Source organism: Oncorhynchus masou, chromosome 6 (genome assembly GCF_036934945.1).
Source record: "Oncorhynchus masou masou isolate Uvic2021 chromosome 6, UVic_Omas_1.1, whole genome shotgun sequence".
NCBI lineage: Eukaryota > Metazoa > Chordata > Actinopteri > Salmoniformes > Salmonidae > Oncorhynchus > Oncorhynchus masou.
Window position 1 is genome coordinate 53,013,904 of NC_088217.1, and position 144,179 is coordinate 53,158,082.

General features: G+C 40.8%; 6 protein-coding genes and 1 long non-coding RNA gene across 10 annotated transcripts in view; 3 read left to right on the plus strand and 4 right to left on the minus strand.

Moving 5' to 3' along the window:
* Positions 1 to 4,767, plus strand: part of LOC135542264 (monocarboxylate transporter 1-like) — a 12,488-nt gene extending 7,721 nt beyond the window's left edge. The window contains exons 3-5 of the mRNA XM_064969100.1: positions 2,034 to 2,177; positions 3,109 to 3,894; positions 4,046 to 4,767. Coding sequence (XP_064825172.1) covers positions 2,034 to 2,177; positions 3,109 to 3,894; positions 4,046 to 4,305 — 1,190 coding nt within the window. The 3' untranslated portion in view covers positions 4,306 to 4,767. The remainder of the gene's footprint in view (positions 1 to 2,033; positions 2,178 to 3,108; positions 3,895 to 4,045) is intronic.
* Positions 4,768 to 23,095: 18,328 nt separating this feature from the next.
* LOC135542266 (uncharacterized) lies at positions 23,096 to 29,612 on the minus strand. 2 transcript variants are annotated; one of them, XR_010456037.1, is made up of 4 exons: positions 29,551 to 29,612; positions 27,189 to 27,763; positions 26,926 to 27,081; positions 23,096 to 26,690 (listed from the first exon to the last, which is right to left on the minus strand). It is a non-coding gene; the product is annotated as an uncharacterized LOC135542266 (long non-coding RNA). The 2 variants fall into 2 exon arrangements; XR_010456038.1 differs by lacking the exon at positions 29,551 to 29,612 and adding an exon at positions 28,530 to 28,551.
* Positions 29,613 to 31,376: 1,764 nt separating this feature from the next.
* On the minus strand, positions 31,377 to 47,216 carry LOC135542265 (sodium-coupled monocarboxylate transporter 1-like). Its single transcript, XM_064969101.1, has 15 exons — positions 46,860 to 47,216; positions 45,487 to 45,552; positions 45,206 to 45,257; positions 44,794 to 44,861; positions 44,387 to 44,541; positions 44,131 to 44,271; positions 43,889 to 44,018; positions 34,629 to 34,717; positions 34,256 to 34,368; positions 33,944 to 34,011; positions 33,763 to 33,849; positions 33,341 to 33,534; positions 32,988 to 33,097; positions 32,736 to 32,821; positions 31,377 to 32,455 (listed from the first exon to the last, which is right to left on the minus strand). The coding sequence occupies exons 1-15, from the start codon at positions 47,214 to 47,216 to the stop codon at positions 32,330 to 32,332; spliced, it is 1,842 nt and encodes a 613-aa protein (XP_064825173.1). The 3' UTR covers positions 31,377 to 32,329.
* A 7,097-nt stretch (positions 47,217 to 54,313) lies between these two features.
* On the plus strand, positions 54,314 to 56,393 carry LOC135542267 (thyrotropin subunit beta). Its single transcript, XM_064969102.1, has 3 exons — positions 54,314 to 54,416; positions 54,607 to 54,808; positions 55,742 to 56,393. Exons 2-3 carry the CDS (start codon positions 54,647 to 54,649, stop codon positions 56,021 to 56,023), a joined length of 444 nt encoding a protein of 147 aa, XP_064825174.1. The 5' UTR covers positions 54,314 to 54,416; positions 54,607 to 54,646; the 3' UTR covers positions 56,024 to 56,393.
* A 10,589-nt stretch (positions 56,394 to 66,982) lies between these two features.
* On the plus strand, positions 66,983 to 79,318 carry LOC135542268 (mitochondrial glutamate carrier 1-like). 3 transcript variants are annotated; one of them, XM_064969104.1, is made up of 10 exons: positions 66,983 to 67,080; positions 70,573 to 70,687; positions 70,856 to 70,981; positions 72,970 to 73,025; positions 74,145 to 74,235; positions 74,383 to 74,501; positions 74,588 to 74,777; positions 77,519 to 77,673; positions 77,788 to 77,863; positions 78,021 to 79,318. In XM_064969104.1, exons 2-10 carry the CDS (start codon positions 70,668 to 70,670, stop codon positions 78,166 to 78,168), a joined length of 981 nt encoding a protein of 326 aa, XP_064825176.1. In that variant the 5' UTR covers positions 66,983 to 67,080; positions 70,573 to 70,667; the 3' UTR covers positions 78,169 to 79,318. The 3 variants fall into 3 exon arrangements, with proteins under 3 accessions (XP_064825176.1, XP_064825177.1, XP_064825178.1); XM_064969105.1 differs by lacking the exons at positions 66,983 to 67,080; positions 70,573 to 70,687; positions 70,856 to 70,981; positions 72,970 to 73,025 and adding an exon at positions 73,130 to 73,634; XM_064969106.1 differs by lacking the exons at positions 66,983 to 67,080; positions 70,573 to 70,687; positions 70,856 to 70,981; positions 72,970 to 73,025 and adding an exon at positions 73,130 to 73,619.
* An 80-nt stretch (positions 79,319 to 79,398) lies between these two features.
* Positions 79,399 to 100,075, minus strand: LOC135542269 (tetraspanin-2-like). Its single transcript, XM_064969107.1, has 8 exons — positions 99,898 to 100,075; positions 89,867 to 89,969; positions 84,404 to 84,501; positions 83,231 to 83,305; positions 83,008 to 83,103; positions 82,827 to 82,889; positions 81,107 to 81,190; positions 79,399 to 80,962 (listed from the first exon to the last, which is right to left on the minus strand). Exons 1-8 carry the CDS (start codon positions 99,964 to 99,966, stop codon positions 80,897 to 80,899), a joined length of 654 nt encoding a protein of 217 aa, XP_064825179.1. The 5' UTR covers positions 99,967 to 100,075; the 3' UTR covers positions 79,399 to 80,896.
* Positions 100,076 to 110,911: 10,836 nt separating this feature from the next.
* Positions 110,912 to 111,626, minus strand: LOC135541154 (nerve growth factor-like). The gene has a single exon (XM_064967268.1). The coding sequence runs from the start codon at positions 111,624 to 111,626 to the stop codon at positions 111,012 to 111,014; it is 615 nt and encodes a 204-aa protein (XP_064823340.1). The 3' UTR covers positions 110,912 to 111,011.
* Positions 111,627 to 144,179: the final 32,553 nt, after the last annotated feature.

Sequence of the window (144,179 nt, forward strand, 5' to 3'; positions counted from 1 at the left end):
AGCATCTTCCACGTCGATCTTCGCTCCCATTTAGGCCCTGTTGTTGTAAGCCAGACAGAGGGTGGGCATGCAGACAGAGAGTAGGCATATGTTCAAATAGTGTAGTGAGCGAGCTGTGGTTAGGCTCAGTTTATAATCCGTAGTTACCTTGAATTGGTGTGGCCAAAACCTCAGATTCAGCCACACCTTAATGGAATGAATATGTTGCAGTCTAAGACGATAACAAAATTATGATATTGTGAGCAGCCTCCAATGTTTCCAGTAGGGAAGATAATAGGGCATGTACTGTAGTAGTAGACTGTGGGGTGAACCTGAGGCCATCATTGATTAAAAAAATGTGGAGTATGTTTATCAAGTCACATCAATAGACAATGAACTGTATATTCAGACATCGGTGGTACAATGGGTGGTACAATGGGTGGTACAATGGGTGGTACAATGGGTGGGGCAATGGGTGGGACAATGGGTGGGACAAAGTCATTTCCCGTTCAATGTATTGTTCCCATCTTTCAAAATGAAGGGATAGTATTTACTATTACATGGGACTTATGGTAGGATACCCATAGGGAATGAGTCTGCCTGAAGGAGTCACCGTGCTTCAGTGCGGCTGGTGGCTAGCTGATGTCGGCTAGGAGAATCGAAAAGTGTGCTTGCATAATCCCCTTAAAAGACCTTTGCTTGAAAAAAATGAAGACTGTTTGTCCATTTTGAGACGCGATAGCCAGTCCTCAAAATAGTCACAATTAATTGAAGATAATTCAAGAAATCTGTCACACATTTTTACGTTTTTTGCCAAGGAGACCTTAGTTGCGCAATTGTACTTCTAATTAAGATGTAGGTAGAGCATAGCTCTTGCAACATCAGGGTTGTTGGTTTGATTCCCACTTGGGAACAGTACGAAAAAGTATGATAAATGTATGCACTCATTAGTACTACTGTAAGTCGCTCTGGATAAGAGCGTCTGCTAAATGACTAACATGATGTTTGATGCAGTATTTTTCATAAAAAATGCAGTATTTTCTCGTTGAATGACAACAAAGACTTCATTGAAGAATCCCTAACGTTGACCAGTCACCGACGAAGGGGTGTAGACTCCCGAACTTCGACTGGCCTTGAGAAAAAATGTTGTGTTCCCAAACAGCCAACAAAACCCCTACCAAAGTCCAAAACGAACGAAAACGTCACCAAATGTCGTCTTAATGTATGCACAAACTGTTTGGTCTGGGAAGCATGTGGACACATTAAGTGTAGCCTACTCTGCTGTTTTTATGTTGTGCTAAGTATGCTGCTTGAAGACAGTGGACATAAAATGCAATGTACTTTATGGTTTCAGTCCTAATTGTATCCTGTGTTCAAGTACTTTCAACTTTTTTTTTACCTATACAAAACATCTCTCTTACACACACACACACACATCATCCTGCACACACACAATCACCCACAGAGCAGAATGAAGCAGGATTTTACAGTAGCCTTGTTCTGAAGGGCTCTTTGGAGACATCTTCTTTTGTCATTCTCAGCACCTACGTTAGGAGCACACAAGCCGCAGCGACACCTCACAATTTCATTGTGATTGTCTTGTTTTGTGTGAGATTGCATTGCGAACAGTTGCTAGACCAGAGAAATTGCTGCAGTGCTGCAGTGAGAGAAATCATTGCACAAGTTGTGTTGATTCTCTGGCTGCGCCGGTGTTTCTCAGAACTGTGGATTTGGGGAACTCTAGTGGTCAAATATAACATCTCTCTCAAGTTATCTGGCTTTTCTTATTATACACTTTCCCGTTATCACGTTTTGAATAAAGAAAGGAATCTTCTCTATAAACATATTTAAAGCCACGTGAATAAATAATATTAGAGAGAAAGGAATGCCATCCTATAAAGGTCATCAACATTTGATTTCAATAGTCATAATGGTATAGTCAGTTTTGCTTGGGCATAGTTGCCTAATGTGACTTTTCCCAACCCGTGAACCATCTTGACTGTTTGGTAATGCATTTGTCATTTGTGACGTGTGTGTGTGTGTGTTTGTCTCAGGTCCTATCAGCAGTATCCTGGTTAATAAGTATGGGAGTCGTCCAGTCATGATGTGTGGAGGATTACTGTCTGGGTGTGGACTGATATCTGCCTCCTTCTGTAACTCAGTGGAAGGACTGTACTTCTGTGTGGGAGTGGTCGGAGGTCAGTGATCTAAAGTAACTAAGTCAAAAATACTTTGAAGTACAACTTAGGTAGATTTGTGGGGTATCTGTACTTTACTATTTATATTTTTTGACAACTACATTCCCAAATACAATATGTACTTTTTACTCCCATACATTTTTCCTCACACCGAAAAATACTTGCTCCGGCAGGACAATAATATGGTCCAATTCACACAATTATCAATATAACACGTTGTCATCCCTACTGCTTCTGATCTGGCAGACTCAGTAAACATAAATACTTTTTTATGTCTGAGTGTTGGAGTGTGATACACTGGCTGTCCGTAAATAAAAGAAAGAAAAAAAGAAAGAAAGAATGGTGCTTTCTAGTTTGCGTAACATAAGGAACTTGATGTATAAGCATTTCCTTTTACGTTTTACTTTTATGACAATTGAGTACTTTTTTCACCACCGTACTTAAGTACATTTAAAACCAGATATTTGAGTCGTTTACTCAAGTTGTGTTTTGCTGGGTGACTTTTACTTGAGTAATTTTCTAACCTCTACAGGATCGGTCTAATGTGTTATATTCTCCTACATTAATTTCACATTTCCACAAACTTCAATGTGTTTTCTTTCAAATGGTATCAAGAATATGCATGTCCTGAGCTACAGGCAGTTAGATTTGGGTATGTCATTTTAGGCGAAAATTGAAAAAAGGGTCAGATCCGAGGTTAAGTTATCTTTACTTTTACTTAAGTATGAGTACTGTTTCAACCTTTGTCAGAGGTAGGCCTCTTTCATTTATGATCACAATTTGTTGTTTTTTTTGTTAAGGACCTTTATCGCCCTCTAGGGAACTCTTTAGGAACTCTATCACCACTCTAGTATCCTGTGTCTAGACTAAAACCAATGGGAAATCACTAAACATAAATATTTTTTGAACTGTTATAAATGTATTTCAACAGGCTTGGGACTGGCATTCAATCTGAACCCAGCCCTTACTATGATTGGGAAGTACTTCTACCATAAGCGGCCCATCGCCAATGGAATCGCCATGGCAGGCAGCCCGGTGTTCCTGTCCACCCTGGCCCCTCTCAACAGTTGGTTATTTGACCAGTTTGGCTGGAGGGGCAGCTTCCTGATCCTGGGAGGCCTGCTGTTCAACTGTTGCGTGGCTGGCTCTCTCATGAGACCCATCGAAACCAAACCACAGTCTTCCTTGAAAAGTGAAGATGTTGCCAAAGAGAGTATGACATGTGGGCAGAAGTGCAACACTTTTATTGACCTCTCGTTGTTCAAACACCGGGGCTTCGTGCTCTACCTCATGGGTAACGTCATCATGTTCTTTGGTCTCTTCTCCCCACTGGTGTTCCTTAGTAACTTCGCCAAGAGCAGGGACATCCCCAAAGAGAAGGCAGCCTTCCTGCTGTCTGTTCTGGCCTTTGTGGACATGGTGGCCCGGCCCTCCATGGGCATTGTGGCCAATACCAAGTGGATACGACCCAGGGTGCAGTACTTCTTTGCCTGCTCTGTGCTATTGAATGGCGTGTGCCACATCCTGGCCCCCATCTCCGTGGACTACACAGGCTTTGTTATCTACGCCATCTTCTTTGGCTTTGCCTTCGGCTGGCTGAGTGCGGTGCTGTTTGAGACGCTCATGGACCTGGTGGGAACGCAGCGCTTCTCCAGTGCAGTGGGACTGGTCACCATCGTGGAGTGTGGGCCTGTCTTGTTAGGACCCCCTTTGCTAGGTGAGTATGTGCACATGTACATGTATTTGTAGTTTAGTTAAGCACATTCTTTCTATATAAAGACACAATCATCTAACTGGTTAATTTTTATGAAAAGTAAAGACTATTAACTTATGATACAATTTAGAATGAATCTTTTGTTTTTCCACAGGTAAATTCAAAGACATTTACAACGACTACCAATACACCTACCAGAGCTGTGGGGTGATCCTTATTATTGCCAGTGTGTTCCTGTTCGTGGGGATGGGTATCAACTACCGGTTGTTGCACAAAGAGAAAAAGGAGGAGGAAAGGAAGGCTAATCTGGAGGAAAAAGAAGAAGAGTCCAACAAGGACAATGCTGCCAAAGAAGCCAGCAATGACAGGTTGAGAGCATTTGATGAGGCAAAAACTGCGGAAGACACAGTCTAACTCTCATTACCATGTGAATGTGTGAATTTGATGTCATCGCAATACAGTCAATTAAGATAATGTAGACATAAAATTCATTCAGTTCAAGTCCTTGCCATCTAGCAGATTTCATGTAAAGATAATTCTCAGCCCCATTTCCACTTCTGTCATTGAATAATGTATTATTAGTATAATATGACTGGAGCAAGATACACTTGTGTATGATATAGGCATGCAATCTCTACTGACATGTACTGCCGCCCTGCAAAAATATACTCTATGTTATCAATCTGGACTCCAGATGGTCCATTTTCTGCATAAGTGTTGTGATATATTTTTGAATATTATTAGATACAGGTCATTTGTTTATACTGTGTTTGGAATTTCATAAATGCACTTTATATAACTGCAATTTATTATTCTGTGAAAAAATGGAACTGCTATAACTTTTAGAACCTTTAATAAATCACTGTAACATTTTGTTCACACTGTCATGTCATGTTTCTTTCTCTCTGAAAACATTTCTAGAAACCTGTTATTAAAGTAACACTGTTAGTGTGTTACATGAATAGTCAGGGGTCGTCTCTTGATGTGATATGTATTCCCAATTTTATTCAATACAACTTAACAACAATTATTTCCTGCCTTAACAAATTATTTCTACAATTTATGTCCAAAAGTATGTGGACATCTCATTCCAAAATCACAGGCATTAATATGAATTTGGTTCCCCCCTTTGCTGCCATAACAGCCTGCACTATTATGGAAAGGCTTTGCACTAGATGTTGGAACATTGCTGTGGGGACGTGCTTCCATTCAATCACAAGAGCATTAGTGAGATCGGACACTGCTGTTGGGCGACTGGGCCTGACTTGCAGTTGAGCGTTCCAATTCATCCCAAAGGTGTTCGATGCGGTTGAGGTCAGGGCTCTGTGCAGGACAGTCAAGTTCTTCCACGCCGATCTCGAAAAAATCTTTTCTGTATGAACCTCGCTTTGTGCACTGGGGTATTGTCATGCTGAAACAGGAAAGGGCCTTCCCAAACTGTTGCCACAAAGTTAGAAGCACAGAATCATCTAGAATGTCATTGTATGCTAAAGCGTTAAGATTTCCCTTCACTGTAACTAGGGGACCGAGCCCGAACCATGAAAAACAGCCCCAGACCATTATTCCTCCACCATCGAAATTTACAGTTGGCACGATGCATTGGGGCAGGTACCGTTCTCCTGGCATCCTCCAAACCCAGATTTGTCAGTCAGAGTGCCAGATGGTGAAGTGTGAATCATCACTCCAGAGAGCGCGTTTCCACTGCTCCAGAGTCAAATGGCAGTGAGCTTTACACCACTCCAGCCGACACTTGGCATTGCACATGGTGATCTTGTGTACGGCTGCTCAGCCATGGAAACCTATTTCATGAAGCTCCCTTGACGAACAGTTCCTGTGCTGACGCTACTTCGAGGCAGTTTGGAACTCAGTAGTGAGTGTTGCAACCGAGGAGAGATTATTTTTATGGCCATTCTACTGCCAATGTTTGTCTACAGAGATTGCATAGCTGTGTGCTCGATTTTTTACAGCTGTCAGCAACGGTGTGGCTGAAATAGCCGAATTCACAAATTTAAAGGTGTGTTGACATACTTTGTATATATAGTGTATGTTCAAGAGATGACTGATAGAGGGTGCTGTGTTGAAGCCACCTTGCCTCCATCTTGGCACTCACCCACCGTTGTAAAAAATATTTTGGAAGCTATAGAAATGCATGTATTAATGTCTACATTCATTTTTCCTCCTTAATGCATACTTTGAAATGATATTTGTAAGCTATGCAAAGCAATACCTAAATATATGTAATTTCATCCTTGAAACACTGTATAATTCCATTGAATCGTATGGAGGACTGCTCCTACTGGGGAGTGACAATATGGCTGACCTGTGGCTTCAAAGCCTCACAACGGCCAATACATAGCATCCTCAATCCAGGGTTTATTTACAATTCAATTCAATACATTCGTCTAAACCCATTATCTATTTCTTTCCACTAGGTGTCAGTATTTACTGTTACATTAATGACAGTTAAAGGCGCTACATGGTCAATCTGCAGTCTGCATTGGCCTTTACAGTGATACAGACTCTGCAGAAGTCCGGGCATTCATACATTTTGAGCTTCGTGGAGCAGTGCAGAGCTGCTGAGCAGAGCTGGTGTGAAGGAAGTTGTCAAGGAAGTAAGTTTGTGTTTGTACAGGACTTCCCGCCCCTCAATTACCGTCAAGCAATCATGTCTATGCAGAGCAGCATTAATTGGTTCTTAAGTCCTGAAGGTTTCTCCTTATCCTGGAAGAAATTGCACGTTATATTGCAAAATGACATAGCATATCACATACTGCTAGATTTTGACTTATTTTTCAAGTCATTTAAAAAACCTGAGATCAAAGACGTGTCAATCAATTTTGATCCAATGAAAATTGAAATGGATTATTTGTTGTCCTGTGACGGTACCCTGATCCATGAGGGAACAAACAATACGTTTTAGTCGTCATCCTCATTTTCAAATGCTCAAGGAACTTGGAAGGAGGCATTTTGACATAATTACACAAAGACACACTTTCAGTCATGCGTTTCATACATGGATGATGACCCTGATGTGAATGGTTTTGTAACACTTTTATGTTGTTGTTTTTTTCCCACAAAAAAAAAACCCGATACGGGATATTGTGTTCATATATCAAGGAGAGATATTATGATATAATTAAATAAATGTATTCAGGAGAAAGAAAATCCAATAACTGAACACAAGCTGTCATTTTGTCTGGATCAGGTCTGTATTTATTTATTGCCGCCTAATTATAAAATAAAGTATCCCCATACACAGCTATCGGATTATTTGAATGAATTGGCTAACATAGGCTACAATGTTTCCATCAATTAGTATAATGCCTAACCATAAATTAAGAAAATAAATATTTAACTATGGTATGATGTAACTTTCAATTTCTCCGTTAATATGTGGACCCTTCAAATTAGTGGATTCTGTTATATCAGCCACGCCCGTTGCTAACAGTTTTATAAAATCGAGCACACAGCCATGAAATCTCCACAGACAATAGAATGTACCATACTGAAGTGCTCAGTAACTTTCAACATGGCACCATCATAGGATGCCACCTTTCCAACAAGTCAGTTCGTCAAATTTCTGCCCTGCTAGAGCTGCCCCGGTCAACAGTGCTGTTATTGTGAAGAGGAAATGTCTAGGAGCAACAACGGCTCAGCCGTGAAGTGATATACATACAAGCTCACTGAATGGGACATTGGTTGCAACACTCTCTACCGAGTTCCAAACTGCCTCTGGAAGCAATGTCCGCACAATACCTGTTGTCGGGAGGTTCAGGAAATTGGTTCCCATGGCTGAGCAGCCGCACACAAGTCTAAGATCACCATGCGCAGTGCCAAGAGTCAGCTGGAGTGGTGTAAAGCTCGCCGCCATTGGACTCTGGAGCAGTGGAAACGCATTCTCTGAGTGACGAATCATGCTTCACGATCTGGCAGTCCGATGGACAAATATGGGTTTAGCGGTTGCCATGCGGATGCCATGCTACCTGCCCCAATGCATAGTGCCAACTGTAAAGTTTGGTGGAGGAGGAACAATGGTCTGGGGTTATGTTTCATTGTTTGGGATAGACCCCTTAGTTCCTGTGAAGGGAAATCGTAATGCTACAGCATACAATGACATCCCAGACAATTCTGTGCTACTAACTTTGTGGCAACAGTTTGGGGAAGGATATTTCCTGTTTCAGCATGACAATACCCCCGTGTACAAAGCGAGGTCCATACAGAAATGGTTTGTCGAGATCGGCGTGGAAGAACTTGAATTGGAATTGGAACGCCGACTGCGAGCCAGGCCTAGTCGCCCAACATCAGTGCTTCTGGCTGAATGGAAGCAAGTCCCTGTATCAATGTTCCAACATCTAGCGGAAAGCCATCCCAGAAGAGTGGAGGCTATTATAACAGTAAAGGGGGGACCAACTCCATATTAATGCCCATTTTTTTAATGAGATGTTCGAAGAGCAGGTGTCCACATACTTTCAGCCATGTAGTTTACATTCCACACATGCTAAATACAAAAATAAGGTTCTGCCCCTGCAGCTACAATGTTTCCAGCTGAATGTAGCTTAATTGTTATATTTAAAGCTTTTAGCTAACAGCACAGCAGATAAGCAAGAACTGCACGGAAATAATGCATCAATATCTTAGAAATGTTACAATTTAGTTTAGGATGGAATAACGTTTAGAAGTCATTTGTCGTTTTTAAAGTGAAGAAATCATTGCATTCTGCTCACATATTGGAAAAAAATATCAGTCCTGTCTGCCTGTTGAGCTCTCAACTCAGCCATTGAATTTCAATTTTTTTTAAACGTTGTCTGTCTGTCTTCACCTCCAGGTAGGGAGCTAGCTACTAGCTAACATAATATTTTACTATGTTAATTATTTAGCTAATTATCTAAATATTTTATTGCAAAATATTAGTTTTTGTAAGTGTGTCTCCAACCCCAGCCTAGCAGACATTATTAGCTAACTAACTGTCACGATCGTTGTTGTAATCATACTCAGACCAAAGCGCAGCGCGGAATCGGTTCGACATCCTTTTATTATAAGAGAACCGAACAAAAAAAACAACAATAAAGAATAAACGATACGTGCAGCTCAAGCAGTGCTCACAGGCAACTACACAGAAACATGATCCCACAAAACACTGTGGGGAAATGGCTGCCTAAATATGATCCCCAATCAGAGACAACGATAAACAGCAGCCTCCGATTGGGAACCAAACCAGGCCAACATAGAAATAAATGCACTAGATCACCCACCCTAGTCACACCCCGACCTAACCAAAATAGAGAATAAAAAGGTTTTCTATGGTAAGGGCGTGACACTAACGTACTGTACCAAAATTTCAGTTTGTGTACTAATGTTTTCTGGAGAAATAAAATGGCTATAGCCAAAGGCCCTTGCTTGCTAATATACTAACTCTGTCAATTATGTGTTGTTGTCAAAGAACGTTACCAATTTGCTGTCACCCTGTGTGCACATTTTGGTTTTTGCCCTAGAACTCCACTACTCGGATGCCTGGCGAGACTGTGTCAGCGAAAAGATAGTCCGCCTTTACCTTCCGTTTTATTGGCGAACATACAATCACTGGAGAACAAACTGGATGAGCTCCGTTCGAGACTATCCTATAAACGGGACATTCAACACTGTAATATCCTATGTTTCACAGAGTCGTGGCAGAACAAGGACATGGATAATATACAGTTAGCTGGGTTTTCAGGATATCGGCAAGACAGAAAAGCAGCTTCCAGTAAGATCTGGGAAGGTGGTGTGTGTCTCTTAGTGAACAACAGCTGGTGCGCAATCTCTAATATTAAGGAGGTATCTAGGTTTTGCTCGCCTGAGTTAGAGTACCTATTGATTGTAGATCACATTATTTACCAAGAGAGTTTTAATCCATATTCTTCTTAGCTGTCTATTTACCAACACAAACTAAGATCGCACTGAACGAGCTATATAAGGCCCTAAGCAAACTGGAAAATGTTCGGAAAATGTTCATCCATCCAAAATGTTCATCCAGAGGCAGCACCCCGGCCAACTTTATTTCAGGAAAACTGAAATCCATTTTACCTCATTTCTACCAGCACATGCAACAAGAGGGAAAAAATTGTGGATCACCTTTACCGGAAACATGTACTGTACAAAGCTCTCCCTCGCCCTACATTTGGAAAATCTGACCACAACTGACCTGATCTGACCACAACTCATGATTCCTGCTTAAAAGCAAAAACTCAAACAGGAAGTATCAGTGATGCACTGAAACAGATGCTAAGCCACAGGACTGTTTCGCTAGTACATACTGGATGTTCCCCTTATTGTATGTTCCCCATACTGGATATGTTCCTCTTATTCATCCAATGGCAATGAGGAGTATAACACATTAATCACCAGCTTAATTAATAAATGCATCGACAACGTCGTCCCCACAGTGACCAGTACATATCCCAACCAGAAATTATGGTTTACAGGCAACATCCGCATGGAGCTAAAGGCTGAAGCTTTCAGTAGCTGGATTCTTATTATAAATCCCACTACAACCTCCAACAAACCATCAAACAGGCAGAACGTCAATACAGGACTAAGATCGAATCCTATTACACTGGCTCTGATGCTTGTCAGATGTGGCAGGGCTTGCAAACTATCATGGATTGCAAAGGGAAACCTAGTTGTGAGATGCTCAGTGAAGCAAGCTGACCAGATGAGATAAATGCCTTCTATTCTCGCTTCGAAGCAAGCAACACTGAAGCATGCATAAGAGCACCAGCTGTTCCAGACAACTGTGTTTCAAGCAGACTACCATAATCCCTGTGCCCAAGATCGCCAAGGTAACCTGTGTGAATTATGGTTGTCGCATAGCACTCACATCTGTAGCCATGAAATGCTTTGAAAGGCTGGTCATGGCACACATTAACACCATCCTCCCAGAAACCTTAGACTGACTCTAATTTGCATACCTCCCCAAAAGATCCACAGATGACGCAATCTCTATTGCACTCCACACTGCCCTTTCCCACCTGGACAAAGGGAACACACACCTATGTGAGAATGCTGTTCACTGACTACAGCTCAGCGTTCAACATCATAGTGCCCTCTAAGCTCATCATGAAGCTAATGTCCCTGAGACTGAACACCTCCCTCTGCAACTGGATCCTGGTTATCCTGAAAGAATGCCCCTAGGTGGTGAGCGTAGGCAACAACATATCTGCCACATGACCCATAACACAAGGGCCCCTCAAAGGTGCGTGCTTAGTCCCCTCCTGTGCTCACTGTTCACCCACGATTGCATGGCCATGCACAACGCCAACACCATCATTAAGTTTGCCGACGACACGACAGTGGTCTGCTGATCACCAACGATGATGAGAAATTCTACAGAGAGGAGGTCAGAGATCCGGCAGTGTGATGCCAGGCCAACAATGTGAGCAAGATAAAGGAGCTGATCGTGGGCTACAGGAAAAGGAGTGCCGTGCACGCCTCTATTCAGATCAACCGAGCTATAGTGGAGCAGGTTGAGAGCTTCAATTTCCTTGGTGTCCACATCACTAAGGGCCTATCATTGTCCAAACACACGAAGACAGTCGTGAAGAGGGCACAACAACACCTATTCAATCTCAGGAGGTTGAAAAATGTTGGCCCTGATCCTCAAAAAGATCTACAGTTGCACCATCGAGAGAATGACTGGTTTTATCAAACATGACTGGTTTTATCAACACTTGGTATGGCAACTTCTCAGCATCCATCCAGCTCCCTGCCATCAAGAACCTCTATGCCAGGCGGTCAGAGGAAGGCCCTAAAAATTGTCAAAGACTCCAGCCACCCAAGTCATAGACTGTTCTCTCCTGTATCGCATGGCAAGCGGTACCGGAGAGTCAAGACTGGGACCAAAAGCTCCTTAGCAGCGTCTACCCCCAAGCTATAAGACTGCTGAACAGTCAATCAAATAGCTAACCGGACTATTTGCACTGAACCCCTTATTTTATTCTTATGTTTTGCACTAACTCTTGCACAAGATCGATGTACACTCACTGGAGTCTAACCACACACTCACACATACTAGACTGACACTCCAACACATACACACGCACACACACACATACTCACACAGACACACATGCATATTGACTACACACACACACAAACACACTTTCACACTCTTCACATAAGCTGCTGCTGCTATTCTCTGTTTATTGTCTATGCCTAGTTACTTTACCCCTACCTACATGTACATACATGTATTTCTTCAATTACCTCAACGAACCCATACCCCTGCACATTGGCTCAGTACCGGTACCCCTTGTTATTGTTATTTTATTGTGTTACAATTTCTCCTTTAGTTTATTTAGCACATTTTTCTTACTTACTATTTTAAAGCTCTGCATTGTCGGTGAAGATCGGGGTCCCGTCCACGGGACGATTGAGCTAACATAGGCTAATGTGGTTAGCATTAAGTTGTAAGAAACAAGAACATTTCCCAAGACATAGACATATCTGATATTGGTAGAAGTCTTAAATTCTTGTTAATCTAACTGCACTGTACAATTTACGGTAACTATTACAGTGAAAGAATACCATGATATTGTTTGAGGAGAGTGCACAATTTTGTACATGAAAAGTTATTAAAAAACAAATTATTTGCACATTTGGGCAGTCTTGATACAACATTTGAACAGATATTCAATGGTTCATTGGATCAGTCTAAAACTTTGCACATCCACTGCTGCCATCTAAATTACTCCTGGGCTGGAATAATATATGATGGTCTTTCTCTTTCATTTCAAAGATAATGGTACAAGGAAAATACAAAAGAACGATTGGTTTTCTTTGTATTATCTTTTACCAGATCAACTGTGTTATATTCTCCTACATTCCTTTCACATTTCCACAAACGTCAAAGTGTTTCCTTTCAAATGGTACCAAGACTATGCATATCCTTGCTTCAGGGCCTGAGCTTACAGGCAGTTAGATTTTGGTATGACATTTTAGGCGAACATTTAAAAAAAGTGGCGGATCCTTATTAAGGACTCGTATGTAAGCATTTCAACGTAAGGTCTACACCTATTGTCTTTGCCGTATGTGACAAATACATTTAACTTTATTTTGAATTATTTTTATTAAAATAACCAACTCAACTTTAAGCTTTGATTGATTATTTGAATCAGCTGTGTAGTGCTAGGGCAAAAACCTTTAAACATTTAGGGCTGGTTTATCAGACCCAGACACTCCATTGGAGGTGCTTTTTAGTTAAGGAAATAGGTTTAACGTTAGGCCAAACCGGCCTCTACAGTTTAGTGCAAAGTAGTTGCATGTGCATCTCGAGGTAGAATTCTTTCTTCATATATTTTCTCTCCCCTCCAAAGATGTATTCGAGATGAAAGTTGTGCCACCAATGAAAATTGAAGACATGAGTAAACTTAGTTTGGTGTGAACACAGATAAAAAACGTAATAGTATGTGATATGACATGGATCTGGTGATATTGGGATGGGAAATGGGGGAATAAAACTGCTATAGAGAGCCTAGGCAGATGTTTGTTTTGCCTTGCCTTTGATTTCCTTAAGTTACCCTTTATGTTCACCTGTTGTTATTACCCCAATGAGTATCAATCAAAAGAGGGGTGTAATGGCCTATGGTTCTTTAGAAATCCATTAACATGTTCCAAACATTTGCTTCTGTAAACCACATGAACATTGGCATGCCACAATAGATTTTTCAACTGACCCGCAAGCCACTATTAGTCAAGTGTGATCAAATGAGCCTCACTTCAATGTATCTCAATTGTCAGGAGCATTAGTTTTAAATAAATGTGATTATACATAGATTATGCTGAGTTCTGAATGTTATTTCTGAATATTTGTCCTTGACCAATTGCAAATCCAGTCAGCTGTATTCAAAGTCCAGAATGTAAAATGTTGGAAAGTCAAAGTGGATTCAGAGGCTTTGCAAAAAGATAGGAAGCTGCAAGAAAACAATTAATTCTCAACGCAACGCCATTTAGTAATTGCAGGTATGTACCAGTAAATGTTCAGGTATAGGCCTATATTGAAACGACAGAGTAAAATCCTACTGGGCAATTCAATTAATTCAACATCTATTCCACATTAGTTCAACATAATGTCATTGAAATGACGTGGGAACAATGTTGATTCAACCAGTGTGTGACCATTGGGTATAGTCCTTTAAAAATAAAAAGCGGTACTATTATTGTTATCCTATTTTTCCTTTCCTTTATGTTTCAGTTTGGACAAGAAAGCCTCAGCATAATATTACAGCATCAGATCAGTATTTGATTATAACATGATACAGTGACCAGATTATATCATCTGTAATGTTTATTTCTCGAACAGAATCAATGCAACAAGGAACTCATGTAATATACTGAAGGATATGTTTAAAAGATCAGAAGGGAAAATCCATCCATGTGAGTAAAACATGCAGCCTACTCAGGCTAAGTGTACATGCCAGTACCTGAATGCGAAATGACATTTTTGTGGTCTACTTTGTCCTCAAACCAGCATATGTTCTCTTCTTTGACTTTGAAAGAGAGGAAGCCCATCACTTGTTTGTAATTCAAATAATGATTTATTTGTTAACTTCATGAATAAACAATGCTTGGAGTCAGTTACATTATGTCATTGTTATAGAAGATGAATGCTGCCTTTGAGAGTCTACGTCTTCAAGCAGAAACTGACTGCCATGAAATGCTGACAGGTATGAATACTTGAAATATGTAATCATCAATGCACTTATATTGTATTGTTGTGAACATAACACTGGGCACTGTACACAGGTATATGAAAAGAGATCAATAACTCATCTGATGTGAACACCTTAAACAGTCAAAGGGGGCTTTCAAGAATTTCAGAAAAGAAAGAAAGAAAGTTTGAGATAAAAGGAGAAGTTTGAGAAAGAATTCAGCATGGAACAAGAAGAGCTCGTTCAACAGCTGCACTCAATCAACATGAGTAGATTGATGGGAACCCTCTCTATCCCAAAACACACATATTTGGAAACCTCTTGTTGTCACAAACAACATGGACAGTATTTTACTTTGCATATGTTATATGAAAATACATCTTACAGGATGTGATACTTCAGATGAAAATGAAGGGCAAAGAAAAAGAACTTCAAAAATCCTGCTCAACCTCTATGAAACCAAAGAGGGTTGAAATACGGTTAACATCACAAGAGGCAGCATGTATGATTGGCACCTGAAGAAAATTACATTTAATTGATTTTCTTCATTGATTAGGCCTAGGTCTTAAGCGGTCATGTCTAAATGGGATGCAGCTTTCTTCAAACTGATGTGAAAGTTGCATTTTTTGTCATTTTAGCTCATCCTAACCTTTTTCCCCACCTTAACCTAATTCTCCTAACCTACTACGTTAATTATCCTTAACCTTGCGCCAACTTCCTTTTGGGAGGACAAAAGCTGTAACCCTTATAGAAAAAAAGTCTTACCCCCGAAGAGGGTTCCGTTTACACAGTATACTGTATAATGTATTGTCATAAATAATTGAACTCTAAAGGCAAATAAGGCTGGTGGAACTATTCATAGATTGTTCCAGGAATAACCTTTATATGATAAAATGATTCTTGTTAAATCCCTTCATAGAGGGTTCTAGGTAGAACCATATACAGGGGGTTCTGTGAAGAACCCTACATAGAGGGTTTTAGGGTTCACCTATGGGGACAAACCAAATAAACCTGTATGGTTCTATATAGCACCTTTCTTTCTAAGAGTCTACTGTTTGTGGAGGCTTTTTTTTGTGGAGGCTTTTATTCAAGTCCCCCTCTAACAAACCACATTTTACAAATGAGCTGCTCAACCGGACCTTGATAAACTGACTCTGATCTGCTTGAGCAGGGCTGGGTCAAAAGCCTACACACCCAGTAGCTCTCCAGACTGAAGGTTTTATGCAGTTTCCTAACAGATATTCTACTTTGGTGGGGGGGGGGGATTGAGTTCCTTGTAAAACGACAGCGATCAGAGAGGAGCCTCCCAGTTTCGATACTTTTTTATACGTGCATAGAGACGCCGGCAATTGTTGTTCATGGAAATTTGGGAAAGTAATGTATGAACCCTGTACTAGAGACGTTGGTTATGCAATTATTATCCCAGCATGTGCGTTGTTTCAGAGGACGATTTGCACAGGATTAGTTTATTCTACAATGATTATTTTTTTCATTCAATTGACTCTATTGACAGAAGCCTGTTGGTTTTTATTTGAGGCTTGAAGATATTTCAATACACAAAACAATTATGGGCTAAAAACAACCCAATTTGGGTTACTTGGTAACTCAGCGCTGGTTATATAATGGACAAAACACATGAATGATTATTTTGACCCAGCCATGTGGGTTGCGTGAATAACCCAACAAATTGGGTTGTTGGGATTACCTAAACATGGGTTAATTTAACCATCAATTGTGTATATTTTACTCTCATGCTGGGTTGACCTAGCACCTGGGTCTTTTTTAATGTAATCCTTTAGATTCTTTTCAGGAGACGTTGCTTATTAGGGGCATGGCTTTCAGCTAGTTCTTATAGAGGGGAATAGTAATGGCGTCTTTTTGGACAAACCATATGGGGAAAATAATGTTTTTTGGGGATAAACACCGAAAATAAGGTTTGTTCTAAACACAGATTTAGGAAATCTTATATGTTTTGTTATTTGAGATAATCTTCATCAGCTCATGTCATTTTTCGCGAATTTTGAAGCATTTATATCATTTTAAAAAAAGTACATTAATCACATAAAGGCTTCATAATTCATAAAAGTCATGTTAACTGACTGGTATTATCTCATAGAACAAAATGTGTAAGATCTACTAAGCCTGTGTTAACCTCAACCCTCATTTTCCCCGTAGGGATGGCTGAACGAACCAGAGGTAACTCATTTCCGGGTTTTATGACTACAAGCTGGTGAGCTATATTGGCCACCTATGAGAGTAAATGTAATTTCTGTTCATACTGCAAACACAAATTTTACTATTTTTGTTTGTTTATTTATTGCATATTATAATAGGGTATACCAACTTTTTATTTAATTTATTTTTATTTAACCTTTATATAACTAACCTTATTGCATGCCAACAATGTAAATTACATACACTGCCTTCGGAAAGTATTCAGACCCCTTGACTTTTTCCACATTTTGTTAGGTTATAGCCTTATTCTAAAATTGATTTTTTAAATGCCCATCATCAATCTACACGCAATACCCCATAATGACAAAGCAAAAACAGGTTTTTAGAAAAAACTGAAATATCACATTTACATAAGTATTCAGAACCGCACCGTTGGCAGCGATTAAAGCCTTGATTCTTCTTGGGTTTAACACTACAAGATTAGCACACCTGTATTTGGGGAGTTTCTCCCATTCTTCTCTGCAAATCCTCAGAAGCTCTGGAAGGAGAGCATTGCTGCACAGCTATTTTCAGATCTCTTCAGAGATTTTTGATCGGGTTCAAGTCTGGGCTCTGGCAGGGGCAACTCAAGTACATTCAGAGACTTGTCGAAGCCACTCCTGTGTTGTCTTGGCTGTGTGCTTAGGGTCGTTGTCCTGTTCAAAGGTTGAACATTCACCCCAGTCTGAGGTCCTGCGCGCTCTGGAGCAGGTTTTCATCAAGGATCTCTCTGTACTTTGCTCCGTTCATCTTTGCCTCGATCCTGACTAGTCTCCCAGTCCCTGCTGCTGAAACATTTCCCCATAGTGTGAAGCTGCCACAACCATGCTTCACTGTAGGGATGGTGCCATATTTCCTCCAGATGTGACGCTTGGCATTCAGGCCACAGAGTTCAATCTTGGTTTCATCATACCAGAAAATCTTGTTTCTCATGGTCTCAGAGTCTTAAGGTGCCTTTTGGCAAAACTCCAATCGGGCTGTCATGTTCCTTTTGCTGAGGAGTGGCTTCCGTCTGGCCACTCTACCATAAAGGCCTGATTGGTGGAGTGCTGCAGAGATTGTTATGCTTCTAGAAGGTTCTCCCATCTCAATAGAGGAAGTCTAGAGCTCTGTCAGAGTGACCATCAGGTTCTTGGTCACATCCCTGATCAAGGCCCTTCTCCCCCGATTGTTCAGTTTGGCCAGGCGGCCAGCTCTAGGAAGAGTCTTGGATGTTCCAAACTTCTTCCATTTAAGAATTATGGAGGTCACTGTGTTCTTGGGGACATTCAATGCTGCAGAATTGTTTTGGTGCACTTCCCAGATCTGTGCCTCGACACAATCCTGTCTCGGAGCTCTACAGACAATTCCTTTGACCTCATGGCTTGGTTTTTGCTCTGAAATGCACTTTCAACTGTGGGACCTTTTATAGACAGGTGTGTGCCTTTCCAAATCATGTCCAGTTGAATTTACCACAGGTAGACTCCAATCAAGTTGTAGAAGCATCTCAAGAATGATCAATGGAAAAAAGATGCACGTAAACTCAATTTCGAGTCTCATAGCAAAGGGTCTGAATACTAAGGTATTTCTGCAAAACTTTCAAAAAAACTGTTTTGGCTTTGTCATTATGGGGTATTATGTGTTGATTGCTGAGGAATGTTTTTTATTTAATCCATTTAAGAATAAGGCTGTAACGTAACGAAATGTGGAAAGGTCAAGGGATCTGAATACTTTCCGAAGGCACTGTAGGCTTTGACGAACCTTATACACTTCTGTAAATTTCATTAAAACTACAAAATGTCAATGTTCAACCTTATCATGCGATATCTATGCAACAGAACAGATGAACAGGAATGACATCTACTCTAATGAGTGGCTAAAAAGAACTAGCTGAATGCCACAACCTTACTAAATTACGTCACCAGTCTTCTGATCTGACCCGCTGGATTCATATCTTAATAACCCAACATCAATAACCCAGCAGTTTTTAAAGAAAAGAAAACAACCCAACTAAGTGGGAAAACAACCCAACACCTGCAACCAAGCAGTTGGATCAACCAGCATTTTTTTTAGAGTGTATGCTACACTGTTAACTTGTGCTTGGCAGCCAAATGTATAGGTGTCCCCATAATATTTAATTTGAGGAAGTGTGAACATAATAATTTATTTAGCTATCCACGGTTGACGTCCCTTCTAATAAAAATGCCCCCATCCCGCTGATTTGAGCTGCTGAACAGCAAGCTTATTTACACTTGAGATGCGTTTATGGAAGAGCAAGTATATTTGCCTTTTCCAAAAAAGTTTAGCTCAGTGGGGAATCAGGGATGCCACGATTTGCGATCTAGAAATCTTTTGCCTACTACATCAACAGACAGGGTTTCATTAAATAAGTCTATAGCCACAAAACTTTTTTATTGCACATTTGGCGATGTTCAACGTTAATTCACTGGCACAAAACGTATAAACAAAGTACTCAATATAAAAGTTGATAAATGCAGGCCATTCATATAAAATACTGTATATGTGCAGCACTGTGTTTTAAACATCAATTGATCAAATCAGTTCTATGTTCTCTTGTCAAACTCTGTAATGTCATGGAAAACACGGGGATGTCAATTGAGACTAGTAGTGTCAGCAGACCTTGGCGTGTGCAGAAAAACAGTTGGTTATTCTGGCTGGAAGTGTTGCTCTCCTGCCATGTAAACATTGTAAACATGTAAGCATTACTGCCATGTAAACATTACTGCCATGTAAACATTGTAAACATGTAAACATTACTGCCATGTAAACATTACTGCCATGTCAGATTTGGGACTAAAATGATGGATGTGGTGTATCGTTCTCGTGCACATACTTACATTACCCAGTAAAACTAATCCCATAGGTCTTAGTGAACTTTTATTTCCATTTCATGCATTTTACTGGAAGTGAAACTTTAAGCATGGAAGCTGCATCGTACTGTCACTGCTTCAGTCCTGTATAAAATCAGGATTTATGACAAGAGTGTCGTATTTCTTTTGACTGAGCAACATCAGGAAGCCCTTCGATGTTTCAAACCAGAACAAGAATCCCTGTGAGAACGTCTGCAGAACAGCGCAGAACAGCTCAATCAAGACTGCAAGGTTAGTACGTTGTTTATTACACCAATATGCTGATGTAGAGAATATTCCAAACACAGGTTAGTTATGTAATTCATCATGCCTATTCCAATGGGGCATATGTTGGTCATTATACATTCTAAAATGCTATTTAGCTTTATGTGGCTGCGTAATGAGACAATGGAAAACATGCATTGTTACTTTCAATATCTCTTTAGGAAAGCAGAAAAGCTATTGTGATGGCATTGGAGCTCAACAAAGGTCATTGCCAAGAAAGACTCAGTCTTGGAAGAACTGGAACAAAATAAAAGATCAACAAGCAAACAAGCATGTAGAGATTCAGGCCACAGCCCAGGAATTTCAAACATTAACAGTTGAGATACATAGGTGGGGCATTTAGGAGGTTCCTATTTTCATGTTTGTTGAACCCAAATAGTCAGATTGGTAATACACATTCTTATATTATATTACTTTCATTTTTACTTGCTTACCATGGCAAAATACATTGAACTGATGCTTACTTACAGTCACAGAGGAGCTTGACAAAAGAAACATTGAATTAGGGGAACTGTTGCTCGCCTTCTTCGACTTGTACCTATGACAGCAGCACAGCCGTGAAAAAAAAGGAACCACGCCCTCTTGTGTACAATTGCTTTATTTTTCAAACATTGACATTTGTTTTTATCTTGTATGCAGCCAGAGATTACATATCAGTTTTGTTTTCTGAGAGAGATCAAAGAACAGAAAGAAAATGAAGACAGCCAGCTACAAATCATTGAAGATGAACTGGTAAAGATGATATGTAAAGATTATATAAAAAAAATATATATAAAAAAATGCTGAATGTGAAAAAGAATCTCACGACAGACATTGCCCAGCATGAGTCCTTTGATGTTCAAACATCACTTATCCAATAACCCGAGGGACACTTTTCCTCCATGTCTCCGTTTAAATAATGCTGAATGTGAATTCTTCCCCAGGGTGAGTTATGAGGAGCTATCAGAAATTTTCAATCAGCTGCAACTGGAGAAGACTATTCTGGAGTAGATGCAGAATGAATCCTGAGAGGCAACTATTTTGTAGCACAACCTCAGGTCTGTATGAATTGAACATGCATTGCTGTATGCATAGAATAATTCATCAATACGGCCCGAGGGGGATTGCGGTATATGGTAAATGTATGGTGGGTGGAAAAAGTACCCAATTGTCATAATTAAACAAAAGCAAATAAACCTTAATAGAAAATGACTCAAGTCAAAGTGAAATATATATATATATATATTGGGTTTTATATATACTGTACTTAAGAATCAAAAGTAAATGTAATTGCAAAAATATACATAAGTATCAAAAGTAAAAGTATAAATCATTTCAAATTCCTGGGGTGACAGGTAGCCTAGTGGTTAGAGTGTTGGGACAGTAACTGAAAGGTTGCTAGATCAAATCCCCAAGCTGACAAGGTAAAAATCTGTTTTTCTGCTCCTAGGCCATCATTGTAAATGAGAATTTGGTGTTAACTCACTTGCCTTGTTAAATCAAGCAAACCAGATGGCAACAATTTGATTTAACTTTTTCTGGATAGCCAGGGGGGACACTCCAACACTCAGACATCATTTACAAACCAAGCATGTGTTTAGTGAGTTCACCAGATCAGAGGCAGTAGGGATGACCAGGGATGTTCTCTTGATAAGTGTGTGATTTAGACCCTTTTCCTGTCCTGCTCAGCATTCAAAATGCACTTTTGGGTGTCAGGGAAAATGTATAAAGTAAAAAGTACATACTTTTTTTTGTAATGTAATGAAGTAAAAGTAGTCCAAAATACCAATAGTAAAGTAAAGTACAGATACCCCCAAAAAACGACTTAAGTAGAACTTTCAAGTATCTTTACTTTACACCACTGCCAATATACCACGGCTAAGGGCTGTTCTTCTGCACGACACAATGAGGTGTGCCTGGATACAGCCCTTGGCCATATACCTCAAACCCCTGAGGTGCCAATTTATTTAAAAAATGTAGGGGGTAGATCAACTTTAATATTGCAGATAGATTGTGGCTTCCATCAATGTAATTGTCTACATCATTTCCAATCCCCCACATATATGTTTTGTTATTATATACTCTACCAGTCAAAAGTTCGGACATACCTACTCATCCAAGTGTTTTTCTTCATTTGTACTATTTTCTAAGTTGTAGAATAACATTGAAGACATCAACACTGAGATAACACATATGGAATCATGTAGTAACCAAAAAAGTGTTAAACAAATCAAAATATATTTTATATTTGAGATTGTTCGAATTAGCCACCCTTTGCCTTGATGACAGCTTTGCGCACTTTTGGCATTCTCTCAACCAGCTTCTTGAAGAATGCTTTTCCAACAGTCTTGAAGGAGTTACCACATATGCTGAGCACTTGTTTGCTGCTTTTCTTTCATTCTTTGGTCCAACTCATCCCAAACCATCTCAATTGGGTTGAGGTCGGGTGATTGTGGAGGCCATCATTTGTTTGTTCATCTTTCCATCGAACCTGACTAGTCTCCATGCAGCTGAAAAATATTCCCACAGCATGATGCTGCCACCGCCATGCTTCACCGTAGGGATAGTATTGGCCAGGTGATGAGCGGTGCCTGGTTTCCTCCAGACATGACGCTTGCATTCAGGCCTAAGAGTTCAATCTTGGTTTCATCTGACCAGATAATCTTGTTTCTCATGGTCTGAGAGTCCTTTAGGTGCCTTTTGGCAAACTCAAAGCATGCTGTCATGTGCCTTTTAGTGAGGACTAGCTTCCGTCTGGCGAATGATTGACCTGATTGGTGAAGTGCTGCATAGATGGTTGTCCTTCTAGGCCCTTCTCCCCCGATTGCTCAGTTTGGCCAGGCGGCCAGCTCTAGGAGGAGCTTTGGTGGTTCCAAACTTCTTCCAATTAAAAATGATGGAGGCCACTGTGTTCTTGGGCACCTTCAATGCTGCAGATCTGTGCCTGGACACAATCCTGTCTCGGAGCTCGACGGACAATTCCTTTCGACATCATGACTTGGTTTTTGGTCTGGCATGCACTGTCAACTGTGGGACCTAAAATAGACAGGTTTGTGCCTTTCCAAATCAATCAATTTAACATACCACAGGTGGACTCCAGTCAAGTTGTAGAAACATCTCAAGGATGATCAATGGAAACAGGATGCACCTGAGCTCAATTGAGTCTCATAGCAAAGAGGCTGAATACTTATGTAAATAAGGTATTTCCGTTTTTTATTTTGAATACATTTACAAACATTTCTAAAAACCTTTTTTCACTTTGTCATTATGGGGTATGGTGTGTAGATTGATGAGGAAAAAAACATATTTAATCGAATTTAGTATAAGGCTGTAACGTAACAAAATGTGTAAAAAGTGAAGGGGTCTGAATACTTTCCGAATGCACTGTATATACACTGAGTGTAGAAAACATAAGGAACACCTTCATAATATTGAGTTTCAATCCCTTTTGTCCTAAGAACAGTCTCAATCCATCGGGCATGGACTCTACAAGGTGGTCGAAAGCATTCCATAGGGATTACTCCAATGCTTCCAACAGTTGTGTCAACTTGGATAGATGTCCTTTGGGTTGTGGACCATTCTTGTTACACACGGGAAACTGTGGAGCATGACAAACCCAGCAGCATTGCAGTTCTTGACACACTCAAACTAGTTTGCCTGGCACCTACTACCATAACCTGTTCAAAGGAATTTAAATCTTTTGTCTTGCCCATTCACCCTCTAAATGGCACACATACACAATCCATGTCTCAAATCTTAACAATCCTTCTTTAACCTGTGCCCTCCCGTTTATCTACACTGATTGAAGTGGATTTAACAGGTGACATTAATAAGGGATCATAACTTTAACCTGGATTCACCTGGTCAGACTGTCACGGAGAAAGCAAATGGTCCTCATGTTTTGTACACTTAGTGTACAATCCGTTTCATGTATCCTCCTTTTTACAGAGTTGGCTACAATTTCAATTCCATCCTCCAGAAAAGGAAGATTTAATTTTACAGCAAATAATAGAATAATAATAGAATAATATTAACTCCAATTTACTGATACAGAAAAAATCATGAATAAAAATTGTAAACTTATGTCACACAGGCATACTAACAACATGGAGGTATATGCTCAATCCAAAAATTATAACCAGCTCATTGCAGCACTGCCACAAAATGGGAAGAGACCATTACTTTTTGAAGAAATTAAAGAATTAATCTGTCTGCCACCCATTCAAAATCATAAATGGTTTAAAATGAGTAGTGTAAATCGAAAAATGTATCAGTCAACGTGCTTGACAGCAATACCGTATAAAAATCAAGTCATATGAAAACAGGCTTTTGATGGCTCAATACCTTGGCTTCGGATCTATGAATTGATATATAAAACAACAATTGACACTTCAATCAATTATTTAAAATTTAAGCTATAGTATAAAATACTTGCTACAAAATGAATGCTCAATATATTGGGCATTGAACAGTCAGCCTTGTGCAGACTGTCATGAGGACACAGAATCAATAGAACATATTTTATGGTACATTCCATTGGTGTCTCGATTTTGGAGTCAGGCCCAGGAATGGTTGTTCAGTCTTAATGTCTGTGTTCAGCAGGACCTGCAACCTGCATTGTTAGGGGATCTGAAAAACCACAATCAGTCAATGCGAAATATCATTATACTCCTAGGTAAAGTATTCAGTACAGGACCCTCGTAAGACATCATAGTAAAATGAAGGGAAGTATTGTAAAAGAAAATAGAAAAATGGCATTATACTGGGAAAGATGGGTTAATCGGTGGACATCAGAGGGTTGGAGTTAAGATCAGAATGAATAATGGATTGGCCGCTGTGGGTGAAAATCCAACACTTGAAGAAAGAGGAAGTTAGGAATATATATATAATTATTTAACTACAGGTATCATAGAGCGAAATAACTGTCAGTAGTGGTATAAGTATTGTTGTCCATTAGCTGAATCCAATTAGGGTAGGGAGGGAATGGTAGGGTGACAAAAGTACTAAGAAGAAAAAATACAAATAATATACATACAAAAAATGTATACAGTTGAAGTATGAAGTTTACATGCACAAATACGTTTAACCTCAGTTTTTCACAATTCCTGACATTTAATCCGAGTAAATATTCCCTGTTTTAGGTCACTTAGGACCACCACTTTATTTTAAGAATGCAAAAATATCAGAATAATAGTAGAGAGAATTATTTTTCAGATTTTATTTCTTTCATCACATTCCCAGTGAGTCAGAAGTTTACATACACTCAATTAGTATTTGGTAGCATTGCCTTTAAATTGTTTATCTTGGGTCAAATGTTTCAGGTAGCCTTCCACAAGCTTCCCACAATAAGTTGGGTGAATGTTGGCCCATTTCTCCTGATAGAGCGAGTGTAACCGAGTCAGGTTTGTAGGCCTCCTTGCTCGCACACACTTTTTCAGTTCTACCCACAGATTTTGTATATAATTGAGGTCAGGGCTTTGTGATAGCCACTCCAATACCTTTACTTTGTTGTCCTTAAGCCATTTTGCCACAACTTTGGAAGTATGCTTGGGGTCATTGTCCATTTGGAAGACCCATTTGCGACCAAGCTTTAACTTCCTGACTGATGTCTTGAGATGTTCCTTCAATATATCCACGTAAATGTCCTCCTTCATATGCCATATATTTTGTGAAGTGCACCTGTCCCTCCTGCAGCAAAGCACCCCCACAACATGTGCTTATTGGTTGGGATGGTGTTCTTGAGCTTGCAAGCCTCCCCCTTTTTCCACCAAACATAATGATGGTCATTATGGCCAAACAGTTCTATTTTTTTTTCATCAGACAAGAGGACATTTCTCCAAAAAGTACGATCTTTATCCCCATGTGCAGTTGCAAACCATAGTCTGGCTTTTTCTTGCGGTTTCGGAGCAGTGGCTTCTTCCTTGCTGAGCGGCCTTTCAGGTTATGTCGACATAGGACTTGTTTTACTGTGGCTATAGATACTTTTGTGCCTGTTTCCTCCAGCATCTTCACAAGGTCCTGGCTGATTTTTTTTCAATTTCCCATGCTGTTAAGCAAAAGAGGCACTGAGTTTGAAGGTAGGCCTTGAAATACCTCCGCAGGTACACCTCCAATTGAGTCAAATTATGTCAATTAGCCTATCAGAAGCTTCTAAAGCCATGACATCATTTTCTGGACTTTTCCAAGCTGTTTAAAGGCACAGTCAAATTAGTGTATGTAAACTTCTGACCCACTGGAATTGTGATACAGTGAATTATAAGTGAAATAATTTGTCTGTAAACAATTGTTGGAAAAATTACTTGTGTCATGCACAAAGTACATGTTCTAACCAACTTCCAAAACTATTAGTTTGTTAACAAGAAATTTGTGGAGTGGTTGAAAAAGTTTTAATGACTCCAACCTAAGTGTATGTAAACTTCCGACTTCAACAGTATAAACAATGCAATTGTTAAAGTGATGTTAAAAAAAAGCCCATTGGCTAGTTTGGACACCATTTACAAACTGGAGTAAAACAAAAAAAAAAGAAGCTAGATTTTACATTAAAAATCATCATCAATTGGCTGAAAAGTATGAAAGGTAGAGGCCTCATAGCCTGGGGAGCTCTCTCGTTCTTCAGTTAAGAACTCCAGGCGGAACTGTGATCGCTGGGACACATGTAGACGGTTATCAAAATTGAACTCATCCTCCGTCATATCAGTAGTTGTCATAGTTGGATTATAGATTTGTGAACCATCGTAGAGTCCTCCTGAAATTACAAGTGTGTCGTCTGCTGCTAGGGATCCACCCACTGAAAATGAATTGAGTAGAGCTGTAAGAACCAATGTAACATTCACGACAGTAACACAAATGTATCAGCTGTAATAAAACATATATTAATGCACTACACAAGAATGAAACTCATGTATTATTCAATTGGAGCCTGCATGCACTGTTAATGTGTCTACATCTTAGTGAGAATGACAAAATGCATTTGAGATATTGGAGAAAGATCTAATGAGAACATGATGTATGAATTCTCTTACCTTCGGCCTCAGAGTTGTTATAGAGAGGTCGGTGTGAGTATTGCCTCATCTTGTTCCATCTATTCAACGTGTACATAAATATTCCCAAAACAAACACCCCAAGCACAACACTGAAGAAAACCGTCATGCCTTTTTCTGAATTGTCTAGTCCAAAACCTGTTGAATAAACCAGGAAAGATGTGAATAATTGAAATTATTTTACATTTGTGTTGCATAATAACTAATAATATTTAAAGACAGACATATCAACCAGCAGCAGTTACCTTGTGTCACATTATGTGTTGCGGTTGTCATCGACATGGCGGCATTTGTGGTTTGAGGAAGATTCTTAGTTGATTGTTGTGGTGGGATATTTGATGTACTGTTTTGGTTTTCAGTGGTCTTGGCTGCTTGGGTGGTTGTTGCAGTGGAGGGGACAATACCTGGGACTGTAATGGCTGCAGATGTAGCATTACCTGTAGGGGCCAAAGCTGATGGTGTTGCCTCAGTGGTTGTGTTTGAGCTGTCAGCCAGTGCTGTTGTGGTTGTTGAGTTGTCCTGCACAGCATTGTGAGTTGTTGTTCCAGTGCTGTTCTGACTTGAGTTATGGTAACTTGTAGTAGGGAGAGCACCGTCAACAGTGACATTTGAAGGAGTTGACATGGCTGTGGTGTAGGTCTGGTTTGGCGCCATTGTCTCTGTGATTGCAGTAACCAAACGGATATTTGCGACAGTGGCATTATTTCCTCTCTCAGAAGAGCTTGTCAGAGTTGTAGTTGTAGTCAAGGAAATGGCCATAATAAAACTTGTCAGGGGTAGAGAAAGTCTGTGATCAATGGCCATCATGTTCTCTTTGGTCCTATAGTGAACAACATAATAAAGACATGTATTATAAGGATCTAAAAAATAAAAATAAAAAAACAGCTGTGTATACAGTGTTGACCAACCATATTTTAAAGTCCCTCAGGCTGTGTGTTCTAATATAGAAACACAAGCCTGTACTTGTTCTATTTTTTCACAGTCCCAAAGGATACCATACATATGAGTCACAACCAATGTTCTCTTAAAATGTTTTAGGCACTGAGCAAATTTCTGGTCTGCTGAGCTTGAACGTTGTGAAAATTCTGTGAAACTTCCAGCACGCGTTTACTGTGACCACTGAGGCTGTACCCGCTTTAAGTTACAGTTATAAAAGTGGCCAAGTAGGCAACTGTGGCTATTTGATCATAATGTAGACCTACCAGAGTGGCCTACCATCAAAAACAATGAACAAAATGCATCCCATAACATTTTAACATGTAAACAGCTGTTCTATCATTCAGCCTACAGTAGCAGCCAATGTGTGGTTTTCAATGTAGGCCTACATGAGACTTTTGAAGAAAAAAAACAGGCAGGACTCGACATTAACCTGTTTAACCACTTGTCCTTCAGACAAGGAGGTGACTGAAAATGAGGTTGTTTGATGCAAGAAACCACTTTACAAAATAAAATGCGTTACTATTCCCATACCATTATTACAGAGAATCAGACAAATTATGCTAACCTCTGCCTACTGGCTACTTAGCTTATTCAAGCCTGTCTCAAAATACAACACTGCCCCTTTAACGCATAAAAAAGCTCTTTACCTGACTCACTTTTCAAAAATGTCTAGAAAAGGTACACATGTTGGGCTCTTGTAGGAAAAAATCACTCCCCTATTGCTGAACTACACATTATCTATAACTGGGTTAATAACAAACTAGCAAAGGATATGAACAAAAATGTGCACAGGTGGCCACATGCAGTTCTTGCTTTAATCGCAAAAGAAGCACATCTACTCACGACCACAGCTGTAAAGTCCAGATCAAAGCAAATGGCATGGATCCATATATGGCAATGGTCTATTTGCATATAGGTTTACTGCGGCTCTGATTGGTTATGCCGCACCGGTCTGCGTACTTTACGGAATGAGACCATGCCTGTCAATGTAATAGAATCCTACTCTGTTGCGTTCTGCCTACAATGCAATATCTTGCGTTGTTCATTTTGTTTCTGTATGTTGCATTGAAAGTGGCTAATATTGCGTTGATTCGATCACAATTTCCACAGTAACGCAAACGCTGATAGTGTTAACTAACATGGAAAACTCTAGAAAGTTGAGCGAAATTCAATCTCGTTCTTCTCTCAATGGACTGATAAGAGTATTTCTTCTGCGCAGTAGTCCCAGGGGAGCTGCGCAGCAGTCACGGGTTACTGTACGCGGGTAGTTTGGAGGAAACGTTGATCACGACCCATGTTTTGTCATTGTATTCAGGTAGTCCTGCTGTGTATGGTAGCCTTTGTATTAGCAAAATGTTACAGCACATGTGTATTTGACCGAGGTAGGCAGAATCGCACCTCTTTCAGCCCACTAAAGAATTAGCATCATAATAACTAAACGAGAGTCTACAGCATAAAAAAAACTACCATCTAGAAGACGGAGACAGTACAGGTGCATCAAAGCTGGGACATAGAGACAGCTTCTATCACCACTAGCCGGTCTCCGCGCAGTACCCTGCCCTGAACTTAGTCACTTACTTGCCGGCTACCACCAACCCTTCACCTTAGAGACTGTTGCCCTATGTACATAGTCATTGAACACTGCGTACTTTAATAATGTATACATACCGTTTTACCTACTTCATATGTATATACTGTATTCCAGTCAAGGCTCATCCTATATGCCTACTGATGCACACACCTTTCCTATTCATATACTGCCCATACACACCATTATATACATACGGTATATATATATATACCAGTCTCACTGTCAACAGTGAAGAGGCGACTCCAGGATGCTGGTCTTCTAGGCAGAGATGCTAAGAAAAAGACATATCTCAGATAAGCCAATAAAAAAAAAGATTAAAATGGGCAAAATAACACAGACACTGGACAGAGATATGGCTTTTTCTTTGCAACTCTGCCTAGAAGGCCAGCATCCTGGAATTGTCTCTTCACTGTTGACGTTGAGACTGGTGTTTTGCAGGTACTATTTAATGAAGCTACCAGTTCAGGACTTGTGAGGCGTCTGTCATTGGAACACAGGAGTGATGGTTGCTAATAATGGGCCACTGTACGCCTATGTAGATGTTCCATATCGTTTCCAGCTACAATAGTCATTTACAACATTAACAATGTCTATACTGTATTTAAGATACATTTTATGTTATTTTAATGGACAAAAAATGTGCTTTTTAAAGAAAAAAAACATGGACATTTTAAGTCACTTAGAAATGTCCTTGTTTTTTAAAGAAAAGCAAAAAAATGTGGCCATTAAAATAACATAAAATTGATCAGAAATACAGTATAGACATTGTTAATGTTGTAAATGACTATTGTAGCTGGAAACTACTGATTTTTTTATGGAATAGGCTTACAGAGGCCCGTTATCAGCAACCATCACTCCTCCATCACCCTACCATTTTTTACTACTTTTTATAATATATATATACACTACTGTTCAAAAGTTATATATATATATTCCGGTCTCTGACATTGCTCGTTCTGATATTTCTTCATTTAAATTAGTGTTATGTATACTGCACTGACGAAGCTAGAAACATAAGCATTTCGCTGCACCTGCAATAACATCTGCAAAATACAGTATGTGTGCACGACAATAAAATGTGGTTGGAACCGGAACAATACCAATGCACCTGCTTTCTGAAACTAAGTAGAGGGCAACTGAAATATTAAGCACATATGGTGTTTCATTAATACGCTATCTTTCGACTGTGTTTTTGACCTTCCCTATACCCTACCATTTTATTTTCACAGTTAACATTCAGAAAATAGTTTTAGCTCACCTTACACAGCCAGCACCCGTGAGAGTGAAACCAGGAACTTGGTTTATTGCTTTGTTCTCCACTCCCTACAGACCGCAGAGAGCAGAAGGCTTGCTTTCATGGCCCAGTGAAATGTGAAGTGGGCGGTCCCCTTCTGTGTTCACTTCCTCTATTGTCTGCTGGTTGGCAAGGAGACCTGGTCATTAGTCAGAAGAACTCTTTACATGTAGGCTTACAGTCAACAAATCAGAACTTTTTGCAGATACGTTATCTTTTAAGTTATTATTAAACCCAGTGTTCCGGAGAGGTAAGAAAGGAAGAAAATGTTTTCTCTACCTTTTTTGGGATGTTTGTGTATGGTAGGCTGCACAAATTGCTTTGTCTACTGTATGTTAACTGTATGCGACCCTGGGTATTTGCCCCAGGAAAACAAATTGAAGTAGTATGTTAGTAGCGTACAGTTGTTTGTGGTTAATGAATATGGTCACCTTGGTAAAGATGCATGTGATGTATACAAGATACAGTATAACTGTTGCACTCCAAACCTGTTTAGAAATAAGCATGCATTTGTGTCTAGCTCATTGCCCTTTACCAAGCATGTTTATGAAAACAACTTGACAATTAAAGAAATCCCAAAAAGAACAATCACAGCAAGCTAACTCACTATACATTTCAGCACAATCTTTATAGCCACAAAATGAATATACGGTCAAATGTATTGTATCAGCCTAAAGGGCTGTAAAACACAAAATAAACATCATCACATATCAACTGCATATGCTCATATTACAAGTGCATTATTTGTAGTGACAAGTAGGTTAGATGTACATTTTAATTTATGATTTTTTAATTAAACCTATTTTATCTATAATCTTAACACAATGTTGAAAAGTCATAAACCCCCACCTCACAACCCATCGACCCCAAACTGTTTACACCCCTCTTGTAGGCAATTTATTTTTGCTGTTGTTGTTGTTGCAGTTTTAAAGCTAATTCCCTCAAATTATAGACATTTTGCCATGTCATATGTGTGTTCACATGATACTTTAGTGACTCAACAAAAACAAAGGAGGCTGCTTTGGGGTTGAGGTCCCTGATCAATTAATCTGGCCATGACAACTACAACTATAAGATAGCTGGTTAGCCTAACATACCTACCTAGCTACCATCGGCTACCTAGTTGATCAACTGGACATTTTGGACAGGTTATAAATAGATCTTTAAAGTCTGTCAGTGAGTGACATAGCAAGAGGAAAACTGCCCATACACTAACACATTTTGAATTGGTGCCTTGTGCATTCTCTACTATTACAACTCTCGACAGCAAGAAATTGAAAGCCCAGCTGAGTTAAAATAAATACATAAAAATAACATGACTGTTTTGTCGAACCCACGGTTAATATTGACCCTGTTGAATATGGGGTTAGTAATGCTAGTCCTTTGTTCTTGTTCTTCACACACATTTGCTGATTAGGGACTTCATCTGCGTAATTACACACTTGGGCTTCCTTTCTTAGCAATGAATTTCATTACAATAAAACTAGAATGGAAATGTGAGAGGACAAATCGTTCTCTTGGAGCACTCCAGTTGACAGAGTGTATTTAGCTTGGTGGCAGCATCACATTTTAGTGACCTTTTCCACATCCTTATCCACAGTGTTAAACTGAGAGTCTTTGAATCCAGTGTTGTTTGATCCATTATTCAGCTCCGATCCAGCCTTTTCATTTATCTCAGAGTCTAATGCCTGTGGAAGACACACAAAGACCACACCAGGAGCCAGTTAACACACAGACATATAGACACAGCCACAGAACATTCAATACAGATGTAGGCCTACAGTATGAGAGAGAGAGAGAGAGAGAGAGAGAGAGAGAGAGAGAGAGAGAGAGAGAGAGAGAGAGACAGAGAGAGAGAGACAGAGAGAGAGAGAGAGAGATGGGGCAAGAGAGAGAGAAAGAGATGGAAGAAAAGAGAGAGAGAGATGGAGGAAGAGAGAGAGATAGGGTTGGAGGAAGAGGCTTTACCTCTGAGTCCTTGCCACAGCCAGCGCAGAATAGATCACGTCTCCTTACAAAGAGATCCAAGCGTAGATTCTCCTGCTTGCAACCACCTGGAAAGACACGACACAAGGAGATGTCTGGCTTAACATCCAGTATCAATTTGAATGAGCCTAAGTCATTATACTTAGGGCTAGGAGTTTTTCCGAAACCAAACTCCTCGTTGGGTCATAACATGCACTATGCTGTTAGGGTTAACGCTAAAGGAGGTGTCCTCACCTGTGATAGCGCTTACCACCAGGCCCACGATCACAGTCACCAGACTGCCCAGGAGACAGAAGTACAAGTAGGACAGAGAGTACCATGAGTCTGCTAGAGCTGGCCGGTCACTGTAACAACAAGAGAGAGAGAGTCATACCTGAGCAACTTTATCTCAGCCCCCCTAACACATTAGCCTCGTGAAATCAGATTCCTTTCAGTGACACAGGATGTAAGCTAGCAAGATCAGGCTGGTTTAACAAGGCTGCTAACCCGTAGCTATAAGCACCATCGGACTGGTCAAAGGTAGTGCACTATATGGGGAATAGGGGACTTTGGATACAGTGGTTATAAAGTGACTGTGAGTAACTCACTCAGGCAGAGGGGTCAGTGTTACTGCCCCGGTCCATGGGGCCAGGGTGGTGTAGTTCAGGTCCTGTGTGCGGTTACAGCCTGCCACACTGATTGGCAGGGGGTTGGTCTTATCAGCTAGGGGTGGGTATATCTGCGCTCCAATCCCTACCCACAGGGTAATAACAAGGCCCACAATCAGTCCTGTGAGTCCCCCCTGCAAGGCATAAGGAAGCAGTCTCAGTACTGTCTTACCTATAGAGATACCGCACATACGTTTTTATATTGCCTAACCTTTGACGTTGTTGTATTTAACAACACAATATTGATTTTTACGTCAGGACTTTTATAGTGTTTACAGATGTTAATTTCTCTTTGAGTAATGAGTTAGTCAGTCTTTGAGTATGAATGATGATTGATATGAAAGAAATCGGGGGATGCCTACTGTTGAGTTTGCTGTGCGCCAGAACATGCCTAGTACGTAAAGTCCAAGAAGAGGTCCACTTATCATTCCAAATATGGACAGTGCTGCCTGAAAAGAGACAACTGTTAGAAACATAAAGTGGAGGGGATGACTACCAGACAGCAGGTGGTGCTACAGAGCCACAACTGATTGTTTTTCCTACCTGCAAAATGCTTCCCATCAGTGAAGCTATTGCAGCCATCCCAATGCACAAAAACCCGAAGAAAATACCTGGAATATGTCCAAAGATAATTAAATATCCCATAAACGTATGATGATTAAGACTATATTTACATGTAAAGTAACAACATATACTGAAATATAATGTACATACTAAAGAAAAATTCTAACTGACCTTCTATATTTGTATCACAGCATTATTTGAATGAACCCACATGTCATTAAGTTACTCTTACATAGGGCTGTGGCGGTCATGACATTTTGTCAGATTGTTATTGTTTTGTGTGAAACTCACTGAGGCCCATGTTGATCCAGGACACCTGTTTCTCTGTCAGGTTTTTCCACACTGGCCTGACGAAGTCCTCCACAGTGACAGCCACCAGCGCATTGATGCTGGAGGACACAGTACTGAAACAGACACAATGGCAATAGATGAGGGGAAGAGAAAGAATGTCCTTTGTCTGCAGGGAATTCATAGTTAAACACATTCATTGATAGGTTAGTAGTGGAATACCGCTTGTGTTTGGACCCAGGACGGGGTAGGGGGTCGTGAAGTGGGGTTTTCTTACTATGCCAATCAATTTAAAAATCCATCTAGACCTTTTCCACCTAGAACATTTGTGTGACCAAACCTTCTCTATTTGGGTTCCCCTTGGGAGTATTCTCACCTTAAGGTGCCACTGTATGCTGCAGACACAAACAATCCAGGGACTCCAGGATAGGCTGCCAGAATGTCCATCACCAGGTAAGGAAGCAGCTTGTTTACACAAACACACACACACACACAAACACACACACACACACACACGCGCGCACGCACACACGCACGCACGAACGCACGCACACACGCACATGCACACACTGGTCAGTTTCAGCATTTGATAACACTGCCATAGACAAATCAAACTCAAATCTAATGACATTTTATTTGTCACATGCTTTGTAGACAACAGGTGTAGACTAACAATGAAATGTTTACTTATGGGTCCTTTTCCAACAATGCAGAGTTAAAGAGAAGAAGAAAAAAATAGTGACACAGTGAATAACATGGCTTTATATAGGGAATAGAAAATAACATGGCTATATATAGGGAATAGAAAATAACATGGCTTTATATAGGGAGTAGAAAATAACATGGTTATACAAAGGGAGTAGAACATAACATGACTATATATAGGGAGTAGAAAATAACATGGCTATATATAGGGAGTAGAAAATAACATGGCTTTATACAGGAAGTAGAAAATAACACGGCTATATATAGGGAGTAGAAAATAACATGGCTATATATAGGGAGTAGAAAATAACATGGTTATATATAGGGAGTAGAAAATAGCATGGCTATATATAGGGAGTAGAACATAACATGGCTATATATAGGGGGTAGAAAATAACATGGCTTTACATAGGGAGTAGAAAATAACATGGTTATATATAGGGAGTAGAAAATAACATGGCTTTATATAGGGAGTAGAACATAACATGGCTATATATAGGGAGTAGAACATAACATGGCTATATATTGTAACGGCGTTCTTTTGTTGTTGAAGGAGAGTCGGACCGAAATGCAGCGTGTAAGTTACTCATGTTTATTGAATGAAGACAAAACGAACGAACTAACACGAATAACTAAATAAATACAAAAAAACAACAAACAGAACGAAACCTAATACAGCCTGACTGGTGCAACCTACACAGAGACAGGGACAATCACCCACGAAATGCAAAGCGAAAAACAGGCTACCTAAATATGGTTCCCAATCAGCGACAACGAGAAGCACCTGACTCTGATTGAGTACCGCCTCAGGCAGCCAACCTAATTAACACACACACACCCCCCTAACCAGCTACAATCCCAACTACTACAAAACCCCAACAAGAAAATACAATACAAAATAACCCCATGTCACACCCTGGTCTGACTAACTAATAAACTAAAACACACAATACTAAGACCAAGGCGTGACATATATAGGGAGTAGAAAATAACATGGCTTTATACAGGAAGTAGAAAATAACATGGCTATATATAGGGAGTAGAAAATAACATGGTTATTTATAGGGAGTAGAAAATAACATGGCTTTATATAGGGAGTAGAACATAACATGGCTATATATAGGGAGTAGAACATAACATGGCTATATATAGGGAGTAGAAAATAACATGGGAATATATAGGGAGTAGAAAATAACATGGCTTTATACAGGAAGTAGAAAATAACATGGCTATATATAGGGAGTAGAAAATAACATGGTTATATATAGGGAGTAGAAAATAACATGGCTTTATATAGGGAGTAGAAAATAACATGGCTTTATACAGGAAGTAGAAAATAACATGGCTTTATACAGGAAGTAGAAAATAACATGGCTATATATAGGGAGTAGAACATAACATGATTATATATAGGGAGTAGAAAATAACATGGTTTTATATAGGGAGTAGAACATAACATGGCTATATATAGGGAGTAGAACATAACATGGCTTTATATAGGGAATAGAAAATAACATGGCTATATATAGGGGAATAGAAAATAACATGGCTTTATATAGGGAGAAGAAAATAACATGGTTATATATAGGGAGTAGAAAATAACATGACTATATATAGGGAGTAGAAAATAACATGGCTATATATAGGGAGTAGAAAATAACATGGCTTTATACAGGAAGTAGAAAATAACACGGCTATATATAGGGAGTAGAAAATAACATGGCTTTATATAGGGAGTAGAACATAACATGGCTATACATAGGGAGTAGAACATAACATGGCTATATATTGTAACGGCGTTCTTTTGTTGTTGAAGGAGAGTCGGACCGAAATGCAGCGTGTAAGTTACTCATGTTTATTGAATGAAGTCAAAACGAACGAACTAACACGAATAACTAAATAAATACCAAAAAACAACAAACAGAACGAAACCTAATACAGCCTGACTGGTGCAACCTACACAGAGACAGGGACAATCACCCACGAAATGCAAAGCGAAAAACAGGCTACCTAAATATGGTTCCCAATCAGCGACAACGAGAAGCACCTGACTCTGATTGAGAACCGCCTCAGGCAGCCAACCTAATTAACACACACACACCCCCCTAACCAGCTACAATCCCAACTACTACAAAACCCCAACAAGAAAATACAATACAAAATAACCCCATGTCACACCCTGGTCTGACTAACTAATAAACTAAAACACACAATACTAAGACCAAGGCGTGACATATATAGAGAGTAGAAAATAACATGGCTTTATACAGGAAGTAGAAAATAACATGGCTATATATAGGGAGTAGAAAATAACATGGTTATTTATAGGGAGTAGAAAATAACATGGCTTTATATAGGGAGTAGAACATAACATGGCTATATATAGGGAGTAGAACATAACATGGTTATATATAGGGAGTAGAAAATAACATGGCTTTATATAGGGAGTAGAAAATAACATGGCTTTATACAGGAAGTAGAAAATAACATGGCTTTATACAGGAAGTAGAAAGTAACATGGCTATATATAGGGAGTGGAACATAACATGATTATATATAGGGAGTAGAAAATAACATGGTTTTATATAGGGAGTAGAACATAACATGGCTATATATAGGGAGTAGAACATAACATGGATTTATATAGGGAATAGAAAATAACATGGCTATATATAGGGGAATAGAAAATAACATGGCTTTATATAGGGAGAAGAAAATAACATGGTTATATATAGGGAGTAGAAAATAACATGACTATATATAGGGAGTAGAAAATTACATGGCTATATATAGGGAGTAGAAAATAACATGGCTTTATACAGGAAGTAGAAAATAACATGGCTTTATATAGGGAGTAGAAAATAACATGGTTATATATAGGGAGTAGAAAATAACATGGCTTTATATAGGGAGTAGAAAATAACATGGCTATATATAGGGAGTAGAACATAACATGGCTATATATAGGGAGTAGAACATAACATGGCTATATATAGGGAGTAGAACATAACATGGCTATATATAGGGAGTAGAAAATAACATGGGTATATATAGGGAGTAGAAAATAACATGGCTTTATATAGGGAGTAGAACATAACATGGCTATATATAGGGAGTAGAAAATAACATGGGTATATATAGGGAGTAGAAAATAACATGGCTTTATACAGGAAGTAGAAAATAACATGGCTATATATAGGGAGTAGAAAATAACATGGTTATATATAGGGAGTAGAAAATAACATGGCTATATATAAGGAGTAGAACATAACATCGCTATATATAGGGAGTAGAAAATAACATGGCTTTACATAGGGAGTAGAAAATAACATGGTTATACATAGGGAGTAGAAAATAACATGGATTTATATAGGGAGTAGAACATAACATGGCTATATATAGGGAGTAGAACATAACATGGCTATATATAGGGAGTAGAAAATAACATGGCTTTATATAGGGAATAGAAAATAACATGGCTATATATAGGGAATAGAAAATAACATAGCTTTATATAGGGAGTAGAAAATAACATGGTTATATATAGGGAGTAGAACATAACATGGTTATATATAGGGAGTAGAAAATAACATGGTTATAAATAGGGAATAGAAAATGACATGGCTTTATATAGGGAGTAGAAAATAACATGGCTATATCTAGGGAGTAGAAAATAACATGGCTATATATAGGGAGTAGAAAATAACATGGCTATATATAGGGAGTAGAACATAACATGGCTATATATAGGGAGTAGAAAATAACATGGCTTTATATAGGGAATAGAAAATAACATGGTTATATATAGGGAGTAGAAAATAACATGGCTTTATATAGAGAGTAGAAAATAACATGGATTTATATAGGGAGTAGAACATAACATGGCTATATATAGGGAATAGAACATAACATGGCTATATATAGGGAGTAGAAAATAACATGGCTTTATATAGGGAATAGAAAATAACATGGCTATATGTAGGGAATAGAAAATAACATGGCTTTATATAGGGAGTAGAAAATAACATGGTTATATAAAGGGAGTAGAACATAACATGACTATATATAGGGAGTAGAAAATAACATGGCTATATATAGGGAGTAGAAAATAACATGGCTTTATACAGGAAGTAGAAAATAACACGGCTATATATAGGGAGTAGAAAATAACATGGTTATATATAGGGAGTAGAAAATAACATGGTTATATATAGGGAGTAGAAAATAACATGGCTATATATAGGGAGTAGAACATAACATGGCTTTATATAGGGAATATAAAATAACATGGCTATATATAGGGGAATAGAAAATAACATGGCTTTATATAGGGAGACGAAAATAACATGGTTATATATAGGGAGTAGAAAATAACATGACTATATATAGGGAGTAGAAAATAACATGGCTATATATAGGGAGTAGAACATAACATGGCTATATATTGGGTGTAGAAAATAACATGGCTTTACATAGGGAGTAGAAAATAACATGGTTATATATAGGGAGTAGAAAATAACATGGCTTTATATAGGGAGTAGAACATAACATGGCTATATATAGGGAGTAGAACATAACATGGCTATATATTGTAACGGCGTTCTTTTGTTGTTGAAGGATAGTCGGAAAATGTAAGTTACTCATGTTTATTGAATGAAGACAAAACGAACGAACTAACACGAATAACTAAATAAATACAAAAAAACAACAAACAGAACGAAACCTAATACAGCCTGACTGGTGCAACCTACACAGAGACAGGGACAATCACCCACGAAATGCAAAGCGAAAAACAGGCTACCTAAATATGGTTCCCAATCAGCGACAACGAGAAGCACCTGACTCTGATTGAGAACTGACTCAGGCAGCCAACCTAATTAACACACACACACACCCCTAACCAGCTACAATCCCAACTACTACAAAACCCCAATAAGAAAATACAATACAAAATAACCCCATGTCACACCCTGGTCTGACTAACTAATAAACTAAAACACACAATACTAAGACCAAGGCGTGACATATATAGGGAGTAGAAAATAACATGGCTTTATACAGGAAGTAGAAAATAACATGGCTATATATAGGGAGTAGAAAATAACATGGTTATATATAGGGAGTAGAAAATAACATGGCTTTATATAGGGAGTAGAACATAACATGGCTATAAATAGGGAGTAGAAAATAACATGGCTATATATAGGGAGTAGAAAATAACATGGCTTTATACAGGAAGTAGAAAATAACATGGCTTTATCCAGGAAGTAGAAAATAACATGGCTATATATAGGGAGTAGAACATAACATGATTATATATAGGGAGTAGAAAATAACATGGTTTTATATAGGGAGTAGAACATAACATGGCTATATATAGGGAGTAGAACATAACATGGCTTTATATAGGGAATAGAAAATAACATGGCTATATATAGGGGAATAGAAAATAACATGGCTTTATATAGGGGTCGAAAATAACATGGTTATATATAGGGAGTAGAAAATAACATGACTATATATAGGGAGTAGAAAATAACATGGCTATATATAGGGAGTAGAAAATAACATGGCTTTATACAGGAAGTAGAAAATAACATGGCTTTATACAGGAAGTAGAAAATAACATGGCTATATATAGGTAGTAGAAAATAACATGGGAATATATAGGGAGTAGAAAATAACATGGCTATATATAGGGAGTAGAACATAACATCGCTATATATAGGGGATAGAAAATAACATGGCTTTACATAGGGAGTAGAAAATAACATGGTTATATATAGGGAGTAGAAAAAAACATGGCTTTATATAGGGAGTAGAACATAGCATGGCTATATATAGGGAGTAGAACATAACATGGCTATATATAGGGAGTAGAAAATAACATGGCTATATATGGGGAGTAGAAAATAACATGTCTTTATATAGGAAGTAGAAAATAACATGGCTTTATATAGGGAGTAGAAAATAACATGGCTTTATATAGGGAGTAGAAAATAACATGGCTATATATAGGGAGTAGAAAATAACATGGCTATATATAGGGAGTAGAAAATAACATGGCTATATATAGGAAGTAGAAAATAACATGGCTATATATAGAGAGTAGAAAATAACATGGCTTTATATAGGAAGTAGAAAATAACATGGCTATATATAGGGAGTAGAAAATAACATGGCTTTATATAGGGAGTAGAACATAACATGGCTATATATAGGGAGTAGAACATAACATGGCTATATATAGGGAGTAGAACATAACATGGCTATATATAGGGAGTAGAAAATAACATGGTTATATATAGGGAGTAGAAAATAACATGGCTATATACAGGGAGTAGAAAATAACATGGCTATATATAGGGAGAAGAAAATAACATGGCTTTATATAGGGAGTAGAAAATAACATGGCTTTATATAGGGAGTAGAAAATAACATGGTTATATATAGGGAGTAGAAAATAACATGGCTATATATAGGGAGTAGAACATATCATGGCTATATATAGGGAGTAGAACATAACATGGCTATATATAGGGAGTAGAAAATAACATGGGTATATATAGGGAGTAGAAAATAACATGGCTTTATACAGGAAGTAGAAAATAACATGGCTATATATAGGGAGTAGATGCCTGACCATTCTGCCTGCTTTGACAACGAGCCTGTCTGCCACTCTGTACCTCCTGGACCCTGATCTGGTCTTGACCTTTTTGCCTGTCCACAACTATTCTCTTGCCTACCCCTTTGGATTATTAAACATTGTAAGACTCCAACCATTTGCCTCCTGTGTCTGCATCATGGTCTCGCCTTGTGCCTTGATAGTACGAACTGGCCATGACAGACCCAGCAGACTTGGATCAGCTCTGCCGTGCTGTCTCCCTGCAGGGAGCCACCATTAGGAGACATGAGGAGTTGGTACAGGGCCATTTGGAAGGGCTGCCTCCTGTGTCTGCATCTGGGTCTCACCTTGTGCCTTGATATATGCAGCCAGTCAAGATGCTCTCGATTGTGCAGCCATTTAACTTTTTGAGGATCTGAGGGCCCATGCCAAATCTTTTCAGCCTCCCGTCGCGGGAAGAGGCATTGCCATGCCCTCTTCAATTTTGTGTTTTTATTTTATTTTATTTATTTTACCTTTATTTTACTAGGCAAGTCAGTTAAGAACAAATTCTTATTTTCAATGACGGCCTAGGAACAGTGGGTTAACTGCCTGTTCAGGGGCAGAACGACAGATTTTGTACCTTGTCAGCTCGGGGATTTGAACTTGCAACCTTTCGGTTACTAGTCCAATGCTCTAACCACTAGGCTACACGTGCTTGGACCATGATAGATCCTTAGTGATGTTGAGACTGAGGAACTTGAAGCTCTGACATACTCCACAACAGGCCCGTAGATGTGAATGGGGGCGTGCTCGGGCCCTCCTTTCCCTGTATCTTTTTTGTCTTGCTGACAGCTTTTTTTGTCTTGCTGATGTTGAGGGAGAGGTTGTTGTCCTAGCACCACACTGCCACGTCTCTAACATCATCCCTATAGGCTGTCTCCTCATCATTGGCTATCAGGCCCACCACCGTTGTGTCGTCGGGCAAACTTAATGTTGGTGTTACAGTCATGCAAAGCCACGCAGTCGTGGGTGAAAAGGGAGTACAGAAGGGGACTAAGCACACACCCCTGAAGGGCCCCCGTGTTGAGGGTCAGTGTGGTAGATATGTCTGGAAACATGTAGGTATTACAAACTGGGTCAGGGAGAGGTTGAAAATGTCAGTGAAGACACTTCGCAACTGGTCAGTGCATGCTCTGAGTATGTGTCCTGGTAATCCGTCTGGCCCTGCCATATTTTGAATGTTAATCCGTTAAAGGTCTTATTCACATCGGCTTTGGAGAGAGTGATCTCACAGTCTTCCGAAACAGCTGGTGCTCTCACGCATGGTTCAGTGTTGTTTGCCTCGAAGCGAGCATAGAAGGTATTTCCCTCATTTGGTAGGCCCATGTCACTTTGCAGCTCGTGGCTATGTTTCCCTTTATAATCCATGATAATATGCAAGCCCTGCCACATCCGACGAGCATCAGAGCCGGTGTAGTATGATTTGGTCTTAGTCCTGTATTGACGCTTTGCCTGTTTGATGGTTCCTTGGAGAGTGTAGCAGGATTTCTTATAAGCGTCCGAGTTACTGTCCCGCTCCTTTCAAGCGGCAGCTCTAGCCTTTATGTCAGTGCGGATATTGCCTTTAGTCCATGGCTTCTGGTTGGGATATGTATGTACGGTCACTGTGGGGAAGACGTTGTCGATGCACTTAGTAATGAAGCCAGTGACTAATGTGGTAAACTCCTCAATGCCATCGGATGAATCCCGGAACATATTCCAGTCTGTGCTGGCAAAGCAGTCCTGTAGTTGAACATTTGCTTAATCTGACCACTTCCGAATTAAGCATGTCACTGGTACTTCCTGTTTGAGTCATTGCATGTAAGCAAGAATCTGGAGGACAGAGTCATCGTCAGATTTGCCAAATGGGGGGCGAAGGAGAGCTTTGTATGCATGTCTGTGTGAGTAAAGATCATCTAGAGTTTTTTTCCCCCTTTAGTCGCACAGTTGACATGCTGGTAGAAATGATGTAAAACGGATTCCAGTTTTCCTGCATTGAAATCACCAGCCACTAGGAGCTCTGCCTCTGGAAGAGCATTTTCTTGTTGGCTTATGGCCTTTCAGCTTGTTGAGTACGGTCTAAGTGCCAGCATCGGTTTGTGGTGGTAAATAGACTGCTACAAAAAATATAGATGTAAACTCTCTTGGTAAAAAGTATGGTCTACAATTTATCATGAGATATTCTAACTCAGGCGAGCAGAACCTCGAGACTTCCTTAATATTAGTGCAGCAATTTATATGCCGTCCATGCCTATATTAACCTTAGCTGTCTTACACTTACTTACCTGATCAACTGCCCCTACATCACCGTTAGTGAATGGATCACAGTCTTTGTAAATGGAGTACATGGTGAGGCCGGAGAACACTGCTAAGCTCACAGTCAACCAGAGACCAATTATATTTCCATACAGTGACCTGAGGGTTTTAAAGAAAGCAAACATGGAAAAAACACTCAGATTGCTATTCTTCTTTCACATCTTTTCCTGTATGATTGTTCTAAATTGTGGAAAGTAGGAGTGCACCTTACAGTTTGGCTTGGGTTAGGGTTTTGCAAGAGATGTAACGCTGCACCTGTGACTGGTTGATGGAGTAAATGGACACCCACATTACACTGCCACCAACCACGATCGTCCAGAACGTGTGACGCTTCAAAGGGTCTGGATCAAAACTGCATTAGAAGGTATTAAATTGAATACGCTCAGGAAACTATGCTGTGCTGGTAATGAATTTTTATCATTGTAGCTATTCAATCCCTGCATGACATTTGTGGACATTATACTTACTCAAACGCGCTGAGCCTGCCTCCCTGGTAGCAGTCGTTCCAGATCTTCCCCAGGCCCCCCTGGATGACAGCCCCCCTTGCGATAACAGCCACGAAACCTGCTAACATGATCACCATCTGAAACACGTCTGTCCATATCACCGCTTTCAGACCTCCCTGAGAACCACAATACAACATCAGGGGAAGGAATGTACAGTGTGCCGTAACCTCATGTACACAAAAGAGGTATGTTCATGTGTAGGTTCTGTTGTGTTTCCTGGACCCTAGTAATTGCCCACAACTGGGTTACAGTTTCCCCTGCACGGTCATGTCATGGGGTCAGGAAAAACTCCTGGCCTTGGTCATGTGTATTGTCACAGCAGGAAGGTGTTGATTGCTGATTGGGAGTGTGTGAGATGAGCCACTGACCAGGGTACAGTAGAGGATGCACACCACCCCAGTGGCCACCAGCACTCCCCAGAGGTTCATCCCTGTGACTGAAACACACAGAAGTTGAGCCCTGTGACTGAAACACCCAGAGGTACAGACCCCTTTACATGACGTGTCCAAATAATACTCTTCAACTGTTTCCTTGAGATTAAACTATATACATGTACGTATGAATCATGTATGATATCACTTAACCTAACAATATCTGCATGTTCTCTTTTGAGCTGCTGATAGCATCAATTCATTAACAATTAGACAACAGAATCATCAGATCATAGACCAATTGAATTTGCTAAAGATGTATAATCAGTCAGATCCTCGATCAACGCACATATAATATTATTGTGGTTTGGATAAGGGACATTACAGAGGTACTTTGCATATGACTTACTTTGATTGAGTGCGAGAGCTGGCGCATATATGACCATACCAGTGTACAGGGCCTGAAAGAAACACAGCAATTAGTTGATTGATGAAAACATATACTTGATGCACATTCATAAAGGTGGAATGTTTACCTGAGATGGCCAGATGGCTTCAGAAAAACAGGCAATGGAAAAAAGGGACATGTTTGTCGTTAAATTATTACAGATATTATTGTTTCCACCAAATCCTTGGGGAAGTATTGCCTATCTTTTCATCCCATCTTCATGATGTTAACTGAATATTTACCGTTTGTGTGATGTACATGGATGTCCCGATCACCCGAATCAACTTATTAAAACGCATCTCCAGATACTGCAGAGAAAATAAACATTTTAGTCAAACCTGGCCTGATTTCATTGGCTTTTTACACTTGTAAATATTTGTTTCTACCCAGCTAACAACAACATGTTCCCAAATTGTTTGAGAACAAGGTCACGAACCCTCAGAAAACTGAACACGTTAATTTTCTTGTAACGTCCCATGAAATGTTTCTAGAACATTAATATTGTATATTCTGAGAACATGGTAACCATGTTCTGAATATGTTCTGTTCTGTTTCAAATTAAGGGACTAACATCAAAATCTGCTAAAAGGGTTCTCAGAAGGTCTTTGTTAACACAGATTGTTCCCCTAACTAATGGAAAACTGAACACTCGAACATTAGGGGAACATTACGGGTAACATTACAAAAAAATTCTTTCTCCCTATAATTGTTATCTGGGTAATCAGGAAGTGATGATAATGAAAGATGCATAGACTTTTCATAACTACATCCTGGTTCACGCCTACCCACAACTCTGGACCCAAGTATCTCTTGTACCTCATTCTACCCTCCTGCCCCACATGCACCCCTCGCTCCTCCAGGTCCATCTACCTTCAGCACCCCAGCAGCAGACTAAAAACTATTGGTGACAGGGCTTTCAGACACTATTAGGGCTGCAGAGTCTCGTTCCTACTGTAAGGCATAGCTCAAGACTGTGCTGTTCAGAAAAGCTTTCAAGGACCTCAGCTAATTCTGTTATTGTGTCCTCTGGATCTGGCGACACCTGTATATAGCTTTGATTGTTGTCTGTGTTCTATGTTCTGGATTGTTTTTATTATTATTATTATTTATTGCAAAATGTTTGCACCTTGGGTCTGAGAAAAGCGCTTCACAAATTAGAATCATCATCATTATTATCTGCAAGCCTAAAGCCTCAACATTATTTTTGATTAAGTCATCGATGGTTTCTTTGTCAAAATAAAGGAAATAATTGTATGAACTTTTAATGCAGTTGGTCACACATTTAGTCCTCATAGATGCTGAATGTGACAGATGTAACAGGAAGACACCCCTCCTGGATTAGATTGCTTTCATGGATCAGTGATGAATCATTAGTTAAATTACAACGGATAGACATGTTAGAGCACACCCCTCTCATCAACACCTCTCCCTACTGATTCATCTTAATTCCTACACCTAACCTCTTACCCAGGTTCCCCTATTCCTCTTCACTTTATCTCCATCCACGTTGATTGCACTTGCTGTTTGATCGGTACAATAGACCCAGTGGAATGGTCACAAAATTACAATATATTTGACCCATGTGGGTCTGACACTGTCTGGTATATCTCCTTACCTCATAGGTGCTGGTGATGCCCAGGCGGTAGAAGAGAGGGACAAATATCTCGGCGGTGATGATGGACATGATGGCATAGGAGATGGCAAAGATCCAGTAGTCCGCCCCAAACCGATAGGCTTCGGCTGGTGTGCCGATCACGGTGATGCCAGACATGAAGCTGGCAGTGAGGGACATGGCAACGGGCACCGCTGTCATCTGACGGCCCCCCAGCAGGAACTCACCGCTGTTGTTGTTCTTGCGGCCCCGGATGGCTTGGAACAGGCCAATGCCAGCTGCCCCCAGGAATGTGCCCACAAATACCACATAGTCCCACACAGAGAACGAGGCCACGGGGCCCCCTGTGCCCACCGTCATGGTTAATGAGCCCAGAAGAGATCTCTCAGGCAGGGACCGACACTTATCTCACCTTTACTATCTAAACACCTTCACCCACTGCTCGTAACTTAGATCTTACAGTTTGATTGTTAAGCAATGTTGCTAATATTTAATTTCCTTTCTTTCCAATGCACACAATTTTTTCCATTTAAAATTCGATCAAATAAATGTTATATGAATTACAGAATTATTTAACTTTCACAAAGTTAAATCAAGAATGTCAAAATAAAACACTTTTACTAAAGTTGAGGCCAACCGTTTTTCAGTCTTCCAAGAGAACAAACCAATAGCACATAAATTCTCAGTCAACTAGACATGCACCTCAGGAATGCCAGTATCAATACAGATTAAGTGTTGAAATTATTGCAGTTATTTAACACTTACAATAGACATCCATCATGGAAAGAAATGTCCTTCTACAAACATCCTAGAATCCCAAGAACTAGTGTCCAATATTCCTATGTGAAGTCTTCCTTACTTGTTGATGTTGAACAACGCTGAAAACTACTAGCAAAGCATCCTCCCGTTTAGCAAGACTTCCTTGTGTGCTCCCCTTGTCCTGACAAAAGCATGGAAGAACACACTATTGGTGCTGGTTAACCATAAATACAACTTTAATGAATCATCACCCAAGGACAACAGATACAGAATTCACCGCACCGCCTTCCAAGATTGTAAAACGGAACGATCTTTATATCTGACTTCATAAAGTGTGTTTGGCCTGCCGGCTGCTCTACCATTCAATAGAAATATACTTTTGGTTTTATTATTGAGGTAAAACACCATGCATTGTCAGCCTGACACTGTTGTAGCTGTCGAAGCATGGGATCCGCATCAAGAACTCCTGCAATATTTATGGACTCTAAGACCAAACGTTTTTATTATATTTTGTATCATTTGTGTGTGTTTTTGTTCTACCTTATGTTATTTTTAGTACCACAATTATATTGATTACTGCATTGTTGGGTTTAGAGCTTGCAATAAAGGCAGTTACAATGCATTTACAACCCTGTACTAGTGAACATTACATTAAAACTTGACTGATTAGACTTTCCAGACAAGCTAAGTCAGCTGTGAGATAGAACAACACATGCAGTCATTGATCAGCCATTGATGAGTCATTCCATCCTATTGCATGAGTCAGTATATTGTAAAAATAATTTTAGATGCGAGCACTTTTTGAAATAGAAGATAATGCCCAGTTTTGGGGGAAATTAAGGATACCGAATCACTCAAGGACTCAGTTACAACCTTACATGACCATGAGATACAGGGATTTTTTCATTTTTTGTTTCACCTTTATTTAACTAGGTAGGCTATCAGCAAAAGCAACATCATTGATGTATACAGAGAAGAGAGTCGGCCCAAGAATTGAACCCTGTGGCACCCCCATAGAGACTGCCAGAGGTCCGGACAACAGGCCCTCCGATTTGACACACTGAACTCTATCAGAGAAGTATTTGGTAAACCAGGCGAGGCAATCATTTGAGAATCCAAGGCTGTCGAGTCTGCCAATAAGAATGTGGTGATTGACAGTCGTCAAAAGCCTTGGCCAGGTCGATGAATACGGCTGCACAGAAATGTCTCTTATCAATGGCGGTTATGATGTCGTTTAGGACCTTGAGCGTGGCTGAGGTGCACCCATGACCAGCTCTGAAACCAGATTGCATAGCGGAGGAGGTACAGTGGGATTTGAAATGGTCTGTAATCTGTTTGTTAACTTGGCTTTTGAAGACCTTAGAAAGACAGGGTAGGATATATATAGGTCAGTAGTAGTTTGGGTCTAGAGTGTCACCCCCTTTGAAGAGGGGGAGGACCGTGGCAGCTTTCCAATCTTTGGGAATCTCAGACGATACGAAAGAGATGTTGAACAGGCTAGTAATAGGGGTTGCAACAATTTTGCAGATAATTTTAGAGAGGGTCCAGATTGTCTAGCCCGGCTGATTTGTAGGGGTCCAGATTTTGCAGCTCTTTCAGAACATCAGCTATCTGGATTTGGGTGAAAGAGAAATGGTGGGGGCTTTGGCGGGGTTGCTGTGGAGGATGCCGGGCAGTTGACCGGGGTAGGGGTAGCCAGGTGGAAAGCATGGCCAGCCGTAGAGAAATGCATATTGAAATTCTCAATTATAGTGGATTTATTGGTGGTGAAAGTGTTTCCGAGCCTCAGAACAGTGGGCAGCTGGGAGGAGGTGCTCTTATTCTCCATGGACTTTACAGTGTCCCGGAACTTTTTTGAGCTAGTATTACAGGATGCAATTTTCTGTTTGAAAAAGCTAGCCTTAGCTTTCCTAACTGCCTGTGTATATTTGCTCCTAACTTCCCTGAAAAGTTGCATATCACGGGGGCTATTCGATGCTAATGCAGAATGCCACAGGATGTTTTTCTGCTGGTCAAGGGCAGACAGGTCTGGAGTGAACCAAGGAATATATATATTCCTAGTTTTAAATTTTTTGAATGGGGCATGCTTATTTAAGATAGTGAGGAAGGCACTTTTAAAGAATAGCCAGGCATTATCTACTGACGGGATGAGGTCAATGTCATTCTTGGATACCCCGGCCTGGTCGATTAGAAAGGGCTGCTCGCGTTCGGGCAGCTTTCCCCTGGCATCCGCCAAACCCAGATTTGTCCTTCGAACTGTCAGATCGTGAAGCGTGATTCATCACTCCAGCAAACGCTTGGCATTGAGCATGGTGATCTTAGGCTTGTGTGCGGCTGCTCGGGCATGGAAACCCATTTAACGACGCTCCCGATTAACAGTTATTGTGCTGACGTTGCTTCCAGAGGCAGTTTGGAACTCGATAGTGAATATTGCAAACGAGGACAGACAAGATTTTTACGCGTTACGTGCTTCAGTATTTGGCAGTCCCTTTCTGTGTGCTTGAATGGCCTACCACTTTGCGGTTGAGATGTTGTTGCTCCTAGACTTTCCACTTCACATGAACAGAAATTCAAGTTATCCAGGGCAGTTCTAGCAGGGCAGAAATTTGACAAACTGACTTGTTGGAAAGGTGGCATCCTATGACCGTGCCATGTTGAAAGTTACTTAGCTCTTTAGTAAGACCATTCTACTGCCAATATTTGTCAATGGAGATTGCATGACTGTGTGCTCAATTTTATACTTCTGTCAGCAATGGGTGTGGCTAAAATAGCAGAATCCACTCATTTTAAGGTGTGTCCACATACTTTTGTAAATATAGTGTATATTCAAATAATGGTGTGTATGGATAGTATGGACAGCATAAGAATAGAAAACATGTTAACAGCAGTAGTTATATTGGATGAGCCATGACTACAATACACTATACATATATAAAGTGAGCATAAAACAGTATGTAAACATTATTAAATTGACCAGTGTTCAAGGACTCTATGTACAGTGCCTTCGTAAAGTATTCATCCCCCTTGACTTAGTCCACATTTTGTTGTGTTACAGCCTGAATTCAAAATGGATCAAAAATATAGTCTACACAAAATAACCCTCATTGACAAAGTGAAAACATGTTTTTTGTCATTTTTGCAAATTGTTTGACAATGAAATACAGAAATATTCTATTCACTTAAGTATTCACACCCCTAAGTCAATACTTTATAGAAGCACCTTTGGAAGCGATTATAGCTGTGAGTCTTTCTGGGTAAGTCTCTAAGAGCTTTCCATACCTAGATTGTGCAACATTTGCCCATTATTGTTTTAAAAATTCTTCAAGCTCTGTCAGATTGGGTAGTTGATCATTGCTAGAGAACCATTTTCAGGTCTTGCCCTAGATTTCCAAGTAGATTTAAATCTAAACTGTAACTTGAGCACTGTCTTCTTGGTAAGAAACTCCAGTGTAGATTTGGCCTTGTGTTTTAGGTTAAGTCTCTAAGAGCTTTCCACACCTAGATTGTGCAACATTTGCCCATTATTGTTTTAAAAATTCTTGAAGCTCTGTCAGATTGGGTAGTTGATCATTGCTAGAGAACCATTTTCAGGTCTTGCCATAGATTTCCAAGTAGATTTAAATCTAAACTGTAACTTGAGCACTGTCTTCTTGGTATGAAACTCCAGTGTAGATTTAGCCTTGTGTTTTAGGTTATTGTCCTGCTGAAAGGTGAATTAATCTCCCAGTGTCTGGTGGAAAGCAGACTGATCCCAGGTTTTCTTCTAGGATTTAGCCTGTGCTTAGCTCCATTTTGTTTCCTTTTTATCCGGAAAAACTCCCCATTCCTGACTAAAAGCATACCCATTACATGACGCTGCCATCAATATGCTTGAAAATATGGAGAGTGGTACTCAGTGATGTGTTGAATATAAGGGCAAAAGGCAAGACCCAAATGCAGACACAGGAGGCAGACGGTTGAGCTCCGATATTTATTATTCCCAAAGGGCTAGGCAAAAGGCAGGTCAGGGACAGGCGAGAGTTTATAAACCAGGTCAGAGTCCAAACAGTACGAGGGGATAGGCAGGCTTGAAGTCAGGACAGGCAGGGGTTAAGTGAACAGGTCCGAGTCCAAACAGTTCAATGGGATAGGCAGGCTCGAGGTCAGAACAGGCAGAGTGGTCAGGCAGGCGGATTCAGCATTAGGACAGGCAAGGGTTAAAATGAGGAGGGCTAAGAAAAAACAGAGACTGGTGAAAAATAGGAGGTAGGCGAAACGCTGGTTGACTTGGCAAAACAAGACAAACTGGCACAGAAAGACAGGATACAGAGGGATAAATACACCTGGGACTAATGGGGAAAATAGGAGACACCTGGAGGTGGGTGGAGACAATCACAGACAGGTGAAACAGATCAGGGCGTGACATTGTATTGGATTTTTCCTCAAACATAACACTTTGTATTCAGAACAAAAAGTTAATTGCTTTGACACATTTTTTGCAGTATTACTTTAGTGCTTTGTTGCAAACAGGAGGTATGCTTTGAAAAATTTTAATTTTCTGTACAAGCTTCCTTCTTTTCACTCTGTCATTTATGTTAGTATTGTGCAATAACTACAATGTTGTCGATCCATCCTCAGTTTTATCCTATCACAGCCATTAAACTGAGTAATTGTTTTAAAGTCACCATTGGCCTCATGGTGAAATCCCTAAGCGGTTTCTTTCCTCTCTGGCAACTGAGTTAGGAAGGACTCCTATATCTTTGTAATGACTAGGTGTATTGATACGCCAGCCAAAGTGTCATTAATAACTTCACCATGTTAAAAGATATATTTTTTACCCATCTACCAATAGGCGCTCTTCTTTGCAAGGCATTGGAAAATCTCCCTGGTCTTTGTGGTTGAATCTGTTTGAAATTCATTGCTCGACTGAGGGACCTTAGAGACAATTGTATGTGTGTGGTACAGCGATGATTCAAAAAATCATGTTCAATTATCTCACACATAGTGAGTCCACATAAGTTATTGTGACTTGTTAAGCACATTTTTACTCCTGAACTTATTTGGCTTATTTGACATTATGTGGTATTGTGTGTAGGCCAGTGACCAAAAAAATCTAATTTTAATCCATTTTAAATCTAGGTTGTAACACAACCAAATGTGGGGGGAAAAATCAAGGTGTGTGAATGCTTTCTGAAGGCAGTGTACATAGGGCAGCAGTATCTAAGGTGCTGGGTAGAGTCCTGGTGGTAGCCGGCTAGACCAGTGACTAAGGTTCAGGGGTGGGTAATGGGCAAAGGCCGGCTACTGGTGACTATTGAACAGTCTGATGGCCTGGAGATAAAAGCTGTTTACCAGTCTCTCGGCCCCAGCTTTGATGCACCTGTACTGTCTCCACCTTCTAGATGGCAGTGGGGTGAAAAGGCCATGGCTCTGGTGGCTGAAGGCCTTGATAAGCACATGGGTGGTGAGAGGAGCCTCACGCTCACTTCACTACAGCAACCTAAAGTGGAAGTATCAAATTCCTTACAAAACCAAAACGTATAGGTGATGTAAAAACAAAGAAAACATCTTATGTAACAGTAAATAGTTCAATTGGGGTAGGTTGCAGTTATAGGCCTACGTGGAATCCTGTATGACTTTGTTATAGAGCTCATCAGAGTTTTATAGACAAGGTATTTCAGGATGTTACACGTCTTTATGGCGTTGTATGAACTTTGACCATATTTCAGAACACATGATTGCTTGCGAAGCTTGATATTTTTAAGCTCACTTTCACATCTTTGTTTTCCAACCAATTGAAAGTGTAACAAAACAAGAAAGGTAGACCTATGCCAGAAATAACCTCTCACCCCTGACCCCTAGGCAAATGATCTATAGGAACATGTATATCTGAAAGAATTGGATATGTAAGCTTATGGTTGCATCTCCACTTTGCCCTGTGAGTTTAACCATATTGTAGGCCAGGGATCATCAACTAGATTCAGCCGCGGGCAGAGTTTTTCTTCAGTGATGGTCAGAGGGCCCGGAACATAATTACATATCATTTGTAGACTGCAAACTGAACACAAGAAGCCCAAACATATATAATATTTGACTAACATTATCATTTCAAATCTTGCTTTCATTTGTATATGATCACGTTTCTTTCTATTATGCGTGGAAATACTTGCGAACAGATTTCCCAAATTAAAAACACTTGGAGCTGATTTCCCTGTGATTTTACGTTCAACAATGAAAATTAAACAAACAAAAAAACAAAAAAAATATGATTTTATTTTTTTGCTCAGTAAATTTGGGGGGCCAAATAAAACCACCCACGAGCCAAATTAGGCCCGCGGGCCGCCAGTTGGCGAACCCTGTTGTAGGCCCTATATGCTTAGCAGATCCTGTTCCTAGATTTGAAGAACATTTACATTTTTGTTATTTAGCATACACTTCTAGGAGTTGCTCGTCTAGGAGTTGGACACAGGGTTGTTACTGGACCGGACCAATCTCTGAATTTACCACTTCGTTTTCTATTGTGCCACCAAGTGGGAATGCCACACACTGCATTACATACTGCCAAAGAGCAGGGTTATTATGAGGTTATTACAGGTTAATCCAACACATTGCTGTACTGGTAATGGAAGTTTGTAGTTACAGAGGATGCCTTTTATTAATGCATGTCATCCTCATAATGGGGCCACGAGTTTCCTGCGTCCACACTGTCAGAGATGGGAGATAATGGTCCAGTAGGATCAAGGTGGATTAGGATGACTGTATAAAGACCATCAGGCTCCATCAGACAGCATCATCAGACCTGCAGGTGCCCAGCTTTACCAGGTGAGTGAGCAGAGCTGACCTGACAGTAACACTGGTACAGCTTCTTTGTCGTGCTATTGGTGCATGACTGAGTTGTGTTTTATTAAAATGGCTTCTCAAATGCATCAAACTCAATTTTTTCATATTTCCAACTAAAAAACTTTCGATTTGTTCATATTTTATTCTTGCCATTTGCTCTACTTCTATGCAGGTTCTTAATTGTGTGACGCAACATCTTCACTGTTTGCCAAATGGAATTGTCCGTGGCCATGTGTGGTCTCCTTTGCCTGCTCTTCAGCCAAGCTGTGCCCACGTGTGTGCCCACGGACTACACTCTGTATGAGGAGAGACGTGAATGTGACTTCTGCGTGGCCATCAATACGACCATTTGCATGGGCTTCTGCTACTCAAGGGTAAGTAGCCTATAACCTCAACCAGACATTCTTAGTTCTTTAATGGATCTGTAAAATGCACTCACTCATAAACTTTTATCCCCCCATAAAATATTTGATGTTTTACCTTTATTTTATCAGAGTAATCTCATCAAGATTTTGCATAATATTTTATAAGATCGACCTGGCCATGATAGCAGCAGACTAGTAGATACAGACAAGGTCAATATACAAAATACAACATATACATTATATATCCTGTCACACGTTTTGTATTGCAGAAGAGACACTCAAATATAAGTATAACTTAAAACTTCAACTATAACAGATTCCAATCGCAGGCCGACCGTGAGGCATATTTGACCTACATCGCATGTACAGTATGTAATGTACTGTATATACTGAGTGTACAAAAACATTAAGAACACCTGCTCTTTCCATGAATCCAGGTGAAAGTTATGATCCCTTATTTATGTCACTTGGTAAATACACTTCAATCAGTGTAGATGATCGGGAGGAGACAGGTTAAAGAAGGACTTTTAAGCCTTGAGACAATTGAAATTGTGTAAGTGTGCCATTCAGAGGGTGAATGGGCAAGACAAAAGATTTAAGTGCCTTAGAACGGGGTATGTTAGTAGGTGCCAGGCGCACCGGTTTGAGTGTGTCAAGAACTGCAACGCTGCTGGCTTTTTCACACTCAACAGTGTGCATAAAGAATGGTCCACCACCCAAAGGACATCCAGCCAACTTGACACAACTGTGGGAAGCATTGGAGTCAATATGGGCCAGCATCCCCGTGGAACAGTTTCAACACTTTGTAGAGTCCATGCCCCAATGAATTGTGGATGTTCTGAGGGCAAAAGGGGGTGCAACTCAATATTAGGAAGGTGTTCCTAATGTTTGGTACACTTAGTGTATGTTAAGCATGTGTGTTTGTGTGCGTGTGATTACCAGGACAGTAACATGAAGGAGCTGGCCGGACCACGTTTCCTTATCCAGAGAGGCTGTACCTATGACCAGGTGGAGTACCGAACAGTCATACTACCTGGTTGCCCGCTCCATGCCAACCCTCTCTTCACCTACCCCGTGGCCCTCAGCTGCCACTGTGGCACCTGCAACACAGACAGTGATGAGTGTGCCCACAAGGCCAGCAGTGGAGACGGCGCCAGGTGTTCCAAGCCACTCAGACACATCTACCCATACCCTGGCCTGAACAGCTACATCCACCCCAACTGATAACGCTCTCCCTTCCCTGGATAGTTTGGCTGTAATGACCATAATGATCAATAAGGCAAGGAGAATGGTCCGTTCAAATCAAGTTTATGGTCAGTAGCCTAATCATTATGATAACAGAACAGCATTGTCGTACTCGTGTGTTTGTGGTGGATACAGTGAGCTACAGGGTGGTGTATCCTATTCATTGTGACATGTATTGTTGCTGTTGTGTTTGGTATGTGAACATGCCTTTTTGTTTGCCACTTTGCTTGCAATGGAGGCTGATCCTGGTATTTCTGTCTGCCTTTCCTGTCCATTGACTCACTGAGCTATTTTGTTTACGGTGAACCAATATCATGAATGGGATGTTATTAAAGCTGAAGTCTGTAAATAGTTGTAACTCATCTGAATGAATCACATTCTGTGTAGGAACACAGCATGCGGTCACACTCCACACTCCACACACATCGCAAATCAATTGTTAATTGTTCATGCTTCGTAAAACAACACTTGTAGACTAACAGTGTAATAACTACTTATGGGTCCTTTTCCAACAATGCAGAGTTACAGATAAAGATAGAACAAATATAAAATAAAAATATAAATAGTGACACGCAAAATAATTACAGTGAATAACAATAATGAGTATAAATTACAGGGCTATGTACAGGGAGTACCAGTATTGAGTCAATGTGCAGGGGTACGAGGTAATTGAGGTAGCTATGTACATACACTGTACATACAAAACTATGTGGACACCGCTTCAAATTAGTGGATTTGGCTATTACAGCAACACCGTTGTTGACAGTTGTATAAAATCGAGCACACTGCCATGCAATCTCCATAGACAAACACTGGAAGAAGAATGTCCTTACTGAAGAGCTCAGTGACTTTAACCGTGGCACAGTCACAGGATGCCACCTTTCCAAGTCAGTTCATCAAATTTATACCCTGCTCGAGCTGCCCTGGTCAACTGTAAGAGTGGAATTGTGAAGTGGAAACGTCTAGGTGCACCAATGGCTCAGCCACAAAGTGGTAGGCCAAACAAGCTCATAGAACTGGACTGTCGAGTGCTAAAGCAAGTAGCACGTCTATCCTCAATTGCAGCACTCACTATCGTGTTCTAAACTGCCTCGAAGCAACGTCATCGCAATAACTGTTCGTCGGGAGCTTCATGAAATGGGTTTTCATTGCCGAGCAGCCACACACAAGCCTAAGATCACCATTCGCAATGCCAAATGTCGGCTGGAGTGGTGAAAAGCTCGCCCCCATTGGACTAGAGCAGTGGAAATGCGGTCTCTGGAGTGATGAATCACTATTCACCATCTGGCAGTCTGACGGACTAATCCGGGATTGGCGGATGCCAGGAGAACGCTACCTGCCCAAATGCATAGTGCCAACTGTAAAATTTGGTGGAGGGGGAATAATGTTCTGGGGCTGTTTTTCATGGTTCAGGGCTTAGTTCCCTTAGTTACAGTGAAGGGAAATCTTAACGCTACATCATACAATGACATTCTAGACGATTCTGTGCTTCCAACTTTGTGGCAACAGTTTGGCGAATGCCCTTTCCTGTTTCAGAATGACAATGCCCCTGTGTACAAAGTGAGGCCCATACACATTTCTTTTTGAGATTAGTGGGGAAGAACTTAACTGGCCAACTCCATTGAACACCGTTGGGATGAATTGGAACGCGGACTGCGAGCCAAGACTAATCGCCAAACATCATATACACAGTGCCATCGGAAAGTATTCAGACCCCTTGACTTTTTTCACATTTTGTTAGGTTGCAGCCTAATTCTAAAATGAATTAAATGTTTACCTTGTCAGCTCGGGGATTCCATCCAGCAACCTTTTGGTTACTGGGCCAATGCTCTAACCACTAGGCTACCTGCCACCGCTAAAGAAGCACCTTTGGCAGCAATTACAGCCTCGATTCTTGGGTATGATGCTCCAAGCTGGGCAAACCTGTACGATTTGGGAGTTTAGTATCAAGACGCTCTGAGAAAAAAACGGAACACTGGGGTGCGGGTCTCTTCATCCTCATGCGTCCAATCACACTCTATTCATACCCACCAAGTGTAGAGCTGATAGCATTTGACTTTTGGCTAGGTTCAGAAGGTCGTAAGGTGGGGAAATGCTCAAGATCCATAAAAGTTCCATTACTGGAGTCTCTTTGAAAAGAGGCATCAATAAATGCAGTTAAACGTGAAGCATCAATATTCAAAATTAGACGCTCATCCAGATGTTCATTATCATCATAGTATCATCAGTAAAAAGTGTATTTCACTGTTAGCTTCTCCCTTCAACAGTAACATGTGTCCAAGAAAATGTCCTGCTTTGGGGCAATTTATTTGGTTTCCATTCGTCAATATTTCTGTTTTTTCCAGGGTGGGGTAGTTAGCCCCACGCCCAACCACCAACATGGAGGACCATGGACCTTTCGACCGGGCCAGCCTGCCAGGAGTATAAACCCCTCCGGCTCAGCGCTCAGGGTCATTGTAGTACGCAAGCCTCTAAACCGTGGCAAGGCGACAGTCCAGGGGAGGGGCAATTAGGTTCAATTATTAATTGAAGTGTGCTCGAGCTCAAATATAAGGACCATTTAATAGTTAAACATAATTAATGGAATTATGTTGCAATCCTAAACCTTCTTCAGCATTAGTTATTTTATTATAATAGACTTACAGCTCTGGATATAAAACTATTTACCTGCTCTACTATAATATAATGCCATAATGAACATATAAAAAAATGTAGTAATGTAGTCATTCTATTATTTTAAAAAGCATTACAATATGCTTGTGCATAACCCAAAAACAGTCATGAAGGAAAACAATTACCTCATAAGACCATTCACATAATGGTGAGGAGAGTGTGCATTTTTAGAAGCTACTTCAACTCTGGGCACGCCTGCACAACTTTCTGCAAATATGGCCAGTATTTGCATGCAACATCGCAAAAGAAAAAGCCCACCGTGTCAGCTCCTTTTGCAAGTACATTGGATAGCCATACATCTCACCTTTGTACATTTTGAGGGCCTTGAGGAGCACGCTGTGTCAGCAGACTGCAATCTCAAGGCCCTCCTCATCTACTTTGGCAGATGATTTTCCTGACGTCTCTTTGGCCGCTGTCAACTCTGACGTGCCACACATTCCTTTGCTTGGCGTCTACAACATGAAAATCACAGTGAAGTGCAGAGATGATCTTAATTAATAAAAGAAACAAGTTCTAAACTAGGTGACATTAAAGCTAGGAACTGTAAGAATAATTACATGATTGGTCTTTGTATGGACATGTTTGACGAAGGATGACGTCATCGTCTTTTGCCAGGAAGACACCTGTCGTAGAAACCCTTCTCAACACTACATAGAGAGTCAGACTGCAAGATGACATCACAAAATTATACATCAAACCAAACCACAAAGGCGTGGCAAGTAGCCTAGAGGTTAGAGAGGTGGGTTGCAGGTTCAAATCCCAGACATCTGACCGTGTTGCTCCAACCTCTCTGTGTGTGATTCTGTGTCTGTGTTTCGGGAGGTGGGGGGTGGATAATCCAAAAAGACAAATCCCTGTCTCACAATATTTCTTCGAAGAAAATGACCTTCTAGTTGACAATTAATGTTCTTCTAAAAAAAGACCAACTGCAATATAACATCACACAAATAGAATTCATAACAAAAAAGAAAAGCAGCATGCACTTTAAGACGGCATAATTATACACTGAACAAAACATCGACACATAAGAAGGTAGTAGAAACCTTGAGGCTTTCTGGAAGCGGCATTGCTTGCGATTCCCATCCACTGTGAGCACTCAGGACAATGGAGGAGATCGCGTCCAAGATGGTCTGGTGAGTCATGGTGGCTGTCCAGTAGCCACTGTTTACAAGTTCATCCAGCCCCACTGTCCAATGTCTCAGACACCCGGAGAAGTTCTGAGAAGGAAGGGACAGGTTGTAGTGCCCTGAGTCAGTAGTAATTATTAGGAAGTCATTAATTCCATTCTTTAAACAACCACACAGCTGTGGCACAGCCATGGGCAAAAGACAAACTACAAACCAAAATGTGACACCAAAAAAAGAACAAATAAATTATTCTATATATACAGTGCATTCAGAAAGTATTCAGACTCCTTGACATTTGTTACATTACAGCCTTATTCTAAAACGGATTTTAAAAATCTACACACAATACCCCATAATGATAAAGTAAATACAGGTTTTTAGAAATATTAGCAAATTGATAAAGTATAAAAACAGAAATACCTGATTTACATAAGTATTCAGACACTTTCTTATTATAAGAATCGAAATTGAGCTCAGGTGCATCCTAATTTCATTGGTCATCCTTGAGATCTTTCTAAAACGTGATTGGGATCCACCTGTGGTAAGTTCAATTGACATGATTTGGAAAGGCACACACCTGTGCGGAGCAAAGGTAAGGTCGCACAGTTGACAGTGGATGTTAGAGCAAAAGCCAAGCCATGAGATCAAAGGAATTGTCTGTAGATCTCCGAGACAGGATTGTACCAAAAACATTTCTGCAGCATTGAAGGTCCCCAAGAACACAGTGGCCGAAGAAGTTAGGAACCACAAAGACTCTTTCGAGAACTGGCCAAATTGAGCAATAGTGGGAGAAGGGCTTGGTCAGGGACGAAACCAAAAACCTGTTGGTCACTCTGACAGAGCTCCAGAGATCCTCTGCGGAGATGGGAGAACCTTAAAGAAGGACAACCATCTCTGCAGTACTCCACCAATCAGGCCTTTATGATAGAGTGGCACTCCTCAGTAAAAGGCACATGACAGCCCACTTGGAGTTTGCCAAAAGGCACCAAAAGACTCTCAGACCATGAGAAACAAGATTCTCTGGTCTGATGAAACCAAGATTGAACTCTTTGGCCTGAATGCGTCACGTCAGGAGAAAACCTGACATCATCGGTGAAGCATGGTCATGACAGAATCATGGTGTGGGGATGCTTTTCAGCGGCATGGACTGGGAGACTAGTCAGGATCGAGGGAAAGATGAACGGAGCAAAGTACAGAGGTCCTTGATGAAAACCTGCTTCAGAGCGCTCAGGACCTGAGACTGATGCGAAGGTTCACCTTGCAACGGGACGTCAACCCGAAGCACACAATCATGTCTATGCAGGAGTGACTTCGGGACAACTCTCTGAATGTTCTTGAGTGGCCCAGGCAGAATCCAGACATCAACCTGATCGAACATCTCTGGAAAGACCTGAAAGAAGCTGTACAGCGATGCTCCCCATCCAACCAACAGAGCTTGAGCGGATCTGCAAAGAAGAATGGGAGAAACTCCCCAAATACACGTGTGCCAAGCTTACACAAAAAGACTCAATGCTGTAATCCCTGAAAAAGGTGCTTCGACAAAGTACTTATTAAAGGATGTCAATACTTACGTAAATATTATACACTGCTCAAAAAAATAAAGGGAACACTTAAACAACACAATGTAACTTCAAGTTAATCACACTTCTGTGAAATCAAACTGTCCACTTAGGAAGCAACACTGATTGACAATACATTGCACATGCTGTTGTGCAAATGGAATAGACAACAGGTGGAAATTATAGGCAATTAGCAAGACACCCCCAATAAAGGAGTGATTCTGCAGGTGGTGACCACAGACCACTTCTCAGTTCCTATGCTTCCTGGCTGATGTTTTGGTCACTTTTGAATGCTGGCGGTGCTTTCACTCTTGTGGTAGCATGAGACGGAGTCTACAACCCACACAAGTGGCTCAGGTAGTGCAGCACATCCAGGATGGCACATCAATGCGAGCTGTGGCAAGAAGGTTTGCTGTGTCTGTCAGCGTAGTGTCCAGAGCATGGAGGCACTACCAGGAGACAGGCCAGTACATCAGGAGACGTGGAGGAGGCCGTAGGAGGGCAGCAACCCAGCAGCAGGACCGCTACCTCCGCCTTTGTGCAAGGAGGAGCACTGCCAGAGCCCTGCAAAATGACCTCCAGCAGGCCACAAATGTGCATGTGTCTGCTCAAACGGTCAGAAACAGACTCCATGAGGGTGGTATGAGGGCCCGACGTCCACAGGTGGGGGTTGTGCTTACAGCCCAACACCGTGCAGGACGTTTGGCATTTGCCAGAGAACACCAAGATTGGCAAATTCGCCACTGGCGCCCTGTGCTCTTCACAGATGAAAGCAGGTTCACACTGAGCACATGTGACAGACGTGGCAGAGTCTGGAGACGCCGTGGAGAACGTTCTGCTGCCTGCAACATCCTCCAGCATGACCGGTTTGACGGTGGGTCAGTCATGGTGTGGGGTGGCATTTCTTTGGGGGGCCGCACAGCCCTCTATGTGCTCGCCAGAGGTAGCCTGACTGCCATTAGGTTCCGAGATGAGATCCTTAGACCCCTTGTGAGACCATATGCTGGTGCGGTTGGCACTGGGTTCCTCCTAATGCAAGACAATGCTAGACCTCATGTGGCTGGAATGTGTCAGCAGTTCCTGCAAGAAGAAGGCATTGATGCTATGGACTAAACCGCCCGTTCCCCAGACCTGAATCCAATTGAGCACATCTGGGACATCATGTCTCGCTCCATCCACCAATGCCACGTTGCACCACAGACTGTCCAGGAGTTGGCGTAATTTTTGTGTGATTTTGTTGTCAGCACATTCAACTATGTAAAGAAAAAAGTATTTAATAAGAATATTTAATTCATTCAGATCTAGGATGTGTTATTTTAGTGTTCCCTTTATTTTTTTGAGCGGTGTATTTATTTTTTATTTTATTAATTTGCTAAAATGTGACATGAAAATAATAGCTTGGCTGTAATAGCTGGTAGCTATGTTGGTTAAGTGTGCCTCAAAATCTAAATCAATCACAGACAGTGTCACTGGCAATACACCCCACACCATCACACCATCTTCCTCCATGCTTCACGGTGGGAACCACACATGTGGAGATAATCCATTCACCTACTCTGCGTCTCACAAAGACACGGCGATTGAAACCAAAAATCTCAAATTTGCACTCATCAGACCAAAGGAGAGATTTCCACCGGTCTAATGTCCATTGTGTGTGTTTCTTGGCCCAAGAAAGTCTCTGCTTCTTATTGGTGTCCTTTTGTAGTGGTTTCTTTGTAGCAATTTGACCATGAAGGCCTGATTCGCATAGTCTCATCTGAACACTAATCTGGACGGTCTGACCTAGACATGGACAACTACAAATACCTAGGTGTCTGGCTAGACTGGCTAGACTCTCCTTCCAGACTCATATCAAACATCTCCAATCCAAAATCAAATCTAGAATCGGCTTTCTATTTCACAACAAAGCCTCCTCCACTCACGCCACCAAACTTACCCTAGTAAAACTGACCATCCTACCGATCCTCGACTTCGGCGATGTCATCTACAAAATAGCTTCCAATACTCTACTCAGAAAATTGGATGTAGTCTATCACAGTGCCATCCGTTTTGTTACCAAAGCGCCTTATACCACCCATCACTGCGATCTATATGCTCTAGACGGCTGGCCCTTGCTGCATATTCGTCACCAGACCCACTGGCTCCAGGTCATATATAAGTCTATGCTAGATAAAGCTCTGCCTTATCTCAGCTCACTGGTCACAATAACAACACCCACCTGTAGCACGTGCTCCAGTTGGTATATCTCACTGGTCATCCCAATGCCAACACCCCCTTTGGCTGCCTTTCCTTCCAGTTCTCTGCTGCCAGTGACTGGAACGAATTGCAAAAATCGCTGAAGCTGGAGACTTACATTTCCCTCACTAACTTTAAACATCAGCTATCTGAGCAGCTAACCGATCGCTGCAGCTGTACATAGTCCAACTGTAAATAGCCCAACCAATATACCTACCTCCTCCCCATATTGTTTTTATTTACCTTTCTGCTCTTTTGCACACCATGATGATGTTTTCACTACACCATCTGCTCATCATCATCTGCTCATCTATCACTCCAGTGTTAATCTGCGAAATTGTTATTACTTTGCTACTATGGTCTATTTATTGCCTCACCTCCTCACGGCATTTGCACACACTGTATATAGACTTTCTTTTTTTCTATTGTGTTATTGACTGTACGCTTGTTTATTCCATGTGTAACTCTGTGCTGTTGTTTCTGTCGCTCTGCTTTGCTTTATCTTGACTAGGTCGTAGTTGTAAACAAGCACTTGTTCTCAACTAGCTTACCTGATTAAATAAAGGTTAAATATATATATTTTTTTAAACAGTTGATGTTGAGATGTGTCTGTTACTTGAACCTCCGTGAGGTAAAATCTTAGGTGCAGTTAATTGCCGATTTCTGAGGCTAGTAACTCTAATTAACTTATTCTCTGCAGCAGAGGTAACTCTGGGTATTCCTTTCCTGTGGCGGTCCTCATGAGAGCAAGTTTCATCATAGCGCTTGACGGCTTTTGCAAATGGAGTTGAAGGAATTTTCAAAGTTCTTGAAATTTCCCGGATTGACTGACCTTCACGTCTGAAAGTAATGATGAACTGTCATTTGTCTTTGCTTATTTGAGCTGTTCTTGCCATAATATGGACTTGGTCTTTTACCAAATAGGGCTATCTTCTGTATACCAACCCTACCTTGTCACAACACAACTGATTGGCTCAACAGCATTAAGAAGGAAAGAAATTCCACAAATTTACTTTTAACAAGGCACACCTGTTAATTGAAATGCATTCCAGGTGACTACCTCATGAAGCTGGTTGAGAGAATGCCAAGAGTGTGCAAAGCTGTCATCAAGGTAAAGGCTGGCAACTTTGAAGAATCTCAAATATAAAATGTCGATTTGTTTAACACCTTTTTGGTTACTACATGATTCCATGTGTTCTTTCGTATTTGTGATGTCTTCCCTATTATTCTGCAATGTTAAAAATAGTTACAAAAATAACTTGTTGAATGAGTAGGTGTGTCCAAATGTTTGACTGGTACTGAATGTCATTAAATGACATGTGCTTAACTATGTGGTTTTAATGTACATTTGCTGTGGTTCCTCTTATTTTGGGAGTATTATAACATTTTGTATCTATTTTCAATTGCATGCAACCTAAGAGTTCATGCCTGCAAGACAGAGGCTTAGGTTACAGTCAATTGGTCTGAGGGTTTGAAAGTTTTATAGAACTACTTTTTTATTTAATCCCACATTGAAATGAAAGCCAGTGAGACAGCTCAAATTGGTCGGCATATTACAACTGTATTTAGTACTAGATAGAAATGTCCTAACAGGGTAATTGTGCTGCCTGACAAGTTGAACAATGCTAGCCTTGATAAGACCATTACTTCTCTTGGGGTTGTTGTATGCAGAGTTATTTCCTTAGGGTCAAGCAACCTGGCTTCAAGCCTACCTCAGGTCAATACCCCCTTCTAACATTTACTGCTCTGATGAGCAGAAGTAAGATAGTGTATGAGGAGCAAAGGCTCGTCCTGTTAAGGCATGAGGGATTTGTGATAAAGAAGCACATGGTGTGTTTTCTGAACCGAGGGAGTAGTGTTAAGATCCTAGCCTTAATAAATCGCTCTTGGCATCTCCCTTGGCATTCTTTTAGGGCAGGGTTTCCCAAACCTCTCCTTGGGCCCATCCAGAAGTTTCACATTTTTGTTTTAACCCTTAACTGGCACACTTGGTTCAATTAGTCAACTATTCATCAAGCCTTTTGATGAATTAAATCCGGTTTGGCCATTTAGGGTTAAAACAAATGTGAAACTTCTGGGAGGGCAGGTGGAGAAACGCTGTGTTAGGGTCAGATGCCCCAGGGTAAAGCTCTATTTAGGGAAATACTCCCCCACCATTATCTGCAATATGGTCACCTGTTCCGATGAGGTCTATGTCTTCTGCTGTGACTTCTGATGACAATCATATACAATTAACATGAGACAGTCAGGACTGGCATATGCTCTCTATTTAGAAACAAAACGAAATAGGTACATAACATTTACCATGTCTTGAGGCCTTCTTAAACCTTTTTTGTCCAGGTCTTTGGTGAATTATGTTGCTGTGGCTGTCCTACTCCATCCATTGGACAGGGGCAAGTCAAGAGCAAGTCACTCGCTTTGCAGCTCGCTCCTTCTGATCCTAAACTATTTATTAAAATCAAACATAGAATGGGAATCTGTCTGTGGTTAAAATTTCAACAGTGTGGTATGTACCTAGAATTCAACTGCATTAAAAATATAGAGGGGAATTGGGAAGAAATGGCACTTACAGCTAGCTACATGTTGAAATGCTATTGCTGGGTGTTAGCTTTCTTGAAGTGCCTCCTCAAATGCCACCCATGCCGCATCCCGCTCTTTGCTCAAGCTTTTTTTCTCTATAACATTGACATAAGCATTATTGTATGTTGACATAGAAAAGCAAGTACTAAAATGTGTGATCATATACTGTGAGACAGTCAAATATATAGTAGATTCACATGTCAGAAGTAAATTGGTATACATTGTGGATGGTTGATTTTCATTCTCGTGGGAACTGCCTTAAATTGTGCAAAAGTGAAAGGCAAAGCCTCCACAGTTAACATGTTTTTTCTTATTTATCTGCATTAACTCAACTTTATTAATTAGATTTGTATATTGACATTTACACAATTTGTATACAGACAGCAAAATGAGAATTACAGTTTAGTTTAAAATGTGCAGACACCTGTGTAGATATGTAATCATATTTCTATGGGACACACAGACCATAAATAAACTAGCTACGCCATCAAATATCTAATTAAAAGGCTTTTTATTCGGTTTATTGGTTGCATTAACTATGTACAACTATGTACAAATAAGCACATGTTTTGGGGTACTAATTAATTAGATACTGGGTTGGACTTTACCATATTCTAATGAAGAGCGCATGCTACCGCCCACCACACGCTCTCCTACAACTAAAAGGACCAATGAACCGTCAATATGTAAATCTACAAACCACGATTGGATGGATTGGAACTCCAGGTTTGACGATTTGGCCCCTCCTTCACATGAATGAATGGAATTTTCCATTATCTCGCGTTCGGTAAATTACACGACTACGAGGCTGACGATACTTTCAAGTACAAGAACGAAAGATCTCATCTCACATTTATTTTAGGTGAGTATCATTATCGAACGTTGGCAAATATCAATATTAATGTATCACCATTGTATTGACAATTGCTATGTCATCGTGGCTCTTTTTTTCCTAGCAATGCATTATTGGAAGAGTAAATGCAGCGGCTAGTTAGAAGTTAGCAAACGAGTTTGCCCGTCATCAAATAGCGCACGCTAGTGCTATTAAATGACAAGTCAGAGATTTTAGTACGAGTTGTTGCTATAGATACACTTGATCAGTAATGTTTCAGCAACGTTGGCTATAGCTAGCGAAGTTATTGAATTGGCAATTTCCAGATAAATACGAGCTAACTAACGGTTGCTAGCAAGTGATAAGTTAGTCATCATACGCTATCCTGGCCTTGGTAATGTTAACATTAGCTACATCAGTAAATGAGGCAATGTTAATAACACATGAATGTTATTGAATAAGGTTGTTTATAGAAAATATAATGGATGAATACACAAGTTAGACTGGAGTTGAATCTTGTTCACATACTGACACGGACTGTGTCTTAGCTAACTTAACTGAGCTGATGCCTCGGGGCCAAGAACACTTTCAATTCATGCAAACGGGTGCCTTTGGGGGTAGCTACATCCAAAGGACACTGATTGGCACTAAAGCCTTTTAACGTTACCAGCTACATGCCCATTTTACTCAAGAGTAGCAAGCAGGTTGTAATATTGCGTTCGTAATAAGTGGGAAACTCGGACAGTACTACTTGAACTGGGAGCTACGAGGCGTGCTCTTTATTCATTTAATTTTTATTTAACAGGGCAAGTCAGTTATGAACAAATTCGTATTTACAATGACGGCCTACTGGGGAACAGTGGGTTAACTGCCTTGTTCAGGGGCAGAACGACAGATTTTTACCATGTCAACTCGGGGATTCGATCAAGCAAATTTCAATAACTGGCCTAACGCTCTAACCCAGGGGTGGGGAACCTTCTTGCCATCAAGGGCCATTTAGATATTTATAAATTAATTCGGGGGCCATATTATTACAAGTGGCAATCTTCTGTTTTATTAATGTGTTAATGTGACTTTAATCACGGACATTGGTTTCATAGTTTTAAATATGACTTAAGTTTCTTGTGTCCTTGAGTATTTAGAAAAGTGATAGTCCTATTTAAATAGATATTAGTATTGTACATCATGTTATTATGATTGCTTGTTCAAACTCGCCTCTAATGCGATGGCTGAAACAGCTTATCTTTGACAAGGCGTTTGATGTCAGTTGGCAGTGAAGATGATACAACTGGCAGCTGGTTTTCCAGGTTTGTGTCAGTCAGTCAGTCTTGAGCAGAATCGAGTCTTTGTCAGATTGGAAAAGAACTGCTCACAGCAGTAGGTCGTCCCGAACACCAATGCAAATTTAAGTGCATGTCTCCTCAGAACAGAAAAATGCTCTAATGTACATTTTGTAGGAGAGGGAGGTTGTAGGCCATCCGGCACATCTGCTGGTTCGACTTTCAACAGGGTTGCAAATATGTTCAACTCCAGTTGTTTACTTTTTACATCCTTAAATTGCTCAAAAAAAGCCTTTGTGAGCTTTCCACACTCACCGGCATATTCACAAGTAATCTCAGGCTCTTGTCCTTGCGGAGTAGGAAAATGCACTGTTACCCCTTTCTAGTTGGACTTGCCACAGCTTTAATTTCGTACGATTTCACGTTTGACAGCAGATCGTTGAGAAGCTGGTTCAGCCCTTTTGAGCTTGATGTTCAAGTCAGACAGATACTTGGTTTATGTCCACCATGAAGGCCAAATCACACATCCACTTGTCATCACTCAGTTCCGCGACAGGTTTCCCCTTCATCTCTATTAATTGTTTACTTCATCCTTCAGTCTGTAAAACCGCGCGAGCATATTTCCACGGCTCAACCATCACACCGGCAAACCAGATCACCATACTCCGATTCAAGATCACTCAATAGCTCCTTAAATTGGCGGTTATTCAGCCCTTTGCTTTTGATAAAATTGATGGTCGACTACAGATGCCGTTACATTGTTCGGCTTCAGGGACTGTGCACACAGACTTTCTTGATGTATGATGCTGTTACATACAATTAAATCACTTAGATTAAGACTGAGACAACACATTTATTTATTTATTTTCACTAATGTGGTTAACCTCTTTTTTGAGCCAACCATGGCTGGCCCTCCATGGCAGGCCACTTAATTTTTCAAACTGTGCTCAAATTTGCTCATAGCCGAGACAAGTTCTCAAACAAGCCCTCACCTCAGGTGGTGCCATGCGTGGCTTCAAAAGACAGTGATTCCTCCCTTGTGTCAAACTCAGCGGTAATCCCACACACACAAATGGCAAATTGGGCAGTATTTGTTACGTCAGTCGTTTCATCACATGCCAAAGAGAAACTCGACATTTGAATTTAGGAAAAAAATGTTTTTTTGGGGGGGAAACGACGTCTACCTCTTCCCTGTAGGCTGTCTCGTTGTTGTTGACCATGCACCCTTCTGGCTCCTGTGTTGAGGATCAGCGAAGTGGAGGTGTTGTTTCCTACCTTCACCACCTGGGGATGGCCCGTCAGGATGTCCAGGACCCAGTTGCACAGGGCGGGGTTCAGACCCAGGGTCCCGAGCTGAATGATGAGAATAGAGGGTACTATGGTGTTGAATGCTGAGCTATAGTCAATGAACTGCATTCTTACATAGGTATTCCTCTTGTCCAGATGGGAAAGGGTGATTGCATCCTCTGTGGCTCTATTGGGACATTTTGCCTGTTTGATTGCCTTATGGAGGGAATAACTACACTATTTGTATTTGGCCATATTCTCAATCACCTTGCCATGGTTAAATACAGTTGTTCGTGGTTTCTGTTTTGTGTGAATGCTGCCATCTATCCACAGTTTCTGGTTTGAGTACATTTTAATAGTCACAGTGGGTACAACATCTCCTATACACTTCCTGATGAACTCAGTCACCGTATCTGTGTATTTGTCAATATTATTGAGGCTACCCAGAACATATCCCAGTTCACGTGATCAAAACAATTTTGAAGCATTGATTCCGATTGGTCAGACTAGCATTGAATAGACTTTAGCATGGGTACTTCCTGTTTGATTTTCTGCCTATAGGAAGGGAGGAGCAAAAAGGATTCGTGGTCAGATTTGCCAAATGGAGGGCAGGGGAGGGCCTTGTAGGCATTTTGAAAAGTTGAGTAGCAGTGGTCCAATGTTTTACCAGCGCGAGTACAACAGTCAATGTGTTGGTAGAACTTCGGTAGTGTTTTCCTAAAATGTGCTTTAAAACCCCCAGTTACTATAAATGTGGCCTCAGGATATGTGGTTTTCAGTTTGCATCAACTCCAGTGTAGTTCTTTGAGGGCCATCGTGGTATCATCTTGAGGGGGAATATACACGACTGTGACTACAACCGAAGAGAATTCTCTTGGGAGGTAATGTTGCGTTTGTGTACCTCGTCCTCTAGACTAAAAGTCTATATATAATCTCCCTGCCTCTTCCCCTCCAGAACTCTACTCAGCTGCTCATCAGAACTTGATCTACTGACCACTAGCTAAGATCTCACAGCTCCGTTCTACATTTGCTACCTATCTCAAATATACCATGACCAAGCAGCAGATCAGGTACCGTCACTGTAGGCTTCTCTATCTCATACTGTATGTGCAATAGATGTCTAGATGTTACAGTACAGTTTTCATCAGGGCATGCATCCATTATATTTTATCTATTTCAAGTGCTTTGAAGTTCTGTAATATGCCAATCTGAACATAATCTCAAACTGTTTTTTCCAGCCTTCCCGCTAAACTGATTAATGGTGGTATTGCTGGCATTGTGGGGGTTACCTGTGTGTTTCCCATCGACCTGGTAAAGACCAGGCTACAGAACCAGAGGCAAGGCCAACAGATCTACAAAAACATGTGAGTCTTCACTCTGCCCTCCCTTCTCATGTCATGCCGTGTGACTGCATAGCTAAATCTATATCTTTTATTGGATGATGATGATGATGATAATAATAATAATACTTTTTTTTAAACTCAAAGGCATGGAAGGATGACACTAACAGAACTGTCAACCTGCACAATTACAGTTCAAAGTAGCTGGTACTCAACCGTCTCAAGTTGGAGATGAGCCAATCAAACGACTTGGGCGAGTTGGAAAAATCTGTAGCGCTCCGTCCCGTGGTCGTAGTACTATTGTCCTTCCGCCAACTGGATGGCAGCTCCCCACTTCGTCCATTGATACCACTTATGTGTGAGGGGTAAAATAGAGCGCGAACTGTTAACCAAATATATAACATTTGTACAGATGGCGGGCAGGTAGCTTAGCGTTGGTCCAGTAACCAAAGGGTTGCTGGTTCCAATCCCCAAGCCCACTAGGTGAAAGATCTGTCTGTACTTGAGCAAGACAGTTAACCCTAAATTGCGCCTCCTGTAAGTCGCGCTGGATAAGAGCGTCTGCTAAATGATTCAAATGTAAATGTTGGTGTTAGTCAAACACAACCACTATTTTGTAGTTGGCTCCTTAGTTAACTCGTCATTATGATTAAGGTAGTTAGCTTCAGAGTTTAGTTAACTAAGTGAGAATACTTTCTTGCCCGCGCATGCTTTGATCTCCGCAGCGGTAGTGGGTGTGAGGGCATTGACGAGCAAGGAAACGTGCAGGGTTGCGGTAGTTTAAGGGTCGCTGCATGGATGGAAACAGACATGGCAGAGAGGGCTGTTTCTGCTAATACGGTCCTTCAGAGGAAGTTGTTAGGCCTACTCATCTGAACAGTATGTTCATTAATCAGTACTTGATCTGTCCTCTTGATATGGCTGTATGTCAACAGTAGGCTGCTAATGATGTGATAATAGTCAGTTCACCAATGACAACAGGGCATGCTGAATGAATGGGAGCCTAGTAGTCGGACCTAACTTGATGGATGAGGTCAGGGATAAAGATCTGCAACAAGCTCGTATAGGCCTAGTTCAGTTGTTTCATATTCCAAATAGCCTACAGTAAACTAGAGTACGACATTGCATCCAGTAATTTAATTATTCAGAATTTTCTCTCCGAAACAAAATTAAGCCAGTTTACATTTTCACTAGACTATCCACATCGACGCCTATTATTTAGAATAATCACTACCCCACCCCAATATTTTACCTAGAAAAATTGTCATTGGTACTACAATTTTATTTAGGATCATACACGAGACTTGGATACAATGTTTGATATAGTTTCAGACTCAAGGTTTCAGGAAGTGACAGTTTGAGTTTTTCCTTCCTGACCTTAGGCCTACATTTGCATCACTTTGTCAGAAGATCCTAGGGAGAACCCTGATTGAACATTTAAACATATTTCTTGTTGGCTACTGAAGAGCAGGCAATTACCAAGTACCCATAAGTCTATAGCCCACCATTCTTTATTGAGGCAGTCTTTTTTGCCAACATCATTATTAGGCTTAAAAGGTGCTCAACTGGTAAATTCTTCAAGGTTAGCAGGTCTGCACTAGATAAATCGGATGGGATATCTTGGTCAGTGCTTCAAAGAATCCGGTTGCCATTGTGAAAGCATAGACTAATGCCGGGTTTTGAATCTGGTGTCTGTAACGACTGACTCCTGCCATTGTCCTCTTCTTTCCCGTTGAGTAATCCTGAGGAATGTGCGAGGGGAGATGACATTTCCCTCTGCTCTGTGCACCCATTCAGCTGTCTTCTCCACTCCCTGCCTTAAGCCCCTTGATGTTCCTTAGTTCTGTTTTACCTACATGGGTAGAAATGGCTGTACTTTGTATTTACATATTATTTGTTGGATGATGTCTCTCAAACTTTTTGCCACGAATGCAAACTATTCGAGAAATAATTTGTAGTAATTAGTTGTTGTGAGAAGTTTCCCTCGTTCTGACATGTCTTTTCTCTCTTAGGATGGACTGCCTTGTCAAAACCGTTAGATCAGAAGGATACTTTGGCATGTATAGAGGTAAGAGTTATTTCATTTTTAGTCTTGGTTTAATAGTAGTGGTTCTTTACCTAGTCAACAGGGGGGTTATTAGTGAAATTGCAACAAACTGATGAGAATTGAATTATATATTTGACTTAAAGTATAAGCTGTCAAGTTGCTGTTCACAATTAATGCAGTAGTTGCTCATTACTGATAGAAAAAAAGCAATATTCACATGTGATCTTAAATTGATTGATTGTCACCACAATGTAGTGATGTTTATATGCATCCTTCGTTATGCAAATTGTTTGTTAGTTCATTTGAATTTTAATTGAATGACAAATGGTGTTTTCCATCAATCCTTATAAAAGGAAATTGCCACATTTTCAATTGATCACATGATCAGTGTTCAGTGAAATGCATTACTATAGCCCTACTGAAACTGAATATTGTATGTAACACATTTATGAGTGGCAACAGTGTCTATTGTGGAAAGGAGGTTGGAGCCTGTTTTATGGGGCTCCATTTGTGTGAGGAATGCTTGTTTTTTTTGCATCTGTGTTTTTCATATTACAGACGTGGATCCCCCTGGGATATTGAGAGGCTAGCCGATATGGCGCAGCCACGCTGGAGGCAAATCATTTAATGGTTCTTACTACACTGCTCTATTTCAACTAGGCAAACATTGTTTTTTTTTATGTGCTATTTGTGAAATATTTTGCTCCTTCATGTCTTTATACAACTTATTCTCACCTCTCCTGTTGACTCCTTTTGACTTTCGCTGTTCATTCACCAACACTTGTGATCATTGACATTCAGTGTTCTTGGGAAAATGTATATTGTAGTAGTGGCTAAGGCTACCTTCATTCTCATCTGTCCATCCCCCACTGGCACGTAGACTAGCCTACACCTTAATCTAAAGTCTTCTTCCCACATAGTTTTTTAAAGAAATGTTGGTCTTTCTTACATTAGACGAGCCTAACTTTTTACATTCTCAATTTTCATTTCCCATTCTCTCTCTGCATGCCCTTTTCTGGTCTCTTTTTTCATTCATGTTCTGCTTTCATCATGTTTCTCATGTTTTAATGTAACTTATTGTGTTGACTTGCTCGTGATGATTTTTAAGGTTTGACTAATGGTCAATTGTTTTGCCTTCAGGTGCTGCTGTGAATCTGACCCTGGTCACTCCTGAGAAGGCCATCAAACTAGCCGCAAATGATTTCTTCCGGCAGCATCTTAGCAAAAATGAGTAAGTGACCGTTTACATTTCTGCCATTTAAAGACAGTAGATTGAGAGGAAGACTGATGTAGTGTAATAGATGTATACTAATGTGTCCAACTAGTCATTGACGAGACCAATCCCATGCATGCTTTCTAATCTGATTCTTTGTTGCAGGAAGGGTTTGACAGTGTTTAAGGAGATGTTGGCAGGTTGTGGTGCGGGCATGTGCCAGGTTGTCATTACTACTCCTATGGAAATGCTCAAGATTCAACTTCAGGATGCAGGGAGGCTAGGTAAGTAGGGTCACAGTATTTTCCTGATTTGATTGATGTTGGAAGTTTATGCAAATATATTCATGTATTTTTGTTCTTCATCCCAGCGGCTCAGCAGATAAAGCCAGCCTCGATGTCACCCACTAAGCTGGCTGCCACCAGGGTGCTGAGCAGGTCTTACAACGCGGGGCCCAGCACTGCAACCAGTGCGCTGTCTGCTACCCAAATCGCCCGGGAACTTCTCCGCACTCAAGGCATCCCGGGCCTCTACAAAGGCCTCTGGGCCACCCTCATGAGGTAAGGGATTGTTACACATGAATGTGACTCATGTGAATTCTTGTTTTTTTTATGGGGTGCTGGGCTTGAAAACAAACAGGAATATAACTTTTATATGTGTGTGTGTGTGTTTAAGAACACCTACTCATTCAAGGGTTTTTCTTTATTTTTACTTTTTTCTACATTGTAGAATAATAGTGAAGACATCAAAAGTATGAAATAACACATGGTATCATGTAGTAACCAAAATAGTGTTAAACAAATCAGAATAGATTTGAGATTCTTCAAATAGCCACCCTTTGCCTTGTTGACAGCTTTGCACATTCTTGGCATTCTCTCAACTAGCTTCATGAGGTAGTCACCTGGAATGTATTTCAATTAACAGGTGTGCCTTGTTAACTTCTCTAGGGTATGCACCTGGCCAACATCCAGTGAGATTGCAGTGTGCCAAATTCACACAGAAATACTCATTATAACAATTCAGAAAAGACACAACTATTAGGTTTAAAGATTAACTTCTTGTGAATCAACCATTGTGTCAGATTTCAAAAATGCTTTACCGCGAAAGCATACCTTACAATTATTTGAGAACATAGCCCAGCAGACAAATCATTACAAACAGTAACCAGCCAAGTAGAAGAGTTACACAAGTCAGAAATAGAGAAAATTAATCCCTTACCTTTGATCTTCATATGTTTGCACTCTGAAGACATTCATTTATTCAATAAATGTTCCTTTTGTTTGATAGTCTCTCTTTATATCCAAAAACCTCCCTCATTTTTTAGAATACAAGCCTGAAACAGTTTCTAAAGACTGTTGACATCTAGTGGAAGGCATAGGAACTACAATTTGAGTCCTAAGTCAATGGATACTGTAATGGCATTGAATAGAAAACTACAACAAAAATTCCCACTTCCTGAATGGATTTTTCTCAGGTTTTTGCCTGCCAAATCAGTTCTGTTATACTCAGACATGATTTTTAACGGTTTTGGAAACTTTGGTGTTTTCTATCCAAATCTACTAATTATATGCATATCCTATCTTCTGGGCCCGAGTAGAAGGCAGCTTAATTTGGGCATGTTTTTCATCCAAAATTCCAAATTCTGCCCCCTACCCTGGAGAAGTTAAGTCAATTTGTGGAATTTCTTTCCTTCTTAATAGATTTGAGCCAATCAGTTGTGTTGTGACAAGATAGAGATGGTAAACAGAAGATAACATGGACTTGGTCTTTTACCAAATAGGGCTATGGCAAGAACCACTCAAATAAGCAAAGAGAAACAACAGTCCATCATTACTTTAAAGACATGAAGGTCAGTCAATCCAGAAAATTTCAAGAACTTTGAAAGTTTCTTCAAATGCAATAGCAAAAACCTTTCAAGCGGTATGATGAAACTGGCTCTCATGAGGGCTGCCAAAGGAATGGAAGACCCAGAGTTACCTCTGCTGCAGAGGATAAGTTCATTAGAGTTACCAGCCTCGGAAATTGCAGCCCAAATAAATGCTTCGGATGTTCAAGTAACAGACACATCTCAACATCAACTGTTCAGAGGAGACTGTGTGAGTCAGGCCTTCATGGTTGAATTGCTGCAAATAAACCACTATGAAAGGTCACCAATAAGAAGAGACTTGCTTGGGCCAAGAAACACGAGCAATGGACATTTCAAATTTGTCCAAATTAGAGGTTTTTGGTTCCAACCGGTGTGTCTTTGTGAGACGCGGTGTGGGTGAACGGATGATCTCCGCATGTGTATTGGGGGGGATGCTTTGCTGGTGACACTGATTGCATGCTGCAAGGAGGCATGAGGACTGTGGATGTGGTTAGGGCAATAAATTGCAATGTCTGTACTGTGAGACACCTAAGACAGGGTGGACAGCTGATCGTTCTCGCAGTGGCAGACCTTGTGTAATAACTGCATGGGATCGGTACATCCGAACATCACACCTGCGAGACAGGTACAGGATGGCAACTGCCCTAGTTACACCAGGAACGCACAATCCCTCCATCAGTGCTCAGGCTGTCCGCAATAGGCTGAGAGAGGCTGGACTGAGTGCTTGCAGGCTTGTTTTAAGGCAGGTCCTCACCAGACATCACCGGCAACAACGTTGCCTATGGGCACAAACCCACCATCACTGGAAAAAAGTGCTCATCACTGACGAGTCACGGTTTTCTTTCACCAGGGGTGATGGTCGGATTTGTGTTTATCGTCAAAGGAATGAGCGTTACACCGAGGCCTGTACTCTGGAGCAGGATCGAGGTGGAGGGTCCGTCATGGTCTGTGGCGGTTTGTCACAGCATCATCAAACTGAGCTTGTTGTCATTGCAGGCGAACTCAACACTGTGCATTACAGGGAAGACTTCCCCTCCCTCATGTGGTACCCTTCCTACAGGCTCATCCCGACATGACCCTCCAGCATGACCATGCCACCAGTCATACTGCTCATTCTGTGTGTGATTTCCTGCAAGACAGGGATGTCAGTGTTCTGCCATCGATGAGCCCGGATCTCAATCCCATTGAGAAAGTCTGGAACTTGTTGGATCGGAGGGTGAGGGTTAGGGCCATTCCTCCCAGAAATGTCTGGGAACTTGCAGGTGTCTTGGTGGAAGAGTGGGGTAACATCTCACAGCAAGAACTGGCAAATCTGGTCCAGTCCATGAGGAGGAGATGCACTGCAGTACTTAATGCAGCTGGTGGCCACAACAGATACTGACTGTTACTTTTGATTTTGACCCCCACCAGTAAAATACTTGTTTTATGTTTCAGAGATGTCCCCTTCTCCATGGTCTACTTCCCACTATTCGCCCACCTCAACCAGCTGGGCCAGCCCTCTCGAGATGAATCCGCACCCTTCTACTGGGCTTTCTTCTCTGGCTGTCTGGCTGGCTCTACCGCAGCTGTGGCAGTCAATCCTTGTGATGGTGAGTTCGTAATCTCTGTCTCAGTTTGTGACACACTTTTATTAAGCTAGTGGAATGTGTGTTTGATTTACTGCTGTAGTTCCTGCTATAACAAGTTCTCGCACTTTATTCCAGTTGTGAAAACGAGATTGCAATCTCTAAACAAAGGTGCCAGTGAGGAGAGCTACAACGGTGTGGTTGACTGTGTCAGGTACAGAGTCAGTCTTTTATCACTATTTTAATACTTGTATTTTCCTGCCTTTAGATCTTTTTGCAACTTCACAACCAGTGAGGTCTATAATAATTGATTTACACACATTCCTGAAGTTCAAGCAGTGATGATTTCTTTACTCTCTGTCTCATGGCAGTAAGATCATGCGTAAGGAGGGTCCCTCTGCCTTCCTGAAGGGAGCAGGCTGCAGGGCGCTGGTCATCGCTCCTCTCTTCGGCATCGCACAGGTCATGTACTTTATTGGCATCGGAGAGTTCATCCTGGACCTGTCCCCTTTCAACTAACTACCCGTCTGCATGAGATGAGCAACCCTGCCTGGCTGTGCATGGGACTCACTCACGTCGGATGAAAAGTATCTCAGCAAAAGCCTTGCAGCTATACACCGTCAGTATATATTACAGAAAATAAACCCACGTAAGGACTGTTGCGGTGTCAGAGCTTTGGAGCCTGGAAAAGACAGGAAAACCTCCTGTATGGTCTAATGGCTGTACTGCACTTCCTCAATGTTTTCCTGGCTTATTTAATGGGCTGTGACCAATGTTTTCGCCAGTTTGCTGAACTGGGGGCCGAGAACTGCAGCAGGGGCTCTGGCTGGGGAGTCCCTCTGGTTCCTCTTTCTCTGTGAGGGACAGGAGGTGGGGACCACTTCAACACAACCAACCAACTTTTCTTTTTTTGTCATTCATTGTTTGTCTGCAATTTTTGGGGGGATAATTTAAGATTCCACATCTGTGCTGTTGCTGGAATGCAATACTGTGGAGTAAATAGATTTTGTGTGGGTATTTCAAAGCAAGTACTGTATTTGCAATCATGTGACTTCAAGCCTTCAATTAATCTGATTTACATGTCTGAATTGTTAAATTCACTGAGGTCAAAAATCTCTTGAAATATTCTAGAAGTAGCTTTTTAACATTTTTAACTGGCACCATTTCACCAAGGTTTAGTTTGAGATCGATGGACCAAGCACTTAATGGCTATTCCACAGCAACACCTCATGGTTTGTTGCCAGACAGATGACCCCATCATGGTTTAATGAATTGTCAGCATTGTTAATCTTTTTTGTATTTTTTTAATTCTGTTGTGGAGTTGTGGAGTGTTCTGTTATTGTCCATGTTACTTCAGGGATATATATTAGGTCAAGACTTAGATTAGTTAATGGTCATTATTTAGTTTTTTTTGTATTGATAACATGCCCCTAAATTTCATGCAAATAGTTTTGTATTTTCCTTATGAGTGGATTGGTATTTCTACACACTGTAAGGAAGCAATACTTTATCCAGACTGACTGAGCCTGCCAAATGGCATCACTAATACTATCTGCACCCAGATAATCTAACACAGGAATTGACTGTTACATTGGTTCGTATGATGTATTTCTAGTCTTGTTTTAGATGTTTATTTGATAAACATATACTAACAGCTGTCTGCTCTTAACCGGGTTGAATAGTCTCATTTATTTGCGCTTTCTCTCGGGGTATCCCAAACATTTTAAAAGAATAGAAACTTGCTCCCATTACTGTTTTTATTTTTACAGGCAATTAAACGGCTACTAAATGGACATGCATTATTAGCATAAACTGGATTCTACAACACAGCCGGTGTGCGCACACAATCTTAACATCAAGAATTCACACAATGTACACACTCACTGTAACAGTTCACACATTGCATGCTCTAATAGTGATCACTTGGGACATTGCTAAATTACATGTATCATCTAGACTTCAGAAGGTTGGACATTTACAGAATGACAGTACTTCATAAAATGTAGCTGCTTCCCCGACCCAGAACACTGACAATTGTTATTTCAGAATGTCAGTCAAGTTGAAACAGGCTCTTTTTGGATTGTAGGCCCACACTCCCAGCTCATAAAAATGCAGGGGATACTTCTGAGCAGAGCACCACTTTGCTAATGGAGGTAAGAGATGGCAAAAACCATACAGGTTGTTCAAGTGAAATATGCAGTTGTGTGAGGATCGGTCGCTTGGGCTTGTCTGTACAAAGATGCGAAATGTATGCTGCAAGTCCCAACAACAGTTATGTAAAACTCCCAAGACTGGAGTTGTTACTGACCGACATACAACTTTAACAAGCAGATGATGGGTGACTACAGTAGCCCTGTACACGCAATTAATCCTTAAAATGGGAAACCTGCATTTGCTACATCCATTCTTCGACTTAAGTTAATATGTACGCGTTGATACTTGAAGAATATACCGTATTAATGCCTCATGGGTTTAGTTCAACTCTTGTACACCGCCAGAACCCCCATAAATGCTTGTTTTACTCCAATGTTTGTAAACAAACATATGGCCTCAAGGTGTGGTTAAAACTCATGTTTATATCATGAATGGTCAGTCCTTGCATCCATAGCTCTGTCTATTCAGTTGAGTGGTTACAGCCCCATCCCTCAGCTTTTTACCAAAATGGGTTGGTAACACACTTTGTTTCAACTGCTGATTGCCCTTTTAAGCTGAGGTTACCAAAGACATTGGATCAATAAGTTTTTTTTAAAAAGCACACACAAAAAAAGGGAGTTTATTTACAGCAATGCTCCTCCGCCAATCACATTTCTTTTGTCAAAAAAGGAAGATGTTACACGTACATGGAATGCTAGCGGTGTTAGAGGGGAAAAAATGGGGAATGTCTCAGTGTACTGCCAAATCCTGAGCCATGTTGCGCTTGGAGAGAAGCACAGAGAGGGAACAGATATTTAGTTAACAGAGATGCCAGAGGAAAGAGATGGCCTGGTCCCATTGGCTCCACACAGTGCTGGCCACTGTCTAGGGGATGGGGAAATCCTGGTGATATGTCGGGTGTGATATCACACCCACACCACCAAATTGACCCCATGGACTTGTATGGTTTGTGTTAAAAAAAATAAAAAAAGATTTAAAAAAGGCTCCCCTTGTCATCCAGCCCAGATGTGATGTCGCCGCCTCATTCAGGCATGGCGATTACAAAAGGGCTGGTGGGTCTGCAGGGTGGGAGGGATAGAGATACGGGGTCTGTCTATATCACCTCCCTGTTGTTCCGAATTGCACAGCAGAGGACCATACTGAAGATCATACCAATGACCTGAGGAGAGAGCAAAAAAAAACATCTATATTAGTAGGCTATAAGCTTGTAATACAGTTTTTTTGCAGTATAATGTGTAACATATTGTAAATAATCATATGTAACATAATGTAATTTGTGCCCGAGTGTCAGTAAGATCCTTACCATTACTCCTGCTACACCAATCCCCACATATCCGATAATGTAGAGCTTTTCATTGAAAAAGACCATTATTGCATTCAGACAGTCCTGGAAACATATAGATATAGGATCATGTCACTTACAATACCTTTATTTACTATTTCTTACAAAACAATAAGAGCATATTAACCATATGCTCTAAGCACAGTCAGTTAATGGTACCACTGTACTATAACTAGCTTATAAAACTAGATTTTTTTTAGTTTGTAATGTGACAAACAACTGTAGGTCTACAGTAATGGCGCTCAGTAGGGGAAAAGCAGTAGGCCTATGGTAAAACAATTTTCGTTTCAACATAAGAGGATTCATCTTTGCATCTTATAGTGTGAAAGCGTGGGAAGGGTGCCTCTTCTGTCCCCAGGAAATGCGGTGTCTTTACTGTTCCTAGGAAATATCACTTCTTATTTAGTGTAAAATGTGGATTCCAAAAGGCTTTAAATACACAAAAATATGGTTCTTGAAAGGGAATTTAATAACTTTTTAATACTTTTATTCAATGGATGTAGGAGTTTTTGCCATGTCCCCGGTTGTTATTCAGCAACTTCCATGAGAAATATAAGCCATAAAAATAAAATGTAAAATCCTTCATTATTTTATAGTTCTAGTTAAATTCTCTCTTATCAATAACTTTTTCTTCATGATTATTGTATTTATTATTATTTTATTTAAGATTTTCTTTGTGTTCCTGATATCACTTTCTATCCTGTTAATTTGTTGAAATTCTCAGTTTAAGAAAACAACCTCTTCCTACAATGACACCACATTCAGGAAGTGTCAATTTCTTTGGTGGTAAAACAATGGTGAAAAGCTCAATTAAATAAACACTATGTTTCATGTTGTTAGTCTGTATGTCCCACTCGTACATTTCCACTCTATTAGGCTATATTTTTTTGAAAATTTACCAAATTTCTAAAACACTATGTTTGATAGAGAAATTAAAATCCTGTTCAAGTGCTCAGCAGGTAGCCTAGTGGTTAGAGCGTTGGGCCAGTAACCAAAAGGTTGCTTGACTGAATCCCCGAGCTGGCAAGGTAAAAATCTGCCGTTCTGCCCCTGAGCAAGGCAGTTAACCCACTGTTCCCCAGGTGCCGAAGACGTGGATATCGATTAAGGCAGCCCCCCCATAACCTCTCTGATTCAGAGGTTCGGTTAAATGTGGAAGACACATTTCAGTTGAAGGCAGTCAGTTGTACAATTGACTAGGTATTTCCATTATACTAGCTCAATCTTGCTCACTGACAGAGCTTTGGCTAATTTAGGCTCCAAATGTATGCACCTAACAGGTTGGAAAATGCACCAAAATAAAAATGAAGTGCCTGAGATTGACCAATATGTTTTTCTGAAAGTCAAACCTGTCCCTTTTCTGAATAATGAATGAAAAGTTGTTTTTTTAATTTTGAAAAGTCCCCTAAGGTTATGAGGTCCAAAAGTCACTGCATAGTATAATGACCCAGCAGCGCCATTGAGGCAACCTCCATTTTGATGTAGTCACTTTTCTACACGATTGGCTGATCCCTCCTGATGACCCGGTCGGACACGACTCCAACAGGGTCACCAGGAGGGATGAGCCAATGAAGTTGGAAGTCCAACCCAGTTGACTAAATTAAAATGGTGGAAGCCCTCAATGTCGCTGCCCATATTAATATGGCCTTTTGGCCACTAGAGGCCTCTATCAGAGTTGTACCTTTGTGTCTTCATCAGCATCAGGACACAAAGGCGAAGGCATGGAGACACCACAGCAATTCAGCTACGACAACAAAAAAAAACATAGGATGTCAAAAATAAATATTGTATATCAAAACATAGAAATGGACAACAATGATCATGAACATATGAGAGCAAAAATAAAATGTAGTTTAACTCACAACATTGTGGTACATTTCAGCTACAGTAGTGCCGTTGGAATTTTCAGAATTCTCTGAAATAGATTTACTATAGAATTGTTGAACGTCTTCGATGATCTAAAACATAGATTAAGGATGAATTAGTAATTCAAATAAGTAAGAGATCGAGATTGCAGTATAAACAAGTGGTTGTCTTTAATTCACGTTTAATTAAATATCGGAACATTGATTAAAGTGGATATACCTTGTCTTTGCTCATGAATCCAAACACACCTGCAGAAACCTCTGCACCAAAGATTACAAGAAGGCAGGCAAAGAACTGCAAAACAGAGAGGGCAGTGGTATGTTAATTCACAGAGTATCCTGTACATTTGGCCAGGAGATTTCCCTGGTCAGGACATATGGTCAGCTAAAAGGTCAGGGCCTACAGTATGCTAATACAGTCGCTAGTGAAAGTCTACACACCCCTAGCATAATCTTCACATTTTGTTGCCTTAAATTTAAATATATAAAAAATATATATATATTTTTAACTGATCTCCACAACCGACTCCAAATTTTCAAAGTGAATTCAAAATGAAAGTCTTGTGGTGGCAGCGTCATGTTATCGGCAGGAACTGGGGAGTGTCAGGGTCAATAGAAATATCAAAGGAGCAAAGCCCAGGTAAAAGTTTTTTTTAAAACAACCTAACTCTGGATAAAGTTGTATTTTGCAGCAGAACAATTACACAAATGTGAAGTCCAAAGAGATACCAGAACGGCTTTCCAATAGGTGTTGATTGTTCTTGAGTGGTCTGGTCTCAGTTCGGACTCAAATTTGCTTAAAAATCAGAGGCAAGGTTTGAATATTGCTGTCCTTCAATGATTCCCAACCAAATGTACTGATCTTGAACAATTTTGACAAAACCAATGGATACTGTTGCTCTAAGAGTTGTGCAATGTTGGTAGAATCTTATTCAAAATAATTCACAGCTGTGATGGCTGCCAAAGGTGCTTCCACCAAGTATTACCTCTGGGGTGTGAAGACATATCAAGACATTTCCATAAAAATACAAATAAATGTTCTATAGTTGTCATTCACTTTTTGTTTAAGTAAGTTGGTTGTGTAGATTGGTAGGATAAAAAAAATTGTAACACCTTTTTAGATTTAATTTTAAGGCAACAAAAAAAATGTGATGACTATGCAAGGCATGTGTAAACTTTCACTCAGCGCTGTATAAGAGAAGTCTTGATTTCACTCAAGATGTTTTGGCACAACAGTGAACTTCAAAAAGCATACTATGTGATTACAAATCATGATGATGGCACAGCAGGTGGAACAGGTTATTATCTAACATGTACAGCACATGAATGACCTTAGGCTAAAGACACAACCTAAGGCTAGGCACCTAAGGTAAATCTCCCACCAATTACCCACCGACGCAAGGAGACACTGTGACTCCTTCACAGCTCCACAGCAACCAAAGAATCCCACCAGCATCATGACCCCGCCTGCACCAATCAGGATGTACACGGCTGAGAGAGAGAGAGAGAGAGAAAGAGAGAGAGAAAAAGAGAGAGAAAAAGAGAGAGAGAAAAAGAGAGAGAGAGACAGAGCAGTGAATCAACAGAGGGTGGCAGCATTAGGCAAGTGTGTTAGACATGGATTATACCATGCAGCAACACAATCTAACTACAAAGTAAAGTGTTGAGAGTATCCAGTATGTAATACTATCTTCATGCTGACTTTATGAACTGTAAGTTCAAATGAGTCACAGAGGGAAAAGTGGTGAAAAGTCTCATCATTAAATCAAAGTACTTTCCCACTTCAAAGTGCTCATTGCACATTATTCAAAGATACTCTCGGTTGATTTGAATATATTTTGCACACCCTGGATAGTAACGTGTTGCTAAGGTAACCCAATGTTCCACTTTGCTGAATTTTCAGCAGTATATGTCTATGTAATCTGTCTCATCAACACAACGCTCATATTTTCAGAGGCCTGTGGTTGTCCTCATTAGCTGCTCCACCCCTGCCTGAGCAACAATAACCCTCTCAATACAAGGAGCAGGAAGAGAGACCATCATCGCAGGGCAGGCCTAACAAAGACTCTGCCGGGGTAGCATCTGCTCTGAGACTAGTGTCACGGTCACCACAGCACTGCGGTTGGGATGGTGTCATCTCATCTCCCCTGTGATGCTCCCCCATGCCCCCTCAGCCCAGCCTTCACGACCAGCCCTTCCCCGAAACAGTGCGACACTTAGACGATGATAAGGTAGAGTAATGGTACACCTGGGAAGTCCCCATGCTCAGTGTTTGGCTTAAAACCGACGACACAGGCAGGAACTGCTACGACTGCCTAATTAAACCACATGGGGGCCCGTGGTGCGCTGAGGTTGTTTTCGTTGTTTAAGAACAATAGATAGGAGGTGAGGCGAAGCGGTCCACTGTGGCTGCACTCTGGCTGGGAGAGGAAACTGGAAAGAAGAGGGCTTGGCTAAGCTCATAACTGATCTCCTGCTTTACACGATGGAAAACATCATGAGACAAGACAGGCGCCTTGCTTTACACAAGCAAAGCCGGGGATGTTGAGAAAAGAGCCCTCCAATCCAAACACATGTACAGCTCCTTTTCAGTGTCTGCGATATCTAAGCATTTGCATTTCTGTGTTGCCCCAACATTGGTGGAGGTTATCAATGGGCAATGCAAATCTTTGAGCGTTCAGTGTGCAAATTGACGAGCACTGTAAGTACACTGCTCCCCATAGGCTTGGCTCAGCTTACACAGACACAGAGGCACAGAGGTGACAGAATGGAAAGTGAATCATCCGTAGGGAATGCTGCCTCCTTGTCCCTCTATGATATCCCTGTCTAATTAGTCTTGTCTTCAGTGAAAGTGCAAAAAGGTAACCTTTCCCGCACACATTGTTCTTATGCTGCCCAATATAATATTTATCTTGTATCCAAGGCTCCCTTGGACTATGACAAAACATGATCAATCTTAGTGCTATGTTTCTGCCCAGACATTTGTAACGTCTCCACGTTAAAATGTGAACTCAAAATGGACCCGAATATGAGGCTATGCATGTATTGTTGGCCACAACAAATACAGAAAGCCTTATTGGATACGATTTTGAGTTTGGTTGATGATTCCTGTTGCTGCTGTTCTATTGCTACCATTTCATTACTAATCGAAGCTGTCATCTGATGCTTTATGGGGCTTTGCTTTTTTTACTGTGAGCCGGTCGCACACTTACTTATCTGCAGACTGCTTGCTTTTCCGCAGAAAAGTCTAGGGGTCCAAGTTATATGTAACACGATTCCCAAGCCTTGTTTTATATAGCACATCTGTTCAGGACAGGTGATTGTTATACATTGCCTGGACATGACCAAACTCAGACGTCCCTATGTTGGTGGTAGCTCTCTTTGTACCACATGGTTTGGATGCCCAGGCAAGAGCTGGTACGGCATTTGCATTGAAAGCCAAAATGAACTTATGGTGTCATCATAGCCAGCTACATTGCATACATCATCCCATCAGTGATGACACACCAACCCAAAATGCTTGGGCATGTACCCAGCTCTTCTTTTATACTCTTCGTTCACTGCATTTAACTAGGATTTAATAGAAAGCGCTGGCATCAGATGTCGGTATCACAATGTGCAATGAATTATGCAGTTTTTGATGATATCATGACTCTCTGGCTGATGGGAGTGGCGGTCGCTAGGAGACAGTCGCCTCAGAGGCCACCCAATGAGCTACAGCACCCTGAGGGCAGCAGCCAACTGGGTGAAGGCATGGTGAAGAGTTGGTAAAGTGAGTTACCATTTTAGGTTACACTCTAAATTTGAAGTAACAAGAATAGGCTGCATTCTACTCATGTCCATGTAGGAGACCAATTGAGAGAGAGGATATTATACGGAACACCGATACTTAATACTGAATGTTGAGAGGTCACTTGAAACACAAGACAGTCTTTGAATACATACAGTATACAATGGCTAATATAGATTGTGCCACGACATGGGGCAGGCAATGTGTGAATTAAATGTTATTTCAAGTGTTGTTTGCATTTCACCGGACGCTCATGAAAATGCCCATCCATGCGCTCTCTCTTCAACAAGCTTTTGTGGACAATATGTGTCTGTTGTTGCAGAAATCAACCTATTATTATGTCCTACGAGGGTATGACCGCAGGCGATTTAGTGAAACTTTAATTTTAGAATAATCCATTAAAAAAAATGCAAGGTTCCTGTCATAGCGTATACGTTCCTATGGGACAGAAACAAGGTTAGATTGAGGGGAAATGCTCCAACAAACGCAAAGATACTAGAGGTCGACCGATTATGATTTTTTTCAACGACGATGCCGATAGCAATTATTGGAGGACAAAAAAAGCAGATACCGATTAATCGGACGGGTTTTAAAATGTATTTGTTATAATGACAATTACAACAATACTGAATGAACACTTATTTTAACTTAATATAATACATCAATAAAATCAATTTAGCCTCAAATAAATAATTAAACATGTTCAATTTGGTTTAAATAATGCAAAAACAAAGTGTTGGAGAAGAAAGTAAAATTGCAATATGTGCCATGTAAGAAAGCTAACGTTTAAGTTCCTTGCTCAGAACATGAGAACATATGAAAGCTGGTGGTTTCTTTTAACATGAGTCCTCAATATTCCCAGGTAAGAAGTTTTAGGTTGTAGTTATTATAGGACTATTTCTCTCTATACCATTTGTATTTCATATACCTTTGACTATTGGATGTTCTTATAGGCACTTTAGTATTGCCAGTGTAACAGTTAGCTTCCGTACCTCTCCTTCCTCCTACCTGGGCTCGAACCAGGAACACAACTACAACAGCCACCCTCGAAGCAGCGTTACCCATGCAGAGCAAGGGGAACAACTACTCCAAGTCTCAGAGCGTGTGACGTTTGAAACGCTATTAGCGCTTACCCCGCTAACTAGCTAGCCATTTTACATCACATTGTTACACCAGCCTAAGCTCGGGAGTTGATAGGCTTGAAGTCATAAACAGCAGAGCTGCTGGCAAAACGCACGAAAGTGCTGTTTGAATGAATGCTTACGAGCCTGCTGCTGGAGCCTGTATATGTTGGAGCAGCGACAGTCCTTTTTCACGAATGCGCACTGTATCGATTATATGCAACGCAGGACACGCTAGATAAACTAGTAATATCATCAACCATGTGTAGTTATAACTAGTGATTATGATTGATTAAGTTTAACCTCTTGGAACTCCCCATCCCGGATCCGGGATCGTGACTAAAGCCTCAGGCTCATTAGCATAACGCAACGTTAACGATTTCTGAAAATCGCAAATAAAATGAAAATAATGCGTCTGCTCTCAAGCTTAGCCTTTTCTTAACAACACTGTCATCTCAGATTTTCAAAATATGCTTTTGAACCATAGAAATTGACTAATTTGTGTAAGAGTATGCAAAGCTAGCATAGCATTTTGAGTAGCATTTAGCACGCAACATTTTCACAAAAACCAGATAACCAAATAAATAAAATCATTTACCTTTGAAGAGCTTCGGATGTTTTCAATGAGGAGACTCTCAGTTACATACCAAATGCGCAGTTTTTCCTGAAAGCGTCTGTGTGTAGGAGAAATCGTTCCGTTTTCTACATTGCGTCTGGCTACCGAAACGAACCGAAAATTCAGTCACCTACAACGTAAAACATTTTCCGAATTAACTACATAATATCGACCGAAACATGGCAAACGTTGTTTGGAATCAATCCTCAAGGTGTTTTTTCACATATCTCTTCATTGATATGCAGTTCGTGGAAGCTTGCTTTCCTCTCTGTATCCCATGGAAAAATACTGGCAGCTGACTTTTGCGCACCAATTTCGGCACAGGACACCGGGCGGACACCTGGTAAATGTGGTCTCTTATGGTCAATCTTCCAATGATCTGCCTACAAATACGTCACAATGCTGCAGACACCTTGGGGAAACGACAGAAAGGGCAGGCTCATTCCTCTCGCATTCACAGCCATATAAGGAGACAATGGAAAACAGAGCCTCAAAAATCCTGCTCATTTCCTGGATGCCGTCTCATCTTGGTTTTGCCTGAAGCTCACGTTCTAGGGCACGCACAGAAAATATCTTGGTAGTTCTGGACACGTCAGAGTGTTTTCTTTCGAAAGCTATCAATTATATGCATAGTCGAGCATCTTTTTGTGACAAAATATCTTGTTTAAAACGGGAACGTTTTTCATCCAAAAATGAAATAGCGCCCCCAGAGCATCAACAGGTTAATGCTAGCTAGCAACTTACCTTGGCTTCTTACTGCATTCGCGTAACAGGTGGGCTCCTCGTGAGGCAGGTGGTTAGAGCGTTGGACTAGTTAACCGTATGGTTGCAAGATTGAATCCCTGAGCTGAAAAGGTAAAAATCTGTAGTTCTGCCCCTGAACAAGGCAGTTAACCCACCATTCCTAGGCCGTCATTGAACATAAGAATGTGTTCTTAACTGACTTGCCTAGTTAAATAAAGATTAAATAAAGGTGTAAAAAAATAAAATAATAAAAAAATCCCAAATTACCGATTGTTATGAAAACTTGAAATCGGCCCCAATTAATCGGCCATTCCGATTAATCGGTCAACCTCTAAAAGATACCCACCCATTAAATACTGTACTTCAAAACGTATTCCTACCTAAGTAAACGTTGTAGGTGGCTGGGCCATGTTCAGTACTAGGATATGTGCAAAACATTTTTGAAACAGAGGAAAATGTAACACTTTGCCCTGGCTACGTTGTGCAATACTGACCATGGTTACTAAGTACAGTACAATAAATCCAACAGAAACAGTGGGGAAGGTGTTCAGCCAGTCTAGGGTCCTGGTCTAACTGTGGACTCACCTATGAAGAAGGTCTCGGGGGCACCCTCTTCATTCAGGAGCTGGTCTGTCTTTGGGTCAAACATCAGCCATAACCCGACTGCCAACACCAATGATCCACACAGCTGGGGAGCAGAAAAGATAAAGCATGCACATACATGAAATAAATAAATCCTCAACATTCAGGGAACATTCACTGAACAACGCAACACAGTAATCAATCAACACATCTTGCACACTATTGTTTAGTCTACACAAATGTGTATTTTGTCATCACAAACCTTGACCTTTTTTTAAAGCTTCATGTTGCATACTACAGATGTGAGATACTGTACAGACCGTCTAGTCTCTATGAACGTTGTCTAGTCTTGACCTGACCTTGAGAACAGATCAGGACACTGCACAGCATTGGTACCCATGAGAGCTTAAATAGAATAACCCATTGATTGAAACCCAGTAACACAAGGTGGTGTCACCCATGACTCCATATGACTTTGTCACATGTACCATCTGGCTTTTTGTAGAGGCCTGGGCAGATATTCTTGGGCAGATACTGTTCAGTAAAATGTTTTACTCTGAAAACCACAATGACTGTCAAAAAGGCTGTTTCAATGAACATTCAGTATCAAATTATTGACTTCACAACTAACTAGCCCTTGTGTCCGAGGTGTCGATGTTGGCGCCACTGCTGAAATCTAATTAGCATAATAAAAACATCCCCATCAAAATCTGCCAGTTTAAGCTAGAGATATATTTTTTTTTTGCATGGGCTGCGTCTCAATCCACTGCTTCCGCCAATGGCGGCCTTCCGCATCTGCAGTGGAAGGTGGCCAAGCTACAGTGGTGTTTGTCAGACCATGAGACATCCTGAAAATCTGCCTGTAGCAATCCAAAATAACTAATATGACACCTATATGAAAAGATGTGACTCTCACAACGGTGTTCTCTGTTTTGCTCTATGACCCCCACAAGCTGCACGGGACCGCCGATCTGCCAACTTCTGTCTGTAGCATCCAAACAGTTTGGGCTACACACTAATATGACCCCCTCTATGTTCTGCTCTAAGACACCCACAAGCCTCACAAGATTCGTCTGAAGATAGCTCGGTACCAGCTAAAATAATTTTTGGAAGTAACAATTATTGAAAATAGTTTAGTGCCAAAAAAAAGGAGATAAATATGTGTAAAAATGTATGGCTAATTTCATGATCTCTCAAAAATAGGACAGACACTTTAAAACAAACTTCCTTTTGATTTATTTTTGTTTTTCCATGTACAGTTGAAGTCGGAAGTTTACATACACTTAAGTTGGAGTCATTAAAACTCGTTTTTCAACCACTCAACAAATTTCTTCAGCTAGGACAGTCAGCTAGGACATCTACTTTGTGCATGACGCAAGTATTTTTTCAAAAAATTGTTTACAGACAGATTATTTATATTTATATTTATTTATATTTATACACTTATAATTCACTGTATTACAATTCCAGTGGGTCAGAAGTGTACATACACTAAGTATAATAATTTGCAAATAAAATCATTAAATATCCTACAATGTGATTTTCTGGATTATTTTTCTCATTTTGTCTGTCATAGTTGAAGTGTACCTATGATGAAAATTACAGGCCTCTCTCATCTTTTTAAGTGGGAGAACTTGCACAATTGGTGGCTGACTAAATACTTTTTGCCCCACTGTATATCCACAGTAAAACGAGTCCTATATCGACATAACCTGAAAGGCCGTTCAACAAGTAACAAGCCACTGCTCCAAAACCACGATAAAAAAAGCCAGACTACGGTTTGCAACTGCACATGGGGACAAAGATCGTACTTTTTGGAGAAATGTCCTCTGGTCTGATGAAAACAAAATAGAACTGTTTGGCCATAATGACCATCTTTATGTTTGGAGGAAAAAGGGGGATGCTTGCAAGCTAAAGAACACCATCCCAACCGTGAAGCATGGGTGTGGCAGCATCATGTTGTGGGGGTGCTTTGCTGCAGGAGGAACTGGTGCACTTCACAAAATAGATGGCATCATGAGGAAGGAAATGTACGTGGATATATTGAAGCAACATCTCAAGACTTGAGTCAGGAAGTTAAAGTTTGGTCGAAAATGGGTCTTCCAAATGGACAATGACCCCATGCATACTTCCAAAGTTGTGGCAAAATGGCTTAGGGATAACAAAGTAAAGGTATTGGAGTGGCCATCATAAAGCCCTGACCTCAATCATATAAAAAATTTATGGGCAGGACTGAAAAAGTGTGTGCGAGCAAACCTGACTCAGTTACACCAGCTGTCAGGAGGAGTGGGACAAAATTCACTTATTGTGGGAAGCTTGTGGAAGGCTACCCGAAACATTTGCCCCATGTTAAACAATTTAAAGGCAATGCTACCAAATACGAATTGAGTGTATGTAAACTTCTGACCCAAACCTCCAACTTTAACTGTATGAACCTGGTATTCAATGTGTGTTCTATGGAGTAATAGAAGTAAGGCCATATTGAATGTTCCATCAATAAAAAATGTATATACTTTTGTTATAATTAAAGGAGTCTTAAAATTCCAAATAAAATGGCTGAATGATCCTTGATGTAACGATCTTCACGCAATTCCATATGTTAGCTTATTACAACCCCCCCCCCCCCCCAACATATCTCGTCTGTCTTTAACCTCTACGGACTTTGGCCTTCAGAGTACTATGTAACAGGGCAGCCAGATTAAATACTGCCTTAAGGTCAGTGTTGCATTTGAACCCCCTAATGATAATGATCGATAAGAAACATTACTGTGCAGCCGTGTTCATTGATCTGGCCAAGGCTTACGACTCTGTCAATCACCACATCCTCATCGGCAGACTCAACAGCCTTGGTTTCTCAAATGATTGCCTCGCCTGGTTCACCAACTACTTCTCTGATAGAGTTCAGTGTGTCAAATCGGAGGGTCTGCTTTCCGGACCTCTGGCAGTCTCTGGGGGTGCCACAGGGTTCAATTCTTGGACTGACTCTCTTCTCTGTATACATCAATGAGGTCGCTCTTGCTGCTGGTGAGTCTCTGATCCACCTCTACGCAGACAACACCATTCTGTATACCTCTGGCCCTTCTTTGGACACTGTGTTAACAACCCTCCAGGCAAGCTTCAATGCCATACAACTCTCTTTCCGTGGCCTCCAATTGCTCTTAAATACAAGTAAAACTAAATGCATGCTCTTCAACCGATCGCTACCCGCACCTGCCCGCCTGTCCATCATCACTACTCTGGACGGCTCTGAACTACAAATACTTAGGTGTCTGGTTAGACTGTAAACTCGCTTTCCAGACCCATATCAAATATCTCCAATCCAAAATCAAATCTAGAATTGGCTTCTTATTTCGTAACAAAGCATCCTTCACTCATGCTGCCAAACATACCCTTGTAAAACTGACCATCCTACCAATCCTCGACTTTGGCGATGTCATTTACAAAATAGCCTCCAATACCCTACTCAACAAATTGGATGCAGTCTATCACAGTGCAATCCGTTTTGTCACCAAAGCCCCATATACTACCCACCATTGCGACCTCTACGCTCTCGTTGGCTGGCCCTCGCTTCATACTCGTCGCCAAACCCACTGGCTCCATGTCATCTACAAGTCCCTGCTATGTAAAGTCCCCCTTATCTGAGCTCGCTGGTCACCATAGCATCTCCCACCTGTAGCACACGCACACGCTCCAGCAGTTATATCTCTCTAGTCACCCCCAAAACCAATTTTCTTTGGCCGCCTCTCCTTCCAGTTCTCTGCTGCCAATGACTGGAACAAACTACAAAAAGCACTGAAACTGGAAACACGTATCTCCCTCACTAGCTTTAAGCACCAACTGTCAGAGCAGCTCACAGATTACTGCACCTGTACATAGCCCACCTATATTTTAGCCCAAACAACTACCTCTTTCCCTACTGTATTTAATTTATTTATTTATTTTGCTCCTTTGCACCCTATTATTTTTATTTCTACTTTGCACATTCTTCCCTTGCAAATCTACCATTCCAGTGTTTTACTTGCTATATTGTATTTACTTTGCCACCATGGCCTTTTTTTGCCTTTACCTCCCTTATCTCACCTCATTTGCTCACATCGTATATAGACTTGTTTATACTGTATTATTGACTGCATGTTTGTTTTACTCCATGTGTAACTCTGTGTCGTTGTATGTGTCGAACTGCTTTGCTTTATCCAGGCCAGGTCGCAATTGTAAATGAGAACTTGTTCTCAACTTGCCTACCTGGTTAAATAAAGGTGAAATAAATAAATAAATAAAAAATGGCAAGAGAGTAAGCTGATCCTAGACCTGTGCCTACAGCTAAAACTCAGAGCAGGACAGACCATAGGGTCTCAGCCACAGGCTGTGCCAGCCTCACAGGCCTGCAGCCTACAGATGGGTGATGTAACACACACACTGGCATTGGCTGCCCATTGACACTGTACCCCAAACTGACGCTGTACGCTTTCTCCTGTCCACTATGACCTACCCTCTTTGGCTCGTCTCACAACGCCACTGTTTTTTGTCTCTTAAATGGTAACAAAGGGCTGCTGTCTGACAAAGTGACATCACTGTTCCCAGCAAAAAGAAAGTCACATCACAGTGCCAACTTGTATGAGAGAGGGGGATAAGAAATTCGGTTGGCCATCATAGCTACAGTATGTTGGAAATGTACCAACAAACTGCAGTTCTGCAAGAAGTTCAGTAGGCTTATGCTATATGTACACACTGTAAAATATTACCTGTAAAATTTACAGTAACTTCCTGGCAGCGATTGGCCTAAATGTGTACTGTAATATAACTTACAGTACCAAGTCAGTTACAGTAATCTCATTTACAGTATAAATTAGAATGACAACATCTTACTGTTATTACTAAGTGACATATTACCCAGTATTATTTACAAGTTTTAATTTGTACATTTTGGTCATTTAGCGGGCGCTCTTGTCCCTTAGCAACTTGCATTTGGTGCATTCAACCAAGGTTGATAAAATATTTAAAAAACACACACATCATAGTCATAGCAAGTTAAACGTTTCTGTAACAGTTACTGAAAATGTTGCTGTAGTTGAGGATGCACTGGTCTTCAAAATAATTACAACGAGATATCTTATGATCTCTGGATAGTGCCAATACATTACTGGAGATATTGACGAGAATTTGATGCCAGCTTCCTGTAAGTTACTATAATGTCAAAGTAATGAAACATACTACAATACTGTAAAAGTGACTAATAAACTGTAAGAACGTAATTTTTTCCACAGTATTTTACAAGGGATTGGAGCAAGCAGTTTGGCTGCTAGGCATTTGTAAAGTTCAGCACATTAACGAATGCTATGTGTTTCAAATCACTTACCATTTTAGAGGCCTAAACAAAGGCTTCCAAACTGGCTGTGATTACATGGCAAAACAGATCAAATGAACGTGGTTAAATATTCAACCATTAAAAGTTTAAGACCTGCTGCTACTCTGATCTCGCCCCTATATACATACATACATGTAACTGTTAGGGAACCACTACATATATAGCCTCTTACAAGACACACCTCAAAATATGTTAACGAGTCAGAAACATCAATACCATGCACTCACTATTAGTGAGTGACGTTACGTGTAATACTGGAGCTCTGAAATATGCGTCGAAATAGCTAACGCCTCAAACACACCTACAGTGTTTTTTTTTGTGTTAAATGGTACACAGCATCATCTTGATATGTGTGCAACAAAAGTTCAATATTCACCTTCTGCATCCATTTCTGTCAAGCTGTCTACACATATCATTTGATGCATGTTCGATAAACCCAACGTGTACACCACACAGAACGCACTGCAACTGCCTATGCAACACAATGCTGCAAGGCACACAAAGCATTGAATTGTAAAATAATGTACTTCCGGTGTACCAAAACGCAAAGGACACTGTTGGTGTGATCGAGGCATAACTTCAAAGCAGTGTGCGGATGTGTGTATCACTTTGTCAGAGGTACATCATCAGCTTCGTTTGATCACGTGCATTTTCAAACCCTGTGTTGCAAAAACGCAAGATCCCACTGATTTTACTGTGGTTCCAGTGCTTTCTTCGATTAAGCGGCTTTCAAACACCAACCTTTACTGGATAACATACTTAAAAATATATAGTTAGGATTTTGTACATGTCATTTTACCTGAATGGTAGATTAGAATGTTGAGTAGGGAACATTCAGGGACATCAGGGTATGAGGTTGAATCCTGTTTAAAGTGCATTAGTTTGAAAATAATTTTATGTGAAACCAAACATTCTGCCCTGTTGTTCAAATAATTCATTTTATTTAGTATAGTATAAGCTTCTGTGTTAAGCATCCTAAATAATGCCATATATTCCATTTTTGAAAAATAGTCAACTTGAAGGCAAAAAAAGGAAAGTATGACGTAAGATACAATACAATTGATTGTAGGATATTAAAGCTAACAACTTACCGCTGTGCCACAGAGTTTAGACAATTTCAACAGTAAAATGTTTTGTAAAATGTGCATTCTACAGTGTCTTAGTGTTGAAATTACAGAAAAGTATTACAGTGTGCTGTAAAACACATTTGCAGTATTTTGCTGTGAATTCTACAGTGTTTACTGTTGAAATTAGAGAAATGTCTTACAGTGTAAATTACAACAGTCTAGAGCAAACTATGCATACTGCTGTAATAGATGTCGTAATAGTGCAATTACATAAACCATTTCATTCATATTTAAATAACATTTTAGGTGGAGGTTCATTCACACTTTGAATTGACACTAAACATGAAGTTCAGTCAGTCCTGTAGAACTGTGACCTCAGAATCTCAGGTACGGATGTAATAATCAAATCCAAATGTATTAGTTACATGCCCCGAATACAACAAGTGACATTTTTTATTTTTTATTTCACCTTTATTTAACGAGGTAAGCTAGTTGAGAACAAGTCCCCATTTACAACTGCGACCTGGCCAAGATAAAGCAAAGCAGAGCGACAGAAACAACACAGAGTTACACATGGAATAAACAACCGTACAGTCAATAACACAATAGGAAAAAAAGAAAGTCTATATACAGTGTGTGCAAATGGCACGAGGAGGTAAGGCAATAAATAGGCCATAGTAGCAAAGTAATAACAATTTAGCAGATTAACACTGGAGGGATAGATGAGCAGATTATGATGAGCAGATGATGGTGTGTAAGTAGTGATACTGGTGTGCAAAAGAGCAGCAAAGTAAAAACAATATGAGGATGAGGTAGGTAGATTGGGTGAGCTATTTACAGATGGACTATGTACAGCTGCAGCGATCAGTTAGCTGCTCAGATAGCTGATGTTTAACGTTAGTGAGGGAAATGTAAGTCTCCAGCTTCAGCAATTTTTGCAATTCGTTCCAGTCGCTGGCAGCAGAGAACTGGAAGGAAAGGCGGCCAAAGGAGGCGTTGGCTTTGGGGATGACCAGTGAGATATACCTGCTGGAGCGTGTGCTACGGGTTTGTGTTGTTATCGTGACCAGTGAGCTGAGAAAAGGTGGAGCTTAACCTAGCATAGACTTATAGATGACCTGGAGCCAGTGGGTCTGGCGACGAATATCTAGCGAGGGCCAGCCGACTAGAGCATACAGGTCGCAGTGGTGGGTGGTATAAGGCGCTTTGGTATCAAAACGGATGGCACTGTGATAGACTTCATCCAATTTTCTGAGTAGAGTATTGGAAGCTATTTTGTAGATGACATCGCCCAAGTAGAGGATTGGTAGGATGGTCAGTTTTACTAGGGTAAGTTTGGCGGTGTGAGTGAAGGAGGCTTTGTTGCGAAATAGAAAGCCGATTCTAGATTTGATTTTGGATTGGAGATGCTTAATGTGAGTCTGGAAGGATAGTCTACAGTCTAGCCAGACACCTAGGTATTTGTAGTGGTCTACGTATTCTAGGTCAAAACCGTCCAGAGTAGTGATGCTAGTCGGGCGGGCGGGTGAGGGCAGCGAACGGTTGAAAAGCATGCATTTAGTTTTACTAGCGTTTAAGAGCAGTTGGAGGCCACGGAAGGAGTGTTGTATGGCATTGAAGCTGGTCTGGAGGTTAGTTAATTAACACAGTGTGCAAAGAAGGGCCAGATTGTATACAGAATGGTGCCGTCTGCATAGAGGTGGATCAGGGAATCACCTGCAGCAAGAGTGACATCGTTGATATATACAGAGAAAAGAGTCGACCCGAGAAGTAAACCCTGTGGTACCCCCATAGAGACAGCCAGAGGTCCGGACAACAGGCCCTCCGATTTGACACACTGAACTCTGTCTGAGAAGTAGTTGGTGAACCAGGCGATGCAGTCATTTGAGAAACCAAGCCGATAAGAATACGGTGATTGACAGAGTCGAAAACTTTTTGGCCAGGTCGATGAAGACGGCTGCACAGTACTGTCTTTTATCGATGGCGGTTATGATATCCTTTAGAACCTTGAGCATGGCTGAGGTGCACCCATGACCAGCTCGGAAACCGAATTGCACAGCGTAGAAGGTACGGTGGGATTCGAAATGGTCAGTCATCTGTTAATTAACTTGGCTTTCAAAGACTTTAGAAAGGCAGGGTAGGATGGATATAGGTCTAAAACAGTTCGGGTCTAGAGTGTCACCCCCTTTGAAGAGGGGTATGACCGCGGCAGCTTTCCAATCTTTGGGATCTCGGATGGTACAAAAGAGAGGTTGAACAGGCTGGTAATAGGGGTTGCAACAATGTCGGTGGATAATTTTAGAAAGAGAGGGTCCAGATTGTCTTGCCCAGCTGATTTGTACAGGTCCAGGTTGTGCAGCTCTTTCATGACATCTGCGATCTGGATTTGGGTGAAGGAGAAGCTGGGGAGGCTCGGGCAAGTAGCTGAGGGGTGTGCGGAGCTGTTGGCCGGGGTTGGGGTAGCCAGGAGGAAAGCATGGCCAGCTGTAGAGTAATGCTTATTGAAATGCTTGATTATCATGGATTTATCGGTGGTGACCGTGTTACCTAGCCTCAGTGCAGTGGGCAGCTGGGAGGAGGTGCTCTTGTTCTCCATGGACTTTACAGTGTCACAAAACTTTTTGGAGTTAGAGCTACAGGATGCTAATTTCTGTTTGAAAATGCCAGTCTTTGCTTTCCTGACTGACTGTGTGTATTGGTTCCTGACTTCCCTGAACAATTGCATATCGCAGGGACTATTCGATGCTATTGCTGTCCGCCACAGGATGCTTACTTACAAGCCCATAACCATCAATGCAGTTCAAGAAATTGTATTTAGTTTATTTGGTAAATATATACTTAAACAAATACTTTTTATTGTAACACAATGAAATAACAATAACACTATATAAAGAGGGCAGAGGTTAGTCGATGTGTGGCACCACCTAGTATATCGGTCCTGGATGGCAGGAAACTTGGCTCCATTGATGTACTGGGACGTACGCACTACCTACTGTCTGTAGCGCATTACAGTCGGATGCTGAGCAGTTGCAACAGGATTTGAACATTTAGTCCATTAGTGCAGTTGCTTGGTCAATAAAATGGACAAAAGAAGTGCAATACTGTTAATATAACCAAGTGTTAGTGCGTGTTTTCAGTAAATGTAAATGTATCATGCTCATGCGCAAATTCTCAACAACAAAAGAGTGATCAAACTAAGATCCTTCAACTATATCTGGAGGGAGGTGAGTCGTGGTTAAAGGAGTTACCATGAGAACATGTCTTTGAAGAAATACTGCTGTAAACATTTAATAACGTGTGAGAGAGCGCGCACACTCGCGCTTTCTATCTCAACCATCAAATAAGATAATATGATTATATTTGGTAGCAGCATGCGTCCATGAAAATGAGTTACGTTGATAAAAATCCAACAGAGGAAATGTACTTTCCCTCCAGACCGGCAGAAGAATATAAATTAATCAGCTACAGCAGCGTGAGAGATGGATTTGCTGCAAAAAGCATCTGCAATTTAGGAGGAATCACTATAAATCACAATAAATTCTGCACACATGCAACCATGTTTATGATCGAATAAATGTATCGGCGGTAGGATCAACACTTACCCAGAATATGAAGTTGAAAACAAAAAGAAGATATTTCACGCATTTCATCCCACCTTGCACTTTACTCATGATTCCAGAGATTCTGTAAATCCGTCTCTAATACGACCAATAAAATAATGAAAAGACAGCGATATTTTATTCTACATGCGTCTTTGACATCAACAGTAGTCTACAACCGCGCTGCAATCTCAAAATGACAACATTGGAGAAGCTTTACGCGTGTTGTTGGACCGCCCATTTCAGTCATTGGTTTATGAGTGGTACAAATTAATCCGATGGCAAAACTACTGTGCCCTCATTAAATAAACCAGTATCAATATTTGGGGATTTTAAACGTCCACTTAATTTGAATGTATTTGTTTCTTGTAACACGCCTATTTTATCCTAGGCTGAAACACTTTATCGAAGGACTGCATTTATAAGTGTATGTTTTAAACTCGTGCAATTTGAACTATTAACGGTTTATTATAAATCTATATTAATTTAAATACAGTAATGTTTCACTAAAGACATTATTGCATGTAGAAAAACATGTCTACACTAAATAGAAATGTGTGGGTTGATTTCATGCTCAATCAGATGGCATTCTGTCTACAGATTATAGTTTAAGATCTTATTTCCAAAAACTGAAACTTGTTTGGGTGCAAATGTTTACATTCAATAACTTTCTACCCAACCCGTTGAAGTGCATTATGCCAAAAGAAAGACTAGGACATTTACACCAATAAGATAAATTGCCATGGCTGTAATGATACACTCTTAGAAAAGGGTTCCAAAAGGGTTCTTTATGGGGGGGGATAGGGTTATACCAAGAGCCGTTTTGATCTGAAGAACCCTTTTTTGGAAGACATGGATTCTGTATCTCAACTCAGGATATGAACCAGATGCAGATACAGGAGAAATGTGCTTTGGTTCTCAGAATATTTGTTTTCACACAGGGTCAGGCAAAAGGGCAGGTCGAGGGCAAGCAGAGGTTCGTAATCCACGGCAGAGTCAACAAGGGGCAGAACGGCAGGCAGATAACGTAGGTATAAATACACAGGGGATAATGTAGAAAAATAGGAGACACCTGGTGGGGGGTTGAAACAAGCACAAGACAGGTGAAACAGACCAGGGAGTGACATTATGTGTAAGGCAAAAGGTTCTAGAAAGTTTTTTTTTATGATTCTTTGAAAGGCAAGAAGGGTTCTACATTGAACATTATCATATTTCCCAGCATGCGCTATGGCAGGGTGATTTTCAGAATTATTTGTTTTTATATGTGTTTTTTGCATGTATATTGATTGGTTGATTCATGTTATGCTAGACAAAGATACATAGCATAAATGTTTCTAAACTAATCCAATCTGCTAGTAGGTGGATTTATTGCACCCCTTACTGAGATGGTTGTTCCAGTTTATATGATTGAGGCAGTCTCAAATAGGTTTTTTAATCCTGGCAGTCATTCGGAATTCAGGTTGTGAGTAATAAAAAAATCATGCTTGTTTGGACATCCTAACTCTATTGATGGGAAACTACATTTCCTGTAGCATTGAAACTTTCCAGTCATTTGTGTAGAAAAGAGGTTCATTACTCAGAGCTTCAATATCAGTTCACAATGCACATTAATGACGTCTACTGATCAGCAATTAAAAACAAAGTGTGAGTATCAGTTTATTTTTTTCTCCACTGATTTATCAAAACTTCATGGCGCGGCTGTAAAGTTGTTTGCTTTAATAGCCTGCAATCAGTTGGATTCCATCTTACATCATGCTTCCCTGTTTTGCCTTCACATGGACTATTTTTCACAATGGAATCTATAGCAGTGCAGAAAGTGTGGTTCCACATAACTATTTTCAAAATAGTGTACCTTCAAAATGATTCGACTTAATACCCTCACATCCCTGAATTGTCCAAAGTTCCCTACTCTACCTGCTAAGCTACCAGTCAGGTGAAATGACATGTACAAAATCCTAACTATTTATAGGTACGATATCCAGTAGAGGTTGGTGTTTGAAAGCAGCTTAATTGAAGAAAGCACCGGAACCACGGCGAGATCAGTGGGATCTCGCATTTTGCAACACACGGTTTCAAAAAGCATGTGATCAAACTAACCTTCCGACGTCATTGATGACGGACTTCTGATAAATTGATACACTCATTGGCACACTGTTTCGAAGTTAGCTGCTTAGCAATTTCGATGCATGCCTTGGTGCTCCAGTATCAAATGTAACCTCACTACCTAACACAGGCCTGATGTGGAGTTTCCCATCACCACTGAGTTAGGGTATAACTCGGCCTTCAAAGAAAGGCCTTATGACATATGTAATGTTTTGTCATAAATAATTGAATTTTAAAGGATAATAAGGCTGGTGGAACCTTGAGGGTTCTAGGAAGAACCCGTCAAAGATAAAAGGGTTCTCGGTATATCCCTTCATAGAGGGTTCTAGGAAGAACCTTCAGATAAGTGGTTCTCTGTAGAACCATGTAGATGTCCTGGAACCATTTACAGTGGGTTCTATGAAGAACACTACATAGACGGTTCTCGGTAGAACTCTGCAAAGGTTTCAACCTAGCACCAAAAAGGGATCTCATATGAGCACAAACCTAAGAACCCTACATGGTTCTACTTAGCAACTTTTTTTCTAAGAGTGTAAGTAGGCCTTTATATTCGTTCCTAAATTAGAAATAAATAGCAGTGTCCAATGGTCTTTAATCTAGAATCAATATGTTTATTATGGAAATAGTCCTGTGGAATTTTCGTTATACCCAAAACACAATCATGACTTTTGTAGGTCCTATTGCCTCTGATCTGGTGGATTCACTAAACACATGCTTCATTTGTAAATGATGTCTGAGTGTTGGAGTGCCAATGGCTATCCATAAATGTAAAAAACTAGCAATGTAAGGAATTTGAAATTATTAACATTTTTACTTTTGATACGTAAGCATATTTGAGCAATTATGTTTACTTTCAATACTTAAGAATATTTCAAATGAAATACATTTAGACTTTTACTCAAGTAGTATTTTACTGGGTGACCTTCAAATTGACTAGTGTCTTTTTCCATTAAGCTACAGTGAGGGAAAAAGTATTTGATCCCCTGCTGATTTTGTACGTTTGCCCACTGACAAAGAAATGATCCGTCTATAATTTTAAAATGGTAGGTTTATTTGAACAGCGAGAGACAGAACAAAATCTCCAGAAAAACACATGTCAAAAATGTTGTAAATTGATTTGCATTTTAATGAGGGAAATAAGTATTTGACCCCCTCTCAATCAGAAAGATTTCTGGCTCCCAGGTGTCTTTTATACAGGTAACGAGCTGAGATTAGGAGCACACTCTTAAATGGAGTGCTCCAAATCTCAGCTGTATAAAAGACACCTGTCCAATCAATCAGATTCCAAACTCTCCACCATGGCCAAGACCAAAGAGCTCTCCAAGGATGTCAGGGGCAAGATTGTAGACCTACACAAGTCTGGAATGGGCTACAAGACCATCGCCAAGCAGCTTGGTGAGAAGGTGAAAACAGTTGGTGCGATTATTCGCAAATGAAAGAAACACAAAAGAACTGTCAATCTCCCTCTGCCTAGAGCTCCATGCAAGAACTCACCTCGTGGAGTTGCAAAGATGAGAACGGTGAGGAATCAACCCAGAACTACACGGAAGGATATTGTCAATGATCTCAAGGCAGCTGGGACCATAGTCACCAAGAAAGCAATTAGGTGACACACTAAGCCATGAAGGACTGAAATCCTGCAGCGCCCGCAAGGTCCCCCTGCTCAAGAAAGCACATATACATGCCCATCTGAAGTTTGCCAATGAACATCTGAATGATTCAGAGGACAACTGGGTGAAAGTGTTGTGGTCAGATGAGACCAAAATGGAGCTCTTTGGGATCAACTCAACTCGCCGTGTTTGGAGGAGGAGGAATGCTGCCTATGACCAAGAACACCATCCCCACCGTCAACCATGGAGGTGGAAACATTATGCTTTGGAGGTGTTTTTCTGCTAAGTGGACAGGACAACTTCACCGCATCAAAGGGACGATGGAAAGACCATGTACCATCAAATCTTGGGTGAGAACCTCTTTCCCTCAGCCAGGGCATTGAAAATGTGTCATGGATGGGTATTCCAGCATGACAATGACCCACAACACACGGCCAAGTCAACAAAGGAGTGGCTCAAGAAGAAGCACATTAAGGTCCTGGAGTGGCCGAGCCAGTCTCCAGACCTTAATCCCATAGAAAATCCATGGAGGGAGCTGAAGGTTTGAGTTGTCAAACGTCAGCCTCAAAACCTTAACGACTTGGAGAAGATCTGCAAAGAGGAGTGGAACAAAATCCCTCCTGAGATGTGTGCAAAGCTGGTGGCCAACTACAAGAAACGTCTGACCTCTGATTGCCAACAAGGGTTTTGCCACCAAGTACTAAGTCATGTTTTGCAGTGGGGTCAAATACTTTTCCCTTATTAAAATGTAAATCAATTTATAAGATTTGACATGCGTTTTTCTGGATTTTGTTGTTATTCTGTCTCACTGTTCAAATAAACCTACCATTAAAATTATAGATAATTTCTTTGGGCAAACGTACAGAATCAGCAGGGGATCAAATACTTTTTTTCAACCATCACTACATTTTACCTTAACTCAAGTATGACAATGGGAGACTCCCCCCCCCCCCAACTGTTTTTACCTTCTCCACTGAGGCTTCGTCGATGTGGACGTGCTCCCTCTGTCTCCTGAAGTCCATGATCAGCTCCATTGTTTTGTTGACGTTCAGGGAGAGGTTATTTACCTGGCACCACTACTCCAGGGCTCTCACCTCCTCCCTGTACGCTGTCTAGTCGTTGTTGGTAATCAGGCCTACCACTGTCGTGTCTTCTGAAAACTTGATGATTGAGTTGGAGATGTGCATGGCCATGCAGACCTTGTTGAACAGGAAGGGGCTGAGCACACACCCTTGTGGGACCTCTGTTGAGGGTCAGCGTAACAGGTGTTGTTGCCTACCTTCACATGGGGGCGTTCCGTCAGGAAGTCCACGACCCTGTTGCTCAGGGCGGTGTTCAGACCCAGGGCCATGAGCTTGTTAATGAGTTGAGGGTACTATGATGTTGAAGGCTGAGTTGTAGTCAATGAACAGCATTCTTACATAAGTATTCCTGATGTCCAGATGGGATAGCGTCATCGTGGATCTATTGGGGAGGTATGCAAATTGCAGTTGGTCTTGGGTGTCGGGTAAGGTGGAGGTGATATGATCCTTAACTAGCCTCTCAAAGCCCTTCATGATGACAGAAGTGAGTGCTATGGGGTGATAGTAATTTAGTTCAGTTACCGTCCTCATGAGCAGTGGTGGCCTGCGTCGGCAACACTGTGTTTTCCTCTAAGCAGACAAAGAGAGTGGTTTTCCCTTTATAACTGTTACAAATCCCTTTGGCCCGGCAGTCTAGGGGGGGGATGGTATCGAGACCTGTAACATACATCATGCAAAGTGTAATAGTGACAAACGGTGAGAACGAAATAACCACAGACAACTAATGTCTACCGTCAAACACTCAGGGTTTATTTGCAAACACACGGTAAAGGGGAGGCAGGAAAAAGAGGCTGAGCTGGACCCAAGGAAAGAAACAAATATCCAAAAATACCCCTAAGCTAGACACTAGCCTACTTCCATACAGCTAACTAACTAACCAAAAATACAGTGGGTGGTCCGCCCAGTTCTAACTAGTGTTCTTAGACAAAGTAGTCCTACAGGTAGTGTATGCCCATGGGCAACCTGTCTTGGTTTCCCCTTTTCGCACCATCAAAGACCATAACAAAAACAATACTCACAGGTGGGGACAAAGTGACATGTATTTGCGAAAAACAAACAAACAGAGAACTACCGAGAAATTGACAGAGAGATGGAACTACAAAGAGATCAAGCTTCTGAGAAAACAACTGATTGGGTTTTTAAACCAAGGGAAAGGAAATGTGATAGGGTAAGGGAAAATTAGGAGGTGTGTCTTTTGATTGATGACTCTATGTTGACTGATTGGGGAATGATTATTGCCACCTGTGAGGGGAGAAGGAGAGAAAAGAAATACACACACACACACACACACACACACACACAGGATACACACACAGAATATCTGTATCTGTAACAATTTGTTTATTTTTACTATTTTCTACATTGTAGAATAGTAGTGAAGACATCAACACTATGAAATAACACATGGAATTATCTATAAACCAAAGAAAGTGTTAAAAAATCTAAATATATTTAACATTTTAGATACTTCGAAGTAGCCACTCTTTGCCTTGATGAAAGTTTTGCACATTCTTGGCATTCTCTCAACCAGCTTCGCCTGTAATGCTTTTCCAACAGTCTTGAAGGAGTTCCCACATATACTGAGCACTTGTTGGCTGCTTTTTCTTCACTCTGCGGTCCAACTCATCCCAAACCATCTCAATTGGGTTGAGGTCGTGTGATTGTGGAGACCACATCATCTGATGCAGCACTCCATCACTCTCCTTCTTTGGTCAAATAGCACTTACACATCCTGGAAGCGTGTTTTGTTATGTTGAAAAATAAATGATAGTCCCACTAAGCGCGAACAAGATGGGATGGCGTATCGCTGCAGAATGCTGTTGTAGCCATGCTGGTTACGTGTGCCAAGCATTCCAAATAAATACTGACAGTGTCACCAGCAAAGCACCCCCACACATCACACCTCCTCCTCCATGCATCACGGTGGGAACCACACATGCGGAGATCATCCGTTCACCTACTCTGCATCTCACAAAGACACAGCGGTTGGAACCAAAAATCTCTAATTTGGACTCATCAGACTAAAGGACATATTTCCACTGGTCTAATGTCCATTGCTCATGTTTCTTGGCCTAATCAAGTCTCTTCTTGATATTGGCGTCCTTTAGTAGTGGTTTCTTTGCAGCAATTCGACCATGAAGGCCTGATTCACTCAGTCTCCTCTGAACAGTTGATGTTGAGATGTGTCTGCTACTTGAACTCTGTGAAGCATTTATTTGGGCTGCAATTTCTGAGGCTGGTAAATCTAATGAACTTATCCTCTGCAGGAGAGGTAACTCTGGGGTCTTCCTTTCTGTGGCGGTCCTCGTGAGAGCCAGTTTCATCATAGAGCTTAATGGTTTTTGTGACTGCACTTGAAGAAACTTTCAAAGTTCTTGACATTTTCTGTATTGACTGACCTTCATGTCATTTCTCTTTGCTTATTTGAGTTGTTCTTGCCATAATATGGACTTGGTCCTTTACCAAATAGGGCTATCTTATGTTTACCACCCCTACCTTGTCACAACACAAATTATTGACTCAAACGCATTAAGAAGGAAATAAATTCCACAAATTAACTTGTAACAAGGCACACCTGCTAATTGAAATGCCTTCCAGGTGACTACCTCATGAAGCTGGTTGAGAGAATGCCAAGAGTGTGCAAAGCTTTCATCAAGGTAAATGGTGGCTACTTTGAAGAATCTCAAATGTAATATATATTTTTATTTGTTTAACACTTTTTTACATACTACATATGTGTTATTTCATAGTTTTGACGTCTTCACTATTATTCTACAATGTATAAAATATTAGAAATAAAGAAAAACCCTTGCATGAGTAGGACAGTCCAAACCTTTGACTGGTACTGTATGTCTCATGTCTGAGCCATTGAATTGCGATTCCACTTTGTGTCTGTACTGATATTTTGCCTGCTTGATTGCCTTTCAGAGGGCATAACTGGGCTGTTTGTGCACGTCCATGTTCACAGTCACCTTGCCGTGTTTAAATGGGGTGGTTTGTGCTTTTAGTTTTGTGCTAATGCTGCCAACTTTCCAGTGGCGACTCGTCATTCAGAGCCCCACCTGTTCATTTATGTCAAATTACTTTATAACTACCGTAGCTTGGATTGGACTGATCATGTCAACGTCATACTTTCAAAATCTTAGCTAGCAAGCTAGACAAGGAGTTATCATTAAAAAAAGGTATCCCGAGTGGCGTAGCAGTCTAAGGTACTGCATCTCAGTGCAAGAGGCGTCACTACAGTCGCTGGTTTGATTCCAGCCTGTATCACATCCGGTCGTGATTGTGAGTCCCATAGGGCGGTACACAATTGGCCCAGTGTTGTCTGGGTTTCGATGGGGTAGGCCATCATTGTAAATAAGAATTTTTTCTTACCTAACTTGCCTAATTACATAAAGGTTTAATGTAAAAATGTAATAAATCATCATGAATCAAGTTGGCAATCTAAAAAAGAATTGGGGGAGTTTGCCCCACCAAGGTTTACATGCACCAAGATTCCACAGTAGGAACAACATCCTCTATGCATGTCCTGATGAACTCAGTCAATGTTATTCTCAGAGGCAACCTGGAGCATATCTTAGTCTGTGTGATCCTAACTGCCATATCATTGTTCCATTCAACCAAATTAAAGGATGTTTTATTAGATTTTTTTTACAGTTAAGTTATCTTTTGTTTTCTTTTCATTGTAAGATGAGCAGAGGACCTCTAAGCGTGTATTCTTTGGGCCTCTTGTCCATGGGCAGGAAGGAGGTCAAGCAATTTTTGCAGTGATGGTCAAAGCTCCCGTATCTCTGCTCACTTTGTTTTGACTCTGTATTGGCTGAAGGGATGTAAACAGTGACCCCTTCTGGATCTGTGTCAGAATGGCTGCTTTCTCCAACTAGCCTGTGAAAATCCCTGTTTGACAAATGTTTTTGAAGCAAAATGTTTGTTTTCAACTAGGAATAGTTCATGGTTATTAAATCTTACTAGTTGGTAAAGAAATCACGCATAGAGATTGTTGGTTTAACATTACTCTCACAGAGGAGTTTGTAGTTGTCTTTACCTGTCCTTTTTCCATGACCAGAATTGTACCAGCTGTCTATGACAGTATGAATGGGATGGGCGATGGTCAGTGTTGTGCAGTCTTTGAACTGTAGTGAGGTTGTAGATCATCTAAAAGAACACCAGAGGGGAGTGTGGACACTATTCAATGTTGGCAAAAGTTCAGTGTTTGGCTCTTCTTCAGCTTTAAAACATCCCTTAAAAGGTCCGCCTTTCAAATATCACAGTGGAATAAAAATGCATTTTAGTGAAGCACTGTAGGCCTACTATTCATCCAAATACAGTTTTAATAGTAGATGAGGGAGACTGGGAGTTGCAATCGAGACAGCATTGGTTATAGAACCATGGGTCCAAAATAGTAGTTTCAGATACATATTACTAGCCAATACGTCCTTGGTCGATAGTTTGTCTGCATTCTTCACCGCAATGTCACTTAGGTTATGTAAACAAAAACATCACCTCTACTTCCTCTGGATTTAACAAAGCAAGGGCTCTGAAAACGACTAATGCTGGTCTGCTCTTATATTTCTGGCTTTGGGATCAAAGTATACTGTCTAACTTTGACTTCTGTAAACTCTCAGACTGTAGATCCGTGTTCTTCAGTCCTAGTCCCAGGAAACCCACAGGTATGCATGTGTTTGATCCAGCCAATGAGTACACTTGATTCCACTACACTGTTAGAAAAAAGGGTTTCAAAATAACCATTGTTTTTGTTTCAATGTAGAACCATTTTGGGATCCATGTAGAACCTTCTGTGGGAAGAGTTCTATGTGGAACCATAACAGTTCTACTTGGAACCAAAAGTGTTCTACCTTGAACCAACAAGGGTTCTTCAATGGGTTATTTTATGGGGACAACTGAAGAACCCTTTTAGGTTCTAGATAGCACCTTTTCTAAGAGTGTAATCATGGGCTTCCTGATTAGTTGAATACATTGAACCAGCTGTGTTAGCGCTGGGCTGATTTTTTTTCCATGAGTAAGTTCTGAATAAATGCATATGCCACACATAATAAATGATAAATGAAATACATATGCAACATACATTAAATACATCATTATCTGTGCAAACTTTCATAATATACAATGCATACATTACAACAAGTCAGACCATGTGGGTCTTTTCAGGCTTGGGGTTGAAGACCAGTGCCGTAGCTCGCTTCACAGATGTGACCTAATTGCCCTGTGGTTAACCTGACCTTTATTAGTGTTTACACCCGACCTGCCCAGGTCCTGGGGTCACAGCCAGGAGGTGGATGGATGGCTATCCAGCTGAGTGTTTGGGCTATGGAAATGCTCTACGCAGCCAGGAGAAGATTCCAATCCCTTGATTTCGACCACCTAGCTAGGACTGCTGGACCACATTAAAAGTGTGTGAGGGACGCTGTGTGCGGGGAGTTTCCCGAAAGCAGTGGTCTGTGTCAGTATTGTATTTGCGTTTAGTCATGGGTGAAAAAGCTAAATATGGGAGAAATTAAAGTGCTACTTCAGCTACGGAGCTAACGCGAAACCTTTCAAGGGTGATGAACATGACACACACCTTCTAAAAAATAAAAAGTCAAATAAAAAGTGGCAAAAATATGTTTCCTGGGGTGAGTTTCCAAAAGGCTTCGTAGCTAACAAGGACCTTATCTATTTTCTACATGTTATTTCTTTCCATGATGCAAACGGATTGAGGCATTTAGGAAAGTCAGCCCGTGGAGAGAAATGTTATCCACGGGGACTTTTTATTTTAGGTATGGCTTGTTCATCCGCCTTGAAATTGCTCAATTGGAAAAAACAGAACTGAATTTGTTCTGGAGTAAAAGAGATACATCTCAGAGAAGCTATGAGCCAAATGCTGACCAAAGGACCTCAAAGTGAGGCTGTATGTTTCTATTCAACCACTTTCTCATGGAGCAGACATTTCTACAGTTTAAAAAAAGTGTAGCCACTTCTTTTGACATTGGTCCCTGTGACAGCCACCACCCAGACAATAACGCCAAACAACATGCAGTGCATGTACTGAGGTGTTTAATAAATAACAATATCAACAACAAAACAACAACAACAACAACAACAAGTGATAAAGAAATGGTTGGTTTATATACTTGCAGTCCTCATAATCAATAATTTACTTTGTGCAGACGGCTAGGTGAGGGCTGTAGTGGGGCAGAGTCTCAGAGCACTCAAGTGGGTAGGTGGTGGGGGGTTGGGACTGCAGTACTGCAGTGACCACATGATAGTACCAAGTGGTCCTGTCGTCAGTACTGAAGTGACCACATGACCCGTGAGAGTATGGTCACTGTCGCCAGGACTTTCGGCTGAGCACACAGACACAGGCCACGTTGATGCGGATCAGTCTCCAGGCCACCAGGTTTTTGAAGGAAGTCAGCGCCCGCACAAAAGTGTGCGAGTTGGTGCAGTAGGAGTTCCAGTGTCGCCCATCGATGCCCAAGCAGCCAGTACTGCCTCCCCGTGCGCCACGGCACGTGGTCTCAAAAAAGTACTGCTTCTTCTTCACGTTGTTAATGTTCACGTCCGGGAGCACCTCCACCTCGTTGCCAGATATATCCGTGGCCTTGGTCTTGTTGCCTACCCAGACGCTGATGCTCTCACACACAGAGTACACCCCCCGGTGCTTCGGCTGACCAACCCTGCGCCTTGCCCTGCTGGCCCCGGACCCCTGGCGTCCCATGGGCTCAGTGTCGGGCGGCTGGGCACTGAAGAGAACGCGGGGCGAGCGGTAGCGTCGCTTGGTGAACAGTTTGGGATCCACGGTGGGGGCAGAGTTAGGGGTCCTTTTGGGGGCAGGGCCTTGCTGCTGAGCGGAGACCGGGGGGCAGAAGTCCCCTCCCATGGTGGCCACTGCCTGGGCACTGACCATGAGGAGCAGGACCAGCATGGACGACCTCATGGACTCACACACCTGGCGGGATCAAACACACACACACAGACATCAACATCAGGGATCAAATACACACACAGACATCAACATTAGGGATCAAATCCTGTTCAAGAATTGTAGAAACTGACTTTGGTTTTCCGCTTCATCCATCATAGAGCATACAGACAGGTGGTTTCGAAATAGGTGAGGGACTTTGTCCTATTCATCCATAGAGAAAGGTAGTTTGAGGATTATAATGTGTGACAATTGTTAGAGTGTGGGCTCAGTGTGATGGCAGTACTGTGCAGGGATGTAGAGATACAACAACAGCTGTGTCGTTGTCAGGTTACTGTTAATGGCAGCACGCACAATATGCTTTACACAATACATACTGTGCAGCAAGAAAAACATGTTTACTCTTGTGGTGGGTGTGGAAAAAAATAGAATCACCTTTTATTTGTCCCATGCGCCGAATACAATACAACATTTCACCTTACAGTGAAATGCTTACGTATGAGCCCCAAAGCAACAATGCAGTTTAAAAAAATATGGATAAGAATAAGAAATAAAAGTATAAAGTAATTAAAGAGCAGCAGTAAAATAACAATAGTGAGAATATATACAGGGGTATAGCAGTACAGATTATAACCAGTGCAGGGGCACTGGTTAGTTAATTATGTACATATAGGTAGAGTTATTAAAGTGACTATGCGTAGATGATAACAACAGAGAGAAGCAGCAGTGTAAAAAAGGGATGGGCAAAGCAAATAGTCAGGGTAGCCATTTGATTAGATGTTCAGGAGTCTTATGGATTGGGGGTAGAAGCTGTTTATAGAAGCCTCTTGGACTTCGACTTGGCACTCCGGTACCGCTTGTCGTGCGGGAGCAGAGAGAACAGTCTATGACTAGGGTGGCTGGAGTCTTTGACAATATTTAGGTCCTTCCTCTGACGCTGCCTTGTATAGAGGTCCCGGATGGCAAGAAGCTTGGCCCCAGTGATGTACTGGGCTGTTCACACTGCCCTCTGTAGTACCTTGTTGTCGGAGGCCGATTAGTTGCCATACGAGACAGTGATGCAATCAGTCAGGATGCTCTCGATGGTGCAGCTGTAGAACCTTTTGAGGATCCGAGGACCCATGCCAAATCTTTTCAGTCTACTGAGGGGAATAGGTTTTGTTGTGCCCTCTTGGTGTGCTTGGACCATGTTAGTTTGTTGGTGATGTGGACACCAAGGAACTTGAAGCTCTGAACCTGCTCCACTGCAGCCCCGTTGATGAGAATGGGGGTGTGCTCAGTCCCTTTTTCCCTGTAGTCCACAATCATCTCCTTTGTTTTGATCACGTTGAGGGAGAGGTTGTTGTCCTGGCACCACATGGCCAGGTCTCTGACCTCCTCCCTATAGGCTGTCTCAGTGCTGTCGGTGATCAGGCCTCCCACTGTTTTGTCATCTGCAAACTTAATGATGTGTTGGAGTCATGCCTGGCCGTGTAGTCATGAATGAACAGGGAGTACAGGAGGGGATTGAGCACGCACCCCTGAGGGGTCCCTGTGTTGGGGATCAGCATGGTGGATGTGTTGTTACCTACACTTACCACCTGGGGGTGGCCCGTCAGGAAGTCCTGTATCCAGTTGCAGAGGGAGGTGTTTAGTCCCAGGTTCATTAGCTTATTGATGAGCTTTGAGAGCACTATGGTGTTGAACGCTGAGCTGTAGTCAATGAATAGCATTCCCACCTAGGTGTTCCTTTTGTCCAGGTGGGAAAGTGCAGGGTGGAGTGCAATAGAGATTGCATCTTCTGTGGATCTGTTGGGGCAGTATACAAAATGGAGTGGGTCTAGGGTTTCTGGAATAAAGGTGTTGATGTGAGCCATGACCAGCCTTTCAAAGCACTTCATGGCTACAGAAATGAGTGCTATGGGTAAGTAGTCATTTAGGTATGGTACCTTAGTGTTCTTGGGCACAGGGACTATGGTGGTCTGCTTAAAACCTGTTGGTATTACAGACTCGGAGAAGGAGAGGTTTGAAATATCAGTGAAGACACCAGTTGGTCAGCACATGCTCGCAGTACACATCCTGGTAATCTGTCTGGCCCTGCGGCCTTGTGAATGTTGACATGCTTAAAGGTCTTACATCGGCTGCGGAGAGCTTGATCACACAGTCTTCCGGAACAGCTGGTGCTCTCATGCATGTTTCAGTGTTATTTGCCTCGAAGCGAGCATAGAAGTAGTTTAGCATGTCTGGTAGGCTTGTGTCACTAGGCAGCTCTCGGCTGTTCTTCCCTTTGTTGTCTGTAATGGTTTGCAAGCCCTGCCACATCCGACGAGCGTCAGAGCCCGTGTTGTACGATTCGATCTTAGTCCTGTATTGATGCTTTGCCTGTTTGATGGTTTGTCGGAGGGCATAGAGGGATTTCTTATTAGCTTCTGGGTTAGAGTCCCGCTCCTTGAAAGTGGCAGCTCTAGCCTTTAGTTCAGTGCAGATGTTGCATGTAATCCATGGCTTCTGGTTGGGGTATGTATGTACGGTCACTGTGGGGATGACATCATTGATGCACTTATTGATGAAGCCAATGACTGATGTGGTGTACTCCTCAATGCCATCGGAGGAATCCCGGAACATATTCTAGTCTGTGCTAGCAAAACAGTTATGTAGCTTAGTATCTGCTTCATCTAACCACTTTTTTATTGATCTAGTCACTGGTTCTTCTTGCTTTAATTTTTGCTTATAAGCAGGAATCGGGAGGATACAATTATGGTCACATTTGTCAAAAGGAGGGCGAGGGAGAACTATGTGTGGAGTAAATGTAGTCTAGAGTTTTTTTCCCCCTGGTTGGACATTTAACATGCTGATAGACATTTGGTAAAACAGATTTATGTTTCCCTGTACTAAAGTCCCCGGCTACTAGGAGCATTGCCTCTGAGTGAACGATTTCTTGTTTGCTTATGGCGGAATATAGCTCATTCAATGCTGTCTTAGTGCCAGCCTCAGTCTGTGGTGGTATGTAAACAGCTACTAAAATACAGATGAAAACTCTCTAGGTAGATAGTGTGGTCTATAGCTTATTATGAGATACTCTACTTCAGGCGAGCAATAGCTCGAGATTTCCTTAGATATCGTGCACCAGCCATTATTTACAAAAATATATAGTCCGCCGCCCCTTGCCTTATCAGACGCCACTGTTCTATCCTGCCAGAACAGCGTATAACTAGCCAGCTGTATGTTGACAGTGTCGTCGTTCAGCCACGACTCCGTGAAGCATAAGATATAACAGTTTTGAATGTCCCGTTGGTAATCTTCTGCGTAGGTCATCGATTTTACACTCCAAAGATTGTATGTTTGCTAGCAAAATGGATGGAAGTGGGGGTTTATTCGATCGCCTATGAACACGCCTTCTCCGGCATCATTTTACACCCAAAAAAATGAAAGCAGCATTACAGTGTGTTGTATTCTAACTCTACACCAGGAGTTCTTATAGTGACCTGACCAGGAAAAACTCTGTAAACAGGTGACCCTTTTTGAGATTGTGACCCGCGCAGAAATCACTTCACTGATTTTTGCATGTCACTACTCTCACGTAAAGCTTTATGAAAATAAAATGATTCAAATTTGAATTGGATTCAATACATATAAAAAAAATCTTGTTCAGCTCACCTGTGCAGTGTTTCCGCGTGAAGTGTGGCCCCTGGCGGGGCGGGCTCCTAGAGCACGTGTTCAGAGCAGACTGCCTTCCAGGTTTCTGCCATCAGGACTGTCTGTCTGGCTCTCTGTGGCCCCCAGCTTGGCTCTGGCACCTGCCTATGGTGAGAGAGAAAGACACAAATAACCTGAGGAAGGCATGTAACCAAAGCACACGGTTTTAACAACAACAAATTATTTCTAACGCCAAAAGTTGTGGAATATCTTCAGCTTACTCTTTCAGTGTTCATGCACCTTGGTTGGAAAAGGGGGTAGCCACAGTATTATTTCCCCTCTGCGCTGTGGTGAGTCATGCACGGGGTTTGTAAAGCAGCCCATCAAGCCACTCTAAACACGCTGACATGGGAGAGGGATGGCCAAAGAGCGCCAGTGTAATATACTCGTTACATACCAGTACACACATGTGATACACAGGACCTGTAAGATTCATTGTACAGTATGGAACCCACAGGTTTGAACAAAACAGTGCTCAAGAAATATATTTAATCAATCCACAGTGAGACATAATAACACATATTCCTCACATGCAGCTGAGGTGATATACTGTCTGTATTAGTGTTTCCATGTGTGGTTTCCCATATGAAAACTATAAACTAGATTTGGGTCTTAGTGTATTAAACTCAATGACTTTGCCACAGCCATTTTTCTCATAGATCTGTGAACAGAACACTAAACCCTCTCTCGGTATTGCTCTCCCAGGAATCTCCAAAACATTCCAGTGTAATCCCTCTACCCCCTCTCGCAGAGGCAGCATTGTAAGGACAGTGGATAACCATTTGGGCAGAGAGAAAGACTTAGCTCCTCACCAAATAGCTCTTCTCCAACAACACCTTGTTACTGTCACACAGTCTGACTGCTACTATAAATCAACCACATAGAACACACAGTATCATCCACAGAATCATCCCAACATAATAATTGAGAACACACCACACCAGACAGTCTTTCTCCTGAAGTTAGACAAATGGATGGATGGATGAAGAGGCAAAGAACTTAGCAGAGCTGCTCGTAGTATACACTCAGTGAATATCTACAGAATACAGTTTTGAGCTGTAAGTTCCTCATCATAGTCACAGCCAACAGGCCTAGAAGAAGGGAGAACAAAATCATATAGTTTGTCAGCCCAATTGACTTGAACCTTGCCAGATGTCTATCAACAATCTCGAGCCTAAATTCTTGTCCACATAAGAGAACCCATTGAAGAACCCTTTTTGGTTCCAGGTAGAACCCTTTCCACAGAGGGTTCTCCATGGAAGCCAAAAGGGTTCTAGCTGAAACCAAAAAGGTGTCTCCCCTATGGGGACAGCCGAAGAAACTCTTTTGGAACTCTTTTTTTTTAAGTGTAGTGTACTGTATATAAAAGCCGTGTTTGTCTTTCTCTCAGGGAAAGACACATTTTCCAAACCAATATGGAACTCTAAATGAAAGAATCCGAAACATCCTGCTTGTTTTCAGTTACATAACCTTCCAAGAATCTTTGAGACCAGTTACTTTGTACCATGACCACTATATTATTTAGGACTCTGTGGAAGGCACTGTGTGGTTTTTAACGAGCTTAGATTGAATATACATGTATGCAATGACAAAAAAAATTGCAGCGTCACTGTCAAGTGCAATTACACCCAGTAATCGATATGGTCTGTTAGTTCAGAATAGCGCGGCCCACCCACAACTACTGACCTACAACTCATTAGCTCTAATGGAGTCAGTCCATTTAATGAATTCCGTCTGGCATGACTGACAACCAGACCCCGGCGACACAGACAATCCACCGTCTGCCACACGGGAACACCCCCCCCCCCTCTTCCAGAAAACGTTGGCTTCATTTATATGGTAAAAGTCACACAGTGCCTCTGGTAACCTGAGCCTGTCTGCCCGGCCCCCATTCAAAGCCGCCCGGCGTAGAGGGAGCCGTGGCCCCGGTGACTTTATCTGAGGGCCACCTCTGGGCTTTGAATGACATGCTGCTCAGTGCGTTGCCGTGGGCATTCTTGCGAAACTGCTCACAGCAGGAATGAAGCATAGCATTGTGCTGGCCTAGAGCCTGATATAGCAGGGCTCGGGGGGGGGGGCAAGCACAAAGAACAGGAGAGAGATATGGATACTGGGAATAGTTTGGTCTTTACATTGTAGAATAACTGTAGTTACCGTAGATAGTTTTATGCTGTGTGAGACTCTGTTTTTAATCTGCCTTTATTCAAAGTGACTCATAGAGAGATGCTGCAATGCTTCATGAAGGTTTAGCAGATGCTAGACCAAATGTGTTATCCTAATCAATGAATCAATCTACACTAACATTCATAGGTTTGGGGTCACTAAGAAATGTCCTTGTTTTTGAAAGAAAAGCACATTTGTTGTCCATTAAAATACCATCAAATTGATCAGAAATACAGTGCAGACATTGTTAATGTTGTAAATTACTATTGTAGCTGGAAACGGCTGATTTTTTATGGAATATCTACATAGGGGTACAGAGGCCAATTATCAGCAACCATCACTCCTGTCTTCCAATGGCACACTGTGTAAGCTAAGTTCATCAAGTTTATCATTTTAAAAGGATAACTGATTATTAGAAAACCCTTTTGCAATTATGTTAGCAGAACTGAAAACTGTTGTGCTAATTAAAGAAGCAATAAAACTGGCCTTTCGACAAGTTGAGTATCTGGAGCATCAGCATTTTTGGGTTCAATTACAGCCTCAAAATGTCCAGAAACAAGTAACTTTCTTCTGAAACTTGTCAGTCTGTTCTTGTTCTGAGAAATAAAGGCTATTCCATGCGAGAAATTGCCTAGAAACTGAAGATCTCATTCAACGCTGTGTACTACTCCCTTCACAGAACAGTGCAAACTGGCTCTAATCAGAATAGAAAGAGGAGTGGGAGGCCCCGGGACACAACTGAGCAAGAGGACAAATGCATTAGAGTGTCTAGTTTGAGAAACAGATGCCTCACAAGTCCTCAACCGGCAGCTTCATTAAATAGTATCCGCAAAACACCGGTCTCAACGTCAACAGTGAAGAGGCGACTCCGGGATGCTGGCCTTCTAGGCAGAGTTCCTCTGTTCAGTGTCTGTGTTCTTTTGCCCATCTTAATCTTTTCTTTTTATTGGCCAGTCTGAGATATGGCTTTTTCTTTGCAACTCTGCCTAGAAGGCCAGCATCCCGGAGTCGCCTCTTCACTGATGACGTTGAGACTGGTGTTTTGCAGGTACTATTTAATGAAGCTGCCAGTTGGTTACTACATGATTCCTTATGTGTTATTTCATAGTTTTGATGTCTTCACTATTATTCTACAATGAAGATAGTGAAACAATCCAAAGGGGTGAGTAGGTATTATATACTCACTGTAGGTATTAGATCATCATATGACTGTTTTGGTCCTGGGTCGTCTCAGAAAATGCAATTAGCGGGAGATGATAAGGATGAATTTCAAGCTAAAATAGTATGTTGTCATACAGTAGAAGGTTTCACCTTTAAGGAGTTGATGCAAAACACATTAGCTCAACTGAAGCCCTGATTTGGAAGGCTGCATTTATCCCCGCTCCAGTGTGAACATTCTAAGAAGTATAATAGCATGCAATTGAAGCATTCTGTTTCCCATTTTCTTGACAACATTCTTGTTTGATCTAGTTGGGGGGGGGGGGATGTATTACTGTAACCACGTGATAACTTTGTGGGAAATCATCTTAAATATGACAATTCCAGAGAGTGAAATTGGCAGGCTGTTTTGATTCACTGCAGATGTGTGAGAGTGGAGGAAGGAGGCTGTCGTCTAGGCCTGCTGAAAGCCAAAGAGGACCTGTAGTAATCAACTGCAGGACGGCTCTGTGTTCCCAGCACACTTGCTCTGACTGTAGTGTTGTGGAAGTGGGATGTAGTCCAGTGTATCTGCTGATCTCACAGATTGAGCCATCACTTACTATTCCATTCAGAATACCAAGAACCCAAAATCAACAAATGGGATTGTGAAGGGGCTGTGTCTACCTGGAGATAATGTGCAGAGCGTGTGTTAGAAGTTCCTGCAAAGAGGATGTTTAGAAATGTCTGGAAAGAGAATGTAGAGACGTCTCTGCCAGTGAAACGGGCCTGCATTCTGCTGTTGTGATTTCTGCAATAAAATAAAAGTTTGATGTAATATTGACAATCCGGTAGACCCCCCCCCGTCCCCCCCTAAAAAGAGACATCAGAATAAACACCTGTATCTTTCCTTCCGCCATTCGTCCTTAAATGTTTCAGTGTTGAAAATATAATTCACCAAGAAAGAAAAAAGTTCAAGCAGGAAGGTACCGTAAACTTGTATGGAGCTGGAGTTTTACTAGGACAGTTTCATTAGTCACTGATGGCTGTGTTTGGTCTCTGTGCCTGGAGGGAACACAGCGGGCCCTTGTCTCTGTACACACTGTCACTTCATACACATTATCCTCACTTAAACACATCTGTCAAAAAGAAGACTGCCATTCCTGTGAACTACAACCAGCACAAAATAATACTGAGCAAAACGCATGAAAGGCTTTGTTTTTCCGATGTAAATTATATATTAAAACTAGATGGTAAAGATTCAAAGATCAGTATTGATTTCTCCATTCAATATGATGTCTTCCTGTCTGATCCCGATCCCTGGGTAGGAGAGGTGTTGGTAAGCAACATTGTAGCAATTGTCTAGCACATTGTTCTGCTCACTTAAACAAAGAGCCTGAAATATTTTGTCGACCTGAATTGGTCAATGTGATCCAGTTTAACCTAATGGAAAGAGTCTTAGCAGGAATAACATTGATCTCATATAATTCTAATGAAGTGATGTCCACGAAGTAGGCCTAGAAAAGGCAAACAAGGATAGGATGAAATTGTGTTCCTGGGTTAACATGACAGTTCACAGACACAAAGGACCAATTCAGCTATTAAAGGACAGATTATCACAAGGCCTTAAACATTATGCGTGACCTATGTATCAAGACTTGGGAGATGATTTTACCTTGATCGTGGTCTGTCTCAAAGCATCCACACCTGGCCACTGAAATAACATGTCCTTTGATGTAGCTAGAGAATAAATGTGTCAATGAACAAAACATTTTGATACAGGCCTCACATCTGGCATACCCTACAAAACATTGACGAGAACGCATTTGAGTGCATCTCACAGCCAATAATGCATTGTACAGTGTTTAGCTTGGACCAATGGCAGCCAGCAGGCCACATTTGGCTCGTTCAAGTCCATCTAGCTCACAATGTTTTGCTGTGAAATTATGGAGGCTCCGTCTGTTTACACCGTTGTTTCATCGGTTTGTGTGTAGCTGTGGCTCTACTTGTCAGCCAGTCGGCAGGGCTCAAAGCCTCTGCCTCAGGTTGCATGTTGCTTTATGACTGCAAGCCGTGTCAAGATGAAAGCATTGTGTTTGTTATGGTCTTTCTCCCCCAGAGTTGCAGAATGTGTTAAATGGCACTGCTCTATTTCAAAGGTAAGCCAAGAGCCCCCCCCCCCACAAAAAAACACGAGTTTCAGTACCTTCGTGCTGTGTGGCCCTCTCACATTTCCGGTCTGGGTTAGAGACCACATTAGTGAGGGGCAATGAAGTGAGCAATCGTGGCCCTGTTGTAACTTTGCAAAGGGCAGATCATCTGAGCAGATGTTCAGATTTACATTATGTCCCTTGGCACTGTATACAACTGTCTGCGGTTCCTCTAAATATTGAAATTAGATCCCAAGTTTAGATGGCATACATAAATCTAGTCACGCAGAATATCAGAGATGATTGCCCCTCTGCAAGTAAAATAAACTTGACTTAACGCTTGCGATATACAACATTTTCTCTGGTGTGTGCAATTTCACATGCACTGACCCTCCTTCACCAGTCTGGGCTCAGGGTTCTTAAGAGGAACCTCTCCATGTAACGGCGTTAGAGGCTGTGTAGTGTATCCATCCATCTGACTCGTATCGGAAAAGCTGCCAACAGACTAGAAGAAACATCTTTCCCCCTAGAAAAAAATATCCAGCCTCCAACTGTCAGTCACAGTCATACTGTGCACGAATCACACCACGGTCTATTTAGAATGTACTTTACTAAAAATGTATGCAGTAAGTAACAAATGTCAACATACTAGGCTCACCCATTCTGAGAATGCGTCCTCTAATGAGCAATTGTTTCCCGCCATTCATTCATTTGGTAAGGCGCAACAGCTGGATATCTATCAGCTGTTGTCAAACACACGTGGGTCTGAAAAGAGGACTCTCCTTCTCAATAACATGCAGTGAATTCATACTAGATTTAAAAAAAAAATTGAGCATGACATCCTTGCATTTAAAGCATACTCAGTTTCAGTGTTGGGGAGTAGTGAACTGCATGTAGATCAGCTAGTAATTTAACTACAATGAACAAAACTATAAACGCAACATGAAAAGTGTTGGTCCCATGTTTTGTGATCTGAAATAAAAGATCCCAAAATTTTTCCATACGCACAAAAAGCTTATTTCTCTAAAAAAAAATGTCACCAATTTTTTTACACCCTGTTAGTGAGCATTTCTCCTTTGCCAAAATAATCCATCCACCTGACAGGTGTGGCATTTCAATAAGCTGATTTAACAGCATGATCATTATACAGGTGCACCTTGTGCTTGGGACAATAAAAACCCACTCTAAAATGTTCAGTTTTGTCACACAACACGATGTTGCAGACGTCTCAAGTTTTGAGGGAGCATGCAATTGGCATGCAGGAATGTCCACCAGAGCTGTTGCCAGATAATTTAATATTACATTTTTCTACCATAAGCTGCCTCCAACGTCATTTTAGAGAATTTGGCAGTAAGTCAAACTGGCCTCACAACCGCAGACCACGTGTATGAAGTCGTGTGGGCGATCGGTTTGCTGATGACAAAGTTGCGAACAGAGTACCCCATTGTGGCGGTGGGGTTATGCTATGGGAAGGCATAAGCTACGGACAATGAACACAATTGCATTTTCTCATTGGAAATTTGAATGCACAGTAATACAGTGACGAGATCCTGGAGGCCCATTGTCATGCCATTTATCTGCCAACCTCACCTCATGTTTCTGCATGATAAATGTTGCAAGGACAGTAAACAATTCCTGGAGCTGAAAATGTCCCAGTTCTTCCACGGTCTGCATACTTACCAGACATGTCACCCATTGAGCACGTTTGGGGTTATCTGGATCGACATGTATGACAGCATGTTCCAGGTCCCGCCAATATCTAGCAACTTCACACAGTCATTGAAGTGGAGCGGGAAAAAAAAACTGGCCACAATCAACAGCCTGATCAACTCTATGCGGAGGAAATGTGTGGCACTGCAAGAGGAGAATTGTGGTCACACCAGATACTGACTGGTTATCTTTTTTTAAGGTATCTGTGACCAACAGATGCATATCTGTATTCCCAGTCATGTGATATCCATAGATTTGGGCCTAATGAATTTATTTCCGTTGACTGATTTCCTTATATGAACTGCAACTCAGTAAAATCATTGAAATTGTTTCTTCTTGCATTCATATTTTGGTTCAGTATACATTTTGCAGTAGCTTGATGGTAGTTGAACTAAATTTAAATCTTGGTAGTGTGTTCAGTAGTTGGTTACTGTTTTTCCATTTCGCAGTGTAGCTAACCACTCGAACTACACACTACTTGTTTGTCAAAAGAAAACAAACTATGGGTGAAGTAGGCAATAATTGCCTTTCTTTTTAGGTACCAGATCTGCCTTATTCTCCCTTGAAACATATTTTGTGTGTTTAATAGGCTAAATAACACATTATGTTAACATATGACTCCAAAGTGATCTGTCCTTGAAATTTGTAGTCTATGACATTTCAGATTGACACATTTTCACCAAGCAATTTATATGTAATGAACAATTTTTTCAAAGTACATTTAGTTCAGTAAACGAAATTTTTCTTAAGGGTAGCTTGAATGTAGCTTAACTTCTTCCAGTTTGAAGTAATTGGTAGCTTGTTAAACTATATTTTCAGAGTAGCTTTTTTTGCCCAGTTTTCAATGTTTCACGTACTACTTTTTTTTTTTTTTTGCATTTCCAAACAGCCTACTGTTCAGGATACAAGTAAGGGTATCCGGACATGGCCAATCATCTTGAAAGGTTCACCCAAAAATCAAATTACAAATGTTTGCCTTTGGACAAAGGAATAAGAGAACTGACTACCTGAGACATTGAATTCCGATTTAGAGTAATAATTGAGACTCACGTCGTTTGTGACATCGTCAGCTTGGAGTTAATGTGCAACCAGTGATGGTTCAACACTTCCTTGCCTTCCCACCTACCCCCTTGTTGATCATTATTAAATTAACTATTCCTTCAAGTGTGTCTTAGTGCCTACAGGGAATGTAGAGGTGAGGTACAGAGTCTGCGCTTCAAATCATTCTGCACGACCTTAAGAGGCTAAACTGTTTACAGTGATATTATCCAATTAGGACTTCATTCGTTCCCTTCCACTTCAAATGGAAAGTTGGATCTTGTTTATCCTCTCGCTGACCTTCATTTAGCCTCTTAACTTGTCCAATGTTATTGTACTGTTTTTTCCATGACAATTAAAGATGGATTCTGCATTAGGGGAAACCGTGCAACTGTCCACTCCAGCACCTTTGTTAATGTCTTTGTTTTGTGGACAAAACGAATGTGTGGGCATTGAGCAGTGTGGTAAAACAATTAGCAGTACATATTCTGCTGTTCTATCACATGTGCAATGATGTCTGAGGGACAAAAACAATGTTTGTTGTTTCCTGTAACTTCTTCATTGGTGTAATATCCCAAACGGATATGACAGTTTCACCATTAAGGATTCCAGCTTTAAAGGGTAGGGTTTGTTAACAAAAATTACACGTCTAAACAAATTGCACAGTTGAAGTCGGAAGTTTACATACACCTTAGCCAAATACATTTAAACTCAGTTTTTCACAATTTCACAAAAAGAAAGAATAATAGCAGAGAGAGAGAGATTTTTTTCAGCTTTTATTTCTTTCATCACATTCCCAGTACGTCAGAGGTTTACATACACTCAATTAGTATTTGGTAGCATTGCCTTTAAATTGTTTAACATGGGTCAAATGTTTCGGGTAGCATTCCACAAGCTTCCTACAAAAGTTGGCTGAATTTTGGCCTATTCCTCCTGACAGAGCTGGTGTAACTGAGTCAGGTTTGTAGGCCTCCTTGTTCGCACATGCTTTTTCAGTCCTGCCCACAATTATTTTATGGAATTGAGGTCAGGGCTTTGTGATGGCCACTCCAATACCTTGACTTTGCTGTCCTTCATTTTAACACAACTTTGGATGTATGCTTGGGGTCAATTGGAAGACCGATTTGCGACAAAACTTCCTGACTGACGTCTTGAGATGTTGCTTCAATATATCCACATAATTTTCCTCCCTCATGATGCCATATATTTTGTGAAGTGCAGCAATACACCCCCACAACATGATGCTGTTTTTTTTTAAACGAAATACCTAATTTACATAAGTATTCAGACCCTTTGCCATGAGACTTGGAACTGAGCTCAGGTGCAACCTGTTTCCATTGTTCATCCTTGAGATTTTTCTACAACTTCATTGGAGTCCACCTGTGGTAAATGCAGTTGATTGAACATGATTTGGAAAGGCAAAGACATGTCTACATAAGGTCCCACAGTTGTCAGTGCATGTCAGAGCAAAAACCAAACCATGAGGTTGTGTAGAGCTCCGAGACAGCATTGTGTACAAGGCACAAATCTGGGGAAAGGTACCAAAAGATTTCGTCAGCTTTGAAGGTCCCCAAGAACACAGTGGCTTCTATCATTCTTAAATGGAAGACGTTTGGAGCTATCAAGACTCTTCCTAACTGAGCAATCAGGGAAGAATTGCCTTGGTCAGGGAGGTGACCAAGAACCCGACAGTCACTCTTACAGAGCTCCAGTGTTCCTCTGTGGAGATGGGAGAAGCTTCCAGAAGGACAACCATCTCAGTAGCACTCCCCCAATCAGGCCATTTGGGTAGAGTGGCCAGACGGAATCCACTCCTCAGTAAAAGCCACATGACAACTCTCTTGGAGGCACCTAAAGACTCTCAGACCAAGAGAAACAAGATTCTCTGGTCTGAAAACAAGATATAACTCTTTGGCCTGAATGCCAAGCATTACGTCTGGAGAAAACATGACACCATCCCTACGGTGAAGCATGGTCGTGGCAGCATCATGCTGTGGGGATGTTTTTCAGCAGCAGGGACTGGGAGACTAGTCAGGATTGAGGGAAAGATAAACGGAGCAAAGTACAGAGAGATCATATATAAAAACCTGGTCCAGCGCACTCAGGACCTCAGACTGGGGCAAAGGTTCACATTCCAACAGGACAACAATCCTAAACTCACAGCCAAGATAAAGCAGAAGTGGCTTTTGGACATTTTTTAAAATGTTTAATACATTCTCAAAACTGTCTAAAAACCTGTTTTTGCTTTGTCATTGTGGGGTATTGTGTGTAGATTGATGAGGGGGAAAAAATGTTTTAATCCATTTTAGAATAAGGCTGTAATGTAACAAAAAAAGTGAAGGGGTCTGAATGCTTTCCAAATGCATTGTATCCCTGAGCATGTGTGCCAAATTTAATCACTCAAATCAACAGGGTCAAACAGATCAAGAGATATAAACATGTGCCCTGTATAGCGCCACCATGAGGTCAATATGAATGTTCTTGCATATGTTGAGTCTTGACAGTGTTTGCAACATGTGTACCAAATTTTTCTACAATACGAAAATTGTTGACAGATTTTTGTATTAACGTGCAAGACCACTCCAATGTGAATGTTTAGATGACACATATCAACTTTTGCGCAGATCGGTCATTCGGTCCCAGAAGTGTAGCATTTTTTCAAAATGGCAGAAAATCCATCAAAGAGGACCTTACGGGTCCCTGGGGCAAATGTGTTCCTTGTGAGGAGAGGGACTTATGTAGCGAATGTTGTGACTTTAGGTCAAATGGGTTCAGGGGCTTTACCTTTCAAAATTTGTTATAAACTGGGTGGTTCGAGCTCTGAATGTTGATTGGTTGAAAACCGTGGTATATCAGACCGTATACCACGGATATGACAAACATGTATTTTTACTATTCTAAATACATTGGTAACCAGTTTATAATAGCAAAAAGGCACCTCTGGGTTTTGTGGTATATGGCCAATATACCACGGCTACAACTGTATCCAGGCACCCCGCGTTGAGTCGTGCTTAAGAACAGCCCTTAGCCGTGGTATATTGGCCATATACCACACCCCCTCAGGCCTTATTGGTTAATTATAGTGCCACCATCTAAACAATCAGTGTAATTTTGCAAATGCCAGATCTCTATGGCAAGATGCATCATTCACCCAAGATTTGGTTCGGGAGGCAAAGGCAAATCCACAAGGGCCAAACATGGCAAATTACAAATCTCCGGGTCTCCAGATCTACAATTAGACACGGTCTCTGTCTCAATAGACTGTTTGGAAGGGTTGCCAGAAAAAAAAACTTTATTGAGAGCAACCAACAAATTTAAATGCCTGGAGTTTGCTAAATGACATTGGCACTAGGATTGGAACCGATGCTATGGTCAGATGACACGAAAATAGAGGTCTTTGACCCCACAGATCAGTGGTGGGTTTGGCGTCGAAAGAAGCATGAATATGCAGAAGACAAATTCACGCCTACTATAAAATATGATGTTATGGGGCTATTTTCCTTCCACTGGTCCTGGGACCCTTGTTAAAGCTGGAATTCTTAATGGTGAAACTGACATGTCCATTTGGGATATTACAACAACAAAGGAGTAATTGCAAACACCCCCCCCCCCCTTGAACATCATTGCATGCGTGATAGAACAGCAGAATATGTACTGCAATTTTTTTAACCATGCTCCTTGACGCTCCTCACCTCCATTTCGGGGAATGGACAGCGCTCAGGGGCTGTGTGTGGCTTTGAGTGTAGGTGAACCAACCAGTAAAAGCACAGCCCCTTCATTATCGATGCATTGTGCCGACAACATCAAAGTAGCCTTCCCAGACTCTGAAGTCAGAAGGACTTCAGATGGGGTGTTATCCAGACTAGGTTACCTCTGCCAGGAGGCTGAAAACTTGGCCACAAGTGGATATTCCAGCAAGATAATAACCCCAAGCACAAAATCCACAAATAAATTGTTAATTGACCCCAAAATCAAAATTTTGCAATGGCCACTTCAACTCCATAGAAAACCTGTGGTTTGAATTGAACAGGGCAGTCCATAAGCGCAGGCCAAAGGATATCAAGGATCTGGAAATATTCTATATGGAGGAATGGTCTACGATTCCTCCCAATGTGTTCTATAATCTCATAAAATCTTTTAGAAAAAGGCTCAGTGCCGTGCTGGTATTGAAAACAGTGGTGCCAATAATTTTGAGACCTATATTTTACAGAATTTTTTGTGTCACTTGTCATTAACCACAATATTGTTCTCTGAACAGCATAATATAATATAATACAATTTTATGAGCATGCGACAGCTCAGTATTTGTATTATTTCTTTATTTGATCTCATCTTTATCAAGAAGGCCAATAAATTGGGATGTGACTGTATAAAAGCAAACTAACATAGTCTGTCTATGGTTCTCCTCAACCCAATGCAACACATACTGGGTCTGCTACAGATCTCTTTGCTCTTTTGTGCTTTACTTAAACTTTCTCTTTCGATTTCCATAATCAGAATTATAGTTTTTGTGCTCCCACAACTGCACCTACTGGCTTAATACTGTCACGCCCTGGCCATAGAGAAGCTTTTATTCTCTATTTTGGTTAGGCCAGAGTGTGACTCGGGTGGGCATTCTAGTTTCTTTATTTCTATGTTTCTCTGTTTCTAGGTGTTGGCCAGGTATAGTTCTCAATCAGGGACAGATGTCTATCATTGCTTCTGATTGGGAATCATACTTAGGCAGCCTTTTTTCCTTTCGCATTTGTGGGTTGTTGATTTTGTTAGTGGCATTGTTGCCCAAGTTAAGCGGCACGGTCGTGGCCTTGTTTTGTTGGAGACATTCATTAAAAATAAAATAAATGTACGCTCATCAAGCTGCGCTTTGGTCCGGTCATTTCCAGGAAGATGTCCATGACAGATACAGGGTAAGTTATTACAGTGGTAGACTCGGGTAGAAGATTTGTGTTATGTCGACTAAAGTGTGGCCAGGCATTCTAGTGCTGTACATTTTTGTCTTCAAAATACAGTATTTTGAAGGGTTAACGTCAATGTGTTTTTCATAATCTGATTTAAATCGGTTCATTCTTGTTTGGCAGTAATGACATTTATTGAAAGTTAAGCAAATGTGACATTTGCAATCTGTGATATAGACGGAATAGATTTGCAGTATAAACACAATCTTATATTCACTTTTGATTGAAAACGCCTCATGCGCTGAAGCATATTACTTTAATGAGTAGGGCGATCTCACGTCTGGGAGTCCAGGCCCACCCACCCACCCACCTGTGGAACAGATTGTTTGGCAGATGAACCGGACCATGGGGTCAAATAGCTGTAGACTTCCTGAGTGCACTGCAACCCCGCAGCAATGCAACTCAGCTCATACCAGATGAGGAGAGACAAAAGAGGAGTAAAGAGAGCGGGCCAGCAGTCAAATAGGGTTGCGTAGATTTGTCCTGTTGACATGTACAAGTATGCTCCAATATATAATATAAATCTAATATTTCTCCCCTCTGCCCTCTCCGGTTTGAACTTCTACTAGTAATCCTGGGGATCAGTCAGAGGAACGCCTGGGGGCTTAGGTTCGCACCGTGAAACCCCTCCAGCAAGAAGGGAAGGATTATCTGTCCCTAGGGACCTGTTTTCAAGCCCTTCACACTGTCAACTCTGAGAGACATACTGTGTCAGGTGAGACTAACCACTGTAAAACACCTTCCCTAAAACCAAACACCTCACGTAATACCTCAGGATAAGAGACTCAAAAAGGAGTGGCCGAAAGGCGATTGGGCTGGAAAAGTATTGTATTTAAGCCACAAAAGAACTTGCTGTGTGTACAGGTAACATTTGGAAGTAAGTTGGATTTGCACAGACCCCAAGAGCAGGAAAATGCAGGGAGGTTAGGGAGTGTTTTACCTTATTAGCAGTGATAATAGCACTGATAGTGTGCCCATCTCCCATTCAGATGATGCATGGAATTTGCTATTGTTACATTTTCTGTGTTGACAGCCTCTGCTGAGAGAACGGATGATGATGAGTGTGATAAGAAGGAAAGCATCTCTGGTCTGATGAACTGCATACAGTTCGTCTAGCTCTTGCAAAAATTAAACATCTGTAAGTTGTGTGCTGTATAGTTGAGACTCACCCGTTATAAATATCCCAAAATGTATCTGTTTATTTGGAATCCAGCAAGCACACAAGTTTATTTCCACAAGTGCCTGTGCGTATGCCAATGCTGTGACACTTTGTTATGGTATTTAAATAATAACGTTATTAATTGTATATTAAAATATCTAATGTGGTAGAATCATTTGCGCTGTACAAACAACAGGATGAACAGGAATTACATTTACTCTCACGGGTGGCCAACAATACCTATCTGAAAGCCACGCCTCCAGTCTTTCCGATATGACCAGGTGGAAAGTGATGATGTCTGAGAAGCCGGTGTTTGGAGGATATATTGGCATGGGTGCTGTTAGGCTCTCGAGACGAAGCCGTGCCAATATATATCCTTCAAACACCGGCTTTTATGGCATTAGCACTTTTATTCAATTTATTCATACTATTTCATCCTTCCACAACATATAGTCCCGACACAAATCTAGGGTTCCTACCCAAACCGGCTGGTCGTTCGTTCTATCGGTTCGGTTGCTAGAGACGCGACCCAGTCATTGTCTTTTTGTTCTTCATCTATGGACGCGGCTACGGCTTACTTACAGTCACTTCAAAAAGTGCAGCCAGAATAACAGCAAAGCATTTGTATTTCTTCAAGCTGTTCTCTAGCGGCATTTATTTGGATTTATCCATAACAATGAGCTAATGAGGTGGGATTTCGTCTGGCATACGTGCTCACTTGCCTTGACACTGTTGCTCAGAGAAGCTAGCCAACAGCATAGCTAACACAATCACTTCAAACTGAAGCTGGAAAGACTGCAAACTAGCTGCACTGAGTTTCGTTTTACCTTGTTTGCATTTATCCATAAAAAATATGCCAGCTTATTCATGATTTCGACTGACTGAGAAACACTGCATGCCTGTCTGTCTGTCTCGTCCCGACACATTCATTACTATGACACAGCTGGAGATCGAATTTGAGTATTGAAACAATGTTGCAAATGTTGGAGAGACAGACATCAAGATTTATACAAATCTCCGCTGTTGAAAACTAAATGTTAGTATAAAAGCAATGTGAGATAATATCTAGATGCTTTTTATAGTGGACATAAAGTGTGTGGCTGGGCTGATGAGACAGTGGACTGTGCAATCTGATGGAACAGAGTAAATAGACATTTTAACGTCATAGATTTAACCGGTGGCAACTTGTGGACGAGACACCGGCTGGAATGCGGTTTTAACCAATCAGCATTCAGGATTAGATCCACTCATGTATAAAGCTCAATAACCCAGCATCAACAACCCAATTTAAAGAAAACAACGGGTTGTTGGTTACCCAACTGGCAGAGTCAAAATAACTCAACGTGTGTTCTGTCCAATATTTACCCGAATTGGGTTGTTTTTAACCCAGCAACCTTTAGAGTGCAGGACATTTGAGCACTGCAGAGAGGTAAACATTTAGTACAGCTGCTCTCTTGTTTCAGGCAGCGTCTCAGAATTCCACAATAGGGGTCAATTCCATTTGTCGTTTGGCACCCTCCATTCCCTCCTCTCACTCCAAAACAACTAACTCTGTGTTTTCTCTATGTAAGTGCCATTTGAGTGACAGCTCTTTGAAGGGGAGTGAACATAGGCCTTGGGGGGATACCTCAGTGTATCTCAACAACTCCTTTGAGTTGAGATAACATGTGAAATTCATGTCTGAACATAAATGTTAAAGTCTATAAAATTCAAAATGCTAACTGAATTAATAAAATTTAATAGAAAGAAAACAAAGCAGAAAATGACTAGCTTTTGGAGTAGTGCCCAGCAGTCCATAGAGGAGAGAGAGAGAGAGAGAGAGAGTGGTGGGTATCTGAGTACAGCTGTAACCTGAGGAGCAAGAGGCTGGGTTTCGTGGCTGGGCTATGAGTGACAACTCTCCCTTAGGGAAAAGATGAGATGGTAGCATCCCATTCAACCACGGGCTTCAATCTCTACCTCTACCACCTCTCTGCTGAGCCCTCAACCAGGCAGCCTGGTGAAGGCCAGTACGGGGCTGAAACGCCAAGGTAAGAATTTACTATAAGAGCCAAGGACCTTATGTTCAGAGGCGTTAAGCTCTGTTTGCCAAAACAGCCAAATACTCCATCGAAACGTGACTCGATTCTCAATTGTTTTACGTTTCTAGAAGCATGAAGCCCTCTACCTTCATATCACATCAATAGTTTCACAAATACTAAACTGTACTTACTGTACACTGTTTCAACCAGTTTTAACACAGTTGCAGCCGACAGTTTTTTTTTTTCAGTTACACTACGTTTGTGGCGCCCTTTCTTCCGTTTCACACAGGTGTTCGGGGATGCAGATAGCTAATTAGCACAGGCCTCTATCTTGCGTCTGTCTTCCATAAACAAGCACTGTAACATGGAAATATGGCCTCGTGGGAAACTTAACCCTGCAAAGGTGTGTAGTAATTAGAACTTTAGTTAAAAAAAAACGATTATTTGCTGAAATAAAAGTTAAGTTCCATATGCTTCCAAAACTATATTGCATGCGAGGCGTATTTGCATTTAGAAAGAGCTTCAGGGCTCTGTCAGAGTTGGACAGCTGTTCTCAGCCAGCAAACAGCCTCGTGAATAGACAGTCTATGAATGAGCTAGGTGGCTATTTAAAAAAAAAGGGTACCCTCTCCCAGTCACTTCAGGGAGACCAGACCACTGACAGAGAAAGTTTTGGAATGCAAGCAAGTACAATCATAAAGACGTAATAAATTGATTTGGTACACAGAAGATGAAGACATTTGACTAATTGCAAGAGCTTTATCTGGTTGTAATAAGTTGAACAACATACTTGTATGTTCAATAGCAATGGGTTTTTTTTCTGAAAAGCTCAGGTCAAATAATTTTCAACCTTTTTCTTTTTACACAATGTATGAGTAAGTATGTTTCCCAATGTGGCTTTACAACACAGCAGCAGAGTGGCTGAACTTGTGCAAAGTCTCCTACCTCTTCACAAGTGGATGTCCCAACCAATACTGAGCTATATTCCAGTGTGCGTGTTATTCCACAGGTTTATCTCCACAAGTCGGGTCTCAAAAGGCCCAGTTCCTTCTCATTGAGTGAAGACAATCCACTCAGCCTCTTGTACTTGTTTGGAAATTGACCGTTCTGAAAAGTTATAGTCAGAAGAGTCCCAGTGCCTCCTTTCAGCTGAGGAGTGCTGCAGGTCCTAGTGCCTGGCTGCCTGGCCCTGCAACTATATCGCTTTCATGATCAATGCTGTAGACAATCACCGTTAATGTGTAGTTTATAGTATCTGATTATGAAGCACACACTTTTATGTGACGTCAAAACAGGATCTTATTGGGAAAAAAGTAACAAGTCTCTTAAAACACAGCATTCACGGACCAGAACAATACAATGCTTTGCAGACAATGTTCATATCAGTGTGTGTGTCCAATGCTAATTTCCCTGGATTACCTCCCTGTACATTCCTAGAGGTAAAACAGGCTGGGATTGAAAAGTGACCAGTTGACAATAGTCATGTAATTGGGTTAAAGATGGCAGTGTGTAGCCTAGAGGTTAGAGTGTTGGGTCAGTAACTAAAAGGTTGCTAGATCGAATCCCTGAGCTGACAAGGTAAAAAATCTGTAGTTCTTCCCTTGAACAAGGCAGTTAACCCACTGTTCCTAGGCCGTCATTGTAAATAAGAATTTGTTATTAACTGACTTGTCTTGTTAAATAAAAAATACTTGTTGAATTGCCATGATGCCCAGTCCCCTTTAGTGACCAGCAGTCTCGCTGGCACTGAGTTTGCTTCAGAATAACCATGCACACTGCACGTGTAAAACAAAAAAAGCCTTATTCTAAAATGTATAAAAAACTTTTTTCCTCAACAATCTAGAGACACTACCCCACATTGACAAAGTGAAAACACTTTTTTTTATGTTTGCAAATTTATAGAAAATAAAACACATAAATAGCGAATTTACATAACTATTCAAGCCCTTTGCTATTAGACTCGAAATTGAGCTCAGGTGCATCCTGCTTCCATTGATCATCCTTGATGTTATCCGAGATGTTTCTTCAAGTTGATTGGAGTCCGCCTGTGGTGAATTAAATTGATTGGAGATGAGCTGAAAAGGCACACACCTGTCTATATAAGTTTCCACAGTTGACAGTGCATGTCAGAGCAAAAACCAAACCATGAGGTCTAAGGAAATGTCCGTTGAGCTCAGAGACAGGATTGTGTAGAGGCACAGATCTGGGGAAGGGTACCAAAACATTTCTGCAGCACTGAAGGTCCCCAAGAACACAGTGGCCTCCCTCAGTCTTAAATGGAAGAAGTTTGGAACCACCAAGACTCTTCCTAGAGCTGTCCACCCGGCCAAACTGAGCAATCGGGGGAGAAGGGTCTTGGTCAGGGAGGTGACCAAGAATCCGATGGTCAATCCGACAGAGCTCCAGAGTTCCTCTGTGAGAAGGGAGAACCTTCCAGAAAGACAACCATCTATGCAGCACTCCACCAATGAGGCATTTATGGTAGAGTGGCTAGATGGAAGCCACTCATCAGTGAAAGGCACATGACTGCCCGCTTGTAGTTTGCCAAAAGGAACCGAAAGGACTCTCAGACCAAGAGAAACAAGATTCTCTGGTCTGATAAAACCAAGATTCAACTCTTTGGCCTTTAATGCCAAGCGTCACATCTGGAGGAAACCTGGCACCATCCCTACGGTGAAGTATGGTGTTGGCAGCATCATGCTGTGGGGATGTTTTTCAGTGGCAGGGACTGGAAGACTAGTCAAGATCGAGGGAAAGATGAACTGAGCAAGGTACAGAGATATCCTTGATGAAAACCTGCTCCAGAGTGCTCAGGACCTCAGATTGGGGTGACCTGACAGAGCTTGAGAGGATCTGCAGAGAAGAATAGGAGAAACTTCCAAAATACAGGTGTGCCAAGCTTGTAGCGTCATACCCAATAAGACTCAAGGCTGTAATCGATGCCAATGGTGCTTCAACAAAGTACTGAGTAAAGGGTCTGAATACTTATGTAAATGTGATATTAATATATATATATTTTTGAATACATTTACAATTATTTCTAAAAACCTGTTTTTGCTTTGTCATTATGGGGTATTGTGTGTAGATCAATTTATTCAATTTTAGATTAAGGCTGTAACGTGACAAAATGTGGAAGAGTCCAGGGGTCTGAATACTTTCCAAATGAGAGCATGGAGCCTGCAATGCCCGGATACTGGATTTGATTCCTGGGACCACCCATATGTAAGTGTCTGCTAAATGGCGTATAATACATATGTCTGTTTCCAGTAGATGTCAAAGAAAGCATCAAAAGGTAAACTTTTGACCTGCACGCATGTACAAGTCCCAGCCAAGTTCAGATGTTTATGCAGCTCCAAAAGTTAATTTGTTGATGCTTTCTTCGACACTTACTGAAAACAATCATATGTAGTAATAATATGCCATTTAGCAAACGCTTTTATCCAAACGTGACAGTCATGTGTGCGACATTTCCATATGGGCTGTCCCAGAAATCGTACCTACTACCCTGGCGTCAAGCTCTACCAACTGACATTTAGTCCGCATGAAAAATAACATGCTATTCTTTCTTCTGTTCTCTGTCGGGTTGGGATTTCCTGCACAGATGTCATCACTCATTCAGTTCTATTTGGGTCTATGGAGTAGACCCATTCATCAACAGTTGATTTCTCCTACAGCAACCCCTAACTCCCCAGATCAGTCAAGGATTACTCTTATCCATTCATCAGCATCATAGGCAGCATTTTATAAGCTCCATTGAAAACCAAATACATAGTGTACATTCATTTTACAGTCCCGTGTGCACCCTTCTACATGAGGACCTACCCGGGCCAAACCCTAACCCGGATGACGCCGGGATAATTGTGCACTGCCCTATGGGACTCCCAATCACAGCCAGTTGTGAAATAGCCTGGAATCAAATCAGGGTTAGCAGTGATGCCTCACACTGAGATCCAGTGCCTTAGACTGCTACGCCACTTGGGAGCCCTCCAAGCCCTTCTGCAGCAGACATATAGTGAGCAATATTTTTGGAACATCAAATCACAATAAAATCACAGTATCATAACGCAATACATAGAATCGTGAGAATACATATCATATAGGCACCAAAGTATCCTGACAATATTGTATTGGGAGGTCCCTGGCAATTCCCAGCCCTTGGCGATACTGTATCAGTGGGCAGAAATGGCATAGTGTATAAGGATAATGAAACTGTAAGACTGACATATTTCTCAACAGACTCACAACCTGCCATTGGATAAAATAAAATAAATTACACGTCCAGTTATAGTCAAATACTGTATGGAAAATTATATTTACTGTTACATTCCCCAGCAAGAAATTCTAAAATTGTCGCTCAAAGAGAAAGAGGAACTAACTGAGAGTCACTGACAATAAGCAAAACAAAACAGGTGGGGTTTTAGGAGGGGGTCTGAAAGACACTCATGGTCATGGGGGTGTCCACTGAAAATTTCATAGCAACAACAACTGAGACCTAAAAGACACCCACCATAAGTGGCCACTAAATTTTCCCAGGTGTAATGCATACTGACTAACGAGGTGACAGCAATCGGTGAGCCCTCCGTGCTAACAAGCTATACTTGTTAAAGTCCAACCTCAAAACATACATGGAAAAACCAAAGCCTGTAACATTAAAGAGCTTATGTTCAGGAATGTATGTGATTGTTGTATATAAAAGTACCAGAAAAGCTGTAAAAAAATAAATAAAAAAAGGTGTGTCCTCCGAAGAGGGTGGATGGGTTAATAAAATATACTTTAAAAAAAAAACATTACCATCTACAATTCATTCTGTTCAGTGCTCAAAAACAACATTTTTAAATGTGCATGTTGTATTTTTGCTATTGTATAAAATGTTAGTTAAAAATACTAAATGGTGAGCCTATCCTTATCTAATTTATTGGATGGATTTTCCATATGTCCCCATCACTACCTTTCAATGTTCACACAATGTTCACACAACGATAATACAACTATCTAGTTGATGTTTTTTCAGGATATTTTACCACACCGCTGAATTTCCTATTTACTGCTGTACTGAACAATCATTCAGACAAAACACAAAAGTTGTAATACAATCTGTATTCAAATGGTTCAATACTGAGAACAGGCATTTGCACTTTTCTGAAAGATATTTGCTGTTGCTGATGTGATTATATTGTGTAGATATGGATTTTGTTTATAGCGTGTTACAGTTGCATTTAAAATATATTTGTTTTGAGCATGTTGTCATTTATACCTTTTTTTTATACAAATTATTTTTCACAAGTTGAATTTCAATAAGAAGTAATATAATTGTATGTTATAACTTTACAATGTACAATATACACCATATAGCTTTATAGGACTGAGTTCCTAATCTACTGAAACTTCTTCATAGCCAAGTTGTTTTATTTAAACATTCTAATATGTCTCCGATGTCTTAGTACTAGACATGGTACTAGTTTGTTTTCCATACCACATCTTGGGAATCATTTTGAACCATCCTTGGTTGTTGATGGATATGACATAAAAATACATTGGATGTCTTAGCAGGCCCATTTCACATGTTTATACTCCAACAATTTTACAGGGGAGTGAAATATTGTTTGTTTTAAAATGTTGATTAAAAAAAACCTATGGTGAAACAGAGACACTGTTTTATATACTACACATCCCTTACGGAAAATACATTTCACATGTACAAAATCACATGATTTCACATGTGTCATTTCCACATGTTTTGCAGATGTGAAACCATGTTTTTTTGGAACCATTCACATGAGATATTTTCACATGAAGTTTAACCTGTGGATTTTCACATGTGAAATTACATGAAAACATGCATTTTTTGGAACACTTCACATGTGGTGATATTTCACATGTGGATTTTCATGCGATCACAACCTTTCACATGTGGATTAACATGTTCACATGGGATTTCACACCTGATTCCTAGACATTTGACTTTAAAGTACATCTCAGTTTTTTCTTATACACTCAAGAAAAACATTTATATTTCTCATAGTGATTCAGATGTAACATTAAAACAGAATCATACGCCCCATCAACATTAGGCAACTATACAGAAAACCCTACAAATGCTGAAATAAGTAAACGTATTCAATGATGAGAAAATAGTCGAGAATAACTGATAACTAAAATAGCTGTTCAGATGGCACGCATTTGCTAATTGCAGAGATGTTTTATAGGTATTTAATGTGTATGGGAATGCTGCAGACTTTGGTGCAGCAGAAAGGTCAAAGTATTCTGAAATCAAGAGACTGTGAGTTCAAATCCCAGGCGGTTCATACTTCAGCGGAACGAGAACGCATGAAATTGTGAAAAACATGTGAACTCCCCCCCCCCCAAAAAAAAAAAAAAAAAAAAAATATCACATGAAGTATTCCAAATACACTTGTTTTCACATGTGAACTGTCATGTGACGTGTTTCAAAAACGCATGCATTCATGTGATTTCATATGTGAAATTTCATGTATCACGTGTGAAATCAATTGACTTTCCACATGTGAAAACATGTGATAACAGGAAACCACACTGTTAGCCATTGCTTTGTGGGAAGTTTGTCACTTTATGGTACATTTATACAGTAATAAGATACTGTATTCGTGTTTTGCTAAGAATTTACTGTCAATCGCAATGAACTTGGACAGTCTACTTTTTGGCCAGTTCTGCAAATCTACTGGCATGCATAGGATAGTTTAGATGCTCTTATTATTATATAGTAAGTTATCGGCTCCTGAGTTACGGTGAAAATAGTGGAAACAACTTTTAATGTATTTCTACAGCTGAACTGTATTTTGTCAGTAAATAAAGAACAGTGACCTGTTTACAGGAAGTACACCGAAATTCTAATTCCAATTATTTGTACGGCTTTTTAATACTGGAAAAAAAGGAAGTGGAATTTGGCTTACTTCCTGAATTGACAGGAACTTAAAATGCAATTGACTTCAACATTGGTTAGTACACTTGGGACACAAACACACCTGAGATTTGAACTCTCAACATCTTGGATGCCAGCAACCTGAATTTCATGGGTTGAAACCAGGTCTGTGACCATGACATAGCTCGACCACAAAATGTTTTATTATTTTTATTATTATATGTTTTTCTTAGGGCTAGATCAGCTTAAATATTGCAGAAAGATTGTTGCGTCCATCAATGTAATAGTCTGCATCATTTCCAATCCCCCATATATTTTTTGAGTAAATATATATATATATATATATATATATATATATATATATATATACACAGTTGAATTTGGAAGTTTACATACACTTAGGTTGGAGTCATTAAAACTAGTTTTTCAACCCCTCCACACATTTCTTGTTAACAAACTATAGTTTTGGCAAGTCGGTTAGGACATCTACTTTGTGCATGACACAAGTAATTTTTCCAACGATTGTTTAGATACAGATTATTTCACTTATAATTCACTGTAATCACAATACCAGTGGGTCAGGAGTTTACATACACTAAGTTGACTGTGCCTTTAAACACCTTGGAAAATTCCAGAAATTGATGTCATGGCTTTAGAAGCTTCTGATAGGCTAAGTGACATAATTTGAGTCAATTGGAGGTGTATCTGTGGATGTATTTCAAGGCCTACCTTCAAACTCAGTGCCTCTTTGCTTGACATTTATAACTGTGCTATTTTACAACATTTCTGAACCTATATACAGTTTTCAGATTTATTGGCAAGTAAATAATTGTGCAACACCAACAAATAAATAGCAGTACTCAGGGACATTGAGGCTTAAATCAAGCATAAACATGCGATAGCCGGCACCCTAATTAATAGCTGTTGTTTTTGCAGTGTCGTTAGTGTAATTGCGTTGCGGTACATTGTTGTTCCCAGGTGTACAAAAAGGTCAAAGGTACACACAAGGTACCTTCAGAATGCACATGGTACTTGTTGGTACCTTTTAGGGTACATATGAGGATAATCTAGTATAATGGTGATTCATTTTTATACCCAATGTAGCCAATTTAATGCTGCATTCATAGCCATGTGGGAGATGGTTAGTAAATACCAGTGGATGCATTCATGTGCTTTGAACTCATTGAAACGCTGATTGGCTAATGGCAAACAAGCTGTGTAAACCAATAACTAAAAGTACAACTATCATGCTGGTAAAAACAAATGATTGTGTTCAAAAACCCTATTAGTAGATTGCTTTTTATTCATAATGTTTTATTGCAAATAACTGCAGAAAATGCTATTATCAAGGTAATTCCTTAGTAGGTGACATCAGAGGCCAGAAGGTGGGAGAAGTGGGCCCTCAGGATAATTGACCAGTTTCTCATTAGTTAATACCAGTTGGAGGGCCGTTCAAGTGGATGTCCAATTTGCTAACTGGTTGTAGTTAATAACATGCCGTCTTCAACGAATTAGCAAGAGTTTCCTAGTTCTGACTAGCATGTGAACGCCTCTATACTGCATTTTGAATGAGTCAAATATAATCTATTTTTAAAACCTCTTATAAAGTTGGCTTTGTAGTGTAAATTGGGAATTTGATATCTTTGACTGATATTATGACTGTCTGTTTCATATCTGCAAAGTAGTTAAAACGCTGTCAGTTCCACTTTAATGTTCTAGACAGGTTTCATGGGAACGTTTCAAAAACATTTACGTCTGTCAATTGTCAGGTCACCTGATGGTTCCAAAGAAACATTCTCCAAAACAAATGGTTTCATTTTTGGTATTTTGGTATTTTTTCAGGATCCCCATTAGTTGTTGCAGAAGCAGAAGCCATAATTCCTGGGGTCCACACACAACATGAACATGATACAGTGTGACATAATACAGAACATCAATAGACAAGAACAGCTCAAAGACAGAACAACGTACATTTTGACACACTTAGCCTACATATCAATGCATACACACACGCTATCTCGGTCAAATTTGGGGAGAGGCGTTGTGCCGCGAGGTGTTGCTTTATCTGTTTTTTTGAAACCAGGTTTGCTGTTTATTTGAGCAATATGAGATGCAGTTAGGGATTCTATATAATACTGTACTCTTTCTTGAATATGTTCTGGATTTTGGGACTGTGAAATGACCCCCCTGGTGGCATATCTGGTAGGATAAGTGTGTGTGTCCGAGCTATGTGTAAAAACAATTTGGTATTTTCAACACATGAATGTTTCTTATAAAAAGAGGGTTGCAGTCCATCTCTCCAACTCTTAGCCAAGAGAGACTGGCATGTATAGTATTTATATCAGTCCTCTGATTACAATTAAGAGCAAAACGTGCAGCTTTTTCTGGGCCAGCTGCAAGAGAGACTGGCAGCTTAACTAGCTCTTTCCTTGCAGCACTGGACCAGAGGAAAGGACAATAATCAAGATTAGACAAAACTAGAGCCTGCAGAACTTGGTGTGGTGTCAAAAAAAGCAGAGCATCTCTTTATTACAGCCAGACTTCTCCCCTTCTTTACAACCATTGAATCTAGATGTTTTGACCATGACAGTTTACAATCTAAAGTAACGCCAAGTAATTTAGTCTCCTCAACTTGTTCAACAGCCACACAATTCATTATTTTTATTATATATATTTTTATATATTACCAACTGAGTTCTAGAACTTAAGGAATGATTTGTACCAAATACAATGCTCTTAGTTTTAGAGATGTTCAGGACAAGTTTATTACTAGCCACCCATTTCAAAACAGACTGCAACTCTTTCTTAAGGGTTTCGGTGACTTCATTAGCTGTGGTTGCTGATGTGTATATGGTTAAATCATCAGCATACATGTACACACATGCTTTGTTTAATGCCAGTGGCAGGTCATTGGTAAAAATAGAAAAGATTAGAGGGCTTTGAGAGCTGCCCTGCCCTACACCACGCGTTTACATGTTTGACATTAGAGAAGCTTCCATTAAAGAAAACCCTTTGAGTTTTATTAGATAGCTCTGAATCCGCAATATGGCAGAGGTTGAAAAGCCATAACACACACGTTTTTTCAACAACTGGTTATGGTCGATACTATCAAAGGCTGCTCATTATCAATTTCTTTCAACCAATCATCAGTCATTTGTGTCATTGCAGTACGTGTTGAGTGCCCTTCTCTATAAGCATGCTGAAAGTCTGTTGTTCATTTGTTTACAGAGAAATAGCATTGTATTTGGTCTAACACATTTTTTCCCAACAGTTTGCTAAGAGCTGGCAGCAAGCTGATATATTTGCTGTTAGAACCAGTAAAGGCCACTTTACCGCTCTTGGGTAGGGGAATCACTTTGGCTTCCCTCCAGGCCTGAGAACAAAGACTTTCCTCTAGGCTCAGATTAAAAATATGACAGATAGGAGTGGCTATTGAGTCAGCTACCATCCTCAGTAGCTATTAAAGTTGCCAATGCCAGGAAGTTTGTCATTGTTGATCGATAACAATACTTTTTCCACCTCTCCCACACTAACTTTACAAAATTCAAACTTGCAATGCTTTTCTTCAATATGTTTTTATGCATGAGTACAATTGCTCACTGTTCGTGGTTGGCATTTCCTGCTTAAGTTTGCCCACTTCGCCAATGAAATAATCATTAAAATAATTAGCAACATCAAATGGTTGTGATGAATAAACTGATTCGATGAAAGATGGTGTTGAATGTCTGTCTGACCATAATTTTCTTTTTTAATTCTCCATTTTTTTATATCATTGATCTTGGCTTCATCAGGGTGGCAGTGTAGCCCAGTGGTTAGAGCGTTGGACTAGTAACCATAAGGTTGAGAGTTCAAACCCCCGAGCTGACAAGGGTCAAATCTGTCGTTCTGCCCCTGAACAGGCAGTTAACCCACTGTTCCCAGGCTGTCATTGAAAATGAGAATTTGTTCTTAACTGACTTGCCTGGTAAAATAAATAATAATACAGTTTCTTCTTTTTGTTTTTTATTCCAGCGCCATTTCAACTTCAACATTTTAAAGATCATCAAATCAACAAGGCTATATATACATGTATATATCTTTTTTTTTTTTGACCTATCTTTAACTTGGCATGTCAGTTGAGAACAAATTCTTATTTACAATGATGGCCTCTGAATATTTGGTTAGTTTAATACACTGAAAACATACTGAAAGATACCAAAAACTATTAATCCAATTAATGTAGCTAAATATGTGGCTACTAAGAATGAATAAATATGCATAATTTATGAGTGGTAGTGGATGTCACTTTCATCATAACAAGGAGACCAAGGCGCAGCGTGATTGGAATACATTCTTTGATTTAACGAAGACCACTTAAACAAACTAACGTGAAGCTATAAACAACTAGTGCTGACATGCAACTACACATAGACAATAACCCACAAAACCAAAATGGCAACCTAAATAGGATCCCCAATCAGAGACAACGATAAACAGCTGCCTTTGATTGGGAACCAATTCAGGCCACGATAGACCTACATTTACCTAGACAAACCAAAACCCCATAGATATACAAAAAAACATAGAAAATACAAATACACACATACCACCCTCGTCACACCCTGACCTAACCAAAATAATAAAGAAAACTAAGGTCAGGGCGTGACAGTGGAAATGTGGTCATAATTTGTGCTCAAGGGGTAATCCTACAGAATTGCATCTTTCAATGAGAAACTGATGTTAATTAAAACAGTTAGGGGTGTTGTAAATGTTGCCAAATAATGACTAACATGTTGTGAGAGGGATCATTTCTTTGGGACCATCATGTGAATTCCTGATTTCTGATACACAGGAATGTTCTTATAACGTTCCTATGAAACGTATCTTGAATGTTAATATTGTAGATTCTGAGAGCATGGCAACCATGTTTGGTGGGATGTTGATGGATATTGTCCTAATCCTCAGTAAAGTGGACACAGGAAAGTTCTTGCAACGTTCCAATGCAACCTGTCTGGAACATTCAAATATGATATTCTGAGAACATGTAAACCACATTCTGTGTAAATTCTGTAACTGTAACTCTAATGCCAAAACATGCTAAAAATGTTCTCAGGAGGTTTCTGCTAACATTCATAGAATATACCCCTAACTAATGGAAAACTGGACACTTAGACATCTCGGTAACATTACAATAATGTTATCTCACCCTAGAATTGTTAGCTAAGATGACATTAAGAAACGTTACCGTATGTTTCACATGCTACTATCCAAATACTGTATTGTGGCTTGGATTGAATTGAACCCTTATAAGTATATGTAAACAGCAGTCCTGAGGCCAGTCCCTATGGCACCAGTGGTGTCTGCCACTCCAGAGTCCCTGTGTCTGTGAGGGATCAGACCCCCCCGTCTCTACAAACAGGGAGCAGACGCTACTTCCTGCTTTAACACTGGGGGGCTTTGTGGGCTTTGGACCCTGGCCTCCTGCTGATCTCCTGTAAATCAAATGTCGAAGACCACAGCCACGCAGCTTACATTCTCATGCTGTTCCACGTGAATGTCTTTAGACACAATAAGGGAATGACAGTAACCGGAGAGGAAACATAACTCACACTACGGAGAATTCTGAGGACAGCCTGCTTTCCATCAACGTCCGATCAGTCCAAGTTGGATCCATGTAACCTGC

Coding starts and splice junctions, on each gene's coding strand:
- LOC135542267 (XM_064969102.1), top strand. CDS start 54,647: ATGGAATTGTCCGTGGCCATGTGTGGTCTCCTTTGCCTGCTCTTCAGC. Junction 54,809..55,741: donor TGGGCTTCTGCTACTCAAGG/GTAAGTAGCCTA, acceptor TGTGATTACCAG/GACAGTAACATGAAGGAGCT.
- LOC135542268 (XM_064969104.1), top strand. CDS start 70,668: ATGACCAAGCAGCAGATCAG. Junction 74,778..77,518: donor CTCTGGGCCACCCTCATGAG/GTAAGGGATTGT, acceptor TTTATGTTTCAG/AGATGTCCCCTTCTCCATGG. Junction 77,674..77,787: donor GGCAGTCAATCCTTGTGATG/GTGAGTTCGTAA, acceptor ACTTTATTCCAG/TTGTGAAAACGAGATTGCAA.
- LOC135542269 (XM_064969107.1), bottom strand. CDS start 99,966: ATGAGTAAAGTGCAAGGTGGGATGAAATGCGTGAAATATCTTCTTTTT. Junction 83,306..84,403: donor CACAGTGTCTCCTTGCGTCG/GTGGGTAATTGG, acceptor TCTGTTTTGCAG/TTCTTTGCCTGCCTTCTTGT. Junction 81,191..82,826: donor ATGCTGATGAAGACACAAAG/GTACAACTCTGA, acceptor ATATGTTTCCAG/GACTGTCTGAATGCAATAAT.
- LOC135541154 (XM_064967268.1), bottom strand. CDS start 111,626: ATGAGGTCGTCCATGCTGGTCCTGCTCCTCATGGTCAGTGCCCAGGCA.
- LOC135542265 (XM_064969101.1), bottom strand. CDS start 47,216: ATGACGGTGGGCACAGGGGGCCCCGTGGCCTCGTTCTCTGTGTGGGAC. Junction 44,019..44,130: donor ACCCTAACCCAAGCCAAACT/GTAAGGTGCACT, acceptor TAAAACCCTCAG/GTCACTGTATGGAAATATAA. Junction 33,850..33,943: donor TGATGGGAAGCATTTTGCAG/GTAGGAAAAACA, acceptor GTCTCTTTTCAG/GCAGCACTGTCCATATTTGG.